The 103191-nt window shown below is 46.2% G+C and overlaps 6 protein-coding genes and 1 non-coding gene across 22 annotated transcripts; 2 read left to right on the forward strand and 5 right to left on the reverse strand.

Annotated features, from left to right (window-relative positions):
* Positions 1 to 26871: 26871 nt before the first annotated feature.
* On the forward strand, positions 26872 to 35665 carry ZNF629 (zinc finger protein 629). Its single transcript, XM_039884485.1, has 3 exons — positions 26872 to 27071; positions 29579 to 29686; positions 29839 to 35665. The coding sequence occupies exons 2-3, from the start codon at positions 29614 to 29616 to the stop codon at positions 32370 to 32372; spliced, it is 2607 nt and encodes an 868-aa protein (XP_039740419.1). The 5' UTR covers positions 26872 to 27071; positions 29579 to 29613; the 3' UTR covers positions 32373 to 35665.
* A 3249-nt stretch (positions 35666 to 38914) lies between these two features.
* On the reverse strand, positions 38915 to 50613 carry RNF40 (ring finger protein 40). The gene is made up of 20 exons (XM_039884484.1): positions 50458 to 50613; positions 50150 to 50351; positions 49568 to 49735; positions 49292 to 49433; positions 48567 to 48773; positions 47886 to 48007; positions 47616 to 47762; positions 47451 to 47525; positions 46565 to 46684; positions 46288 to 46467; positions 45975 to 46110; positions 44987 to 45108; positions 44471 to 44898; positions 44279 to 44396; positions 44008 to 44157; positions 43616 to 43828; positions 43411 to 43536; positions 42398 to 42538; positions 42186 to 42287; positions 38915 to 40108 (listed from the first exon to the last, which is right to left on the reverse strand). Exons 2-20 carry the CDS (start codon positions 50279 to 50281, stop codon positions 39932 to 39934), a joined length of 3006 nt encoding a protein of 1001 aa, XP_039740418.1. The 5' UTR covers positions 50282 to 50351; positions 50458 to 50613; the 3' UTR covers positions 38915 to 39931.
* A 74-nt stretch (positions 50614 to 50687) lies between these two features.
* On the forward strand, positions 50688 to 64483 carry CFAP119 (cilia and flagella associated protein 119). Of its 8 annotated transcripts, none has more exons than XR_005657739.1 (10): positions 50768 to 51224; positions 51521 to 51552; positions 52106 to 52171; positions 52339 to 52508; positions 53209 to 53426; positions 53520 to 53589; positions 53663 to 53752; positions 54374 to 54532; positions 60526 to 60609; positions 64363 to 64483. XR_005657739.1 is itself a non-coding variant. In XM_039884497.1 (9 exons), exons 1-9 carry the CDS (start codon positions 51021 to 51023, stop codon positions 60543 to 60545), a joined length of 1029 nt encoding a protein of 342 aa, XP_039740431.1. In that variant the 5' UTR covers positions 50768 to 51020; the 3' UTR covers positions 60546 to 63232. The 8 variants fall into 8 exon arrangements, 5 of the variants coding, with proteins under 5 accessions (XP_039740436.1, XP_039740434.1, XP_039740433.1 ...); XR_005657738.1 differs by lacking the exon at positions 64363 to 64483 and adding an exon at positions 62207 to 63232; XR_005657740.1 differs by lacking the exons at positions 53520 to 53589; positions 64363 to 64483 and adding an exon at positions 53054 to 53124 and having other exon boundaries at positions 50697 to 51224; positions 60526 to 63232.
* On the reverse strand, positions 54680 to 65059 carry PHKG2 (phosphorylase kinase catalytic subunit gamma 2). Of its 6 annotated transcripts, none has more exons than XM_039884489.1 (10): positions 64937 to 65054; positions 64421 to 64535; positions 59312 to 59487; positions 58972 to 59026; positions 57846 to 57911; positions 57599 to 57762; positions 55787 to 55877; positions 55548 to 55701; positions 55351 to 55476; positions 54680 to 55250 (listed from the first exon to the last, which is right to left on the reverse strand). In XM_039884489.1, exons 1-10 carry the CDS (start codon positions 64977 to 64979, stop codon positions 54957 to 54959), a joined length of 1284 nt encoding a protein of 427 aa, XP_039740423.1. In that variant the 5' UTR covers positions 64980 to 65054; the 3' UTR covers positions 54680 to 54956. The 6 variants fall into 6 exon arrangements, with proteins under 6 accessions (XP_039740423.1, XP_039740424.1, XP_039740426.1 ...); XM_039884490.1 differs by having other exon boundaries at positions 64421 to 64533; positions 64866 to 64966; XM_039884492.1 differs by lacking the exon at positions 64937 to 65054 and adding an exon at positions 64870 to 64890 and having other exon boundaries at positions 64421 to 64533.
* A 3840-nt stretch (positions 65060 to 68899) lies between these two features.
* LOC120620077 (transmembrane protein 265) lies at positions 68900 to 84351 on the reverse strand. Of its 3 annotated transcripts, XM_039884486.1 has the most exons (12): positions 83055 to 84351; positions 79934 to 80199; positions 79593 to 79795; positions 77837 to 78006; positions 77491 to 77687; positions 77281 to 77395; positions 76954 to 77073; positions 75786 to 75980; positions 75556 to 75639; positions 75315 to 75450; positions 70661 to 70831; positions 68900 to 69394 (listed from the first exon to the last, which is right to left on the reverse strand). In XM_039884486.1, exons 1-11 carry the CDS (start codon positions 84096 to 84098, stop codon positions 70716 to 70718), a joined length of 2646 nt encoding a protein of 881 aa, XP_039740420.1. In that variant the 5' UTR covers positions 84099 to 84351; the 3' UTR covers positions 68900 to 69394; positions 70661 to 70715. The 3 variants fall into 3 exon arrangements, with proteins under 3 accessions (XP_039740420.1, XP_039740421.1, XP_039740422.1); XM_039884487.1 differs by lacking the exons at positions 75786 to 75980; positions 76954 to 77073; positions 77281 to 77395; ... (3 more) ...; positions 79934 to 80199; positions 83055 to 84351; XM_039884488.1 differs by lacking the exons at positions 75315 to 75450; positions 75556 to 75639; positions 75786 to 75980; ... (5 more) ...; positions 79934 to 80199; positions 83055 to 84351 and adding an exon at positions 71848 to 72563.
* Positions 84352 to 84973: 622 nt separating this feature from the next.
* SRCAP (Snf2 related CREBBP activator protein) lies at positions 84974 to 102521 on the reverse strand. 2 transcript variants are annotated; one of them, XM_039884481.1, is made up of 24 exons: positions 102290 to 102521; positions 101081 to 101154; positions 100234 to 100496; positions 98576 to 98827; positions 97112 to 97297; positions 96760 to 96900; positions 95777 to 95999; positions 95385 to 95662; positions 94647 to 94740; positions 94418 to 94507; positions 93734 to 93922; positions 93320 to 93642; positions 93041 to 93218; positions 92373 to 92509; positions 91971 to 92140; positions 91663 to 91855; positions 90162 to 90298; positions 89892 to 90078; positions 87676 to 87845; positions 87023 to 87288; positions 86535 to 86819; positions 85854 to 86022; positions 85401 to 85586; positions 85036 to 85174 (listed from the first exon to the last, which is right to left on the reverse strand). In XM_039884481.1, exons 3-23 carry the CDS (start codon positions 100285 to 100287, stop codon positions 85406 to 85408), a joined length of 3903 nt encoding a protein of 1300 aa, XP_039740415.1. In that variant the 5' UTR covers positions 100288 to 100496; positions 101081 to 101154; positions 102290 to 102521; the 3' UTR covers positions 85036 to 85174; positions 85401 to 85405. The 2 variants fall into 2 exon arrangements, with proteins under 2 accessions (XP_039740417.1, XP_039740415.1); XM_039884483.1 differs by lacking the exon at positions 85401 to 85586 and having other exon boundaries at positions 84974 to 85174; positions 102290 to 102516.
* Positions 94826 to 94953, reverse strand: LOC120620708 (small nucleolar RNA SNORA30/SNORA37 family). The gene has a single exon (XR_005657962.1). It is a non-coding gene; the product is annotated as a small nucleolar RNA SNORA30/SNORA37 family (small nucleolar RNA).
* Positions 102522 to 103191: the final 670 nt, after the last annotated feature.

Genomic DNA, 103191 nt, shown 5'->3' on the forward strand with positions numbered 1-103191 from the left:
TTACCAATGCTGGATTCTGTATGTTTTCCTGTGAATAGCTTACACCCACAACCTTCAGAGGCTTGCCCATGGATACTGGAGCCACTCAGTTCATGGGAACCTTTATGTCCCTATGCTCCTCCTTCCCCAGAGGGACTTATAGCCATAATTGGTATGTAAGTAAAAAGGCCCAGCTCCTTCTCCTGAAGTAGGACAAACTCTAGAGCTGCTCACACATTTGCTAGGCTTCTTTGCACTCTTGCTAAACTGCCTACCTCATTCCTTTATTGTTTTTTTTTTTCTGGGAACACTTTTTTCATCAATAACTTGCACCTTAATCCTTGGCCCAAGTTAAGTTTCTGGGAGAATGAGACCTAAGACAAACTGCTGTATTCCTTCCTGACAGGAGGAATTCTGATATGGTTGCAAGGGACATAAACCCAAATGGTATTAGCTTAGACAAAAAAAAGTGGGGGAGCAGTTAGAAGGGTTCTGGGGCATCTCAAGTAGTCACAAGAAGGAAAGGAGTACACCTGGACCACAGAGGCATCTAGAATCAGGGCATTCTCTCCCTGACTTTCTCTTTGGCTTAATCATATCTGTTTTATTCCCTGACAATAGTATTTCCAAATACCACTGGAAACAGGCTGAAAATAGTGTCTATATCTCACTTTCTTCCACTCTGCCCTGGTTTGTCCAGTTTGGGACCAAATAGCCACAACTGGGGCAAAGGAGAATAATTAATCATTTGAAAGTAGCCCAGAACTGAGAGAGAATTTAGAATTAGCAGAGAATGACATTAAAATAGAAATTATGACTGAATTACATATGTTCTAAAAGTCAAGTAAAGACATGAAAGATTAAAAACATCAAACTTCTGAGAGGAAAACTACAAAGTCTGAGATGAAAAATATACTACATGGTTTTAATACCAGAAGAAAAGATTAGTGAACTTGAAGGCATAGCAATAGAAACTACTCAAAATTAAACACACAGGAAAAAAAATCAAAACAAAAATGTAAAGAGCATCAGTGAGCTATGGGACAACTTCAAATGGTTTAATAAATGGATAATTAAAGTCCCTGAAGGATGGTTGGGAACAGAATAAACATACATAAAAACATAGTGACTGAAAACTTTCCAACTTCATGAAAACTACAAACCCTTAGATGCAAGAAGCTCAAGAACCCCAAGCATAAGAAACATAAACAAAATTACACCAAGACATATAACTAAATTGCTCAAAACAAAAAAGAGAAAATCTTAAAAGCAACTAGAAAGGGGTGGGGAGACATATGTAAAAAGAAACAAAGATGAGAATGACAGCAGAATTTTCATCAGAAACAGTGCAAGTGAGGAGACAGTGGAGTGACATCTTGAAAGTACTAAAAGAAATTATCAACCTAGAATTCTGTACCAGGCAAAAATAACTTTCAAATGAATATGGGAGGCAAAAATTGATAGATCTGAAAGAGGAAATATATGAATCCACTATTATAGTTGGAAACTTTAACACCCCTCTATCAGTAATGAATAGACTTAGAAGGCAGAAAACTAGTAAGTACATAGTTGAACTCAACAACATTATCAATAAATTGGATATGATGGACATTTATATAATACTTCATTTACAGCAAAATACACATTTTTCTAAAACTCACAAGAAACAGTCATCAATATAGAAACATTCTGAGCTAAAATACATACCATAGCAAATTTAAAAGAATAGAAATTATATTGTATGCTTTCAGATCACAGTGAATTAAACTAGAAATAACAAAGATAGCTGGAAAATCCCCAAATACTTAGAGATTAAATGATATATTTCTAAATAACACATGGGTCAAAGGAGAAATGTCAAAAGGAGAAATTTACAAATTTTTGAATCAAATGAAAAAGAAAATACAATATCAAAATTTGTGGGATGCAGCAAGAGCAGCGCTTAGAGGAAAATTTATAGCATTTAATGCATATAATAGAACAAAAGAAAGTTCTTAAATCAATCATTTAAGCTTCCACCTTACATAACTAAAAGAAGTAGAGTAAATTAAACTCAAGGTAAGCAGAAGAAAAAAATAATAAAAATTAGAGCAGAAATCAATGAAATTGGAAACAGGAAATCAATAGAAAAAATCCACAAATGTAAAAGCTCTTTATTTTAAAAGATCTATAAAAGCAATAGGCTTCTAATTGGGCTACCTAAGAAAAAAGAGAAAAGACACATTATTAATGTCAGAAATGAAAAAAGAAGATATCACTATAGATCCTGTGGACATTAAAAGGATAATAAAAAAATATTATAAACAATTCTATGCCCACAAATTTGATAACCAAATGAAATAGACCAAAGACACATCTGTCAACATCTACACAAGAATAAATAAATAATGTGAATAGGCCTATATCTATTAAAGAAATTTATTAATAATTACTAACTGCCCCAAAAAGAAAGCACCAGTTCCAGATGGGTTCTCTGATGAATTATACCAAACATTTAAAGAGGAATTTATATAAATTCTGGAAGATAGAAGTAGTGGAAATACTTTCTAACTCATTCTATGTATGCTTTTGAAGCTAAGTTAGTGTCTGTTCAAACTAGATTGCTATTAATTTAGGATGTTAATTGTAACCAGCAAGGTAACCACTAAGAAAATAATTAAAAATATATACAGAAGAGAAACAGGGACAGAATAAAAGTGGTACACTAGAAAAAAATCAAACACAAAAGAAGGCAGTATTGGAAGAATTTAGGAACAAAAACTATATGAAAATTACAGAAAACAAATGAACGACCCATCTATGTGCTGTCTACAAGAGACTATTTTATATTCAATGATGCAAATAGGTTAAAAGGAAAAGGAAAACTATTCCATGTTGACAAGGAATCAAAAGAGATCTGAGATAGCTATACCAATATCAGACAAAACAGACTAAATAAAATTTTTTTTACAAAATAAAAATTTTCCCTCTAAAGGATATTATATATTGATAAAAGAGATTATTCAAGAAAATATAACAATTGTAAACATACATTCACCAAACAACAGAGCCCTAAAATATGTGAAGGAAACATTGACAGAATTGAAAGGAAAAATAGATACTTCTACAATAATAATTGGAGACTTCAATACCCCACTTTTAATAATGGATAGAACATCTGGACAAAAGATCAATAAGGAAATAGAAGTCTTGCAAAACACTATAAATTAACACTCTAACAGATATATATAGAACACTCCATCCCAAAACAGCAGAATATACATTCTGAAGAACACATGGAACATTCTCTAGGATAGATCATATGTTGGGTCATAAAATAAGTCTCAACAAATTTTAAAAGATTGAAATCATACACAATATCCTCTCCAACCCAATAGAATAAAACTAAGAACTCAATAACAGAAGGAAAAACTGGAAAATTCACAAATAATTTGGAAATTAAACAACACAGTCTTAAAAATGGGTCAAAGAATAAATCAAAGAGAGATTAGAAAATATATCATACCAAAATAGATGGGATGCAGTGAAAGAAGTGCTCAGAGGGAAATGTATAGATAGCTATAAATGCCTACATGTAAAAAGAATGATCTCAAGTCAGTAACATAACTCTATCCTTTAAGGAACTAGGAAAAAAAATAAAAAGAGCAAATCAAGCCAAAGGCTAGCAGAAGGAAGGAAACAATAAGGATTAGAGCAGAGATAAATGCAATAAAGAATAGTAAAATAATAGAATCAACAAAACCAAAAGTTGATTCTTCGTAAGGATATTAAAAATTGACAATTCTTTAGCTCCACTGGCTAAGAAAAAAGAGACAAGTCATAAATAACTAAAATAAAAAATAAAAGTGGAGGCTTTACTATCAACTTTACAGAAATGAAAAGCACTATATAGTAACACTATGAACAACCATACACCAACAAGCTATTTAACCAAGATGAGGTGGACAATTTGCTAAAAATACACAAACTACCAAAACTGACTCAATGAGAAATAGAAAATTTGAACAGATCTATAACAAGCGAAGAGATTAATTTGTAATAAAAATCCTCATGACAAGGAAAATTTCAAACCCAGATGGCTTCACTGGTTAATTCTACCAAACATTTAAAGAAGAATTAACACCGATCCTTTATAAACTCTTTCAAAATATAGAAGAGGAGGAAATACTTCTTAACTTATTCTATGAGGCCAGGATTACTCTGATACCAAAGTCAGATCAGGACATGACAAGAAAAGAAAACTACAGACCAATATTTCTTATAAATGTAGATACAAAAGTCCTCAACGAAATGTAAATCCCAAGTCCTCTGGGATTTACCCCAGAAATACTAGGGTGCTTCAACATACAAAAATCAATCAATGTACTACATTCCATTAACAGAATGAAGGGAAAAAAATCACATGATCCTCCCAATTGATTCTGTAAGGCATTTGACAAAATTCAACACCCTTTCATGATAAACATTCAGTACCCTAGGAATAGAAGGGATTCATCCTAACATGATAAAGTGCATTTATGGAAAACCCACAGCTAACATCATACTCGATGGTGAAACTCTGAAAGCTTTCCCTCTAAGATTAGGAGCAAAACAAGGATCCCCACTTTTGCCACTGCTCTTCAAAAATTTTATGGGAAATTCTAGCTAGAGAAATTAGGCAAGGAAAAGAAATAAAAAGCACCTAAATTGGAGAAGAAGTAAAACTATCTCTATTCATAGGTGACATCTGATAGATAGAAAACTTCAAAGATTCCACAAAAAACTAACAGAGCTAATAAACAAATTCAGCAAAATGGCGGGATATAATGCAATATTAACACATAAAAATCAATTGTTTTTATAAATCAGTTATGAACCACCACCCAAAAATAAAATTGAGAAGACAATTCTATTTATGATAGCATCAAAAAGAATAAAATACCTAGGAATAAATTTAACCAAGGAGATGAATGATTTGTATGCTAAGAATTATAAAAATTTTTGAAAGAAATTAAAGAAGACCCAATTAATAGAAAGACATCCTGCGTTTATAGATTGGAAGACTGTTAAGATGGCAATACTACCCAAAATAATCTACAGTTCAGTGTTATACCTATAAAATTCCAATGGCATTTTTTGTAGAAATGGAAGAGTCAATTCCTAAATTTATGTGGAATTGCAAGGGGCCCTGAAGAGTCAAAAAAATTTTGAAAAAGGAGAACAAAGTTGGAGAATTCACACTTCTCAATTTCAAAACTTACTACAGTGCACAGTAATCAAAACAGTATATAACTGGCATAAGGATAAACATACGGATTAATGGAATAGAAATGAGAGTCCAGAAATAAAGCCATACATCTGTGATCAATTGATATTTGTAAGAGTGCCAAACCATTCAATATGGGAAGAAATGGTGCTAGGACAGCTGAATATCCACATGCAAAAGACTAAAGTTGGATCCTGACCCACACCATATATAAAAATTAACTCAAAGTGGATCAATGACCTAAATAAAAGAGCTAAAAATATAAAACTATTAGAAGAAATTAAAATGGTAAATCTTCATGATCTTGAATTTGGCAATGGAATCACATGGATATAACAATAAAAGCATTAACAACAAAAGAAAAAAAAACAGATAAAATGGACTTAATTTAGGCATTTACAGCTGTAAATTTCCCTCTAAGCACAGCTTTAGCTGCATCTAATATATTTTAGTATGTAATGTTTTCATTTTTATTTATCCCAAAATATTTTCTAATTTTCATTGTAATTTCTTATTTGATCTGTTGGTTATTTAAGATTGTGTTGCTTAATTTCCACATATTTGTGAGATTCTCAAAATTTCCTTCTGTTATTGATTTCTAATTTCATTCTATTATTGTCAAAGAAGTATGATTCTACACTTTTAAATTTACTAAGATGTGTTTTATGACCTAATATATAATCACTTGATAAAAATGTATATTCTACTATTCTTGTGTGGAGTGTTCTATAGATTTCTGTTAAGTGTGATAAGTTTATAGTGTTGTTCAAGTTGTCTGTTACCCCTTGTTGATCATCTCTCTTTAGTAGCTTTATTATTGATAGTTGGGTATTGAATTCTCAAACTATTATTGTTGAATTGTCCATTCCTCTCTTCAATTCTGTCAGAAAAACTGTCAACCAAGAATTCTATATTTGGAAAAATTATCCTTCAAGAATGAAAGATAAATTAAGACATTTCTAGATAAACAAAAGCTGAGGGAGCCAGTAAGCCTTCTCAACAAAATTGCTAAAAGGAGTCCTTCAGGCTGAAATGAAAGGATACTGGACAATAACTCAAAATCATTAAAAAAAATAAGGAACACTAGTAAGTATAATTCCATAGGTAAATATAAAAGCCAGTATTACTGTACTTTTGGTTTGGTTTATAACTTACCTCTTTTTCCTATATGATTTAAAAGGTGAATGTATAAAACAATAATTATAAATCCATGATAATGAGCACACAATGTAAACTGTGACAAAAATAGTATGAATGGAGGAACAGAAATATATGTGAGGAGAATGTTTATATAGTATTGAAACTAAGTTGGCATCTTCCAAACTAGATTATTATAAATTTAAGATGGTAATTATAATCCCAAGGTAACCACTAAACACTTAGTTTAAAAATATACATGAAAGGAATCAAATGGTACACTATAAAAAATGAACTGGATACCAAAAAAAAAAAAAAGCAGTAATGGAAGAATTGATAAACAAAAACCATAAGATATACATAAAACAAATAGCTAAACAGCAAAAGTAAATTATTCTTTATCAGCCATCACATTAAGTGTAAACAGATTAAACCCTCCTATTAAAAGATAGAGATTGGTAGATTGAATTAAAAAGAAAAAAACAGGATCCATCTATATGCTGTCTACAAGAGACTCTTTTTTTTTTTTTTTGAGTCAAAAGGAAAGTTTATTAGAAAAGAGGTAACACTCCACAGACAGAGTCAGAGGCAGAGAGAGGGACAGTACAAGAGACAGAAAGAGAGAGAGACAGAGTAAAAGGCACTGAGAGAGACCCTAAGTGTTCAGGGAATTCAGTTGATATGTCATTCTTTAGTTCCCATTTCCTTTGATGTGGACATACAGTGAGGAAAGGGAAGAATATATAGCATGAAAAGATAAGAATATGTAGAGGGAAGAGACTCATTTTAGATATATGGACACAAAGAGGTTGAAAGTAAAAAAATGAAAAAATATTTTCCATGCAAATAGTAGCAAAAACAGAGCTGGGGTGGCTAGATTATCAGACAACATAGACTTTAATCCAAAAAAAAAGATAACAAGAGACAAAGAAGGACATTGTACATTAATAAAAGGTTCAACACAAGAAGATATAATAATTATATACACACCTAATAAAGCAACTTCAAAATATACGAAGCAAACACTGACAAAATTGAAGGTAGAACTAGATAGTTCTACAATAATAGTTGGAGATTTCCGTACTCCACTTTCAATAATGACTACAAGACAGAAGATCAATAAAAGAAATAGAGAACTTGAACAACACTGTAAACCAACTAAATCTAACAGACATACACAGAACATTCCGCCCAATAACAGCAGGATACACATTTTTCTCAAGTACTCTTGAAACATTCTCCAGGAATGTTTCTTAAAAAGCTAAACATAAAGTTACCATATGATCCAATTACTCCACTCTAAATGAACTGAAATTAAGGACTCTTAACAGATACTTGCAAGCCAATGTTCATTACACTGTTACTCACAATAGCCAAAAGATAGAAACAACCCAAAAGTTCATCAACAGATGAATGGATAAACAAAATGTGGTGCATTTACACACACTATAAAATATTTTCAGCCATATAAAAATGAAATTTTAATATATGCTATAACATAGATGAATCTTGAAAACATTATGTAAAGTGAACTAAGCCAGATGTTAAAGGGCAAATACTGTATGATTCCACTTACGTGCGTTTTCTAGAATAGGCAAATTCAGAGAGACAGAAAGTAGATTAGAGGTTACTAGGGGTTATGGGGAGGGAGAAATGGGGAGTTATTACTTAATGGGTACAGAGTTTCTGTCTGGAGTGATGAAAAAGTTTTGGAAATAGTGGTAATAGTTGCAAAACAGTGTAAATGTAATTAATGCAATTGAATTGTACACTTTAAATGGGTGAAATGTATGGCATGTAAATTATATCTTGATAAAGCTATTTTTTAAAGTTTTAAATTTTGACGTTCAATTGATCACTTTTCCCTTTTATAAATCAAGCTCTAGGTGTCAAGTCTAAGAACTCTTAGTTTAAACTTAGATCCTGAAATTTTTCTCCTATGCTTTTTAAAAAAAGTTTTCTAGTTTTTACATTTAACATTTATGTCTATAATTCATTCTGAGTTAATTTTTGCATGACTTTTTAATCTGTGGATTGCCAGTTGCTCCAGCACCACTGAACTGTTTCGGCACTCTTGTAAAAAATCAGATGCGAATATTTGTGTGGGTCTATTTCTAGCTATATACTAAGCCTTGAAATCTGGTAAACTGATTCCTTCCATTTTATTATTTAAAATTTTTTTTTAGCTATTCTAGTTCTTTTGCCTTTTGATATAAGTTTTAGAGTGATCTGTCTATATCTACAAAAAAAAACTTGCTGGGATTTTGATATGAGTGCCATTAAACCTGTATATCGATTTAGGGAGAACTGGTATTTTTGCCATGTTGAGTCTTCCAATCCATAAACACAGTACATCTCTCCATTTATTTTGATCTTCATTGATCTCCTTCATCAGTGTTGTATTGTTTTCAGCATACACGTCTGATACATATTTTATTAGATTTATACCTAAGTATTTCTTTTTTGGTGTTTTAAGAGATTATAAATGGTATTGTATTTTTAATTTCAATGTCCAAATGTTCATTGCTAGTATATAGAGATACGATTGGCTTTTTAAATGTTGACCTTGTATCCTGAGACCTTGCTGAACTCACTTATTAGTTCTAGGAGTTTTTTGGTAGATTCCTTGGTATTTTTTCACAGTCAATTATGTTCTCTGCAAGGAATGACTGTTTATTTCTTCCTTTACAATCTTCCTGCCTTTCATTATAAGAGTTATAAGAATGGACGTCCTTTAAATTTTATTTTCCAATTGTTGCTAATGATATACAAAAATTACAACTTAAAAAACTGATTTTTGTAATTTTGACCTGGTATCCTAGACAAAGCTAAATTTATTTATCAGTTCTGGCTGTTTTACAGGTTCCTTGTAAATAATGTCACCTGCAAATAAAGACAGGTTTACTTCTTTTTTACTACTAATGCCTTTCTTTATCCTTGCCTTATTGCACCAGCTAGGGCCTATAGTACAATATTGAATACATGTGATGAAAGTAGACATCTTTGGCTTGTTCACAATCTTAGAATGAAAGTATGCAGTATTCACCTTTATGATCATGGCTGTATATTTTTTGTATTTATCATTTATGAGATGAGTTAATTTCAGTTATTGTGTTTTTAATTTCTAAAAGTTTTTTTTTGGCTTTTTTTCAAATCAGCTAGGTCATTTGGTGGTGGTGGTGTTTCCTGCTCCTTGCAAATATTTTTCAAATCTATACTTCTTTATAATAATCAGATATTTTCTAATTTTGTTGTGATAATTCCAATCTATGGAATGCTTACAGGTTGGTTTCTGCTTTCTGCTGTTTCTCTGTGTGCTTGGATATTTCTGACTGTATATTCTCCTTGAAAATCTGTTTGAGGGTATTTGTCATTGCTTCCACCAGTTGCCTAAACACCGACAATCTGCAGCCACTTTGAACTAAATTTACAGCTTGAGGATTTTTTTTTCAACCATACAAGTGATGTGATTTGGAGCTGCATATCCAACCCATGGCTGACTTGTAATCACAACTTCTTAGAAGCAGTTTCTTCTCTCTGCTCTGCTGAGCACCAAGCAAGCCCCTGGGGTAAGAAGCCCAGCAGGGGGCATCTGTTCTTAATCACTGGGCAGATCCAGGGCTTGGATTTCTGTTCTAGGAAGCCTGCTCAAGTTCACCTGGTTTGGCAAATGCTTTCAGGTAGAGGCAGTTTCAGTGCTCGGGTTCCTCTCTGGGTTCACGGTTTCACCTAGATTTTAGCCTGGTAATTCCCTCATTGTTCTTCAGCACTGTTAAGGAGCTTTAAAATTATTATATATTTTATCTCGCATTTTTATTATTTTTAATAAGTAGACTGGTCTGAATAACCTGCATACTTATCAGAGAGAGTTCTCTGCTTTCAAACTTCAAAAAATGTTATTTATCTCATATCTCCTCTCATCTCCTCCCTAGTTCTTTGTCTTTGTGTACTTAAACCTATTAAAAATTCCTTTACTCTCATTTTAAAAGAGTTTCAGGAAAAGTCAGAGACAAGTTACTGCAGACCACCATATTTAACCAGAAGTATCCCTTTAATGTCACTGTTATATCATTTTTCCAAGTAAAAATGTGATTAAAAGAATAAAAGTCTAGAGGCCGTACAGAATGATTCTCTCTGATCCTGTTGATAACTAATTTCAAACTTGGGGGAAACAGTTGTTCCACGAGATGAGCCCTTTATTAGAGAGTAGACACGCTTCTCTCCTTGCTCTTCATCATCCTCAGTCTTCATTGCTACACTGACGACACACACTGTGGCAGCCACTGCTCCTGCCACGGCTTCTCCCACCAGCTACCATAATCAAGATTTGGGGGAGTAAAGGTCGCCTTGGTGGTATAGATTGAAAAAATTTCCCAAGTGATTCTGATATGACCCCACATCACTCATGAGAGAATAACTGGTGTAGCTCTTCACCTTTCTGGAGGTGAGAAGCTTCTTGACCCCTGACTAAGTTACCAAACGCTGTTTCTGTGCTCTCTTCACATCTGTTCTTCTCTAAGTGAAACGCCCCACTTAGGACTGCTGATTTTCCCAGGACCTCATGCCTGCTCCACCCCCAGTCTTTTCTACCTCAATTGATGGCAATTCCTCCTTCAGTTGCTCAGGTCAAAAACTAGAGTGATTCCTAACTCCCGCCTTTAAATCATACCCAATTTCCAATCTTTTGAGAAATTCCGTAAGCTCTATCTTCAAAACATTTCCGAATCTGACTACTGTTCACCATTTCCATCACTACCACCCTCGTATAAACCACCATCAATTCCTACATACTGTGGTAGGCATTACTGCAATTAACCGGGCAGGCCTCCCTACTTCTATCCTTGACAACTCTGCTGTCGTTCTCAACAAAGCAGCCAGCATGGTTATTTTAAAATATTGGTCAGATGATGTCACTCTTCTACTCAAAACTCTGCAATGGCTCCTTATCTCAGAATAAACAACCAAACATACAAGACCATACAAGACCTGCACTCCCTCTCCCTGTACTTGTTTCCTACGTCTCTCCCCTCACCCACGATGCTCCAGCCCTGCTCTTCCCTTCTTGCTGTTCTTCAGCAACACCAGTCAGTTGTTCCCTCCGCCTGGAATGCTCTGCTTCCAGGTAGCTCATTGGCTAGCCATCTTGCCTCCTTCAACCTTCTGTTCAGATCTCACTTTCTCACCGGTGTCTAACCTGGCCATCTATTTAATGATGTAATCTGCACCCTCTTACCTTGCTCTACTTCCCCGCCCCATACCCTTGTCCCATGTTCTAATCCACCACATAATATATTGTCCCCTCTTGTTAGAATACAAGCTTCCAAGAAGGCCGAAATCTTTGTTCAAGCACTTAGAACCATGTTTGGCACCGAGCAGGTGCTCAAAAAATGTTAAATTTAAACATTAAATGTCTGTATTCCTCACAATACTACTATCGACAAAGTATAACTCACGAGATCGGGTGGTAGGACTCAGGGGTTCTTGGACTCCCACTACCTTCACCCACACCTAGGAGAGCCGTTAGTCTGAATTAGAAACACCGAATTTTCAGTCTACGAAAGCCCTTTCTCTGCTCAGCTTCTCCAAAGTGTGCGTCCCAGCCTCATGGTGTCCAACCTGGGAGAGGTCGCCTTTCTCTCAGCGTCAGGGTCACTCCAGTGATTGTACTGACTCATCCAACCAACCAATCGAAATCTCCGTCCTTTTTGCCCCTTAAAGGAGTTCGCTTTCTGTCTGGTTGTGCCAAGAAGGGCGGGACGTAGCAAATTTAGCAAGTGGACTTTACTAGGCCGGTTGCCTAGGTCACCGCACAGCTTTTTCGCAGCCGAGAGGAAAACGGGCAGGGTGAGGAAGAGGACATCCCGCCCCCATCACGGCGCGGATTGGCTCGCTGCTGTTGGGCCACGCCCTTAAGCCGCGCCCGAGCGCTTGGCTGCTACCCGCCAGGTTTCCAGGAGGACCTGGAAGCTCCTTTCTGGGGAGGAGACCTCAAAGGCCGGGACATCTGAGCCCTGTCCCGAGTAATTGCTCCGGTCCGGCCCAGGAAGAGATACCTCTGACCCTGGGAATCCCTGAGACCACAGATCCCCCAGGTATTTATGCAGGCTGCGGTGCGAGCCTGGAGATCTAGAAGCAGGTCCAGTAAATTCCGAGAAACTTCAGCCGGCACTCGTCTAAGCCCTTGCTAAAAGAGGATTGGACTCCATAGATGACCTCCAAGAAGCCTGCTGTCTCTGACAGGCCCTACTCTTCATGGAAGTCCCTGGGCTTCTCTGGACTTTGGCTTCCTCAGTATAAATGATTACTAATCGGGAAGACCAGAACTGGCTCCGGCTCTGGCACTCACTTGCTGTGTGGGCCTGGGCAAGTCACATCCTATTTTTAGGCTTAGTTCCTCATCTCCGTGTGAAAGGATTGGACTAGAAGTCCTCCAAGGTCCCTTCTAGTTCTTTCTAGCTATGAAACAGCCTTGATAACATGCGTAAAGATTCTTTGTAAATGTTTGACATGGTATACAAATTGGAAGCAATTCACATTGCTATCTTCCCATCCTCACTTTCTGTACCCAGAAGTTCCAGGAATGGCAGGAAAAGTTGAGAATGACACCTAAAAATAAAATAGAGACTGTCAACAGATACTGAAAAGGCCGACTGCCTGCAACTCAGGAGATGATACTGGAGAGGAGAGTGAACTAATTCTCTATCCTTTGACCCACTCATTTTATAGAAAACTTTGAAGGCAGCTAAGTCAAGCTGCTTATATGAGGAAGAACCCAGGTTTTCTGATGCGACTCCATGATCAGTCCCTTTACACATAGTGTTGGCAAACAGAAGGCATAAATATGTAAAAGCAGGTAAAGAAATTGTCCACAGAGATAAAATCAGACAATTTAATTTGCAGCACTTCCTACTTACATTTACTTAAGATTTCTATCCTACTGACATTTGGTGTAACTTACAAAGAGAAACAGAAACTGAAGCAAGTTATTTCCCCCTTCTGCTTTTCCTGTCACCCTTATCTCTCCAGAAGGCCTTCTCAACTTCTCATGTTCCAAACCACCTTTTGTAATATTCTTCAGTGGACACCCGCCCGCCTTCCAAAAAAAAAGTCAAGACAAAAACAAAATGCTGTTTATATGAAATGTCATTAAGTGGTTACATAAAGTTAGGGTGGGAGTGTTTGTGGGGTGTGGAGATAGAGAGGAAACAAGAAGTGACTCCTAATGGATATGAAGTTTATTCTGGGGTGATTAAAATGTTCTAAATTTATGTTGATAATTGTACAACTGTGAATAGACTAATAATCATTGAATTGTACATTTTAAGTATGTGAAGTGTATAGTATATGAATTTTATCTCAACGAGGCTGTTATCACAAAAGGGACATACCCCAAAACTAAAACAAATTTTATGTGTTTACATCTCACTTTTAGGAGATCTGGGTAGAGATCTGAGCTATGTGCCCTGTAGACGCTTCCTAAATCTCCAAATGTTTCACCCTAGGGTTGCCCACCTCCTTCTCCAGTCACGACTTTACATTCTGCCTGGATCCATGTAATTGAAGGAAGCATGCTAGTTCCCCTGCTCACCTGCTCCCTTGCTTCAGCTGCCACCTCATTTCTTGGCTACCCTGGATGGAATTGGGATACAGAAAGGAAGGATAGACATGGCAGAATAAGATGAGTCTTGCAAGTGATTGGAGAAGTGAGAAAATTACTGGGGCAAAATCAGAAAGAACAAAAGGGACTGTTGAGAAAGAAAAGAATAGACTTCAATCTTTTGTGACTTGTTTCCCTCCTGGACTACCTCAAGGATGACAGGCAGTATTTGAGTAGCTTTCCTCATGGTCTATGTTGCCTTCTTTCTGGAGGTGTTCTTGGAGGGAGCAGCCCACAGTTAGCTGTTACATATCTACTTCCTTTAAGTATTTACTAAAAGTTCACATTCTCAGAGTCTCCCCTGGCCTCCTTGTTCAAAACTTCAGTACCTTCTCTGACTCCAACACGTCCTAGCCTCCTTGCCACTTTTGTCTTATTTTGTCTTCCCTAGAATTTCTGTAAAGGCAGGAAATTTTTTTGTTTTAATTTTTATCTACTTTGTTCATAACCATATCTTCAGTGCATAGAAGAGTCCAGAGTAAGCACTCATATGAATTTATTGAAGGAAGGAAGGGAGGGAGGGAGAGAGGGAAGAAGGAATCTATGTGTGGGGCATTTTTGTGATAAAGAGGGAAAGTCTTAAAAGAGTAGTTTGTAAACCTGACAGATTCATAGCTAGGAGGCAAGGAGGATAAAGAGGCTTTTTTAAAATTCATTTGGCCCTACCTAAAAAATTCTAAAATACCTAGAATATAGGGAAAGAGAAGTCTAGAATGACATCTGGATAGTGAGTGATTAAGTTAACATAAGTTAACAGTTTCTTTGGACCATTCTGTACAGAGACACAGCAGAGGGGATAAATGTCAGACATTTCTGACTGCCAGAACTGGCTTCTGATCCAAGTTCTAGAGCCCTCGGTATAACTTTTGCAAAATTACATAACGTTTTAAAGCTTCACTTTCCTCTTCTGCACAACGGAATATTTATAAGGATAAAGTGAGATAAAATATGAAAGTATCTGTCAGTTTCCAGCACAGTAGGTGTTCAATTCACTATTGCTTTCGCTCTCTGCTCTTTCTTTGGGAAGCTACTTCTCCCTCTTGTGATTTCCTCTTGTGAACACAGGCTTGTTACTCCAGAGTTTGAAGCCACATTGTCAGTCTGACTTTTTAAAATCTAAAGTTTTCTCTTTGGACTTTTAAAGAGTTTATTAGTTCTGAAGATATATATTTTAATTCCTTAGGTTAAAGAAGGGTATGAGAAAAAATAAGTGCAAAGGCATTGAGGGTTGGCATTTGCATTAGATTTACTACTTGGCACATAACCCAGAACCCAAATTAGCTGACAGCTGAGTCTCTGGGTCCTGCCTAACGTTCCTCTTCAGCCTCCAATGTTTGAAAGGAGCACAGTACTAAGCACAGGGACCCTGGAATTAGTCCCCATGGACTTGAACTCCTGGTTCAGCCTGATATTATGTGGCCTTAGGCAAGTTACTCAGGCATTAGAGCCTCAGCCTTCTCATCTGCAAAGCGGAGATACAATATTGATTCTGAGGCAGCTGTAAGGCTGGAAGGAGGCCATAGATATGAAGGACTTGGCAGTGCTTGGCTGAGTGCCTCAGTACATGGGAACTATTGTTATTCTAGAGTTTGGAATTCAGAATCAGAATTAGCTTGGGTTTCACTTACAAGGTCACATGGATACAGCTAGGTTCTAGACATAGCTTCAGCTGAATCCTGAACAGAGCCTCCAGGTCAAGAGGTCTGTGAAGTACTCCCACTTCTAGGACTGAGTAAGGCCTCTTTTGTTTTCTGGGGCTGCCTCTCCCTTCCTCGGCACCACTAAGGCTTAGGGGTCAGGGTGGTGTGGGGTGGGGGTGTATGAGATGCTTCCGGTGGTGGGATGGGACTGCAACTCAGTATCTATTGCTTGTCTGAGGCACCTCTTTATGGCACGTATTTCCTCAGACATTACCAAATGTCAGCTGTGTGCCAGGTACGGTGCTAGTTGCCAGGGCAATGCATAGATACAATTTGGACCTCACCCTCAAAGATCTTAAAATCTAACTAGGTAAAGGCGTGGGTGACTGTGCCATTTACCCAGTTGATAATTACTTATTGGTCTACCATGTGTAAGACACTGATTCAGGCATAGCCATAGAAATGCAGGAGGAAGAGATGGTGGTGGTTTGGTCATACTCATCTAACCCGGTGCCTGGCCTCCAGAAATGCTGAGATGGATGGATAGAGTAGGTTGGATGGTTGGTTGTCAGGGAAGGTTTCACAGAATAGAACTAGCTGTGGACTTTGTTGAATAGAATTTACTCTATTGGTGCAAAGATATGGTCCTCGGATTCATTTTGAGAGGTGGTGAGGCAATTAACCTACTGTGAGGTTTTCAGTAGGGCCTGAGTGGAAAATTCACATGGCTATGGGATCCAGAAAGAAAATGTCAAGGAGGCTGGCTGCTTACTGTTTTCTTTGCACATACATCCCTCTTGGTCTACTTTCCACTTGTGCACTTTTAATAGAGATACCCAAAATCTATTTCTCTATTTTATGAGAAACATCAGTGCAAACACAACAGCTGATCCTCAGGCTCAGAGACAGGAACTACCTGGGAGTGGAGGGGACCAAGGTGAACTGGGGGACACAGCCCTAATTAAGGAGGCAGTCATTTCTCAGTTCAAAGCAGTTGCTGAATGCAAGAATATGGGTCAACTGTTTCCATTCCTACTGATGTTTCAAATGAAGCTGGAAATCTGGGCTTTTTAAATGAAATCTCCCAATTTAAAAATAAATATCAACTCTAATTTTAAGAAGACACTCTGAACCGGTTGAAACATTTTCCAGTTGTAGCTACCAACTCTACTTAGGAAACAAAAGAGAACTCAGGTTGGAAAGATGGGCTGAAGCCATGTTTCAAATGGTCTTAAATTTCATGCTACGGTTTTGACTTGAGCTTAAAGACAGTGTGTTTTAAAGAATTGAGGGTTTTTTGAACAGCGGAGTGGCTTGTTGTAAGGGTAGTGGAGTGGCATATGAAATAAAGGAGGCAGTCAAGATTGCAGGTACTGCAATAACAGGTTTGTAAAGTGAGGCTGAAAGATGGTAGCAGTGGACTGTAAAAATGGGTTGGACCAAAAAAGACGAAGACTAAAAATATGGTAAGGAGAGGGTGAGGGAAGGAAAGGGAAGGGCAGAAGAAAAGAGGTTCCAACTTGATTACGAACGAAGTCTGTTGCCAAAGAGAATGGTCGGCCAGGTTGGTGTTAGGCCTGCTGAGTTTACAGCTGTCAGCCTGACGATCAGGTCATCACCGCAATACGGAAGAGGTAATGAGCCCGAGGGTCTAACCAGCGCCGCGCAGCTCAGGCTCCGTCCTAGACGGCTGGCGTCTCGAACAAGCCAGTTTATAAAATAGACTTTATAAGCAAGTAGCCTATAAAATGAGGATGATGCCACCAACTTCTCAAGGCAGCTGTGGGGAATGAGGAGGCGGATAGGCCAGCGCTGGGGAGGGGGAGATCAGCAAGCGCCTTCTTACCCGGGGCTCTGGAAGGCTCGAGGTCTCAGGGAGGGGTCGGCAGAGGGCCTTGCTCGGCAGAGGATTAGGCTGCCGGCCCTCCCCAGAGAACGGCCCGCCGCCTCGCGCCTCCCGGACCCGCCTGGCCCGGAGAGGACCAAAAGGCACTGCGGCGGCCAAGTTCGGGGACGTCCTCTCCCGCACCCCCGCGCGCCCCTCGTCCGAGCCGGCCCGCCAGGCCTTCCCCCAAACCCCCAGGTCAGGGTCCCCGCTTTCTGGAACTCAGGGGAGGCAGGGATACCTTTACGCGGAACCTTGGCCCTCCCCTCTCCCCCTGCATAGGACGAGGACCCGAGCCGGGAGCGAGCGCGTCGAATTCCCGGAGTCCCCACAGGCAGGCCGGAAGTGCACTTGCCTCCCGCCCACAGCTGCGCCTCTCTAGGAGCGGTCGGTGCTGGCATCTCAGTGGGAATAACCCCTTCGGCCCCAGTAAGCCAAATCTATAGCTGGAGGAATTCGTTCATTTTCTCCCTGAGCGGGGCTGAGTTGTCTTTCTTTCACTGTGAGGAACGTTTCGATGAGTATGGTGCCTATATCCAGTGGGCAGAGTCCTACCGCCTGGGTTTACGTCCTAGCACATGCTGAGCAGCCTCAGACAGGTTATTTAACCTCTCTGGGCCTCTGCTTTCATATCTGTAAACTAACCTTACCTACCTCAAAGGCTTGCTGTAAGTGTTCAATGAATTAATCCATGTGAAGTGCTCAATAAATGCTAGTTATTATTTTTATTGCTACCTTTTAAAAAAGGACTGTTGGTAGAGGTTCAGTTTTTTGATATGAAAACAAGGAACATGATAGAAATGATAGTACAAGCTGCCATCTGTTGAGGGCCTTCTTTGTGCTAGGTTCCTTACATACCTTATCTTTATGGCCTTAGGGCAATTCTCTGACAAGAATATTGTTATTCCCATTTTATGAAAAAACGGAGGTTAATAACTGAGTACATGTGAGAGTCTGATTTGAACACAAGGCCCTCTGATTCCAGGGCATGTGTCTTTTGCTCTCCTCTACACTGCATCTCTGATTTTGGAAACTTTTCCTGGGAATTCCAAACTAAAGCTTCAAAACCCATGGTGATGTCACAGACATGGCCATCCAGTCAGTACAGAGCTGAGGAGGCTGTGCAAAATCACCTAATTCCTACAACAGGATAAAAATCACTAATGAATAGTGCTGCCCCAGAATGAACACCAGATTTGCTTAAAGAATAGGATCTTGTGACCTTAAAAAGAAGCAAAGAGAGAAAGGCACTGAGTATGTTTTAAGGATAAAAATAAAACCAGGTTTTTATGTACAGAAACAATTACTATCCAACCCACCCTTTCACACAACCTGTGGAAACCTTGGAGGCCAGTCCTACTTGCAGCCATTTCTTCCTGCTTCCATCCTCAGAGTCCCTCCGGGCAATTTCCACATGGCTCCTAATAAAGATCTTTGATTAGAGTTTGTGGAGGTCTGGAGAACATGGCCAGGCTGTCCTTTCTTCCTTTCATGCCCTAGGGATTTAGTAACTAGACAGTCATGAAGAGATCAGCCCAGGAAAGTGTGGGTGTGGGAGTGTGAGCGAAAGGGGTGGGATGATGAGAGATGGGGAACTGGAGATGGTGGGCACAGACCTTCTTACCTCCATGCCTTTAGCCACGTGGCTCCCTCTGCCAACTCTAAGCTTTGAGAGGGCAAGAATGTTGTCCATCTTGTCATTTCTGCACCCTAATGCCAGGAAAGGTGGGCTTTCCCAGGATCGCTCCATAAGTTAGTGGTTTAGTCAGGACTGTTTGGTCGGAAAGGGTTATTGAGTTTCTCAATAATGTTCCCAAGGCAAGAAGAAGAGTATGGTGCCACCCAGGTTCAAAGACCACACACACTTTCTCCAGGAAGGAAATCATGCCTGTATAACACAGGGTAGATGTTTTCTAATAAGATTTGCTTTACATTTTTCTTTTTCACTTCTTTTTATATTTTGAAAAAATATTCAAACTGTATAAAAAGATAAAAGTGAAAAGCAAGCTGTCCTCCTGCCTCCACCTGCCCCTGTGTGCTATCATCATCTCCTGAGGCGAGCACTGTTGCCAGTTTCCTGTGTATCTTTCTACAGATAGTCTATGCATGTACAAGCATCACCTTTTAGAAAAAATGGTAGCACACTGCTTTCATTTTTTGAATAGTGCTGCTTTCCTCTTCATATAACATCATATTTTGGAGAATGTTTCATGTCAGTTTGTACATGTCTGCTTTGTTTTCACAGCTGCTGAGTATTCCATTATATGGATATGCCATAATTTAACAATTTATTTAAGTCTGTTGGTGGATATAGAGAGTATTCAATGCAATCACTATGCACACATCTTTGTGTGTATGTTCCATTGTGCCTGTAGGATCTAGAAGTGGACTCGTTGGGTCAAAGGGTGTGAGCATTTTGAATTTTGAACAGTGTAGCCCAATTCTCCTTCCTCCACAGAGGCAGTGCAGATATATACTCTTACTAATGATGTTTGAGAGTGCTTGTTTCTCCATGTATTATATAACCAACTCTTTATATTTGATAACCTCAGGTTAAAAAATAATATTTCACGGTTGTTTTTATTTGCATTATGAGATTAGTTTTATAACAAACACTGGTAAGAGGAACTTGAAACCTAACATTGGAGGTGTGAAATTTTAAGAAAGCATTGTGCTGTTCTTTAATTAGTCCACATCTCCTGATCTGACTTGGACAAATAAAATGAGAAAATTAACCGATGAGCCCTGCAAGCCACCTGACTCCTTGGAGAAGAGATACACAGACTGGAGACAGACAAATGACACCCCAATTTTCAAAAAAAAGGGGAAAGATATTAATAATACAGGAAACTTAAAGTTTAACTCAATTGAAGTTCTAAATCATTCCATCAAATGAATGGTTTGTGAGTAGGGTGGTATGATGTAGGAAAGAGTAAGGGCCTTGAGCCCTGCAGGACTGCATTAAATTGCAGCTCTTATTATCAGGATGACCTTGCCAAGATACATTCTATATCTCTGAACTACTATTTGGTACAAAAGAAGTTAGTAAAAATGGAAGGAAAATCTAAGTCCTCTGGGGCTACAGGCCCTAGACCTCTGAGAAAAAGGGAAGGAGGCTGGACAGATGTCCTGGAGAGAGAACAGCTGGAAGCCAGTACAGCTTGATTGCCGCTGTAGAATGCAGGCTTGCTCCAAATCTAGTGGTCAGATCTCAAGGGTGAAAAACCAGACAAACGACCCAACCTCCAAATAATATTCCCCTTTATGTGTGAAACAAAGCTATCTTCTTACCAGTTGGGTATTTCTAAGGCAACCAAGTTTCATTCTTTGTGAATGGCCTCTGGTGCTGGCAAGGAGAAGACAGCTGAAAGATACGTGCTTTATCCCCTTATTGGGATTGCAGATGGCTGAGATGTGTGATCTGTAACAGTGGCTTTAAAAGCATGACTGGTAGAATTTTTCCAGCCATGTTCCATATCGTACCCCATTGGGGCTTTGTCTGCCCATCTGTCTCTGTGTTGGACTGGATCTAGAATTAGGGGATGGGGTTGAAAACAGAGACCTCTGCATCACAAAATGTCATCTTGATGAGGACTCTCAGGAGAACTTTCTCCCAAGCTTCACATGAATTATGTAACAAATATTTGCTTGGGCCTCTAGAAAGCTCAGCAAATCTGTAACCCACTTTCAGCAATTGTATAAGCAGAGCTTTGTACCGTGTGTTCTGTGTACAAACCCTACATTCATGTTATCATTTTGCACCCTATTTTCCCTTTACCATTTTATCTTTTATCTTGTTAATGATGCTCTACTACACCTGCTACTATTGATAATAACGGCCAGCATTTAGCATCTGTGATTCTTACTAGATGCCATGAACTTGTTGCATAATATGTGGCTTTATAAATGCCTGAAGTCCTTTTTAAAACCAAGCAAGATATAAACAAAGAAAGAAACAAATGCAACTGCCAAATTCCCTATTCTCCTTTCTCCTACCCACCTAAAGGGGTATATATGTTAGAGAAAGTCTCCCCACCTTTGCCTTCATAGTTGGGCTTGTGAACCTGTATTCAAAAATAAACAAACCTACAAAACAACAACCTCTTAGCAGTCAGATGCCATTGGGCAAGTGATGATAACCTTATAAAACTCAACCCCTAAAACCTCAGTAAGGAAAGTAGTGATTACTAGGATCCCACAAAGTAACACAGTGCCAGATGATGCTTGTGTCATTTACACAGTGAAAACAAGAACAGGGACTGACAGTGACAGCGTGCTTGCTCACGCCAGACCCAGGTCTAAGCTGTTGTGCTCTAATATGTTTAATCCTCACATCTACCCTATGAAGCGGGAACTATTTTCTATTATAAGGTTATAAGGTTACTAGGTTCATAAACCAAGGAACCTAGATCTAGTTTACATGGATTTTAGTGAGGCATATAATAAAATCTCTCTTCACATCCTTTAGACAAGATGGATGGTTATAGGCTGAATGTCCTGCATTTAGAGTCACAAGTAATTATAAGATTATGTGCCGCAAAAGCCAGGTAAATGCTCATAGATTTGACCCAATGTGTCTCTTTCTGGGATTGTATTTTAAGAAAACAGTCAAAATTTGGGAGACCTAAATATTGTGCCAATATTAGATTACAAAATAATATACATATATTTTATTTATATTTATTTATATTTAATGTATACTTAATATATATATTTATTTACCCAATTACATATGGTTTTCCATAGCTTAATGAAAGTTATCTTGATTTTTTTAAAAATATAAAAATTATGTAATTTCCAAAAATTTAAAAAAAAAAAACCCTCTCTATCGATAGTGAGGACCATGGAGTTATTCTGATTGTGAACACAGTGGTGTGGGGAGAAGTGAGGGGGTTGGAAGCAGGAAAGTCACTGCAGTAATTCAAATATAAGAACCAGGGGGTTAGAGTGGACTAGGGCAGGGTGACAAAAGAGGTGGGCAGATTCAGCTGGGTCACCATAGGCTGAGAACTTACTGGCTAAAGAAGTGCAGAGGAGGGCACCCCTCACCCAAGACTTGGGGAGCAGGATGATTAGGTACCATGTAAGGAAATGGAGCTGGGGAATCCGGGTTGAGTACAAAGTGGACAAGTCTATTAGGCAAAGGGAAAGAAAGAACAAGATCTCAAGGACAGAGTCAGGGTGAGCAGCTAACTAAGGATTTTGGAATTGACCACATCCAGCAGGAGATTTTTGAGGAAGGAAATGTAAAAGAAGGCTTTGGTTCTGAGCCTTAGAGAACATGGTAGTTAGAAGGCACCAGGTGGGTAAGACTTGATCTGAAAAGCTGTAGGGAGCCATTGCAGATTCTTGAGCAGAGGAGTGACTGACCCCGAAATCCCAGTCTCTCAGAGGCAGAAAGGAACTCCCAGATCCTTGGACCCAGCTCTTGTCCTATATTTGAGGATCACATTCCTAAAAAGCAGCCCAACACACCTTGTGGGCAGGGACATCTCTAGGAAAGGAGGACACATTCTTTCCTGGTGGCAGTGTCTGACAGCCTCCCTTGCCTGTGATTAGACAGCTGATCCTGTGAGAAGGCTCTTTAGGTGATGAGGTGAGTGGCCTCCTTCAGCTTCACCTTCTTGGCCTTTGCATCCTGCCTTGAGAGCATCCCCATCTGTACAGCAGAGAATCAGAGCATCTGGTCATGGTCCTGAGTCCTCCAGGGTTACTGAGGACATGGCTTCCTGGCTCTTCTGCCCACCAGTGCAAGGGCTGTGCACTCTGACAAGGAAGAGTGAGGCAGACCTGGCGAGGGTTGGTCAGCTCTGAATTCCTACATCGTTTCATTTAACCTTCCTGTCCCTTGGGAACTAAGGCTCATCCCCCTTTGCAAAGAAGAGGAAGCCGAATCTCCAAGATCACACCAGCAGTGAGGATAGAGCAGGGTTTGGACGGGGTTCACCTCCAGGACCTCATTGCTCTCACAGCAGCCTGGGCCTATGAAGGGGCCATGTGGGAGGTTGGTGACCTGTGACCGAGAAGAGCATAGTGGTGGGTTTTACATGAAGTACATGGAGCGGGGGGTCTTCCTCATACTTCCAGGAGTTCCCCTGCCAGGAGGGTCTCCTTCATGGCCACCATGCTGGCTGACTGTAGACAACAGGACAGCACACTGCCACCTACAGTCAGAGCACCCTTTGCCTCCTTATGAGCAGGACACACAAACTCTTCCAAGGCTTGACCCCAGTGGCTGCTTTTCCAGGCTCCTCTCTCCAGCTCCTGGAGCAGGGTGAGGGAAAGCATGTCAGGGCTGAGAGGCTCACCACTAATCCTAGACACACATGAGCCAATCTGAGGGTGGTTAGGAGCCATCGGGGCTCTGAAGTCAGCATGCCTGGGTTTGAATTGGGCTCTGCCACTAGTAAATTGTGTATAAGTGACTTACTCTATCAGGTAATAATATTGGAGTCATGAATTGTCATGAAGTTTCAAGGAACTACTACCATCACTCACACTTAATGACGGGGATATGTTCTGAGAAATGCATCATTAGGCCATTGTGGGACTATCAGAGAGCACTGACACAGACCTGGATGGTATAGCCTAGTACATACCTAGGTTACATGGTACAGCCTATTGCTCCTGGGCTACAGCCTGTACAGCATGTCACTGTGCAAAACAGCACGATTAAATCAGGTACGAGAAAATGCTGCAATCAAGAGACGCAGTAAACTCAAGACATATGAGTCTGCTGCCAGCGAAATATGACATACTATTTTACAGCCAACCTTTTTATAAGTAGAAAGAGTATACCCTAAAACAATGATTAATAATGTAGTGATACATAACCCGTAACACAGTTGTTTATTATCATTATTAAATATTATGCACTGTACATAATGGTATGCGCTACACTTTTATACGACTGGCAGCGCAGTTCTTCCCCTCGCAGCAGACTGGATGCTTGTTTGTTTAAACCAGCATCACCACAAACACATGAGGAATGAGTTGCACTACAATGCTAGGATGGCTATGATGTCACTAGGCGATAGGAATTTTTCAGCTCCATTATAGTCGTATGGAACCACTGTTGTATATGTGGGTTCGTCACTGACTGAAATGTTACGAGGTGCATGGCTGTATATGTAAACCCTTGGAACAGTGCCTGGCACATGGTAAATACTCACTATGTAACTATATCAGAAGACATCGCCCTTATTTATTACTCTTAAACTGGGGGACACAGACCAAGCAGAGCGGAATCAATACCTACAGTTAAACAGGTGTTGGAGCACCAAAAGTGAAAGATCACTGATATACTGAAACCACCTCTCAGTTCACAGCTGGAGACACAAGAGGAGTGACAGAGCCTGTGACAAACTGGAAAGCCAGTGCCCCTCCAAAGAAGGAAGCTCCTGTTCACCAGTTGTTGCCATGTGATAATTTGGGTTATGTTGCCACATCCTTGGATTTTCCAAAGCAGGAAATTTGTGTTTTTATATGAAATGTACTGATTTTTAAATGTAGCCATGAATTCAGTTTAAAACAAAACAAGACAAAGCCGTGTACGCCAAATTAAACTCTTCTGTGAGCATCTAGGGTGCAGCTTTCCTAGACTCGCTGTCCCAGGGCCAGCTCAGGCTTTTACAACTCCTGAAGGGCCAGAGAGACTAGTGAGGGCTGGATCTGACCCCAAGTCTCTCTGATCCTGAGTTGTCCCGCTTTTCACCTGTTTCTCAAAGAGAGGGGTGGGAGAGTGAGAGTGCCTGTGAGCACAGATTCTGCAGCATGTACCAGCAGTGGAGGCTCTGCCCAAGTATGCCCCATCTGTCCTGCCTTGGGACTCATCCCAAGACAGGTGGGATAATGCATGACTTCACTCCATGCATTGAGCGAACTTAGCACCTGCTACATGCCAGTCACTGTTCTAGGTGCTGGGGAGACAGCAGTGAGTACAAGTGGCCGAGCCCCTGCCCTGATGGAGCCAACATTAACATGATGCATGGAAGGGGCGGCCAGAGGCAGGTGGTAAACACGTAGATATTCTATCAGAGGTGAGAAACAGAGTAGGGTGAAGGGGGACCAGGAGGAGCAAAGCCCCTGAGGTCAGTGAGGTATCTAAGGTGACAGAAGCCAGGGATAAGATGGAGACGTGCTCAGATAGGAAGGAGGGTGAGGATGACAGCACTGTGATATGAGCAGAGGCAGGCCCAGCAGGGTCCTCTTCTTCTGGCGGCCACTGTGAATCCCAGACGTAGGCCCAGAAGAGCTGCATCCTCTTTAGTAATTTCTGACATGTGGTTTGTTCTTCCCCCTCAACTCCCTCACATCTCTGGACAGGCCGTGCACATTCTCCTGTACTTCCTTTGTGTCTATAACACACACACACACACACACACACACACACACACACACACACACGATCAAACTTCTTGAGGGTAGAAAGCCCAATTCTTGTCCAACTCTGAGGTGTTCCCACCTCTGTTCCCCACAGTGCCCAGGAATAACAGGATTCAATATAAAAATGTGTTAAATTGAAATAATGACATGGCCTTAAGCACCTTACCTCGCTTCTCACACCTTGGTTTCCTCCTGTAAAGTGGGGATAATATACAATCCTACCTCAACAGACTGTTGTGAGGAGGAAATGAGACAAAGGCCATAAAAATTGGAAATCCAGATAACCTGGGCCTTGGGAGGCCACCAGTGTTCCCGGGTTTTAAAGGTTTCTCTTGCTATGAGCTGGTGCCTCCCAAGCTGCTGGGAAAGGCTCTTGCCCTACTCGATCAGGGAAGCCCCACTGACTTCCCTCCCGCCACTATGGGGCCTCAGTTTCCTCCTCTGAGGGGAGCAAATGAAGAGGGGCCAGTACACACTTCCCAGAGAGGCTGGGGCCAGGAGCATAGGCCGCCACAAATTTCCCCTCAGCTTGTCCCCTCAGCTCAAACTTTTGCCATGACTTACTATTTTATTTTGGCCATTTTTAGTCCATAGGACGTTCTCTCTCAGATCTGCCCTGCCAGCCCCTGTTTCTCCCCCACAACCAAGGCATCCGAGCCCTATCTCTGGGTCTGAGTCCCAATAAAGCCAGGCCCCAGGGGACCAGTATCCACCGATATGGCTTTTCTGGAGCTGCTGGCAGAGCCCCTGAGAGTGGCCAGAAATCCAGAGACCCTCACTGGCGTCTGGGTTCTCCGGAGAATCTGCTTCCACTGGAGACAGACAGAGGGGCATCGTCTCAGCCACCTCCCTGCTCCCGTCCTTTTTTTTCTTTCCCCAGGTTGTGGGAGACAAAGGGTTAAATCCCATAGAGCTGATGCTCTGACTCCAGGCTAGAGGGGCCCGGGAAGCTGGGGTCACTTCCTGCTCCGTCCCAGTCACCCTGAACTGGTCCCCGGGTCCTCAGCCTGGGATCACCCCTTGAGAAGGACCCCAGAGTCCTCGGCATCTAGCCCGTGCCCCCCTCCCCAGAGGCAGGGCATTCAAGGGGTTAAGTCCCCTGGGGCTGGATTCTGCCTTCCGCCTTTCCCAGACCCCAAAGCCGTGAGTTGGGGACGCCTGGGTTCCTGAGGGGTGGCCCGAAGGGCCTGGGACAGCGGCCGGGGAACAATGGGGCATGCGGAGGCGGGCGGCCCCGGGCCTGAGCCCCCTCCCCCGCCCCTGGTCGCTGGGGTAGCGCTGGGGGCCGGGCAGGGGCGCCGAGGGCCGAGGATTCTGGGAAGAGCCCGAGGGTCTGGCTGTGGGGGAGGGGAGGCGTGAGCATTCTGGGAAGAGGGAATTCCACCGCCAGGCCGGGGCTGGGGGCTGCAGGCCAACTGGGAATCTTGGGGGCCCGGGAGGGGGAGGATGCCCAGCTTTGCACTGGGAGCTGAAAGAGGTTGGCGGGGGCCAGGGTCTGGACTGGTGCGGTCATGGTGGGGGCCGGGGGCCAGGATGGCTGCGTGCCCGCTGCTGCCTCCACGTCAGGGTCACTCTGGGCCGCTCTCCACACCTTTCTGAGAGGCAGCCTTCTGGCCTCCCTCCCTCCGTAGTGGGGCTAGCCAAGTCCGAGGTCTGGGCCTGGGTCGCTCCAAGCACTTCTTGTCTCCCTGTCTTACCACTTTCATGCTCCATGGCAGCCTTGTTATTAACCCTTTCCGTCTACTCTGGACCTCTGAGTTTGAATTTCTGGAAATAAGGTACATAAGGTCTTACCTGTCCTCAGCAAACAGCAGGGCACCCTTCCAGGCCTACTCAGGACATTCAGGCAACCTCAGCTTGGCAGAGGTCCCTGCTTCCACCTCCCCGAAGACACTTACAGATGGGGGAGGGGCAATTCTCATAGTCTAAGGAGCTGCAGAGATGAAGAAATTAATTTACTTCCTAAAATCTAACTCCTATCTCCCCTACTGCTACTTGGCAGGGTTAAGCTAGCTCCTCCTTCACTTGGGTTACCTCCCAGCTGCCTCCTCATGAGTCCTTGCCATGTCTCTTGCACCACTGCCCCCTTACCCACAGTGCCCATCTCACAAAGCCACCCAAAAACCAGGCTTTCCCCAGGCTCTCTTAAGGGTCTAAACATTGTGGAAAATTCTCCTAGCACTTAGTTCCTGTGGCCCTATTCCCTATCGTGGAGTCATATCACCTTTTTGGGAGTGACAGCTGGCTATGTTTTACCAGGAGGCCATTCTGAAAGGCTCTTTTGCTGCTGTCCTCTTGCAAACTGACCTTTAAAGGCATTGGACAAACAGGTTTTCCAGGAGCAAAATGTATTTTTCATTTGACAAAATGTATTGAGCACCTATTATGTGTTAGGCGCTGTCCTAGGCATGGCATATGGCAGCAACAAAACAAGGCAAAGGGTATAGAAGAAGAGATACCAGAATGGGACTGATGTGGATGATATGATTCAGTAGGGAGGTCTCTGTCTTGCATTTATAGATGTAGATTGTCAGCCTAGTCACTAGATCCAGCCCCTCCTTTTACAACCAAGGACCTCTTGGTCCCAGGAATTTCTTCATCCCATTCTCATGGTCAGCAGGCTCCTTCTGAGCTTTCCTCATCACTCATCCCTGCCAGCAGCCCACATTTATGAGTTTCACATGACTCCCAAGGTCATCTCCCTCTCAGAGGCTAGGGCGAGCCAGACACAGAATGCTGCATTTCCGGTCTGTGCCACTCCCCAGCCTGTGACCTTGGAGAAATCTCCCTGAGGGTTGATTTCCTAATCTGTAAAATGGACAACCTGATTCCTGGATCTCCTCATGAGATTGTTGGGAGGACTAGGTGAGATAATGAGGACACCACAACAGGCACTGTGTTAGCTGCTGGGCGGTTTCCCACGCTTGCCCTTTTACCATTTTCCTCACGAGGTAGTTCCTGCAGAAGCCCCTGATGACTTTAAAATGCCCCTCCCCCTACCTCTAGCCTAACCTTCTTTCTCTGCTTGGATAACGGAATAGTGCTCCAGTCCTTTTGGAGGGCCCCTGTCCCCTCAGGGAAATTAGGATGGTTTCTTTTTTCCTTCCTTTCTACCTTTTTCTTTCTTTCTCTCCCTCTTTCTTTCTTTCTTTCTTTCTTTCTTTTTTTTAACTCTTTAAGAGTTCTAGGCAGCCTCAGGACTCTGTGAGGCTCTTAAGGAAAGTTTATTGGTCCCAATTAGCAGCCCCATTAAGGAGGAAAATTAGAGTCTTAATAAGCTTCCTCTGATTAGCAAACTAACAGGTTTCTCAGCCTCTGGGCATCAGAGGGGTAGAGTGAGAGCCTCCTTCCCCTGTGGGTGTTAGATACCTCTCCAGCCCCCAGTCAGGGTTCTAAGGGTTATGACTGATGAGCTTTTAATTACACTCTAAACTCACCTACTTGCTTAGTTGTGATCTTAAGATTTAGATCAGGAATCAGGCCTGCTGGGATGAGGGTGGGGGAACGTGGTAAGAATTGATTCCCAGAAAAATGGATTGGTAGGAAACTGAAGTTCACATAAGGAAGAATGAGGGCTGAGGCGTGTGCAGGTGGGGGGTAAAAAGCGGGAGATCGGCTCCCATTGTGTGCTCCTTTCTTTCCTTCCCCAGGGTCCCTGGAACTCGGGGAGGTCCTGAGCTCTGTGATGGAGCCTGAGGCAGCACTGTGGGGCCCAGATCTGCGGGGTCCTGAACAGAGCCCCAACGATGCTCACAGAGGTGAGGGGCACAAGAAGGGACTGCGGTCCTGACAAGACAGTGGCCCCAGTTCAGGGAGGGGCCCAGACTCTGGGAAACCCAGGGGAGGGAAGAGAGACAAACCCCGTATTCTGAAAGGAGATGGGGGCTGGAGACTCCCTTTCTCTCTGTAGGTGCCGAGAGTGGGAACGAAGAAGAGAGCCCTCAGCAGGAAAGTTCTGGGGAGGAGATCATCTTGGGAGATCCAGCTCAGAGTCCAGAATTCAAGGACCCACCAGAGATGCCCCTGGAAAGACCCTCCCAGGATCCCTCAGTCCTCCAGGACCGCCCAACCCCACTGGGTCACTCCAGCCCCTTAGACCACCAGACCTCTCTGGACCCCTCCACCCCCGAGGTAGTCCCTACCCCATCTGACTGGACCAAGGCCTGTGAGGCCAGTTGGCAGTGGGGGACTCTGACCACATGGAACAGTCCCCCGGTGGTCCCTGCCAATGAGCCCAGCCTGCGGGAGCTGGTACAAGGCCGCCCCTCCGGGGCCGAGAAGCCCTACATCTGCAACGAGTGCGGCAAGAGCTTCAGCCAGTGGTCCAAGCTGCTGCGGCACCAGCGCATCCACACGGGTGAGCGGCCCAACACCTGCTCCGAGTGCGGCAAGAGCTTCACGCAGAGCTCGCACCTGGTGCAGCACCAGCGCACACACACCGGCGAGAAGCCCTACAAGTGCCCAGACTGTGGTAAATGCTTCAGCTGGAGCTCCAACCTGGTGCAGCACCAGCGCACGCACACGGGTGAGAAGCCCTACAAGTGTACCGAGTGCGAGAAGGCCTTCACGCAGAGCACCAACCTCATCAAGCACCAGCGCTCACACACGGGCGAGAAGCCGTACAAGTGCGGAGAGTGCCGGCGCGCCTTCTACCGCAGCTCCGACCTCATCCAGCACCAAGCCACGCACACGGGCGAGAAACCCTATAAGTGCCCCGAGTGCGGCAAGCGTTTCGGCCAGAACCACAATCTCCTCAAGCACCAGAAGATCCACGCCGGGGAGAAGCCATACCGCTGCACCGAGTGTGGCAAGAGCTTCATCCAGAGCTCAGAGCTGACCCAGCACCAGCGCACGCACACGGGCGAGAAGCCCTACGAGTGCCTCGAGTGCGGCAAGAGCTTCGGCCACAGCTCCACCCTCATCAAGCACCAGCGGACCCACCTGCGCGAGGACCCCTTCAAGTGCCCTGTGTGCGGCAAGACTTTCACACTGAGCGCCACACTGCTGCGGCATCAGCGCACACACACGGGCGAACGGCCCTACAAGTGCCCCGAGTGCGGCAAGAGCTTCAGTGTCAGCTCCAACCTCATCAACCACCAGCGCATTCACCGCGGCGAGCGGCCCTACATCTGCGCCGACTGTGGCAAGAGCTTCATCATGAGCTCCACGCTGATCCGCCACCAGCGCATCCACACCGGCGAGAAGCCCTACAAGTGCTCCGACTGCGGCAAGAGTTTCATCCGCAGCTCCCATCTCATCCAGCACCGACGCACACACACGGGCGAGAAGCCCTACAAGTGTCCCGAGTGTGGCAAGAGCTTCAGCCAGAGCTCGAATCTCATCACCCATGTGCGCACCCACATGGATGAGAACCTCTTCGTGTGCTCTGACTGCGGGAAGGCCTTCCTGGAGGCACACGAGCTGGAGCAGCATCGGGTGATCCATGAAAGAGGGAAGACTCCAGCCCGGAGGGCTCAGGGTGACACTCTGCTAGGGCTTGGGGACCCCACGCTGCTGACCCCGCCCCCCGGAGCCAAACCACACAAGTGTCTTGTTTGCGGAAAGGGGTTCAACGACGAGGGCATTTTCATGCAGCATCAGAGAATCCACATTGGAGAAAACCCCTACAAAAATTCAGATGGCCTCATCGCACACCAAGCTCCCAAGCCACCTCAGTTTCGACCCCCCAGGCTCCCTTTTGGAGGGAATTCCTATCCAGGTGCTGCGGAGGGCAGAGCTGAACCCCCAGGACAGCCCTTTAAAATGCCTGAGGGGCAGGAGAGCTTCAGCCAAAGGCTGGGCCTGCTTTCCTCCAAGTCCTATATTTGTTCCCACTGTGGAGAAAGCTTCCTGGATCGCACCGTGCTCCTCCAACACCAGCTTACCCATGGCAACGAGAAGCCCTTTCTCTTTCCTGATTATAGGATTGGCTTAGCAGAAGGGGCAGGGCCCAGTCCCTTCCTAAGTGGAAAGCCCTTTAAATGCCCTGAATGCAAAAAAAGCTTTGGCCTCAGCTCCGAGCTGCTGCTGCACCAGAAAGTCCACGCAGGCGGGAAACGCCAGAAGAGTCCAGAGCTGGGGAAGAGTTCCTCTGTCCTCCTGGAGCACCTCAGGAGCCCTCTGGGGGCCAGACCCTACAGCTGTTCAGATTGTGGGGCCTCCTTCCTTGATCGCCTGGCCCTCATCCGGCATCAGGAAACTCATACCCAAGAAAAGTCCCCCACACCTGAGGAACCCCTTCCAGAGCCAGCCACCCTGTCCACAAGCCAGGAAGGTGAGGGACAGACGCCCGCTCCCACAGGGAGCAGCAGCCACAGGGAAGGGGACACACCCAAAACCGTCTTGGAAGAAAAGCCCTATTTGTGCCCTGAGTGTGGAGATGGCTTCACAGAAGTCGCAGCCCTCCTCCTCCATAGGAGCTGCCACCCCGGGGTTGCCCTGTGAAATGGGTCTAGAAACCAGGGGCCTCTCTCCTGAGAGGAACACTGGATCTCCCCAAAAATTATGTGGGGAAAGGAAGAAAACCCTATCAGATTGTAGAGATGCAGAGGATAAAAGACCCTGGGTAAAAATAGTGCTTTTACATCAGTGATGAGAAAACCTATAAAATTGTTGGTGGAAACCACTTATAATGCCGTAGAGAAAAACTGTTGGGTTAGAAACCCTATAAATATGTAGGAAAAAAAGCCCTTTAAGTCTGTAGCAGAGAAACCCTATAAACTATAGTGGATAAAAGCCCTATTAATTGTAGGAAGAGGTCTCAATATGTCTCTAGACAACCCTAAAAAACTGTATCAAAATCCTTGTAAAACTATAGGGTCGGGGAAGTGCAGGGAATATAGCAATGGCATTGACTTGGGAGGAATGACCCTCAGAAGGTGTAGAAGAACCTCCCATGAACTTGTTCCAGTGTTCTCTCCCACTGGAGGGAGGTTCATCCCCAGAAGCCTTGGACAATTACACTGAGGAAGATGCTCAGTGGGGAGTAGTGTGGGAATTGGGTGAAACTGGAAAAGGATGAAAACAAAGACAGGAGAAAAATAAGTGATGAGGAGCCCTCAAACCCACAGAGGAGAAATGACCCAGGAACTAGAAAGAGAAAGTCCAGCTCATTGTACTGTGGGTACCTCAGGGTATAAGGCCAATCTTACATGCATGTTAGAGAAAGAGTCCCATGGAATTCTTTACAAAAAGCCAAGAATGGGGAGGGGAAAGACAAAAAAAATGATGTCGAGCCTTTTAAAAATCTGAAGTTTGGGGTGCTTAAAAACCTTAATACTGGGAAACCACCACAAAAATTAGGGTGAAAGGTGGGGGGATTCTGTTAGAGTGCTTTGAGGGAAGGAGACGAAGCTGAGAAACTTCAGATGGAACCCAGCAAACTCCAGGCTGCCCAGTCCTCCCTGGTTCCGGGAGCTTGTTTAAACTGCAAGTGCAAATGGATCCCAGCTCAGGCCGCCAGAGTACTTCCCAAGTCAGGCAAGATGACCCTTTCCCAGCCCAGCTGGGGACTTCTACTCTGAGAGGCCTCCAGGGATGGAGGGTCCCTTCTGCTACATTCTCAGGTCTCACTGTCAGGAGGTTTCTCCTGAAATCTAACTGCCACCAGTCTTGCTGCAGTGGCAGTCCGTTTCCTCGAATTCTGTCCTCAGTGGAAAGGGAGAACTGCTGCTAGTCAACCTCCAAAGAATAAAGCCCTCAGAGACTCAAGGCCTATGTGTGCTCAAATCCTCCCTAGACTGCTCTTCTCCAAGTCAGTGAGAGCCTCATGTAGGTTCTGTGTGGCAACGAGAGAGAGCAAGTAGACAAAATAGCCAGCAACCTTTGATTAGCCAGCAACCTGCTTTTAAACTTCAGTTTTTCCTCTGAGCTGATAGCAAGGCTGCTGGCAGGATGAGCCAGCCTGCATGTAGTGACGGATGTCCAAACACCCTGCAGATGGGACCATGGGTCCTTGAAGAGTATATTGAGGCCAGACCACCTTCCTCACCCCAGTACCTGGAACCCTCTGTGGTTGTGACAGCCCAACCCAATTGTGGTCTTGGGACGAGATGGATTCCACCCACTCAGCTCCTCTTTAACCAGAAACCTTTGGAGGGAAATGGAAAGATGAGAACCACTCTTTCCTGCCAGGCCCATCTCCTGTCCTCACGCACCACACACAGTTACACACTTTTTATTAACCCAGCCAAACCCACTAACATGACTGGGTGTGTGTGGCAGGGGAAAGAGACTGTTGCCCTCCAAAATGGTTGGAGAAAACTCTTGAAACACCTACAATAAGAACCCTATCCCCTAACCTGGAGACTCTGTCCAGTGCTGGATCCAAAGGAAATGCCCACTGATCCCATGTTGTCATCAGTAATGCACTGTGGTCCTGGAGTAAGAGAACTGAGATGCCAAGTGAGATGGCCCTTCAGCAGTCACATCCCTGGAAGAAGGGGACCCAGATTTCAACGAAGCTGTGGAAGAGACCTCTAATTTTATTACCTAGAGTTCAAAAGATGAAACTCCTTCACCCTTGATCTACCCTACCCCCAAAGGGATGACCCTCAAATTTGAAGGATCACAATCTAGAACACTGTAGGAGGAAAAGCCCAGGTCTGCTGGAGAGAAGGAAAAGGCAGGCCTTGTATGATTGTGGGGAGACCCTTATTAACATCTGCATTAAAGCCCCACCCGACCCAAGTGCCAGGTCGGAAAACACTACTGAGGGGAGAAGGATGCTGCCTGCTGAATCTCTACTGACAGAAGCGTCCACAATGGGGGTGTCCCTGAGACTGAGGAAGAGGAGACAATCCTCCAAGTCAAAGCAGATTTTTTCCCCTCTAAGATGGTAGCAGAAAGAAACTCCAGTTGTAGACAAACCCCTTGTAAAGCTAGAAGCAGATGCCCTCAGAACAGGTCTGAGGAATCTGTCTCTAGAAGAGTCCTAGGGAACAGACTTCGGGGCTTTGGGGGCCAGTCGGGGGTGGGGGAATGTGGTAAGTGTGGTCGAAGGCCGACTGTAGCTCTATTGAGGACTGGAGTGTAGCATATGTAGTAGAGTGCTCGCATGTTGTAGGAATGGGTGAGGGCCAGGAGTTTTGGCTCTGGTACTGAATGGATGGAGTTGGGGTCTTGGGTTTTGTAGCAGGAAAGGGGCAGAATTGGAGACCTTTGGACTGTGACCTATTCTATGTTGCCCACTTCCCCAAATTCCTTTAGCCAGATGCTTCCCTCTCTGAGTGAGCTACATCTTGGTATGAACTAAGCAGGGAAGCAGCTGGGGGAGGTAGATGTGTCCAGAGTCCCACTGATCAGCTCAGGCAAAGGCCCACCTCAGTCTAGAAGGCCTCTTGTCCAACTCCACACAGGCCTGACTCTTCAGAAGTGCCCTGGTTGAGAAGCCCAACAGATAGGGTAACAGAGTCATTGGTAAAAGCAGAGAGAAGAGTGGAAACTGATCTGAGCTTAGGGTGAAACGAAACTGCTATGGATATGGAGATCAAATGGGATCTGGGCATGAATTCTGATGGGGAAACTTGAAACTATCAAAACCAACAGATGGGGTTCCATGACACCTGCCCCTGAGGTGAGCAGCCCCTAGACTCCTTTGCTCCCATTAGGGAAGCCCCATTCACCTGACTTGTCCCCCTAGAGTGGAGAGAGGCCCCACTTTTGAGTGTTGTGTGTCAAAAAGTGTTGTGTCACCGGTGGTCATATTGATTAGAATAAAGGGAATAAGATTTCCCAGGTGTTTTGTCTGCTCTTTCAAGCCTAGAGCAAGCTGAAAGAGCTTATCCTCTCCCAGAGCCAGTGTCCGTTCATAACCTCAAAAGCTCAGCCCTATTCCAGGATGCCTTTGAACCCTTTTCCCAGAGGCCCTAAAATCCCCACCCCATGTATGCTGGTGGGAACCTGAAGGTTTATGGAGTTTTAAAATGCATATTCTTAGGAGAGAGGGAGAAATGTTCTCAGGTGGCAGCAGTAGAGCCAAGCAGCTCCTGACGTCTGACTTTGGCACCCGCACGTGTTGACTGATGGCTGGCTCAGGTCCAGCCATGTGGCCCCAGGGAGGCCTCTCGGGTCACAACACCCGCACCCTCCCCAGACTGCCACATGGAAAAGCTCCTACGATCTAGGTCCAGAAGCTGGAGGCCACTCCCTCTGGCCTGGACCTGGCCCAGTCCTTTCTCTGAACCAGAGCCCCACAGACCCTGAGAGATGGGTGAAGACTTGGCTTGTTTTCTCTCAGGATATAACCCATAGCCCTCACTGTGTGGAGATGCTGTCTCAGAAGGGTAGCCACTTGCCCAAGGTCCAAGGCAGTAAGTAAAACCAGAACAGCCAGGAGCAGACTCTATACTCCATCAAGCCTCTCCCCATCCCTGGGCCTGCCTGGGCCTGGCCTGGGCTCCACACTGTCTGGCTCAGGCAGGGATTCTCCAATGAATCCTCAATGCCAGGCTTGCCTCAGCATTATCTCCTGGGCCTAGGCCCGGCCATGACTTCCAAGCCTGAGGTCAACACTTGCTCTAATCCATCTCTTGCCTCTGTCCCAGTCTGCTGGGGACCTCCTGCCCCAGCCAGGAAGCTATCTCCTCACCTTCCCTGTGCTTCTCTGACCCAGATTCCCAGGGTGGGCTCATTGCTTCTCCTTCCTTTTACCTATTTGGTAAGCAAGGGGTGGAGTAGGGGGCAGGGTGGAGGAATTTGCCTTTCACTAACAGGTGAGTAATGAAGGCTATCCCACATTCCCTGTGTTCTCAGCCTTGAGGACGCTGAGGTACATTAGAACTGGTCCCAGCACAGGACAAGTCCTCAGTAAAGTAAGGAGACTACAGGAAAAGAACAGGCACAGTGGTTTGTTCAGACACCTAGAAGGAGCTGTGCACCCAGCCATGGTGCCTGCCACAGCATAAGGACAGGAAACTGGCTGGAGGAAACGACCTAAGGAATGAGGGTTACAAGAACAGGAAATAGTATGTGTAAGGGCCAGGTGTGGGGTGGGGGATACAGGGTGCATAACAACTAGGTTTGGGTTTAGAGCATAGAGGAGTGAGGATTGAAAAAAGAGAGAGCAGAGTATAGAGCATCTTGTTTGAGGAACATAGGGATAGGGCCCCATTGGGGGATTTTTGAGAGTGACATGATCTTACCCCCAGCCTCACCCCAACAGTGTGATTTTTCTAGGTCTGGACCTCAGGAAAGAGAACTGGGATGGAGGAGTTGGGCCTTAGCAGCTTAGCTGTAGCCATGGCCATGGATAAACACACCCAGGAAGACTGGCAGAGTAGAAATCAGAGTCTAGCTTATGAATGAAAGAATAGGACCAGCAGAAGATAGTAAATATGAAGAAAACCAAAACAGTAGCACCATAGGGCCCAAGGGAAGTTCTAAAGAGAATGGTCAGTGTTGAATGCTCCACTGGACCGTGTGACCAATCACAGGCTGCAGCCCCAGTTCTGGCTAAAACAGGCATGTTTTCCATGGGTCAGGGTTGGTCCAGGAAAAGTTTTGGCCTGCCCATCCCAGGGACCCAAGGCATCATAGCCACTGAGGCCAATGGGGCTACCGGGGTTTTTAAGAGGTCAAACCTCCTGGCTGGAGGGGCCTGACAAGCCCCTAAGGTAGATTCTCCCAACACAGGGCAGGCTCATTGCATACAAATGTTTATGGAGTTTACTCTCTTCTTCCTGTGGCATCAGTGCTTGTTCCTGCCACTTAAATTCTGACCTTGTTATCCCACTTCCTTAAGCTTGAGAAAGTGGTTTGATGCCTACTTTACTAAGTACAAGGACTCAAAAGGAGTTCATAGCTCCTCTGGATATGGAGACTGGCCTAGGGGAGGAGATATTTGGGAAGATGATGTGTAGTAACTTGCATTTACTTAAGGAGCCCAAGTATGGGTGACTACCAGGAAAAAGGGTATCGATCACAGATTGGCTGATCTGAAGCAGCTCCCGGGCTCCATGCTCCTCCTTTCAGAGCCTGGCCGCCTCTCTATGATGTAATATGCTGCGTTTTTTCCCCCACCCTTGCCACCGCTGTCTCCCAGGCCCCCGCACACTTCTAGAGCGGCCAGATGCCATCCCCTGCTGCGGCCCGTGCCTCGGTAAGCGTGCCCACTGCTGCCGGCCTGGGTCAGGAAGTCACTGCAGCCCGCGTGTCCGTCTCCAGTCCCACCCGGTCGAGCCCCTCCGAAACCCCGGGCGCCAGGTGGGGCCCGAAGACAGATAAGGTTGCCAGCCCTTGCGAAGGTGCGACTGCCAAGTCTGCAGGGCTGCGCGAATGTGCGACTGCTGCCATGGACCCGCCACCAGCTCCAGCACAAAACCGGGCCCGTTCCGGTCCCATTGCGAGCCCCAGTGGAGTCTCAGTGGCGGCTCTCACGCAGGACCCGACACCGCGCTGAATCTGGAAACGCCTGTCCACACTTGAAACATGGTTCCTCACGGAACACGGCCAGCGGCTGGTGTAAGCTGCAATGAAGGTGGTCACCCGCTGAGGTGTCTCAATCTGTCCGCCTGAGGGGTAGGGACGGGTAAAGCTGTTGGGGAGGGGATAGCCCGCGGATTGGGTCGACGCCAAACTCTGAGCTGCACAACCGGGAAACTGACATTCCCCCTCCGAGGATCTCGTCGCCAGGTACCAATAAGGGACTACATTTCCCAGGATGCAGCTCGAAGCTTCCCAGCAGCCAATGACTGCCGGGAACGTGGCGAACGAAGGGACTTGATCGCCTCAGCTCTTTCCGGTGGGAGGGATGGCTGGCTGGCTCCAAGTGACCACGATGCTTTCTCCCTGCAGGCACGCTCCTCCCCAGTACGGAACTCCTGACAGCCATTAGATCTAAAAGTGTTTCTAAATGTTGGGGGTGGACATGCGGGGTCTCATTTGCACAGGCGCTCCAAGTTCACACGCCAGCCAGGGAAGGCTTGGGGCAGATATAGCAGCTAAACCAGGGACCACGTTTAGGGCAGGAAACCTGGCTACTCGAACCATAGGCTGAGGACTGGCCGTTTATTCATAACATATAGCCTATACAAGACATCTCTAGAGCAGGGTCTGAATGGGCCCTTGCACCTGTCAGTGGCTCCACCTTCCAGGCCCAGCCTGCTGCCTTCACAGCCCAGAGTTTGCTTGGGCAGGTAGCATAGGAAGCATCATGTGTACAGGCTCAGTCACAGGGTTAGATGAAACTCTTCTACTGGAATGATCGGAAGTTGGCCCAGCAGCTACTCTGTCCCTTCCCCTCCTGGGAAGTTCTGCTTCCAATGAAGTTAAGGCCACCAGGATGAAAGCAAGGTCAGGGGGCCCATTGGATCTTGGGAAGCATGGTGGGGTAAGTGAGCTTGAGAAAGTAGAGATTGGGAAGGCCTGATTAGAATAGAAACTGATGCTCTTGATTCAGCACTCCCAACAGGACAAGGTGACTGTAGCAACCACTGAGCTTCCCAGAGGAAGAGAATAGTGCCCCACCCTGCCTTGATAAGGGGTATCTCCTTCAGCCCTTATCACAAGAGCCAGACCAAAGAGCTCACAGAACTCCACAGGACAGAAGCCCTGCCCAGGCCCAGGGTGAGGGGAGGGGTGCAGGATGTAAAGAAAGTCTCCCTGGGCTCGAGGGCCCAGTCTCAGAGCAACGGACTGGCCCATCTCTGATCCTCACTTGTGGGTATATTAAGTAGGTAGTGAGCCCCCTCTTTCATAAGAGGTCACAGCCTGGGAAAATACCCCCCTTAGAGCTAGGATGGGCCCGTGGAGATAGTTGGAAAAGAGCTGGGGTCAGCTTCCAAGGAGCCCAGTTAGATGCTCTGGACCCCTGACGTGTCTCATAGCAGACCTTCCTGCAGGGCAGGTGCCCCCTGGGCCGCAGCTGTGACTGAGGGGGAAAGGTAGAATGGAGCTTGGCTGACCTCACTCCCACTAGTGTGCGCTGGGGCCTACAAACCAACTAGGTGCAGAGGGACTGGGCCCACAGGGTCCACGGATGTTCCAAAGTCCCCTGAGTTACGGGTTCAGCTGATGTAGACACGGTGGAAGTCGTGAGCACCAAAGGCTGAGTTGCACTTGGGACACTTCCTCTGGCGGGCCTCATAGCGGCCCCGCACACACTCGAAGCAGAAAACGTGGAAGCACTTGGTAAGGACTGCATCCTTCTTGCGGGTGTTACAGCAGGGGCAGGTCAACCGCGCCTGGGCCAGGCAAAGGCATCAGCTCGGGAACAATCATGATGGTACCCAGACCCCACGCTAACAGCAGGCGGTGGTCCAGGCTAAGCCACCACACAGCAGACTTCGTCTAACTATTACCATAACCCTGGAAGGTAGGGATGAGCACCCTCCACATGAGAAAACAGACTCAGAGGCTGGTCTCAAAACTACAAAGTAGTCTGGATTCTAACCTGGGCGAGGGTAGCCAGTGGTCATGTGTTCCCTCTCACCCCCAACAACTCACAGGCTTAGCCTAGGCATCTCTGCCCCAGTGCTTCATCTCTTTCCCCTCTGGCCTTCTCTGGAGAAACCCTAATCCTGGTTTAAGCCGTCTACTGCACCTGCTACAGTCACAGCTGGGCGTTGCAGTGCCACTAGAAATATGCTGTCTCTACTCTTAAATGGGTCCATCTCTGGTGCTGCCCACAGATCCTTCTGTGGGTCCCTGAAGGTTTCATAAATCTCTCTATGGAGATTACACTAATCTCTCCTATGCCGAAACCTGCCACCAGGTCACACCTCAAACTCCAGACAAGAATTCCCTCAATTCTGCATTCCCCAACACACCTCTCCTCTGCTTGACATCTCATCCAGCCTGCCGCCCCTTCTTCCCTAGCTCTCAGGACCCTACCAATCAGCATTTGACAGGCTCTAAAGCCTGTCTTTTCTTCAGAAATCCTGCCCTTTCCCATGGCTATCTCTGGCCACCTCTGCCTCTTCAAGACCAAACTGCTTCAAAAGGTTTATTATTTATTGACCTACCCTCTGCCCTCTCTTTGCTCCAGTTAGTGAGTGTGTAGGTGATCTAACCTCCACCTCCACCCCCGCCCAAGAACCATTCCCACCAAGACTGCCAAATCCAAGCGACATCTCTCATCACCCACTTCATATCTTCTTGACAGTTCTGACTCAGCTCATCCCTGCCTCCTTGAAATTCTTCCCCCATCAAGTCCCTCTGCATCACTTTCCTTCCTCCCAAACCACCGGCTTCTCTGTCTTGGCCCATCATTTAAGCTTTGAGGTTCCTGAGGGAGAATGACCTCTGTCCCTTTCCATACCACAGACCCTTGCTTCCACCTCTGTCTCTGCTAACAATCCTGCAAGCCCCTTCTTCAGACCAGCTCTTTTGCTTTGAGTGCCTTCCCAGACAGCCACCCTTGTTCTCAACATCCTTGAACACTGTCCTCCAATCCCTACTCCTCCACAGTCTTCCTAATCTCACTATCACTTGTCATCCACCCAGCTTCTTAAATCAGGAACCCAGGAGTTCTCCCTGGTACCTCCCTCTCCCTCCATACATTCAATCCATCCCTGAGTCTATGCACTTCTGTCTCCTAAACTCTTCTACTTGTTTGTCATACCTTGGATGAGCCCAGTATCAGGTTCTACCTCAATGACTGCAATAGCTTAAATTTCTTTGTCTCTGGTCTTTATCTGCTCTAGCTCACATCTAACAGCAAATCAGATCATGTCACTCTCTGGTTTAAAACTCTTTCACATCTCTACACTACCTACAGTATCTCAACTTGGCTACCGCACCCTTCAGAATGTGACACTGCCCAACACCCTTAAGCCTGCCACTCCACACAAAACCCATGTTCTGTCCTCCAGCGACAATGTCCAGCTCTGTCTTCCAGCACACTTCTCTCAACTAGGGGCCTCACCTCTGCCTCCACTTTTCCAGAATCCTCTTGTCCCATTCCTCACAGCTAACTGACTCATTCTTCATGTTTCCTTTGGATGACATTTCCCCTCTGGCCTCTGCCATCACATTGCCCATCATTCTGATGGGAGACTTACTTGGCTGTCTCCTCCAACACACTGCCAGTTTCAAGAGATCTGAGACTAGGTCTAGTTCCCAGCCCTTCTACACCTAGCCAGGCACTCTTGCCTGGAACGCAGTATGTGCGATACTTGGTCAGTTGTCTGATTCTCCACAATGGGTTCTGCACACTTTTTGCTACCCTATCTTATTTCTAGGGTCCCCAGATTGCCCACTATAGCTCTCGCCAACCTCCCCCTCCAAGATTCCTAGGTTGATGGGGACCAACAACCCCACCTTGTACTCCTTGATTTCCTCCTGGAGGATTTCGTCGGCATCTGCATAAACCTCTACCTTCCTCTGCTTCTCTAGCTTGCGCCGCAGCCGTGAGATGTCCTCCTGAAGCAGTAGAGGGGCTACGTTAAGTGCAAGGGTCCTCATTCTGACTCACCCACCTCCCCAGGCCTCACCAGTGACCCTGGACCACCCTGCCCCCACCATGCACACACCTGAGCCCTCTTGAGGTTGAAGCTCTCTTTCTCTCGAGCAGCCCGGCTCTCTGCCAGGCAAGGCTGGATCTCTCGCAGCCGTGTCTGCACGTGCTCCAGCTGTACCTTCAGATCTTCGGCCAGCTGGGCCGCTTCCACAGCCTGAGGTAGGTAAGACAAGGAGAAAGGGGAATCATTCTCCTCAGCCTAGGGAGAACCATGGTCCATGGATGCTTATATAAAACATTCCAATGATTCTTGCTCTTGGGATCAAGTCCAATATCTTCATAAGCTGGTGCTGCCTCCTGACGTCTGGACCCTCACCTCCTCTTTTACCATATTCTAACACTTTCAGTTCCCCACCTGCATAATGCTCTCTTCCGTCTTTGAGCTTTCACAGGGATCTTCCCTCTACTATCACCTCCCCCAACATATACTGTTTTCCTGCAGCTCTCTCTGGCTTCAGCTCAAATGTTACTTCCTATTTTCTTTCACAGCACCTTAGTTTCCTTCGTGAATCTTACTGCGATCGGTAATAGCATTATTTTATCTTGAGATTATTGGCTTGCTTACCTGTCCCTCAAGACTAGATACTCTTGATTCCAACAGGACGCTCTTGTTCCCATAGTCTCCCCCAGCACTTAGTGCGGGGCCTGATATATACGACAATGACATGTACGATACTGCTTAATGAATTAAACAGGAGAAAAAGCCCAGTAAAAGAAAGACAAAAATCAACGTCAATCTTAAGCCTTTAGCACCACCTAGACGTTTCTAAGGTTTAATGTAACTATGTGACAAGAAACACCACCCTTATTTTACAGCTAACCAATGCAGTGGTTAGGATGTGGGTCCTGCAGCCAAAGAGACTCAGGCCCAAAAACCATCACAGGATTATTCTGTGACTAAAATCTGACCAAGTACGGACATTCCTTAGCACAGGGTCTGAAACATAGTAAACATTCAAGATGTTGAGCCAGACTTCAGCTGTGAGCCAATGTCCTAGGCTGCTTTCCCCTCAGGTCTGGCCTCACCTTCCTCTTATTGAGCTCCAGGGCCTGGCTGCGCAATGTCAGCTCCTTCTCCACACCCCCAAGGCTGCCCTGCAGGGCCCGCTCTTTCTCCTCCAGCTTCTGCACTGTCAGCAGCTGGGCATCCACCTGAGAACAGTGGCAGGGATTCAGGGCTGGGGAGCACTTGCCTCTCCAGCACCACCCTATAAGACCTGGGTGGCCATACCTGGGACTTGAGGCCAAGAACCTGCTCGCCCAGCTCATCCTTCTCCTCCCGCAGCAGCTTGTGAATCTGGTTGGCCTTGATCCGCTCTGACATCAGCTTAAAGTTGGCATCGTCCTTTTCCCTTAACTGTTGTAGCAACCGCCCATTCTGTTCCTGCATGTCCTCAAAAGCCTGACCTGTCACATCCATCTCCGAGAGCAAGGCCTCCTCCTCCTGCAGTGGGCAGGGACAAGGAAGAATGTGGTAGATGAATAGGATGACTATGGGGAAACCACAAGAAAACATGGCTGAGCAAAAAACCACACAGTGGAACCAGGGCATGTGCCAGAAGCACCTAACAGGGGTTTAAGAGGATCCCAACATTTCAGAAGAGGACCATAAGTGGCTCGCACCTGCTTGGTGGCACCCAACTTGCGCTGCAGGTGTTCTATTTGCTCCTCTGCCTGCCGAATGCGCCGCAGGGCATCCTCATCCGCGATCTTCTTGCTCTCCCTTCGATCCCTCTCTTCCAAGTCTCGGATGCGACTCCGTAGCTCATCAACCTACAGCCACCAAAAGGACGGAGCTAGCCTGTCACGGCTTCCTACTGACCTAGGTCTCTGCTCTGGTCAGAACCTCCTGGGGCAGCTTCTTGCATGCCCCACTGGCCCTACCTGCCCTCACCTCGGCCTTGGCCTTGCGTTCAGCTGCCATGAGCTGCACCTTATCCCGCTGTTCCTTGGGCGCTGACTTGTACATGTCCAGCAACAGCTTCATCTCCTTCTGGCTTTCCTGGGCTTTCCTAGGGGAGGAAGGCTCGATGAGTAGGGCTGGAGACCACTTGGCAGCGGGGAGGAGATGAGAACAGTGACTCACTTGAGCTCTGCCCGAAGACCTTTGAGGAGTTCTGACTCCTTTCTCTTGGCCTCTTCCACCTTAGCCTTCTCCCGATCAGCCCTCGAGAGGGCTGAGGCTATAGGTGGGGGTCCCAGGCCAGGCCCTTCCCGCTCCCGAAGTTCTCGCTTGGGCCTGGCCTCAGGTTCTCGGCCCCGGGAGGAGGGGCCCTGGGACCCAGGAGTTAGGGCCTGGGCATCTTCCTCAGAGGGGACCAGTTCCTCCTTCTTCACAGAGGAGGTAGTCATGATGGCACTAGGCACTGAAGCCATCTCCTTTCTGCCATCGGGGACAATGACAGGGCCTGGCCCACCCTCTTCTTTCCCTGGGGCTGGGGCACTGAGGCCAGAGTCATCTGGGTGGCCCAGGTTAGGGATGGAGTGAGTAGAGCCACTGGCCTGGGCCCGGAGCTGCAAAGAATAGGAGAAAACAGGGCTGAGGTGACACAGTACTCACCGGGGTCTAGCCAAGGCTCCTCCTATACAGTCCCCTCCTCACCTTGCCAATCTCAGCCTGCACTTCCCGCAGTTTCCGCTTGTATCGCTGGGCATCACCCTTTAGCTGGTGGTTGTGATTTTGGAGGCTGCTGATGAGGTGGCGCATCTCACGGTTGATGGGCCCTAGGGGAAGGTTGGGAACTAAAGTCTGACTGGCCCCTGGGTTAGGGGCCTGACCTCTCAGTAGGAGAAGAGGCAGAGCCAGAGCCATTACTCCCATTATAAAGAGAAAAACTGAGGGAGCCCTTAGATAAAATGTGATCTTATCAAATAATGTAGAACTGAAGGAAATTCACCTCCAAGTAACTTGAAATAACACTACGTGTTATTTCTGCTAATGTACATTTTAATACTTCCAAATTTCTTTCAAAGAAACACGTAACTGTAACATTCACAAAGTAAATTAGTCTACTTTTAGATTCTTCTTAAACAAACGTCACTTTCTTGGTTATACATTTCTCTAGCTTCCCCATCCAAAACTGAACACCCTTTTTCCTAACACTTCCTATCTTCTCTCTCTGCTTTATTTTCTTGGTATATTTATCACTACCTAACATGCATGTTCAATTTTTTCTTCTCTATTGCCTGTCTTCTCCCACTACAATATTGCTCCACGCTAGCGAGAATTCTTTGTGTTTTGTTTGCTGGTATAATCCCAAAGCCTAGAATAGAGGCTGCCTCATAGGTGGTATTCAATAAATCTTTGTAAAATGAATATCTGAGAGAGACACCAGAAGGCCAGAGAACCACAGATGGGGCACGGGGCTGACAGCTCACGTTCTGACTAAGCCTGCTGCATTATCCACCTCAGCTGGTTGTGGCTCTCACTATGCCTTTGAGCCAGGTGGTGTGGTACCTGTTTTCCACAGGGAGATGAGGCTCTGTGAAAGGAAAGGGCTAAACTTCTTGTATCTGGACAAGCAGGAGCCCCACACCAGGGCACAGTAATCCCAGATAAGGCCCCACCTCCACTTCATCTCACCACATACCCGCCTGCTCGTTGGCCGCCAGATTCTGTTCAAACTCGATGCGCAGCATTTCGTACTCCTTGCGTACCTGGGCCAGCGTGTCCTCCAGCTGGATAACCTCTGTGCGCAGCTTCTTCTGTAGCCCAAGCTCATCGCTCTGTGGGTTGAGGCACTGAAGTTCCACACTATCCCTCAGCCCCGTGGCAAGCCCCCCACCTCAGGCCTCAGTGGCTTAAGAATTTATTCTCAAGGGATCCCTGACTTTGACCCAGGAACGCCTTGACCCTAAGGATCTGATCCTTACCCGCAGCCCCCACCCAGTCCAGGGCTGTACCTCCATATGCTCAATGTGTCTCAGGTGGGAGTTCTTGGTGGCCAGCAGCAGCCCCCGGGCCTCATCCAACTGGGTCTTCACTTGTAGAGACTCATTGTAGAGCAGTGAGAACTGGGCCTGCAGCATTCGGTACTCCCCTGTTTCTCGTACCACTTCCTCAGGAAGGCTCCGCAGGGCCACCTAAGAGAAGAGATGCTCAGAAGTAATCAGCAAGAGAATTCAGGACTCAGCCCCTACCCTGCAAGCTCGGACTCTCCAAACCCAAAACACAGCTCACCTTGAGGCGCTCATTGGTCCGCACAGCACCCTGAAGTTCAGCCTGTAGCTTCTCCAGCTCTGCCATGCGGCTGTTGGCCAATTCCTGGTTTTCCTCCAACTCTGCATTCAGCATCTCAAACTGCAGAGTGGGAAGGGCTGTGGGAGCCAGGGCCGGGCCAGGCCAGGAGGCATGCTTCCCTCACGTCACCACGAGAAGCCCCACCCAAGCTCCCCTAAGTGTAGCAATGATGTATTCTGAAGCCGTAGGGACAAGCCAGGCCCAAGCACTTTCCTAAGAGTTCCTGGGCAAGTGGGAGAAAATTCAATACTGCATGGTCAGTGCTGGGAACCAAGGCTTATAATTGACAGGGAGTCAGGGAAGCCTTCCTGGAAGCCCTGAAGAGTAAGCTGAAGGAAAAGGAAACGGCATAGTGACCGCAGGGCACCAAGACAATGTGCAACAGCCAAGCAGTGAGAGAACAAAGGCAGGACGAGGAATGAGATACTGATTCAATACACCTGAAGTGAGACACTTCTTCAGCCACCCAAGAATTCCAACTGCCTCCAATATACTTCTATTTATCTCTATTCTATTTTTTTCTTTGTGGTATTTACAACCAACCAAAGTTTTACTTACTACTGATCAGTTGCCTCAACTAGAAACTAAGCTCTATGAAAGCTTTGAGTTTTACCTATTTTATTCTCCAGTATACCTGCTTCCTAGCACAGTGCCTAGCACTTAACATTTGGCGATTACTGAATATATTCACGTATGAACAAAACAAAGAGCAGCACGCGTGACAGGAAAGGGCCTCAGAGATCACAGTTGGATGTCTGTCTTTAATTCTGTGGGGGTATTTTAAGGATAGAAAATAGGAGAAACTGAAAGAATAATGCCTACTCACCTTCTGCATGCTGAGTGTGATCTGGCCCCCCTGGAAACCTGAGGAGCTCCCAGACACATAGTAGCCAGAGTTGAGCTGTAGAGAGGAGACAGATGAACGTGTAGGGGAGAACTAGGGCCTTAAGTACCCAGCTACAGCTCCATCCAACACAGCACCCTACCCCACCTGCTCCAAGGCCTCTGCCAGATGCTTATTGAGCTTTTGCTCACGCTTGCGCAGTTTCTCAATGTCCCACTGCAGGTCCTCTACTGTTGTCTCCATCTCTAGTACTTTGGTCTCTGCTGATGTCACTTTATCCTGAAGCTCAGAGTACTGGAGAAATAAAAAAGACAGATGCTTAGATAAAGGGACTTGGCTCCCTAAGATCCTTGGGTGGCCACCTAAACCAAACCCTACCCTGGTTCTAATCCCACCCCCAAAAAATCCAACTCCCACCTCCAACGAGATTCGGTGGTGTTTCTCCTGCAGCTGGGTGGCCAAGTCCTGTAGTCGCCGGTTCTCACGGCCCAGCTCCCGGGTCCGTGCCCGAGCCGCCTCACCAGGGGGGTCACTGTCTCCTGAGAAGGCAGAGTTCAGGTAAGAGTCAAGTCCTGGGCAATGGGGATGCGCACTAACTCACTCTGGGGTCTGCTATGTGCCCAGTGGGATCCACCAGCTGTCTTGCAAATTTCTCATGACAAAGCCAGGAGTCTTTATCCCCACTCTACAAGGGAGGAAACCAGCTCAGAGAGGAGAGCCATTTGCCCAGAATGCCTAGGCTAGAATGACAGAATTAAGGCTGGGCAAAGCCTCCCTGCCTGCAAAGCCTGGGCACTTGCTATTCTGCCTTGTAGATCAGCAACTGCTACTGAGATTTGTGCAAAGTGCTCCAAAGAGATATCCAGCCAGAAGGAGGTGGCCCCACTAGAATCAACAACTCCTCCTACCCAACTCTTCAGAGTTCAACTTCAGGAATCAAACCTGGAGCCCCCATCTACAATCTAACCCTTCCCCCAAGAACATGGCTGATTTATTCCTTGGGGAATTCTGGCTGCCTTTGGGCTAGGGGCACTGAAGGATATCATAAAGATGCAAACTGGGATGGACACCTCTGGAATCAGGGCACAAAGAACTAACCTCGGCTGTACACTCGCTGACAGAGCTCCTCCACCCGGCGCTGCAGGCGGTCTGAGGCTTCTACAACACGGGATACTGCCGCCTTGGAGAACTCCATACGGTCCTGCAGCTGCAGCTCCACCTCCTCACTACTGCTGGCACCCAGTGCCACCACAAAAGCCAAGGCTGGCTCACTGAGTGGGGGCCGCAGCTTCATTGGCAGGGTCTCTGGGAGGGATGGACAGACCCTCATGAGGATAACAGCAGCAGTTACCACCACTCTGCACCAAGTTCTAGACTAAGCCCTTCAAAACTCTATGGCTCACTGAATGAACACAACCAGTGCCTTTAGTACACTGTTATTCCCATTTCAAAAGTGAAACAACAAAGATTCGAGGCCACAGAGCCCACATATCATTCCCTCAGGGAAGCCTTCTTTGCCTTTGGTTTATAATCATTTCCCTCTGAAAGCAAGAATAGTACTATTTTTTGCTTATCTATGTCTCCTCCAAGTCTAGATCTCTGCCAAGCACAGTCAATATTACCTTTTTGAATGTGTCAAAACACAAACTGCACTATGAACCAAGTTCTTACCCCCTGCACCTTGATGCCCAAACATGAAATTGATTTTGTGTGCATGTGTGGGAGGGGAGGCAGGGAATTAAGGGCCCTAATATCAAAGTCTCCTCCTCCGGGACCTTTCCCCAAACTTAAAAGCTCCCCAGATCCTAAGGTTTTGGCCCTACCCCTCAGTTCCGATGTCCCTGGCTCTGAGAGAGGAGTCTCATCACGTGTCGGCCCCTCCTGGATACCAGGCACCTCTGTCCCTGAAGACAGCTCCCCCTGGTTCTCATGGTGTCGGAGAAGAGCTTCCACAGTTTCATCCAGCTGAAGGGAGAAAGTACCAAAAATGTAATGAATCCCTCAGGTGCTTCCCAGTATGATACTCCTTTCCCAGCAGAGAAGTCTGAGGATTGGTAGCTAGATCAAGACCAGATCTTGGAAAGCAGAGGAGCATCCACCTGGGCCCAGTAGCGATTGACAATGAGGAGTGTGGCGTCATCTGTGGCCTGCCGCTTTTCCAGCTTCTCAATTCGTTCTCGGAGTTCATCTTCACAAGCCTGTCGCTGTTCCAACCGCTCTGCTAGTTTCTTGTTCTTAAACTGCAGAACCTTCAGGTCCATCTCCTCCTACCAAGGAAACGAAGGGACCGAGGATAAAGTCAAACAGGGCCCAAGGAATGAATCAGAGAGAGGAACAGAGGAAAGCAAATGTAATGGGCAGCGAAAAAGAGTATCCCTAGACTAACAGCTAAAGGATTTAAAGAGGCTCAAACGGCCAGGGAAAGCGTCTGTCTTAGCTGTGATCTGCGTCTTAGCTGTGATCTTAGCACTGATCTGCGTCTGCTTCTTTCTAACTCTGAAGTCTCCGACAAGGCACACGCCCTTCAGGAGCCTGTTCTTCTATCTGCAGACGTCGTGTCCTTGGTTTCTTTCAGCAGAGTATTGTGTAAAGTGGATCCTGCTAAACTTGGAGAACTGGGAGTAAGGTTCTGAATGATGTGGGCTGAGAAGTTGTGAGGGCTGGGGCAGGAGCCCACGAACCGTGGAAGAGATGCCCCCAAGACGAATGGGCTCTATAAGGGTGGTTGTGGTCTTCTCTTCGCGGCTCAACTTCTTTTCTGGGGGCCCGGAGCCCCCATCGCCAGCAGTGCGTTTGTTGCCGGGCCCAGACATGGCCGCGGCGGCCAGGAGCAGCGCGGGGATTCCGAGGGACGTCAGGGGGCGGAGGTGGCACTTCTGTCACCTGAAGACAGACAGGAGAGATGTGGACGCGACCGGTGCACCTCAGCCGCAACCATCCCCCGCACATACCTGCTGAATCCCGTAGCCACCTGCCCCGGGTCCCTCACCTGCAGCAGGATCAGCTTGGCGCCGCCATCTTGGACCTCACCGGACATCACTAGGCACAGAGCGCAGGCGCCAGGGGCACTGCCGGATGTGGCGGGACTCCTTCGTTTCCTGTTTCTATTGGTCACACTTTGCCCCGCCTCTCCGTTCCGGTTTGGTTTCTTCCAGAACGCCTCCTTTCTCTTGGTGATTGGCCAGTAGTCAGTTCCCATGGTAACTGACAACCACACGCCCACTCCCCACCCCTAATGACATCGCCTGGCCCCTATTAGCAACTTTGAAGACAGGCACAGGGGCGGGGTTTGCAACTTACTAGGCATGCGCATTCTCTTCTCACTTATTGGCGAGAGTACTACACTTTCTCTTTTTTTCCCCGAGCCTCTTAGCAACGGTCACGGTTGAGACCTAAGGAGACTCCCCCAGCGGATTGGCTGCGCCCGGCCTCTCAGCCGCGTAGGTTGGCTGAAGCGTGGATAGAGAGGGTCAGGCTTTGGAAATTCTGCCTGAGAACCGGTTGTCCCAGAACAGAAGCAGGATAGAGGCCGCAGTACGGAGGAGCGAAGAGATGATCCGCCATAAGTCCAGCCAATTCCAGAGACTGAGAATGCCGTCGGAGCTTGAACAGCCCTGCGAACTGCGGCGGGAACCCGAGGAGGACCTCAGCTCAGTGGATGAATCGGCTACATGTATGAGAACAGGTTTGCGGACCCAGTCGGGGACTGCGGTCTCGGTGGAAGCAGATGAAGATCCTGCAGCCAACTTGTTCCCGGTGAGGGCGGGACAGAGTGGTCCGCTCATGAATTTTTATAAAAGGGCTCCGTCGTTATGTTTACTAACGTTCAAGATGTTTCCTGGGCTGCCTCGGTGAAGAGGCGGGTGTGTGACCCCGGTTGTTAATATGCTCATTAATAGTATAGTACTTAGTTCTGATGAAGCCCAACACGCCGGCGTTCCTCGTTCATAGTCCTTAAGATGAGAAGGCAAGTTAGCGAGTTCTCAGACCCGCTGGAGATTTGCGACGGGACAGGGACTAGGGCCCTGGTCCATTCCGCTTTCTCTCCACAGCCTCCGCTGCCCCAGCCCCGGATCTGCATGTGGTGAGTGTGAAGAGTCTTGGGGGAAAGTTACACTTCACCCTTGCCATTACTCCTTTAGTGCCTCCCTAACTGTCCTGTCAAAGAGCCAGGGCATCCCTACTTTGTAAATGAGACTGAGGCCGAGATGCAGTTACCCAAGGTGACTAGAAGCCAGCTCTCCTGCCTCCCCAGTCCAAAGAGAGAATGTGGGAAGGGTGCCAAAGACTGAAGATGTAAAGGGAATATCACAGCTGCTGTGGAGCATTGTACAAACTGGGACATTGAGGCCCATGAGGGGACTTACCAAAGGTCAGACATCAAGGGAGTGACAGCAGACAAGAGCTCAAGTTCCCTAACCCTAGGCTTTGTAATGAACAAGAGTTCATTTAGGCCATATCATACCTGATGTTTACAGATAGAAAAAGTGAAGCCCAGAGAAGGAAGTAGTTAGTGGAGGGGGCTGAACTTCAATCTCAGGTCTCCCGGTTCCCTGTTAAGTGCCCTAGCCCGAGCCCTGCCATGCGACTAATGCATAAGGGTTACCAACAACTTTTCTCCTCTTTTCCTATGACAGGAAGTACCTGGACATCCATTCCATGCACAGGCTGGAGAAGACAGCCAACGTTGAGGAGATGAGGGAGTATGGGGCGTGGGGAGCAGGGAAGGGAAGAGTTAGCTTGTGAGAAAGGCTGAGGGTGGGCTGGGAAGGCATGAGGAATGCTTGGCTCCAAAGCATGCCCTGTACTAGTGCAGAGTAGTGAAGGGAGGCTCCCGTTGTCACTCACTCCTCCCTCTCTCCTTCCCAAGGGTGCTGGCCGAGCTGTTGGGGCTAGGCTGTCCTGAGCTGAGCCTGCGAGATGCCATCACCCTGGATCTCTTCTCCCATGCACTCATCTTTTGCCGTCAGCAGGGCTTCTCACTGGAGCAGACATCAGCGGCTTGTGCCCTGCTTCAAGATCTTCACAAGGCCTGTGTTGGTGAGAGGAGGAGGCTAATGGAAGGTTTGAGCCCAAGGGAGGAGGAGGCTGGATAGCACGAGTGACTGTGAGAAGTAGAAGTAAGGGTTCTGTCCTGTCACTATGAGCAGTATTAATACACACAAGTTATTTCATCTATAGAAAGCATACACCACTAATTTTATGAGACTGTTCTGAGAAGTATATGTAACATATGTAAACATATGCAGCGCTCAGTAAAATAACTCATGCTTTTCCTCCTTTATTCTCAGAACTGGTTTTCTTCAGAATGTTTACAAGAGATGAAATTATGTATTTCTTGGTTTACTGTATGTCATTTACACTAGAGTATAAGCCTCTTACGGGCAAGATTATATCTTTCTTGTTTAGTGCCCCAAACAGTCATAGTGGGTACTCAATATTTGTTGAGTGAATTAATGAAAAAAAGCCAATACTTAAACCTAGATCTGGCCACTTCTAAAGCTCATGCTCAGTAAGTAGCTATTGAGTGAAATGAATGATTATCAGAGAGGTGACTCACTGTCACATCTTGCTTTTCCTCCCAGCAACCCCCTTGGGCAACGTGGAGGAATGTTACCGCTACTTCACCAGTGTTCTTTTTTGCCATGGAGTCAGGGTCAGTTCCCCTGAACTAGATCTTCACTCTCCCTGAGATTAAGGCTAGTGCAGTCACACTCATCACCCTCATCTTCCTCTGAAGGCCACAGGGGGACCTCCCTTCCCCTGGACTGCCGGACACTTGGAGAAAAGGCCAGGGCTTCAGGAGGTGGTCAGTCTTCTTACTCCCAATCACTCCTACAGCGGCCCCCCTTTAGTATCGACCTCTTTAAGGAGGAACAGCTGCTGGCTCTGGCAGATTATGTGGTCAACACCTATTTCCGCCACTTCAAGCTCTACAAATATGTCTTCACACCCCAGGTACTGCACCATGGGCTATGAGACCACCTTTCATCTTCCCTCATTCCCTCAATGCAGGTGCCCTCCTTTCAGCTGCCGTCTTCCTCTTCCCAGGTACGGCTGGATCTATCTTTGACTTATATGGGGCTACAGCAACGCAAGCTCTGGCCAGAGGATGAGACAGGTAAGGGAGAAAGCCAGGGCTGGGGCTGGGCCTGGGCCTGCGGCTGAAGTTTCTTCCTGCTTCTGGCTTGCAGAGAAAGAAGGCAGCAAGGAGGTGGAGGAGCAGGCAGTCACACCACAGGAAGAGGAACTGGAAATAGAGGTCGAGCCAGAACAAGAGCCAAGTGAGGACTTGGAGGGGTCAGGGTCCCCAGTGACTTTAGGCAGGTGTAAATTGAAGGGTTTAGATCACATCAGGATGTCAGACTTCTTGTTTCAGTCATGGTGTCCTTTCTCCAAAGGATTCCTTATGTAGAAGTCCAAGATGACAAACAGATAAAAGCAGAGCTGCTCAACATGAGGCAAGAACTCCAGAAAAGGATGATTATAAAACAGTAATAGGATGATTCTATGACAATAATAGCTAGCACATATTTGGCAATACTATGTGCCAGGCAAACTTTAAGTATTTTACATATATTAACCCATTTAATCCTCCCTCAATCCTAGATGCTAGCTGCTATCACTATCCATTTCTTACACAAGAGGAAACTAAGGCATGGAAAGGTTAAATCACCAGCCTAAGGTCACAGAGTTACTACGTAGCAATCCAGAAAGTCTGGCATAGCCATTCTGCCCACCTCTCTTTCACAGAAGGGCTGGCTGACATTTCCTGAACTGAAGCAACACTGTCACCTGTGTAGTCCCAAGGGGTGCCTTGGAAATTATATTTGCTCAGCTAGGGGCAATTCTTCAGCCCCAGGCAGCATCTCTCTTGACCTGCCCTTTCTTTCCTGCCCCTGCAGGCCAGGTCTCCATCCTTCGAGCCTATATCAAGACCCAGCTGAACAAGGAGCTGGGGCAGCTCCAACAGCTGGTGGAGGAGCGGTTCAAGGCCAGTGAGGAGAGGCTCAACAGCAAGTTGACCTCACTAGAGCAGCCCTTCCAGCTACCTCCAGGCAAAGGCAAGAACAAGACCAAGTGACCCCCAGCGTTTTTTCCAATAAAGGCCTGGGCTAGAGTGGCCCCATCCCCGCTCCCCCACCCCCCGCCCTTCCAAGCACCTTTCTGGGCTTCCCTGCCAAAGCCAGACAACAGACATAGGGCACTGGCTCCCCCTGGCATGTAACAGATTTTATTGCATACACAGCACAGGCAGCACTAACAAGGCCAGGTATGGCATTCTGAGTGGCTCCCTTCCACCTCAGCTCCGCTCTCAAAGCCCTGGCCAGTGGGGGGTAGGTGTACAGGGCTGGTCTTCATGATAGTATGATCAGTGGTGGGCCTGGCTAGGCAGGTGGGCCTGACGCCAGAGCCCAGAGTGGCTGGAATGATAAAAATCCTCGTTTTGGAGAGTCCTGCTTTCTGGGATTCCCCAGGCCTGAGATGCTAGCCCAGGACCAGCATGGCCTCATCCTCAATGATAGCAGCTGAGTCCCCCTCCTCTTCAGGCCCCATGATGGGAAAAGGCCCAGGAGGCCGGTGCTGGAAGAGCGCCGCCCGGTTCTGCTGCTCACCCTTCTTCACCCAGTGCCCATAGAGCCGGAAGGCACAGTTGTCAATGAGGCGCCGCACTGGCCGCAGTGCATAAGGGTCCCTCAACAGTGCACTCTTGGTCAGTGGCCGTACACGGTGGGTGCTTAAGGCCACTCGTCCAGCAGCCAACACTGTCCACACTGCCACCTGGGAAGGGGAGAAGTGTGAACTCCAGTGCAGCATCTGCCATAGGAGAAAGATCATGGGACAGAAGATCAGACCCAGACCCTGACACTCTTAGGCTTACCCGGAACCGCTGTCGAGGGGTGAGCTTCCAGGACTGGCTGCCTTCACAACGCTCAAAGAAGGGGTGCTGTAGGGCTTGCTCAGCTGTCAGGCGCTCCTCAGGGTCCACCTGCAGCAGTCTCGAGATCTAGGGTAACCCCAGAACATGAGGGGCAGCTCTTGGTCCTCCCTCCTTGCTCCCTCATGGCCCCAACTCACCAGGTCTTTGACGGTATTTGAACGATCGTCCCACTCAGGTGAACTAAACTGGTACTGGCCCTCCATGATCATGCGTAACATCAGGATCTGGCGCCGGTGCCAGAATGGTGGTGAGCCAGCCAGGAGTGTGAACAAGATGACCCCACAGGCCCAGCTGGGAAAGAGACCAAAGTCAGGCAGGACTAGGTACTGGGCAAATGACAGTACACAAAGGAAGGCAGGGCAGACCAGAAACTCACAGGTCGACCTCCTTGCTGTAGCCTGGGTGGGTTTCATCCATGGAGCATTTAAGGATCTCTGGTGCTAGATACCCTGGGGTCCCACACAACTCTGGGGAGAGAGGGCTGAGATTGATGGGATGCCAACCAGCCCTCTGCCAAGTCTCAGTACTAGATCCTGACCCTGCTGAACAACTCAAATATCTGCTAAGGCTCCTGGTGGCCTTCCTGGGAAAACCAGATTTTTGGATTGACTTCAAGGTCCTACCCAACTGTATCACTTGCCTACCCAACCCTCTAGCCAAGCCGACCTAGCCACTCCTCACACACCATGTTACCACATTTTTACATATACAACACATGGAAAACAAATCTTTTCTGCATTCCTTCCTGCCCAAATCTAGTCTTAAAATTTCTAAACTGGTTAGCTGAACTACCATTCAAACCAAGGGGAATGAGCAGGAGTATGGGACTTCTTCCAAAACATACTAGGTAAGTCCCTTGTTTAAAACTCTTCCCTGGCTCCCCATTATGGCCTTAGGGTCAAGTCTACTACAGCACAGAGCCCTCCATGACTTGATTGAAGCCTATATTCATTTCTTCTACCACCTCAGGCACCAATTCTCAGCAACTTCCAAACTATTCCATGGCACACTTCCAGGAGATCTTACTAGGCCTAAACTGAAAATGACTCTCCTGGGAAATCCATTCCTACACCAAATATTTGTTGCCTACCATGTACCAAGCACCATACAAGACAGTGGTAAATTAGATGTGCCCTTACCAGACTGTCTACCAGAAAGCAAATGAGAAACTAATGGAGTAAGATGTGTGACATGAAGGGAGTAAAGAACTAAAAAAAAAGGAGATCTAACCTGACCTAGAGATTTAAAGTGAAGCCTGAATTACCGAAACTAAGGGAGAGGGTAGAATGGGCAGGGGCAAAAGTGATTCCAAAATGGGGAAAAGTGTATGTGGAAGCCCAAAGGAAACAAAGCGCAGCATCTGTAAGACGTTAAGTCCACAGATCTTAATCAGTATGAGCTCTGGAGTCAGACTGCCCAAGTTCAAGTCTCAGTTACGTGATCTTGGGCAAGTTACAACACATCTATAAAACGTAGATACAAATACTATTGCACAGAGTTGAGAAGATCTAGGAAAATAAATGCTGTGAAGACTCAGTGTGGTGCCTAGCTCACAGTAAGTGTCCAGTAAATGCTAGCTATTAAATCTAGTGCAAAGCCACTGAGAGAAAATAGCGTATTAAAAGCTCTGAGGAATCCCACAGATGAACTTTGTTTAGTTTTCCATTTGCACCAGAAATATTTGTCACAACAAATGTATTAACACTGGGTGACCCCAAGTCCCAGTGTACCAGGTGAGAAGTACTGTCTGGCCATATCAGACTCCTCGTAGCACCTAGACCACACACTGTGGTGGTGTGTGTGCAGACTCCATGTGTGCAGCTGAGCCCTGCTATTCCCCTCTCCCTCTTTCCTCCTGGGGTAAACCCAGCCTCCCAAGGCACAGCTCTGAAGCCCCCTGCCCTGGGGGTCCATCCAGCTAAATCAGGTGTTCCTTCCTCCTGACTTCCCCAGCATGCTCCCTAGCCCCTGCTGGGTGCCACTAATCTGCTCGCTCATCTGTCTCCATCCTCCTCATGTCAGGAAACCCACTCTGAGTTGCACACAGGCTCTGCACCCAGAGGGTGCTTGGCAAGTGCTGACTTCCCTTTCCTTGGTACCTGGGACTCAGTTCTCAGACCCAGCCAAACCAGCCTCAGGTCTGGGTCTTCTTCCCTTTTAAGCCTCTTAGGGCACCAGGTCCCCTCACCTCGAAGCTTCTTGCCAGGTTCCAAGTGGCAGGAGAACCCAAAATCTGAAAGTCGGATCTGCATACTGTCATCTAGGAGAATATTCTCAGGCTTCAGGTCTCGGTGCACAATGTTGTTGGCATGGAGAAAGCTCACTGCTTCCAGCAGAGACCTCATGATGGACCTGGGGGAGGTGCAGTCTCCTCTGCTTCTCCCTACCCCACCCCACTCCCTGCTCACCCTAGGGGCTGCAGGCTCAGCCTTTACCTGGTTTCCTTTTCTGAAAGGGCCACCTTCTCTGTGAGATAGTCAAACAGCTCTCCCTTCCGCATCCTAAGGAATAGGAATGGTAGGCAAGTAGGTGCCCCTCACAGTGGAGGTTGCGAAAATAAGCCGGTGCGCACAGAAAATACTATGGAAGAGGCCAGTAAAGAGAGATTCTTCTGTAGACAAAATAAAGGGTCTCAAGACAGAACACTAGAGGAATGAGCTGAATGCCAGGGGCAGTTTGGCCTAGGGGTTGGCAGTTGAAATACCTGCACTGTGCCATGAGGGGGCCATTTTAGCAAGAATAGTGCCTTCTTGTGCCAATAATTTAAAGGAGGTCCTTGTTATCTAATACCCAGAAAAGGCCTTTTAAAGTGAATCTATTTATACCACTGACCAAAATTTCAGTTAATAGTCGCAAAAACATTGAATAGGACCTTATTTTGAATTTTGTTTGTCTTCTCTTTAAAAATTGAGATTATAATTGCACCTCTGCATCACTCCTTGAAATATGAAGAACACATCAGGTATTTTGGGGAGTATCATTGTTCTGCAAAATTACACGATGGTAAAAGACACTTTCTACCTCCCTTCAGACTTTTGCAGAGGGTCATTTCTGTATGAAGACTGAATTTTTTCCAAGGGCCCCTCTTAAATATTTGATAGTCAAACTATTCTTTTGAAGTAACTTTGTAATTGGTTTGTATTATATTGTATAACATTTGACATTCAGATTCAGACTGACCAGAAAAAAAATTGATGGGCAGAGATGGACACTAGTATAGGGTGTTAAACAATGAGACTAGTGAGGGAGAATCTGCTTTATAAGTGGTTAGCTCCCACATGACACTCTCCTCTTAAATCAGCCCTTTCTTCCCTGCTAACCCTCTGCCATGAAGGACTGGAATAGGACCCCTTGGGTCATAAAGACCCTTTGCATTTGACTGATCACTATTACTCTTGAAGAACTTGCCTCAATCAGGGCACCCAGGAAAGGGCATGTATGCCCTAGCTGGAGCAGAGGAAGATGTGAGCAGAGTGGGCTTCAGCCCACTGCGCTATAAGGCTGAGGCCATGCATGGAGGGGAAGAGGAGGCTTCTCAGATCAGGGCACGGAGATACTCACAGGTCAAACACCAGGAACATGAAGCTAGAAGACTCGTAGGAATCGATGAGAGTGACTGGGGAAAGAGGCAGAAAGGCAGAGAGACAGAGATGGAAAGGAGCAGATACATATTAAAGGGGCTTTCCACCCTGAGGCAGCAGTGGGCTATTACTGGGAAGGAAGGAGAACCAAAGGAGGCAGTAGGGACCCCAAAGGCTAGCTACACTTTGAGGTGGAGCAGAGCCAGGAGGAAGGGAGCAGAGGGGTAGAGGCAATGTTGGGGATGTGGTGGGGAGTGGGTGGTGGGCTGGGCCAGCAGGAGTTGGTTGTCAGCTAACAGGAGCAGGGAATGCAGCCTCACTGATGTGGGGGTGGCCAGCGACCTGGCGAAGGATGTGAGTCTCTCGCCGCGTGGCTTCTCGCACCTCCTCCAGCTGCTCAGGACTTAGTCGTTCAGTTGTCACCTCCATGATCTTTACCGCGAACTCATGGCCAGTAGCTCGATGAACACAACGGCGGACCACAGAGCTTACTCCTCTGCCAGAGTCAGACAACACATGAGTCAGGGTCCCCTGTTCTCTCATTTCCACGCAGAGTAGAGCCTCAGTATCCTCAAATACACTGCCTCAAATACAAGGCAACCTGCGAGGAGCTCATCCTGGCCTACAGTAGCTTCACAATAGCTACAGCAAGCAACCTGAGTACCCAGTACAAAGCTCACAGGGAAGACCGGCAGGGGTCCTAAGCTCTGCCACAACCTCCATCGTTAAACCTCAACAAGTCCTTTTCACACTGAGCCCCAGAAGCTGCTCTTTGCCCTGAAACCCCACAAGAAGAAAGTGGGAAGAAATGATCTAAGCCTCCCTCCAAATTTTACTCACACTTCCCTGATTACCTCATCCAAATCCCAAAGTTCCCCTACATTATGTCAAGCATAGGAGGCTCCAAATAAATACTGGGCTTCTGCTTAGCCACCTCTGAAATGTAGCCAACAACATTTTGAAAGGATTAATGAGGTAGAGACAGGAAAGCCCATTGTAAAGAAAAAGTCCTAGACAAATTTTCTTGCTTGGGCTCTGTCACCAACTCCATATATCCCCCTACGAGTACCTCGGGCTAAGATACAAATCTTTCCAGGATCTTACCTCACACCACATTTTGCATGCTTGTTCCTTAGCTGCCCTTCACATAACTTTACTGCTGTGCTCTCATGGCCTCCTTGCCCTTACACAACTTCCTTTGCTTACAATGCCTGTCACCTATATCTCTAGTTTGATCAAGAGATTCAAACTATTGACCCTATGACCAAACACAGCCCACAGATAGATTATATTTTGGTCAGTGCAATGTTCTTTTCAAAGCTGAATTCGCAAGGACAAGAACCCTCTAGCTGCCACAATGTTCACCACTTCCTATTATCTTACTCTTAGCTACTTCACAGTTTTAATTTCCTCCCCAACCACTAAGGTTATGAGTTTGAGACACTAGTCTAATTATTACTCATCTTTTAATGAACCTGAGAATCTGTTGAAAGCTTGAGACCTCTGCCACATACATACATTTTTACAATTTCAGGGGATTCAAAGACTACCTGAAGCCATCCAGCTAAGAATCTCTGCTTTAAGGCCCGAAGTAAATGCTACTTCCTCCGATTCTTTGGTAAGTCTCCAGCAAGAAGGGACCACTCCCTTCTCTGGCATCAGACAGCATTTTACCTGTAAAAGCATTCACTCTTAAGCCTTCTTACTATGTATCACAACTGTTTACATGGGAAATCCAGGTCTTCAGACTCAAAGTACAAATTCTTTCTACTGATACACCCCAGTACCTTGTTCTCGGCCACCCTCTACCTTTAAAGCTTAAGACTTCTCCAACATCCCATCCTTCCCCCTGTTCTCAGGCCATACATACTCTTCCTCAGTAATCTTATCGACCTCCATGACTTCAACCTTCATGCCCAGATGTTAGGCCAACATGTCTTACTGAAGACCACTTCCTGATGGTCCTAGATATCTCACACTCATTGGGACTACTGAACACCTCATCCTCCCCTGAAACTAGCTCCTCAAACCACATTCCTGATCTCAATTAATGGCAATGCCATTCAATCAGACTACCAAACCAGAAATCTTGAAAACATTCTTGGCTTCTCCCTCTCCTTCACAATCTATCACATCCAACAAGTCCAGTCCATTCTATGGATCTCTCAAATCTGTTCCCTAGTACTCCACCCCCACAACCACAGCAGCCTCCTAACTGATCTCCCTGCTGCCAATCACAGCCACTGCAAACCATCTGCTACACTGCTTTTAGAATTAGCTTCTTGAAACAGCGCCAATCATGTCATTCGCTGCTTAACTACTTCCCAGCTTAAATTCTCTAAGTGTTCCCTCATTCCTCAGCAGAACGCCTAGAGCAACTATCCTTTTTTAAAATGATACCTAAATACTTTCACCCCTATAGTCAACTGTGGAATGCATTCAAATTTTTTTTTTTTTCCCCATACTGCCTCCCTATTACCTATAAGATCAAAATCAAATCCCAATTCCTTCACCTTTCATTCAAGGCCTTCACCAAATGGTCTGTCTTTTCAGCCTCATCTCTATAGCTATAACCCTGCTATTCAATCCTTGTTTTTGTGATTTATAACTTATCACCACTTTCCAGAAAGTGCCACACTCTTTAAAAGCTGCTGGCCTTTATACAAGAAGAGACTGGTACTCTGGGAAAAGTAAATTAGTGAGTGCGCAGGTAATTTACTATGCAGAAAAAAACAAAAGGAAAAGATAGACCAAGGAGACAAGGAATATTGCTAGTACTAAAACCCTGCTGCTCAGGACTTGAACCTCAGCTCTATTCTTTTCTTTTCCCAATACTCTCCCCTGGTGACCTCCATGCAGTCCCAGGGGCTTTAAATACCAACTATGTGTAAATAGACTCCTGCTACACTGTCTTGAGCCTCCATTTCTCTCCAGAATTCCTGATTCCAATGGCCTTTACGACGTGTCCATGTGATATCTTTTAGATATCACAAATCTGATGGACACATCTCTGTCTGCTTTCCTAGCCTCAGTATTTGTTGCAGTAGATCATGCCAACCTCCCAGCAGCACATTCTTCCTGCGTTCTTTCTAACTCACAGATGGCATCTCTTTCATTCATTCATTCATTCATTCATTCATTTATTAGGGGGAGTGGTCAGGTTTATACATTTTTTTTTGTTTTGTTTACACATTTTTTTTGTTTTGTTTTCTAAGTTAGAGCAGGTGGTGATCCTGGAGCAGAAGATCCCTGAACAAAGGTGATGGTGGTGGGCCGATACACCATTTAGTAGAGGATAAAGAAGTAGGAGAAGGAGCAATTCCTGCGGGTAGAGGTTGCAGTGGGGATGGCCCTCTATCTGTCTATGGATGTGGTGGAGGTCCTGGGATTTATGAGCAACCTGCTGCTTGGTTTGATGTTGCTGGAATTCTTTTCCAAGTCTTTAAATTTTTATTCCTGTTTTTGTAGCTCACCTTGAGCTTACGGTCGGTTTCTGAATTCTTCATTTTTCTGTAGTGATCATCACTAACAGGTGTGAAATCAGTGTCTGATCTTCATCTATGCTGGAACTCTGGGTCCACCCCACTGCAGCACCCCATGCTCTTTGGTTTTCTTACAAAACTGTGAACTGGCTGAGGCAGTGCCAGAGAGAAAGACCTTGGGAGAGGGGCCGGCAGGACTCACTGGTCTCAGGCCAAGCCCTGCCCTAAAATGGCAGCCACCACCCCTCCCCCATGTTGGTGTGTCCTCCAGCTCCTTGGGGGTGGGGAGTGCCACAGATGGCACCTCTTTAGTCTCCCTTGCTAGTTTCTCATTCTCTAAGCCCTAATGAAGATATGCCCCAGGGCCTGAGCCTAGACTCTTTCATTTCTCCATTTATATTCTCTCACCTGCTATATACATGCTGACATCTCCCAACTTTATAGCTCTAGCCCAGCTCTCTCCCTTGAGTTCCAGACTCACAGACCCACCTGACAGTTCCAGTTGTATGTCTCAAATTTAACATTCCCAAAAGGGAACTAACTAACTCTTGACTTGCTTGCCCCTCCCCACAGTCTGATCTTCCTCAGTCTTCTCTATTTCAATAAATGGTACTCAAGTGCTCAAACCCAAGCCTTAGAAGTTATTTGGTTTTCTTCTCTTTCCCTCACAGTCCATACCTAATCCTTCAGGAAATTGTATCAGTCTCCTTTAAACCATCACTTAAATCTATCCACTTCTCTCCATCTCTACCACCACCACTCTGGTCTTAAAACATCACTATCACTCGCCTGAATGAATCAGTAGCTTCCTAACTGGTCTCTATGCTTCCATTCTTGCCCTGCTCCTATCCATTCTCTACGTAAGAGCCAGAATGATATTTCTTAACTGTAATAACACACCTGTATTGAGAACTTACCATGTGCCAGGAAGTATTCTAAGAATATAATATTAACTCTTTCCATCCTCACAGCAACCTACAAAGTAGGATCTATTTTATTAACAATTACAATAGAGAAACTGCAGCATAGAAAGGTTAACTTCCTAGCCCACAAATCACAGCAATGTAGATCAGATCATGTTACTACCTTGTTTGAAACAATAAGTTTCATTAAAATTTAAATTCCTTATCATGGCTTATGGCCTTACATAATCTAACCTCTCTATTTACCTTCTCCAATTTCCTCCTCCTTTCCCCACTTCTAGACATTATACTCATTGCTTGAATAGGCCCTTTGTACTTGCTATTCCCTCTGTCCAGAATAGATCTTGCCTCAGCTCATGCCCTGTTCATTCTCATCCTCAAGGCTCAGCCTCATTAATTACTCTTGTTCCTTCATCCTATTTATTTTCTCTATAGCACTTACATTGATCTTTATCTTGTTTCCATGTTGACTGTCTGACTCACTAGAATATAATTTCCAGAACAGAAACCTTGTGGGTCTTGTATCCCCAGTGCCTACCACAGTGCACCCAGCACACTGCAAACGCTTAGAAAACCTTTGATAAATAAATGTATCTGCCACTACCTCTACAGGTGAGACCTTCCTTCTATTCTCTGCATGCTGAACTCCTATTCATCTTTCAAGACCCAACTATCACCTCTTCTGGGAAGCTGTGGTTTTCTGAGACCCCACAGCACTTTATACACAGCTTGATACTTTTGAATGTTCAGGTGTCTCTTTCAGTTACTTCACTTGGAGTACCTCCAGGGCATAAGCATCTCTCCTACGCTCCTGCTGTTTAGCTTTCTTTCTGGCCCACAGTAGGTACTTCAACTATGTTTGAACACATAAATGAATACATCTGTGAATAAATGGGGGTTGTTAACCCAGAATAATAGCCTAGACACCAAACGTTCCCCCATTAACCGCTGACCTTTCCCGTTTAGGACTATCCAGCCTTAGCAAGAACTGTGTATTTCGACTTCTCCCTGGCCGTGGTCTTACCTGCCAATGACGTCCTTAGGGTCGTACTTCTGGTAAAACTCCTTGGCCGCGGCCCAGTCGGGCAGCTCATCCTCCGGTCCCACGTCCAGCGTCATTCTGAAGGAGGTGGGGGCCTGCGTGGACGGAACGGAGGGCAGTGAGGGCAAGGAGGCCCACAGACTCTGAGAGGACGCACATCGCGGCTGGCGGAGGCACAGGCCTTGCGGCTGAGGCGCCAGGATCCTGGGGGATGGGACGGGTGGGGAAGGAGCGGGGACTGGGGAGACCCCAAGTGAAAGGCCTGAGGGCGAACGGCTGGTGGGTGTGACAGGAAAGTGGAAGGACGGGGAAGGGGAGGGAAAAGGCGTGGAGAATAAGGGAAGGGATATACGGGCAAGCGGCTGTTGCTGCGCAAGCGCACTTGGGTGAGCGCTGGGAGGGGGCCCGGGGTCTCGCGCAGGCTCACCCACAGGGGCGGGGAGATAAGCCGGGGTCGATGCTAGGACGCTAAGTCGCCGAGTTCTCCAGTCCCTTACCTACCCTCGGGAGGCGCCGGCAACACCTCAGGCCCCGCCCCCATCTTGCCTGCCAATAGCCAGCGCTGCCCTAAGACTGCGGTTCAAAAAACCTTCCGATTGGAAACTAATAGTCCAATAGGAAGCCGAGAGTCCCTAGGCTGGAGCGAGCGTTGGAACTCAGAGTTACCTAAGCCTTCGACGCTAGGGCGGGCTTCAAATATGGCCAATCAGCGCACGGCATCTGCGGGGGACAACAGAGGGCGGAATCTGTTGACCAGTGAAGTTGTAGGCCTGGAACCGAACCCGGAAGTTAGGTTTACCAAGAAGCATGACCTCTGGTAATCGGGATGCAGGACTCGCTCGCTGCGCCTCCGCTTTCTGGACATGAGCATGGCCCGCTCAGTCTCCTCCCAGCATCCCTATCTGAATTCGGCTCTATAATAGCAGCCAGGTCCAAAGCGCCTGCCTTGAGGGGCCGACTCCAGCTGTTAAAATGTTAAGAGCACAGAGCTTGGACCCCAACTTGGCCACTTGGTGCGGACTTGAATATGCCATGGTCCGTCAGCCTGAAGAGCCTGCCTCGTCCTGTGGCTGCTCCGACTCCTCTTAAATACCTCCGAAGCTCTAGCGCTCATCGTCTGAGGTTATACGTTTTCCCAATCTTCCACCACCCTCTTCACAAAAGCCTTGGGGAATATCACACTCTACTCTAAACCTACCAGGTTCTGAGATTCTGCCAGGAGCGACTTGATTCATAAGCCTTCTCAGTGTACAGCTCAACCCTGGCATTCACTTACTCATTCAACAAATATTTGTTGAGCGTCTAAGCGCTAGACTAACAGCAATGAAGAAAAGAAGTCCCTACCCTTGTGGAAGCTATGTTCCAGCGAAAAAGAAACAGAATGAATTCATTTAATCTTCTAACAACTATTTTAGAAATGTCACTTTGGGATCGCAACCATGTTAAGAGGCGAAAAACAAATCCAAGTTAACTTTATAACGGAGTACTTTGACTTCATAGCATCGATAAAAAGACAATAATTACAAAGAAATCTTGAACTTTACTTAGCAGTCTTGTCATTTGGTAGTATTAATGGGATAAATATTCTGAAATATTTATTGAGTAAATGAATAAACATTGATGTAGGTGGCAGCCAAGGTTCTTACTGTTGGAGTATGGAATGGGGAGAGAAAGAACTTTGATTTAAATTGGACATGTAATTTTAGAAATAGATTTAAAATAGATATTTTCTAGCTTTAACCTCTGAAAGGGCCTAGAAGCAATAACATCTCAGTAGAATGAGCATAGCTTGTGTCTAGATTCTGATTTCAAGGTACTGGTCCTCAGTAAAAGGAACCTGGGCTCGTTGGAAAAAATGGCCAATTCCCAGGCTGGGGTAGAAAAAGTGCAAGATAAGCCTGGAATAATTTGTGCCAGAAAGTAAGTGAAGAAAGATGGGCACTTGTCAGGACACGAACCAGGTCGAAGGGGTTTCCACTGGCCAAGATCAAGGACAGAAATAATAAGACCCAGAGGGCCATGAGGGAGTCTTCTGATGTACTAGAAATGTCCTATTTACCTAGGTGGTATTACACAGTTGTGTTCACATGAACACATTTACCAAACTGTACACTTAAGATCTGTGCACTTTATGTAAATTATACCTCAACAAAAACATTTTAAGGATGACAGTAATGAATGTAACGAACAACTAAAAAACCAATCTGAGACAATATGGACAACTAAAAATTGTAAATAATGGAGAAAAAGACCTTATTCATAGAATGCCAACTGATAAATGTAGGATGATAAACTTAAAACATCAACATTTTGTGAGCCTCATAATTGACTTGGGCAAATGGCATTAAAATTATTGGTGAAAATTTGCTGAGAAACAGGATATTTATACAAATTATTTTTTAATTATGAAAGAAAAAAGGTATCATTACCTTGCATAAATCTGATAGATACTACCTTAACCAAGCTGTCAGTGTTACTACTACCAATAAGAGGGCAAACTGGCATCATATACCTACCTCTTGATGTGATGTACTGAAGACATACAACCCAAATTGAGGACATTCTACAAACTGGCCTGCCCTTAAAAATGGCATGAAAGACAAACAAACAAAAAAGGATGAGGACATACTAAAAATTGAAGACTGAAGAGAGATGACTAAATGCAGTAAATGTTCCCACACTGAACCTTAAAAAGCAGAAATTGTTAAAGGATGTTATTGGGACAAATTTGAATATGGACTATATATGACATACATCGATGTTAACTTCTCTGAATCATAACTGTACTATAGTTATGTGAGGGAATATCCTTGTTCTTAGGAGATCATGAAGTATTTAGGAACAAAGGGCCTTCAATTTACCAATGGTTCAGCAAGAACAATATGTGTATTTAGAAAGGTAGAAAGCAAATCTGGGGAAATAGTAAAAATTATAAATCTAGGTAAAGAGTACACAAGTTCTTTTATTGTTCTGTTGGCTTGAAATTTTTTTCAAAATAGTTAAAAATTAACAAGACCTCATTTAATCAGTTTGGGGGAATGCGATATATTCTCTTCTAGTAAACTGAAGTTACGAATTCATCAAATACTAGCTTTAAAAAAGTTTCTGTAAATATCTCTCTAGAATGAATTATCCTGTTGACCAGGCAGCACCTCACACAAATTAAATCAGAATCTCTAGAAATAAATAGCCCAGGCATAAATGTTTTAGGGCTCCCTAGGTGGCTCCACTGTTGAAACCAAGGTTGAGAACCACTGCCCTATATATGGCTTCCACCTCTTGTTGTAATTTTAAACTCTAGGACCAACAATGGATTCTTTTCATTTTTCCTTCTGGGAGCACTTTGAAACACTGAAGACAACTATCATATGCCTCGCCTTCCCTTTAATCTTCTCTCTCCAGTGTGCCATATCTCTAATTCTTCTAGGTGCTCTGCTGGTCTCTGAATTATGGTGAAATAGCTCCAAAATTCCATTCTCAGGGCACATGTACTCCAAGAGAAATGTACAAGAATGTCCATAGCAGGATTCATAATATCCCCCAAATGGAAACATCTAAAAAGTCCACCAATATAAAATGGATAAATTGCAATATATTCATACAATGAAACACTATATAGTAATGAAAACTACAGCTACATCAAATATTGATGAATCTCACAATGTTAAGTAAAAGAAGCCAGACATAAAAAGAATACATATGAATCCATTTATATAATGTTCAAATGCAGGCAAAACTAAACTATACTGTTAGAGGTCAGAATGGTGGTTACCTGTGAGGAAAAAGGAAGTAGTGATTAGAAAGGATATAACAGAGGCTTTGGAGTGCTAGTAATGTTGAATTACCTGACTGAATGGTGGTTTTTCATATGTTCGCTTTGTGTGAAATTATTAAGCTGTGAATTTGTTTTGGCTATTTTCCTGTATGTGTGATAAATGTCATTATAAAAATCTTTAAAATATTATCATGAGGCCCAAGTTAAAGGATATGATAATTCGTTATAATCATAGAAGTCTCCATACAGAGGCTGATGGTTGTTGTATCCACCCCTTTTGCTCCTCAAATCTGAAACCAAACTGTCTGGGACTTAACTAGCTTAGATAATCTGTGCCCGTTTCCTCAACTATAAAATGAGAACAATGGTGCCTATTATTGAATGGTTGTGAGGACTGAAGGAGTTAAGAAATATAAGGTGTTTAGGACACAGCCTGGAATACAGCAAGCACTCAATAGATAATAGCTGCTGCTGCTGCTCTCTGGCCTGAGGGTCTCTGTTCATGTGTGAGAAGCTGGGGTCTTTCCAAGAAGGAATACTTCAAGAAGGAAAAAAAAAAATCTGCCTTTCACATAGAGCAACTAGGTAAGGGAAGATGCCAACTTTTGCCATCAGTCAGATGTCCACTCTGGCTCTCACCAAGGTCCCAGGGAAAGCAGGGGAAAAACAATTAGACAGGAACAGCGTTTCACCACTAAAAAAGATTTTTATTACAAAACAAATTATGATAAAATCAGGCCTGGTCTTCAACCCCACCTCTGGGTAGAGGTCCCTAGGATGGGGTACGTTGCAGAGAACAGGGAATGGTGGGCACTGAAAGAACAGAGCAGATTGAAATCTCCTCATCAGTCTCAGCTGCTGCCTCCTTTTGCAAAAGGCTAGAAGAGCTCTTCCAAAGCCTTTTGAGAGAGGCACCATCCTTCCAGCCAGGAAGGACCACTGCTGGCACAAGACCCTAGCAATGTTGCATTGCAAGATCCAGGATGTCCCGGCTGACTCTCAGCAGAGGTCACCTGGGGTCACTCAGCCTGGGCGATGGCATAAGAGAGCAGCCACAGAAGCAGGGGGCCCAGAATGAGGACAGCAAACCAGACGGCAAAGCTGGCCAGGATGAACCTCTGGGCCCGGGCCCCCCAGTGCACTGCCTCCTCGGATCGGCCTGCCTTATGCCGCTCTTCCGCCTGTGGGGGCAGGTTTTTGGTTAGGTTTTGCCCCTGCTTCGGTCCCAAAGTGCCCATTACCCGACTCCAATCCTCTATCCTTGTTATGGCTCAAAACCTCACACCCAAATCCTCTACCTCCCTTTCCAGTTTCTATTTCTCATGCCTCATCTGCAAAGTTATCCATTCTGCTCTGTCTGCTTTTCAAGGTGGACATTGTTAGCTCACAAGATCACACATGGGAAAGTACTTTTCAATTCTTTGATTCCCTATCCTTTTCTACTCACCTGATTCATTCCAAATTTGGAATTCTTGGCAAGAAACAGTGAACAATCTCAGGGTATGTCACTCGTGTTTAGTCAAACAACACCCCATTCTCATTAACCTAATAGGTCCCATCTTTTTCATTATTAAGAATTCTTTTTATGATTTTGCTCTAATGAAATCCAGAAGTTTATGACAGGAATAGTTTCTGATTGTTAAAATACAACTACGGTTGAGAAAATTCCAGCATATTTAAGTTAGCCTATGTAGCTTTTCAAAAGGTACATGTGCAGTTTCTGTTAGGTATTTTAAACGTGAAACCCTCTCAAAAAACCTTATAGCTTCTTCTGGACTCCTAGGGATTGCTCTCATTATTGCTCAGCTGCCTCCAGTCTCTCCTCTACCAATTCATTCTCCACATAAGCCTTGAGAGGGGTTCTTACTGAAACACAAATCTGACTATGTCACTCTCCTCTACAAAAAACCTTAAATGACTTCCCAGTATTTTCAAAATAAAGTTGAAACTCCTAAGCATGGGATGCTCTTAGGAATCTGGATTCTCTGGCTTAATTTCTCACTATTCCTCACTGGTCTAATCATGCTGAATTCATAGTCCAGGCCATTGTACACACTGATCCCTTTATATGGAATGCCTTATCACCACCTTTTAAGGCTATTTTCCTGTCACCTCACCAACTTGCCTTTCCTGTCACCTACTCTACCATACACAAGTTATCACACACACATATATCCTCCCTAGCTCCCAGAATACCTTGTGTCTATCATAGTACTGATGAGCTGCATTCTATTAATTACCCATTTTCACAGCCATCTTTCATTAGACTGTGGGCCCTTTGACGGCAGAAACCATGTCTTATTCTTATTTCTCACACCGGGCTCAATGCCAAGCTCTGACAGGTGCTTAGTAATTGTTTGTTTGATCAATGTAGATAGATCAGATATACAAAACAATCGCCTTACTACACCCACCCACCCTGCTCCCATAGGAACTGCATTCCTCACCTTGATGGCAAACACAAGGGCCATGACTCCCAGGCAAGAGCAGCCACAGATAATGCTAGTAGCTGCCAAGTAGCGGAGGCGGAGCCTGCAGCAGCGAATGGGGGATGGAGAACGAGCTGCTTCTGTATTGCTCACCAAGATCTCCACTGCCTTCTCCTTGTCCTCCATCACCTGTGGGCGATATAGTCAAGGTACTTTTAAGCCCAACACTAAGCCCTTGGCCTGGCTTGCTCAGACTCCACCCCTCTCTGATGATGTCTTCATGGCCTAGCTTGACTCTCAAGAATGCTGCCTTACTGGGAAATTCCTCTAGTGACTCATAGACCAAGAAAGGAAATGTGTGGTTGGAATCCTTTTTCCTCAGCCTTTCCAAGTCTTTAATGGCAAGCCAGTGTCAACACATTATCTGTATTACTATCCTGACAAGTGGGGAGAAAAGAAACGACAGGTGAACACTGAACATAACACAGAATCTCAACAGCTGTAAGGAATATTAAGACTATCCCGAGTCTAATTTTAAATCATATTTCAAACAGCCCTAAAATTCCCTTAAGTTCCTCAAACTGCCCTTGAATATTAAAGAGGAATCAGAAAATGGCACCCTATGCCCTGAACTCTACTTCAAGCAAAGAGGCAGTTTCATGTGAAAAGTTCTGGGGATGGGAGCAAGGAGAAAAGTACCCATCTAAGCTCTTTATAGTTGAAGAAACTGAACACCAGAGACCTTACCACTCCAAATTGGGGTCTTCTTCATTATGCTGATTCCCTGCCACCTCCTCTTTCCATTTTCACCCAGGCCAAATGGCATAATCAGATTAATACTGAGTCTGTGTGACCTCATAACCCACACAGAAACCTGCATAAATGATGCCCCATTTAATCATTTAGCTCCCTATTTCTCAGGACTTCTGAGCCCTGGCACCCAACCACCTTTCCTCTACCATCTCTAACTATTCCCCTATATCCTAGACAAAATGGAACCATTTGCAGTTCTCTGAACACAAGCAACGAGGGATAGAGAGTGAAAAAGGCAAGATAAGCAAAGAATGGTATGTGCCACAAAGCTGCAGAAGTGGGTATGAAGAACGAACTCAGATGAGGTAGATATGAACATTGGGAGAGAATACAAGGAGAAGATCCGGGTAGTTGAGATCAGAGAAAATGTAAAAATGAATAGGGGCTCTTACCTGGCTATAGGTCTTGAGAGACTGTGAGTTTCGGCTTCTGCCTCAGGTTTGATTTGGCTTGGGTAGAGATGGAGCTGACTCAAGTGCCCCAAGCCAAGCCCAAGGGTGGGGCTGGGTGGCCAGTCACCACCTGAAGAACCCCAGCTCAGATGGGGGTGGGGCTGACTCAAACCAGTTTGGCTAGATGGAGGGGAGGGAAAAAGAATGGGAGCAACTGAAGGTAGCTAGCATGCCTGCCTTATGGAAAAGGAGTGGAAGCACCTGAGCAAAAAAATAAAAGCAGGGAAAAGTCTAAGGCATCAGAGCGCTCTGAGGGAAAGTCTAGGAACTAAGAGAATAGAAGGGAAGAGAGAAGTGAGTCTGAGTGAGTGAAAACTAAAACTTTGGGGAAAAGAACCCTATCAGATCAGATTTGCCAAATCTTCTCTCTTCTTGGGTGGAGATCTCTGCCTCAAAGATATATAGCACTGCGTTAGAAAGGAGGTACCAGGGCCTTGTCAAGAGCAAGAGAGAATGATGCCCAAGTTCCCACCCAACCCTCCACCAGACCAGAAAATCAGAAGCCTCCTTACGCAGATGCTCATACAGAAACTAAGTTTATTATTTTTTCTTCTTAAAAAAAGAAAAAGAAAAAAAAAACTCATTGTAGAGAACCCCCTCCTCCTTCCCCTAAGGATGGGGGGCTTTGACAGCTGGGGAATCAAGTACAAGGGGGTGGGGACAGAGACTATCTTGCCACCCTTAACACTGCCCAGCCATGTGGTGTGGAAGGGAAGGGAATATGTGAAATGCCCCATTTCCATGACAACCAGTTGCCTACCCCCTACTTTGGTGGGAAGAAGGGGGAAGGCCCCTATGTCTCCCTGGAGGCTTTCCCCCTCAAAGACTTCAAGTAGTGGTTAACAGAGTCAGGCCTGGTCGTGGAAAAGAGGGGCCATGGCAGAAAGCCTTGGTGGAGGAGCAGCCCACTCACGTCTTGGCCTTGCGGCCTCTGTGACTAATAGTGGAGCCAGCTAGGTGGGGAGGGGCACTGCTGCGAAGGATGCGCTGGTCCCCTTGGTTGATAGTTGCACCAAGCCGGTGAGGGCCAGGCCGGCGGCGTGGGGTCTCATCCCCTTCCTCCTCCTCACCTGAGGCTTCAGCCTCAGACTCCTCTACTGAACCCTCAGGCCCCAAGGGACTTGGGGACTGTAGACGGCCCCGCTTTGCCGGCCCAGAACCCCTGCCAACTGGGACCCCTGCCCGTTTGCGAGGCACCTTTTCAGTCTCTAGTGGGGGGACTAGAGACCCTGGACGCAGCCGGGTTGAGCGCAGTTTTGGAGCTAATGTAACCAAAGGAGGTGTCAATTCTAAGCCGCCTGGCCCACCATCTGCTAAATCTAAGTCATCCTGAATTACAGCCACCACCATGGACCCTTCACTCTTCCGTCCCCGCATTCCCTCTGTTTCGAGGCGCAAGCGGGCCAGGCGGGTGAGGGGGCGGCTTCCATCTTCATCAGAGGAACTACCCTCACTCTCCCCCTGGCCCTGGGGTTGCCGCCGCCTCCCCAATCCACAGCTCTCAAGGACAGAGGTGATGTCGCGGTCCAAGACAGGGAGCTGGCTGGGCCGAGGTGATGGTGGATTCTTGGGAGGTCGGCCCCGCTTCCGCTTGGGTGGGGATGTTGAAATGGTGAGAGTGGTGACAGTGTTGGCGACAGTAGCAGTGGGACAGGCTGGGAGTGGTGGCAGTGGGAGTGGCTGTGTCCGGCTCTCTAAGTTGCCATCCCCTGGAGAGGAAATGGTCCCAGGAGTGGGCAAATCTCGCGCTTTAGGAGGCCGCCCACGCCTTCTTTTCTCCACAGGTGATAGGATGGACTCGGGTCTATGAATTGGCTGGGGTCCAAGAGGCTGGGGCCCAGGAATAAGCTGGGGGCCCACGACAGGCTCCGCAACAATAAGGGTCTCAGCCCCAGAGACTGGGTCTGCCCCATTGGTTTTTCCCTTAGAAGTGGATGAAGGTGCCTCATCCACCCCTTGCCCAGCATCTGCTGGAGACCTGTTCTTCTTGGGGGGCCTTCCCCTCCGACGTTTCACAGCAGGAGGGGTGATGGAAAGCAGTGCCCCTTCTCCATTTTCTGGGCTGCCCTCTCTAGTCACCCCCAGCTCAATGCGACGGCGAGCTATGAAGGACTGCTGGGATGGGGTGGGCAGTGTGGATGGGGGAGCAGCTTCACAGGGCCCACTGGAGGGAGGCGAGGATTCTGGCCCCAACATGCTGCGGGCAGATGGGCTTCCCGGGCTGGCACCAGTATCAGAGACCCCAGGCACTAGGGTGCTGGCAGTTCCCCGCTGCTGTCGCCGCCGCCTCACCAGTTCCTTTTCCTCTACCACAGTCACTAGCCGTCCTGGCAGCTTGCGAAGCACTTTGGGGCCTGGAGGCTGTCCTGGCCGACCAGCTCCCTGACCCCTAATTTCTACATCAGCACTGGTGCGACGCCGAGGGGGCCGGGCAGGTGAAGGACCCTCAGGTGAGGAGGTGGCTGAGGATGAGGTTGATGGAGCTATGACCTCAGCTGAAACAAGTTCCTGTAGCTTCTCGGGGCTGGATGATGGGGTCTGAGCCTCCACTAGCTCTTCTGGGTTCTTGTCAGCCTCCAATGGCTCTGGAAGTAGCTCATCAGATGCTGCTGAGGGTGGGAGCTCCAGCTCATTGTTCTCACTCAGACACGGGGGCACCTCCTCGCCATCAGGCAGCACTGTGAGGATGGTCCCCTCAGCAGGCTCTGGTACCTCCTGCTCTCGATCATTAGGGAAGCTGTCAGCCTCCAGGATTGGGCTAGATGCAGAAGAGGTGAGAGAAAGGTTCTTCTCTGACACAGGCAGGATCTCAACAGTAACTGGTAACAGATCCTTAGGGGGCACAAGAGTAAGCGGGGAAGTCTCAGAACTGGCCGTATCAGCCAACTCCAGTGGCTCGGTGGACGCCAATGCTTGTGTACACAGCTCTGCCTCAGGCCCCAAGCCCAAGGAAAGGTTGGTGACGGGTGGAGAGACGGGCACAGAAGGTATACCAAGCAGGAGAGGGGAGGTAGGAGTTAAGAGAGAGGTTTGGGCTGGAGGTGGGGTATGAGTTGGTGGAGGGGTACAGGCAGGAGGAGGTGTGCAGGCAGAAGAACAAGATGGTGGAATCTGTGGAGGAAGTGGGGGAGAAGGCAAGATATGGACAGGAAGTATGGTTATTGGATTTGGGGCCGAATAGGGGATAGGGACAGGGATTACAGCAGGAGCTGGAGTGGGTCGAGGCCTAGGCGCTGGCCTGGGAACTCGCTCCCTGGCAGGGCTACAGCGGGGGGTAGTGGAGGTGCTATGGGTATGAGGGTTGGATGCGACAGGAGTGTGGTTTGCCCCTTGAGTCTCAGCCCGGGCTCCACGAAGACGCTCACTGACACGAGTCCCTGGCCTTTCAGGGGCCTTGGCCTTCTTACTGCGCCGGTGGCTGCCTCCAGCAGTCCCACAGGAAACCTCATCCCCAGCCCCTGGCCCCTCCTCCTCCTCTTGGGGTAGGCGGAACACCTCTTCCTTGGCTTGGTCCAGGTCCTTGCGGGCAGCCTCCACTTGCTCCTACCAACAACAGGGCCCACAGGATGGTCAGAGAGAGGCAAGCAGGGCAGTGAGTGAATAGAAAGCAGCCTTCCACTTCCATCCCCACCCCTCCAAACTACTCACTTCTGCCTGCTTGAGCTCCTCTCGGCTCACCTCCTCCAGTGAGGCTTCCAGGAATTTCATGGCATAGCGCTCAATAGGAGTCAGCTGTGGGGAGGATCAGTGGTGATAAACATAGGGACCTGGTGCCCAGGGCCAATGATCCCTGATTATTTTTACCAGGGAAAATAGGATCACAGTGTTCAGAGGAGTTATAGAGAATAAAGTTATGAACTAGTGAGTCCGACACTGACCTGTTCTACAAGGGCAGCAATTTCTTGCTCAGCCCGGGACATTTCCTCATCCTCAGCCCCAGGCCGACTAGCCTCCTCTCCCTCACCAGCAGGAAACCCATCATTCTCATTGAATTCTGCAAGCTCAGCCACCTGTTCAGCCTTTGCCTGGGTGGCTGCACGGATATCTTCTTCATCCTCTGCCCGACATAATGCCTGCAAAGGTGTGAGGAAGAAAACCCACAAGAATTAACAAAGTTTACACCAAATCAGGTTTGTAACAGAACTCAACTCTTTTCTGGGCCCCCAAAGTTACCAAGGCAATACAGTGGTCCACAAAGAAGGGAATGAATTTTACTCCACAAAGAAGGGAATGAATAGGACTCCCACTAGGAACAAAGTGACCATTTCAGAGACCTCTTGCTCTATTTCCTTTCTGTTAGAGTCAACCTTAGATCTCTTTTAAAAAGCAGAAAGAGTCGAATACAAAAAATCCATAATTATTTTTTGCTCTGAGACGCCCCATGACAACAAACTAACCACAGCTATTCTTCTGTTGGATATGCAGAGAGCTTACATCAAAGTCACTGAGGGAAGTAGCCTAGAGAGGGCTCAGCAATCAGGAGAAGGCACTTAGTAGAGAAAAATACCTCAATATTACTCTTCATCTGTAGTTCCTAAACATCTGTCTACTTCTGAAGAGCTTAAAAAAATTACAAACGCCCAGACCTCGCCTCCAAAAATCATTTAGTATATTTTAGGAGGGGGCTTAGGAATCAATCCTTTTAAAAGCTTTCCAAGTGAGTCCATCAATGTTTGGAAAATAAGAGTTATATACCATGTACAAGGCACTTCTTAATCCACTATGCCATTTAACCCTCAGTTACTTCCTTCTCATTAGCATTTCAGAAAAGTGGAAAATAAGGCTCAGAAGATTAAACAGACTTGGCTTAACAAACACAATTTTTAAGAAGCAGTGTTGAGATTCAAAGTCAGAAATGAAAACCTCAAATCTGTCTTTTTTCTGTGAAATCATGTGAACCAATAAGCAATCTAGTCACAACTATCAAAGGCCAACTGTAATCTGGGAAGCAGCAGAAACACTTCTTTCCCCCGTGACAAGCTCAATAAGCTGAGAGACAACACTGTAACCATTAGCCCTACTCTAAGGATTGTCCACTTTTTTCACCTGTTCCAGGATGTGGGTCTGCTTGCTGGCCACAGTCTCTTCCTCCTCTTCAGGGACAGAGGGTATAGATGAGCCAGATGGCTCCTCCAGGGGCATGTCAAATAGCTCTCGGATGGTCTGCTTTGGAGAGAACAGCAAGAAGTGTCAAAAATCAATGGAATGCTGACCCCAGGTCTACAACTATGGGGCTGATGGCCCTTAAAAGTATCAGAGGTACCACTAGTTGAAGAGGCAGGTCTGGAGAGGCTAAAGCATCCTCTTTAATAAGCAGGAGTAATTCCTACAGATTAACAACTCTATTCTGAATAGGCTGGAAGATATCAGTACCTGTTTAAAATAGGCTGTGGTAAAGTTGCCTCCCTCAATGGCCATGTCTCCCAACATTCTCTTCTGATTTGCCTTTTTTAGAATGTTCTCCTCCACTGTTCGTTCACTGATAAGCCTAGGGGGTGATGAAAACTTCATGTAAACAGCCAAATACATTAATAAAACCCTATCGGCAAAGGAGAAGTAAAGTGAGAGGAGACTAGGCAATACCTATAGATATGAACATCTCGAGTCTGGCCAATTCGGTGACAGCGATCCTGGGCCTGAGCATCCATGGTGGGATTCCAATCACTGTCATAAAAAACAACAGTGTCTGCTCCTGTCAGGTTCACACCCACACCCCCACTCCGAGTTGAAAGGATGAAGCAGAATATGCGTTTGTCTGCATTGAATCGTTCCATCAAGGCCTAGAGGGGAAAAAAAAAAAAGAGCATTGGGAGATGTTTCCAAAAATAGACCCGAGGCTTAGTGAGGCCCCTTCTAAGAGGTCCCAAGGCCTAGAAAAAGAAGACAGAAGCTGAGGTGAGCCTCTAAGGGCTGCAGATGCCTGGATTACCTGTCTCTGTTCAACTCTAGTAGACCCATCCAGACGTAAGTAGAGGTGACCATGGTAGGTGAGAAACTGCTCCAATACATCCAGCATTCGGGTCATCTGAGTGAATATGAGCACCCGGTGGCCCTCCGCCTTGAGCTGTCGCAACAGCACTGCTAACGTTTGCAACTTTCCTGAAGAGATAATGAAGGAGTACAGGGAACTAGCTAAAACTGGAATGTGGGGAACACTTAGTACTGGAAGGATGTAGTTGAAAGACAAAGTTTTAGACTTGAATTTCAATTAGCCTAGGATATCAAAAATATCTGTATACATTTTCTTCCCTTAAGGGTTCCCCTCTTTCGTCTGCTCCTGTCTTGGCTTTAACTTCTCTAACCAGGGGTAGGGTAACACAGACCCTCAAGGAGAAAAAAAGAAATCCTCATGTGTATGAGCAAAAGATCCTTAAGTACTACACTGAGGTACACCAGCTGAAAGACAGAACAGACTCACAGGACAGACATCAACAAATCCATTGATGTCATGGTTTACAGACAAGAACTGAAGGTCACTTAGATCAGAACCACAGGGACAGGAACTTAGGTTATCTAGTTCAACCTTTCATCACACACATAATTAATTTCTATAATATTTTTGATAAGTCGATCTGAAACACTTAAAAAAAGACTTTCATTCCATCTACTCTGAACGATTTCAAATATTATAAAATTATTTCTTTACTAAAATACGTATTAAAAACATATTAATAAAAATTCCGATGACTTTCTTATAGTCTAAGACATTCAGGAAATCTCCAAAAACATGTTACTATAGAAAATCTGCAAAGTTGTGGCAGAAACCATTCACTACTATCCAAAAGATAAATCCTTGGTTAACAGAACCCAATTAACATTGTGGACATCTGGCAAAGATCCCTTGATCCCAGGGAAGGCAAGCCTCAACCCAATCCCTGAAGATGAATCATGATTGGTCTAAATAAGCCATTTCTCTTTGTTGAAGATTGCTCTAGGGATGGGCATATGGCCCAATTAGAGCCAAAGAGTTGTGAGGCAAAGTAACTGGGCAGCTTTCTTTCCCAGAAAAGAAGACTTGCTAGAAGTGTTCTCTCTCAACCCCTTGCTTCCTGCTTAGAGCATTTGGTGTGCTACCTGGAATTATGGCAGCCATCTCAAGACCATGAAGAAATAACCATGAGAATAAAAAAGATAAAAGCTAAGAATAGTCGAAATCAAAACAGAGAGACTGGAAGGTCCCGGGTCCATGAAGACACCACTAAGCTAACCAGTCATACACACCACTATTCTCAGACTTACTTATTAAGTAAATAATAAAGACTCTTGTGGTTTATGTCACTGTTGATAGGTTTCCTGTTACTTGCAGACAAATGCATTCTAACAGGATTCTAACCAAAAAGATTATCTTTTCCCAAAACAAAACTTGCTATTTACTGTACAGTCTTGTACCACCACCACTGTGCTATCTTGCTCGCCATTGTATCCCAAATGATCAAAGTGATGTTCACAAAATAATCATTGAATGAGTTAGCACACATTTTCAACTTTCATCAAAGTCAAATTCATGAATGCCAAGAATCCATCATAAGGCCTACAATTCTCCATCTTATCCATACGCATAATCTAAAAAACTGTCTGTTTAATAAAACCCACAGAGACCTTATGTACAGCATCCCTCTGATATAACAGTCTTGCTATTAAGACAGAAAAGAGGTCAAGGGATCCTCTTTGGCAAATGAACTCACCACAATCATACTGGATAAGCCTCAAGTCAGGGAACTGGGTGCGCATGTTACACACAATACGGTGCAAAGGACGAGCCCGAGGCCAGAGCTCACAGGCCAATTGCTCCTGGAAGGCTGCCTGACGAGGGGCCAGCCAAGGAGGTGGGTGGCAGGCATGTAGGGAAGGGGGAGGTGCCTCCACAGGAGGCATGACAAAGATGAACCTGCAAAAGGAAGAAGGCAAGCAGTATAAAAGATGGAACTCTGAAAGGTCCCAGATGTTAGAACCTTCACCAGCCCTAACCACTACATTCACTCAGAGGCCCAAGACCCTCTTCCCATTTGCACTTAGCCCTGCCAACCTCTCAATGATTTCAGACAGCTGGTCTAGTCGTTGCTGGGAAAACAGTACAGCCTGGCGGGCAGCCTCAGTATAAGTCCAAAAGGTGGGGTGGCTGGGACGAGGAGAACGAGGGCCGATGGGGCTGGCAATAGGTTGGGGCAGGGTACAGAAATCCAGGACTTCAGTCCCATATACGGGTGCCAGGGCCCCATGAGCCTCACTAAGTTGAAAAATCCGTTCCAGGCGTTCAGACCGCTGTCGCTTCCGTTTTTCCTCTAGAGAGTCCTGGGAATAACAGGGGGAAAAAAATTGAAAAAGTAATCGGTGTCTTTACAGAACCCCTGACAGTTTCTCTCAGAATTAAACATAATCTATGGCAACCACAAGACTGAAAAAGATACCATGAATTTAGTAGTTTTTTAAGTTTTTCCTTTCAATGTTATTGAAAGGAGTTATTCCTTTCAATGTTAAATGAGATAACGTCTCTGCAGAAGAACACTTATCTTCCCTTGTATGGTACCAAAACAAAATACCTGACTCTTTAAAATTAAGATCCACATATCTAACAAGTTTATAGAATGGATGATCCTTGAGAATTTTCCTATGTAACATTTAACTCCAGAACATCCAAGTTAAATTATCTTCTTGACTAGATCCAAAACAATTATTAAAAGCCTTCTTCAAATTACTGACCAGGATACAGAGGGGTTTATTAAATCTACAGCAGGTTTCTGCCCAGGACTAGACTGGAATGGGGTGGGATGGGAACACTATCATCATCCTGTGAGAGAAAAGAGGAGTGCCCTCGCAGACAGGAAATCTGTATGACTTTGACCCAATCCTTTCCCATCTCTGTGCTTCCAGTATCACAGGCTATAAAAAAATTATTATTATTATTTTTTTTTAGCCCTTAGCACACTTACAGTTTTACATTTGTGTATTTGATTAATGTCTTCTACCCACCAAACTGTAAGCCCCATATAATATGAACCATACCTGATCTTGTTCACTATAATCACCCAGTTATCTAGTTCAGTAACTGGCATAAAGTAGGCTCTTGATATTTACTAGAATGGACAAATAATAGAGACTGGACCCCAGGAGATGGTCCTAAAAATAGCAGTGTTCTAAATCTCTCTTTCTGACTGCTACCTTAAGCTTGACCTCTTAGCTCCTTATGATTTAAGGGAGAAAGGAAAGCATACTAGCAGAGGGAGAAATCAATATAGGTCAGCTCTCAAAAAGTAGCAGCAAAATATTTGCAAATCATGTATCTGAAAAGGGACTTGTGTCCAGAATACATAAAGAACTCTTACAATTCAATAATAAAAATAAAATAACCCAATTAAAAAGGGCAAAGGATCTGCAGAGACATTTCTTTAGAGATATACAAACGACCAAAATGCACTGAAAAGATGCTCAATAACATCAGGCATCAGGAAAATGCAAATCAAAACACGATATCACTTTACACGCACTAGCATGGTTACAATCAAAAAGACAAATAACAAATGTTGGCAAAGATGTGAAGATCCTGGAACCCCTTACAGGCTGCTGGTGGGAACGTAAAATGGTACGGCCACTTTGGAAACCAGTTTGGCAGTTCCTCAAATGGTTAGACATAGTTACCATATGGCCCAGCAATTCCATTCCTAGGTATACATCCAATATAACTGAAAACATGAAAAGACAAAGTCTTATGTTCATAACTGCATTATTCATAACAGCCAAGAAGCAGAAATAATCCAACTGTCCCCATCAACTGATGAATAGATATATAAAATGTGGCATATCCATACAATGGATGATTTGACAATAAAAAAGAAATGAAGTACTGATATGCGCCATAACACGAATGAACCTCAAAAATATTAAGCTAAGTGAAAAAAGCCCATATATTATATGACTTTACAGGCAAATCTATAAAAAACTAGATTAGTAGTTACAAGATGATGGCTAAAAGTGTGAGATTTCTTTTTAGGGCCATAAAAATGTTCTAAAATATGGCTATGGTAACGGTTGTATACACTAAAAGTGAATACACTAAAAGCCACTGAATTGCATACTTTAAATGGGTCAACTGTACGGTGTGTGATTTAAATTTCAAACTGTTTAAAGAAAAAAAGTGTTAAGAAGCTGTTACCTACTAGTGGAACAACCAAAATTTAGCAGACCACGGGCTGCCACCGTTGGCCTAGGATCTAGGCTCTCTTCTACTTTCAACAAGCCAGACCAGCCTGGCAGCATTAGAAAAAGACAAAAAGCTGAGTCAAGGGCACTGATGGAAGGTGAGAGGCTAAGGCTAAGGCTGAGGCAAAGAATAAGAAGCAGCTCTGTAACAGAATGAGAAAAAGACAAGAGAGCCTAGAGGAACTCACGAGATCTTTCTTTTAATTAGTTCCTGGGTTATTCACTTGAATCTAAGTAGTGAGTTTAATGTAACCAAGTATATATAGGACTACATTTATAATATGAAAAAAATGGCTACCAGAAAACTAATAAAGGGATAGGGAACAGAATTCTTTATATTGCCCACTTCATCACCACAGAAGTAAAAAAATCCAAAACTGTAAGAAGTGACCATCAAAGTCAGAAGCATGATCTTTATGGAACTGTATTCCATGGTGTCATCTCTTCCTTAAAAGTTCAAATACTTGATGATGGTAATGGTTTTAGCAACTGTCTTTGAGTACTGCCTCTTGTAGGGAAGAAGAAAAAGCAATGGAGTCAGCACATCTGTTCTCACAAGTTGTAAAACCTTTATAACGAAACGGGCTAGTCTCTTCATCTGTAAAATGGGACAATTAGATGCCAACGCTAACTCAAAAGAGAAAGGAAGAATAAGGAGACCAATAGTAACAAGGTGGCCTTAAGCACATCAGTAATAGTTTTAAAAGCCTATTAGATCTCCAATTACCTGAGAAAAGTAGAACATGATTTATTATTCCCATTTTACAAATAAGAGTACAGGCCCAGAAAAGAAAAAGAACCTGTCCAATGGCACTTAAGTATTAGGTCCACAAAACTAGGCTTTGTAATTTACCAAGATAAAAGTGACATTATTCTGTTCCATCCACTCTACCAACACTCCTAAGAAACTCAACTTCCCGTTCCCTCTCCTTTGAGGAAGTACAACTTACCAGATAGAAAGGGGAACGAGGTGGTGGTGGGGGCTGGCGTCGAGGCCGGGGACCACTGAACGAGGTAGCAGTGGAGGGAGGGCTGGGGGGACCAGAGCGCAATGTCAGTGTCTCAGGCTCATCCTTGGAAACAGGCAGCCGGGATACCATGGTGACAGGCAAGGGAGCGGCACCAGATGTGGAAACCACAAGGGAGGATGCCTGGGAAGCTGGGACCTGTGTTGAGGCTGGGGCCAGTGCCAGAGTCTGAGCTGCAGCGGGGCCCAAGGTGGGCACTGGAACTGGGGCAGGGCTCAAGGTCAGTGTTTGCACTGAAGCTGAGGCCAGGAGTGAAGCAGATGACGACACCGGAGCCAAAGTCAGAGTGTGAGCTGGGGTTGGGCCCATCGAAGAAGCAGGAGCCAGAGGGGGTGCTGGAGCCAGAGACAGCGTCTGAGTTGGACCCAGTGGTGGTCCTGGTGCCAAAGACAGTGTTTGGGCTGGAGCTGGTACTAGGGATGATGCTGGAGTCAATGACAATGTCTGAGCTGGAAAGGGCCCCTGCGGGTTCCCTGTTCCCAAAGAAAGTGTCTGAGATGGAGATGAGCCGCCAAGAGTGGATGCTAAAGCTGGGGCTAAGGCCAGTGCCTGTGTAGAAGCTGAGCTCGGGAGAGGTGATGGAACCGGGGCTGGTACCATAGTTTGAGTTGATGATGGAGCCAACACAGGAGTTGGGACTGGCACCAGTGAAGAAGCTGAGGCTAAAGGAGTTCCAGGGGTAGATGATGAAGCCAGAACTGGAACCGGAGTCTGCGATGGAGCCAGGACAGGAGTAGGACCTGGCGATGGAGCCAGAACTGGAAGAGGAGCCAGAGGAGGAGCTGGAGGAGCCAGGATTGCTGTCTGTGGAGCCGCCATGGGAGCCAGAGAGGTGGCTAGAGCCTGAGATGCAGAAGGTGCTGGAGCCAGAAGGGAAGCCTGAGCTGGAGCTGGATTTGGTGCTGCCGGAAAAGAATTGGCCAGAGCGGAAGCTGGCACCAGGACGGGTGAACATGCTGGGGCCATGGCTGAGTTCAACCCTGGAACATGTGAAGAGGCTGGAGCCAATAACAGAGGGTGACCAGGTGCCTGAGATGGGGAGAGGGATGGAGTTGTGGCTAAACCTAGAGTCAAGGCTGATGCTGATGGGGAAGCCCCAGCTGGTGCCAAAGAGGGAAGTCCAGGAGCCGCTGAGACAACAGGTGCCAGTGTTGGAGTCACATTGGTCAATAGAGCTGGGCCTGAAGCCGAAACAGGTAAGGGGGCTGAGATGGGACAGGAGTGGAGCTGAGGCTGTGGGGGGAAGTGTGGTGGAAACAGAGATGGGGAGTGAAGATGACACTGGAACTGAGACTGTAGATGACACAGGGCTAGCAAGGGGAGAGGAGTTGGGAACTGGCATTGGAGAAGAGGCTGGCCCAGGGAGTGAGGATGGCACAGGAAGAGAAGAAGAGATGGTCAAGGGTGCAGCTCCGGGTGCTGAAGCTGTGGAGACAGAGGATGAGTTAGCCCCAGAATTCTTTCTTGCTCTTTCTGTTTCCCTGTCCCACCCCTTCCCTTACCTCCAAGCTTTACCTGATCCCCCAAAAACCTTCACTCCCACACCATGGTCAAAGATTCAAAGAATCTGACAATTTAATATTTCCTTTCCCTCCAAAGTTCCAATAAATGTATCTTGGAATTAGGTAAAGATTTGGCAGCCCAGTTCTGGGGTCCCACTGCATAGTGAGTCAGTATACTAGATAATCAAAGGATCTGTTGTGACTAAGAAACTCTTGGGGCCATTCTATTTCCAATCCTAGCAAAAATTTCTGGCCTCAGCCACCTGGACTCACCACTGACTTCGGGCGAAGGACTGTGAACCAGCTTGAGCAGGGGCCTCACCACAGTGGACGTGGGTATAGGGGCCCTGGCGGTACCCAGAGTAGGTGTGGGTAGCCGGCCAGGGGTTAATGTGGGGCGTGGAGTCAACACAGCTGGAAGCCCAGAGCTTGGAGGCCGGGGTGCTGGGGCCAACGGAGGAACAGGAGTCAGTCCGTCCCGAGGGGCCTGTCTCACTACAATCTTCACCACGCCTGTATTATTCACCATGGTTGGTGGCACTGCAAGAGGAAGCTACATTGAGGGGAAGGTAGAAAAGAAACAAGAGACCCAAAGGATGGAAGAAGTCCAAGGGGAGGAGAGGGTAGCAGACAGATATTGGAGATGCTGGCAAGGGAAAACAATATTGAGGGAAGGCTGGACAGATAGTAAGTACACAGCCCAGGGCATGCCTGGAAGGACCAATGCCAGCAAGAGCTAAGTAAGTAGAAAGGCCAGGAGCCTCACCCTGATTAGCAGCAAGCGGAAGGCTGAGGCCAGTGGGGGCAGGGGTGGTGCTGGGGGTCGAAGAAGGCAGCACAGAGACAGGGGTGGGGCCAGGGGTCGGGGCCACGGCCTGGATGAGAGCCACATGGGCAGGCTGGCTGATGAGGTGGTGCTGCCCCCCAGCTGACACCAGGTGCACCACATTCCCTGGGTTAAGGGAAGAGAGAAAGAAAGAGAGAAGCGACTATCAGCAGGAGGAAGGCAGAGGCAAGGGAAAGAGGAAAGGGAAAGAACAGAGGAGATAACTTCTTTAGAATTACCTCATCCTTATCTTTATCAAAAACTCCCTCCAAACATTCCCCTTGGCTCCACCCACCAAAAGCTAGGAAAAGAAACATAAAGGCTGACATCTGAAGAGAGTCACAAAAACAGGACAAAGAAGAGGAAAAAGGCAGGACAGGGGGTGGGTTTTACCTACTTTGCAGCGGGCGGGGCTGCCCCATGGCAAGCTGGCGCACCTGGGCACCAGTCAAAGTCAGCTTGTTGCCCTGGATTTGGAAGGTGAGAGGTTTGCTTCCCCCTGCACTAGCCACTGGACGTTGTGCCAGTGAGGCCAACTGCCCGATGCTGACCACTTCACCTGCTATGAACAAAGGAGGGACTTAATGTATACAGGGCTCGCTCTGCTCAATGCCACTTTGCAGACCCTCATGAGGGCCTGCAGTTCCTCCAACCTTTCCCCACTCAATTTACCACGTTCCAACAAGCTTAGCCTTCCTCTACAGTCTTGAGCTTTTGACATGCTACGCCTTCCAATCCCACCTAGTTGCTTAGCAATTTCCTTTACATCCTAATGGCCTGCCACCATACTAAGCCAATTTCCTCCCACTCCTCTACACTCCTTTTATCTCAAATGATTTTCTATCACTGGGCTTGCCACTATTTACTCATCTATATGTCACCTCCCCCACTAGATTGTGAACTCCTTGAGGGCTCTTACTTCATTATGAATTACCAACATTTGGCAAAATACCTAATGTGTGTTAGCTACCTAGAATTTGATACATTCATGTTCCTGAGCTTTTCTTCTCTAGCTGCAAGGCATATAAGCCTTTCTCCCAAGTCCCCCACCCTCAAAGAGCCCCAGGAACTTACAGGGCAGGCGAGCTTGCATATCAGGAGATAGGATGAGGCGCTGTGGTGCAGGAGTAGGAGCTGGTAATGCTGTGGTAGGAGCAGTGGCTGTGGTGGTAGAAGTGGTAGTAGCAGCAGAAGGGAAGGTGTAGCCTGGTGGCACTGTCAGGGGCTTCAATAGGCTAGAGGAGCCTGGGGGTGGGGCAGGACTCAGGCGAACAGGGGCAGGTGGGGCCGGCTTCAGAGACAGGGTTGGCGTGGGCGGCCGTGAGTTTCCACTCAGGACCCCCAGGGGGGAAGGCAACACTAGACACAAAGCAAACATGTCAGATATACCGTACCCAGAGCCTTAGCCGGCTCCCAGAAGCCTTCATACATACTCCCTTCCAGCCCATCAGACACCACACCCGTCTCTAACCCAACTCCTCACTCTAATTCGATTACTTCTTCCCCAGTCTGACTAATTAAACGGAAGTACCCTCCAGGGCCCTGGCTTCCTTGCAACTCACCCTGAGGGAGCGGTCCACTGTTTGGTTGCAGTGGGGGCAACAGAACAGGGCCAGGAGGCCGGGATGCTGGAATAAGTGGGGGTCCAGCAGGCGTTGCTGATACCATCAGTGGTGCTGGCAACACTGGAGGGATTGGGCCAGGGATAGGCTGGGCTGAGAGCTCAGGGCCTGGAGGGGGTCGGACTGGGACAGGACCTAAGAGGGTCCGTGGGCTGTTCACCACCACGACTGTCCGTCCTTCTTGCTTGGGCACTGGCTGCAGCATCCTATGAGGAAAATACAAGGGGATAGGTAGATAGGGAGAGATGATAAGGAGTAAGAAAAGAAAGGAATGAGGAAAATGAGGCAGAAAAGATTGAGATTACGAAAGCAAAGGGGGAAAAAAAAGACCCAAAAGAGAAAGATGGAAAGAAATCCAAGATAAACAAAAACACCAAGGGAGGAAGGATCAATGATAAACACAAGGGCTCCCCACCCCAGGACCCACTTCTAGTTATTTTTCTCCCCTAATCCCTCCATGGAATTTTGCATCCATCCCACATAAACATCCTAGCCTAGCCTCCCAACTCCTTCTTGTCCATCCCGAATCCTCCCAGCCAGTTGTAACCACTAGGACTCCATCTCCTTATTCCCTCATTCCTCAGCCCTTGTACCTGTTGACCTTCATCTTGACTGGCTTGGGCCGGGGTGGGGGGTCAGGAGCAGTAGCCACCTCCAGCAGTAGCCGGCGGGACAGGCGGTGCCGGGGTAGAAATGTATCAGCCTCATATCTAGAGACTCGACCTTCCAGGCCAATAAGATCAAAACGACCCATGTCTATTCGCTGGCACAAGAAGGAACACAAAAGCATGGTGTCAAAAAGTTCAATATGGCAATTTCTTGGATATGACACCAAAAGCAGAGACAACAAAAAAAAAATTGATAAATTGAACTGTATCAAAGGACACTATAAACAGAGTGAAAGGTAAGCCACAGAATGGCACAAAATATTTGTGAATCACATATCTGATAGGGGTTATATCCAAAACAGATAAAGAACTCCTACAACTCAACAACAAAAATAACAAACAACCCAATTAAAAAATCAACAAAGGTCTCTAATAGATATTTCTCCAAAGAAAATATACAATAAACACACAAAAAATGCTCAAGATCACTAATCATTAGGGAAATACAAATCAAAATCACAATGAGATACCACCTCACACCCATTCAGACATCATCAAAAATTAAAAAATAACAAGACTTGGCAATGATGTGGAAAAATTAGAACACTTGTGAACTGCTGGTAAGAACATAAAATAGAGCAGTCACTATGAAAACCAGTATGGCCATTCTCAAAAAATTAAAAATAGAATTACCATGTGATCTAGCAATTCCACTTCTGGGTATGCAGTCATGCAGCACGTAACATTTTGGTCAATGATGGACCACATATACAACAGTGGTCCCATAAGATTAAAATGGAGTTGAAAAATTCCTATTGCCCAGGGACGTCACAGTTGTCCTAACGTATTAGTGTGACATATTACTCATGTGTTTGTGGTGATACTGGTTTAAACAAACCTACTGCGACATCAGTCACATAAAAGTGTAGCACATATAATTAAGTACAAGGCATAATATTCAATAGTAACAAACGACTATATTACGAGTGAATATATTTAGTATTTTTTGTCATTTTAAAGTGTATTCTACCTATTAAAAAAGTTTGCTGCAAAACAGTATGCTGTGTTAAGCCAGCAGCCTCGTATACATCATGTTTACTGAGTCTCTTGATTATATTATTTTCTTTTGTACTTCATTTTATTTTGTGTTGTTTTATACAGGCTTATAACATAAGAGCAATATGTTATACCATATAGCCTAAGTGTGTAGTAGGCTATACCATCTAGGTTTGTGTAAGTGCACTCTATGATGTTCATACAACAATGAAATCACCTAAAGACACAGTTCTCAAAACTTATCCCCATCATTAAGTGGAGCATGACCGTATACCCAAAAGAGAATTGAAAGCAGGCATTTCAACAGGTATTTGTACATCTATGCTCACAGCAGCATTATTCACAATAGCCAAAGGGTGGAAGCAACCGAAGTGTCCACTGATAGATGAATAAACAAAATATAATGTTTACGTATACATGTATGTATATATGTATACACACACATATATCTACAAATATTATTAAACCTTGAAAATGGAAATTCTGACACATGCTATAGCATGATGAATGTTGAAGACATTCTGCTATATAAGCCACTATGATTCCATTTATATGAAGTATCTAGAGTACTCAAATTTATACAGAGAGAAAGTAAAATGGTGGCTGCCAAGGGCTGGGGGACAGGGGAGAATGAGGAGTTATTTAATGAGTACAGAGTTTCAACTTCGAAAGATGAGAAAAGTTCTGAAAATGGATGGTGATGATTGGTGTACAACAATGTGAATGTACTTAATGCCACTGAATCATACACTTAAAATGGTTAAAACAGTAAAATTTGTCATGTGTATTTTACCACAATAAGAACAAAAATTTGAGGGCGGGGAGGGTGGCCAAAAGAGAGAAAGATTAGCAAACAAAATTATAGGTAAGTATTTTTAACATGCCAAGCACTTCCAAAAGTATTAACATAATTACACCAATGTGCTGCACGATAGGCCATATAACCCCTATTTTGAAAGGCAAACAAACTTAGGGTTAGAGGTTAATAATTAGCTTGCCCAAAGTCACACAGCTAGAAAACAATGAAACTAAGAGAATAATGCTGAGATAATGGGAAAAGTTAGGATGCAAAAGGTCATACTCTAGCCTAAAGAAAAGAAGTGCAGGGCTGGGTAGAACCAACAACCTTGGGGGTAACCACTTACCTGGAGGGGATGGACATCAGTGGCCCTTAGCACCAGAGAGGCGGTGCTGAAGCAGATGCCTGGGGTGATGAAGGGGGAGGTAACAGGTCGAGGGTCAAATAAGTTTGGATGATTGCAGACTTTTCGCAGCTGCATCAAAATGTTGATGACGCTCATGAAATGGCCAGTGGCTAGTGTCTCCTTAGTTCTGAGAGAGAAAAAAAATTAATGGGGTATCCTGACTCCCGCACCTCTGCTTCAATCTAGGGCCTACCCTCAGCTCTCTCTTACGTGGTCTGTGCCATGAAGTCATCATAGAGACAGCGCTGGCGCTTGGAGAGCCGGCAGCGGATAACATGCTCATACTTTTTGGGCATCTGCTTCTCAACATCCACCTTAACTCGGCGCAGCAAAAAAGGCCGCAAAACCTAAAAGCAAATAAACAAGAGGCTGACAGGAGAACAGCAGGCACTGACCCCAGCCTAGCCCCTCTAGCTGGGTCTTGGCTTGATAATCAGCTGGGTGCTGGCTAACTCATCAGTAAATATTCATGGAGCTATGCAGCATGCCAGGAACCAAAAAGGTGAGTCAGAGGCAAGCACTCCTCTCAAGGAATCTACTGACATAAAGATGATACCACAATATAAGAAGTGATAAAGAAAGAACCAAGGGCAGAACAACTAATTATACAGGAGGGATGACTCAAATTACATTTCAGTAAGTAAATGTAAATTTACAGAATTATGGAAGTAAATCTAAGAGAGAAGCTGAGAACAAAACTTGCAGCTGTAACAGAGCATAGAAAACAAAAGGCAAATCTGAGATCTTGGGAGATTAAAATCTAATAGGACATAGTCATCAAGTTAACATGGAAGAAGTGAAGAAAAGGAAGAAATCAAGGAAGAGGTATAAAGAAGACTTCTTGGTTTCTAGTTTGATTTACCAAAATGATGGTGTAATTCACCGAAACAGAATAATAGCCTATAAGGCTTGAGATGTGTGGATTAGAACAGAGTTCCAGAGGTACTTTCAATTAAAGACATCAAGTCAAATTTAAATACAAGTAGAGTAGTCTAGAGCAGCAGTCCCCAACCTTTTTGGCACCAAGGACCAGTAGGTACTCCTAGAGCTGGGGAGTGGCTGCAAATACAGATAAAGCTTTGCTCACTGGCCCGCCCCTCACCTCCTACTGTGTGCCCTGATTCCTAACAGGTCATGGACTGATACCTATCTGCGGCCCAGGGGTTGATGACCCTTGGTCTAGAGAGTCAAGGGATTAAAAACACAAATTGGAATCTTTAAAACCTTATGAATGAGTATGCCTATGAAATATATAAATTAAAACAAAAAAATAAAGATCAGAATGCTGAGATGTTAAAAGTTGTACAAAAGAGAAGAGCTTGAAAAAGCAAAAAAGAGAAAGAGAAAGAAAGAAAGCAGACAGACAGAGGGGGAGAGATGGAGGAGGAAAGGAAGGGGGAGAGAGTGGGGGAGAAAGCACATGACAAAAATACAAAGTTAAGGAAAGCAAGTAAAGAGAAATCTAAGCAGGGAATGATCAGCATTACCATTCTACTCAGAAAATAAAGACAGAAATGTCATCATTAAAGACAACAAGTAGAATGATGAGCTAAGATGAGGTCACTCATTTAGCAATGGGTTAGTCACTAGAATAGTAACAGCTTGACATCTGGGTGAATTCAGCCTAGCTCTGACTTGTAAGGGTTTTCTGAGTATTGCCCTTAGTTCCTCACCATTCCCAATACTCCTGACAAATTGTTACAGTCCCTACCTTGTGGAGGCGTTTGACCAGACCTTCATTATACTCTTGGCTGCCCTCAATCATGCCAGTTAGGGGATTAGAGAACCATTCTTTGAACTCGCGATGAGACTGGAAGACATGGGGCATCAAGAAGTGCATCAAGGACCACAGCTCCATGAGGCTGTTCTGCAAGGGAGTTCCTGTCAGGAGCAGGCGTCTCTGGCTGCAAAGAGACAGAGGGAATTAGAGGGAGGATGGTCACGAAGTTCTCAACCTTCAGGGCATCCCACCCTTCAGACAAAGTCAACCCTTACACAAATCCCCATCTCCATCTCTACCTGTTGAAGTTTAGCAGTGACTGCCAGCGCTGTGACTTGAAGTTCTTGATGTTCTGAGCCTCATCCAGAATGAGATAGCGCCAGTTCTTGCGGCGGAAGGCTTGGTGGTCCTGCAGCACCAGCTTGTAAGATGTGATACACACATGGAAGGCATTGGGCTTGGTCCAGCCCTGAGTATCAGGAGAAAGCAAAAGATGTTGGGGTGAAAAGACAAGACAGGACAAAGGGAAAACATATTATAATACTTATGGGACAGAAATCAGGTTGGAAAAAAAGAAAATCCCAGGAGCAGCATAGAATGACAGAAGGAGGGAAAGAAATTCATTTGAGAAAAGGGCCCAAAATAAGAGGCGGTATCGACTAGGGGTGAGGGGGTGGGAGGCATCAAATGGAGGAGCGAACCTGCCGCTTGAGCTTCCTCTCTTTCTGGGCTCCATAGTAAGTGAGGATTTTAAAGCTGGGGCACCAACGCTTCAGCTCCATTTCCCAGTTCAACATCACACTGGTGGGGACAATTATCAAATGGGGACCCCAGTTACCTGTTTAGCAAAAGAATGAAATGTATAGCATGGCAACTATAATTAATAATACTGTATTGCACATGTGAAAGTTGCTAAGATAGATCTTAAAAGTTCTCATCAGAAAAAAATTTTTGTAACTATGTATGGTGACAGACATTAACTAGGCTTACTGTGGTCATTTCTCAATGCATGCAAATACTAAATCATAATGTTGTATACCTGAAACTAATATATGTCAATTATATCTTGATTTAAAAAAAATAATTCAGAAAGATTTTAAACAGAAGCATTTTAAAAAAATGAGAAATAAGGAAATATAAATATAAACTTTGGGGTTCTTGTTCCTCAGGCATAACCCTGACCTAACAGTCCCTTCCTAAGAATCCTAGCACCTACACTGGCCACTCCATACAACCAGAGTCAATGAAGTTACTAAAACAACCAGCAAAAGAGTGAATGTTTCACAACCCTGCAGCTGGAGTTACCATTAAACAAGCTTCCCAGGGAACTGGTCAAGGAGACCCAAGAGGAAGGGCCCTGTCTAGTTACCTTTCTCACAAGCCAGGTGGGCAAGTAGGGAGATGGTCTGGATTGTCTTGCCTAGCCCCATCTCATCAGCAAGAATGCCATTAAGCTTCTTTTCATACATAGTAACCAGCCAGTCCAATCCAATGTGTTGGTACTCCCGGAGCTGGCCCCGCAACAGCAGGGGGATGGGCGTCTTCACCTGATAGAAAGAGAGCGGTATCATGGTGGAACTGAGGTGTCCATCACTGAGAAACAAGAAAGTCAAGATATAAGAAAGCACGAGCTAGGGACTGGGGATACCTGGGTAGTGGCCAAGGTGTAACCCTTGGGCTGGAGACTTTCAGCTGCTGCAGCAATGTCGGTAATTTCTTTCTTAGGGCCTAGAGTGGTGGTGGGCCCTGGGGTAGGAGGCCCACTGCCTCCATCTGCCTCACTCTGCTCTTCATCCCGGGCAAGCAAGTACTCCACACCAACGTCATCCTCCTCCTCTTCATCTGCTTGGCTCTGTGACTGGGACTCCTCAGACTCCGCAGACTCAGATTCCTCTGATTCGGAACTCCTGCTGGTTTCCTCCTCCTCTGAATGCTCATCTTCCTCATCCTCGCTCTGCTCCTCAGCAGAGTCTAAGGCATAAGATCAAGGCTTAGTGCTTACCATACCCGCTTCCTCCAGTGCCTGCTCTCCCCAGCTCCTGGCTCATGACCACACATTCACCTGATTGACTACTACTATCCTCTTGAGGAGCCTCTTCAGCTTCTGTGGCTTCCTCTGGTTCAGAGTTAGAGCTGTCAGCCTCAACTTCATCTTCATCGTCCTCTTCACTACTCTCAGAACCTGGGGCAGAGGCATCAGAGGCATAGGCTCCCGCATACTGCTGCAATAATTCCTCCATAGATAGCTCACCTGGAGAAAAAATGAAAGGTAAGCTTTTGGGTGGTTCGAAGAAAAGGGAGTAGGTCTCAGTGGTGACAGTTCATTTTAAATAGGTCTCTGTAGACGATGTTAGGCTCAGATCGAGAGGAGGCAAGAGTTTACTTTCGGCACCAACTACTAAAGCCGAGCCCCACAACCTGGACTAGAACTATGGATGGTGCTGTCTTCTGCCAGGAAAAACAATTATCAATTTGATGAACCTTCCTTTTAAAGTTCAGATCAAACATAACCACTATCCTTTCAACAGCTCTTCCTCCATGAGTTCTCACATCACTTTGTTTAAAATTCTATCATAATCAGGCTTCTTATTCTATTAATAATTATTTGTTTATAAGTCTGTCTTTGTCACGAGACCTGGAGTTCTTCCAGAGAGAATAAAAAGTGTCTTATTCATCTTTTTATCCCTGGCACCCTATATAGAAGACACCAAAGTGGATACTCAGTAAAATGTCTAGGGAATGTCACCTTCTCGAGCCAACTCGCTCAGTTCCACAGCATGATCCACCTCCCCTTCTAATTGCTCCTCAGCTGCTATGGTATCCTCTTCATCCTCCGCTAGGAAAGAGAATGAAGTAAGATCAATGACAACAGAGGCACAGGCACAATCCAAGTGGCAGAGGTGAGAAAGCCTGAAACATTAGATCCAAACTATTCAAGAGATAAGAAACAATAGGATATAGAGAATAGGCCTGACCTTCATCCTCATTGGCAGTAAACTCTTCGTCGTCCTCATCTGGATGCCAAGGCTGCTTGTTTCGCTGTGTAACAGAGTGGGGTGGGGGCTTTACCTGTACGGCAAAGGATAAAAGGGAGAGGGCCCAAGGTTAGACCTGCAGGAAAAAGGCACAATGTTGAATAAGATGTCAGAGAACGGTCTGTCCCATTGAGTGACAGATGCCACTGGCACAGTTCCTGGGCAAAGATATAATCAATGGTTTTCTTTAAGCACCAGCTACCAAATCCTGGCCCCACTGCCTGGGGAGGACCTGTGAAAGTGCTAGATAAGAGATAGCGGCTCCTAACACCATTCCCATGCACCTGGACATATAGAGAAACAAACAGCTTAGGTCCAAAAAACTTGAAGGTTACCATCCCACCTCTAAATCTGTAAGATCAGTAAAGGAATATCAGGGCCATTTCACAAGAGTGGCACAGGCCAGAATAAACATTTTTTTCAAGGTCACACAGCAATTTAAAGGGTACAGTAGAGTATGCTCCTCCACTACTTATCAGAAACTCTGCCCAACTCAGACTGCAACTTGCCCCAAACCCAGATTCTTCAGATCTATCCTCAAATGAGAGCCCCAAAATTGCCCTTAACCAGGGAGGACTCCTCAAAACCACAGCCAACCTTAAAGACCAGAACTCAGGCCATGAACCTCTTTCCCCCTCTGCTCCCAATCTGGGCCCTCCCTCCACCCTGTGCTCATACCTTCAATACTTGAGAGGTCTCTTCTTCACCACCTTCTTCAGGTCCATCTCGGGTGTCACTATCACGAGATGATGGGGTTCCCGAGGGACTGGAAGGCCCTCCTAGCAGCTGAGGGGGTAGGGAACGGAGCAGCTCTTCCAATGGCAGTTCTCCCTCACGTCTAAGCAGCTCAATCTCACGCCTCTGGGTCTCTGCATCATTGCCTTCTTGTTGTTCTTCAACCTCAATAGTTTCCTCATCGTCCTCTTCCTCCTCCTCTTGGGGTTGGAAGTCCCCATCTATAGCAGGAGAACAAGGTCACAAACTCCACGGGCCCTGCAAGCCACAGGGTGGGTTTTCAGCTCTGGAAAGGGTACATGAGGAAGAGTAACAGAGCCAAAGAGGACACACACCTTCATCATCCAGCTGGGAAACGGGGGGTGGAGGACTAGAAGCAGCTGAGGAAGAGCCAAGGCAAGGGGAGGAGCCAGCTTTGCTGGAGGTTAGCGGCTGGTTGAGGCTCTGAGACAGAAGGTCTGAGTATTTTTCAGTTTGCCCCACAATGAAGTCCAGGTGCAGGTCCAGAGCTTTCTTGCGCTTTTCCTCCAGCCTTGACTGTTGCTTGAATTGGACCACCTGTCGCAAGCATGATAGGGATGGGTCGCCCTGATAACCTTTTGTTTACATACTCTTTTACCCAACATTTAGCAAAGCCTCCTCTAGGCTAAGCCCGGGGCTGCCTTTTCAGGAAGAAGAGCTAAATGACCTTAAGGATGCTTCTGAGGAAAACACAAAGGGAGTACAGGGGAGAGGAGACAGCTTAGCTTCAAAGAAGAGAGTAAGATTTACGAGTGTATCTAAAGTTGAATCTTAAAACCTAAGTAAGTGTCCCCTAAGTGGAAGTGAGGAGAAAGGCATTCCGAGTAGCGAAATGTGTTAATGGCCAAGGATAAGCAAAAGAAGGAACTTTTTAAGTGGAAGGGGAAGGAAAAGAACTGGCAGGACACAATAAAAGCTGAAAATACAGACAAAAGCCAGGTAGTGCTTGAGAAACCATTAAAACTTAATAGATGGAAACAATTTAATGAGAACTTTGATGGTATTTAAGCAGGTTAACGGGCAGACAGGTTTTAGAAAAAGCATGCTGAATGCTCTACAAAGGACAGATGGCCTAAAAGAGTCAAGAAGTCCTATTAACAATCCTCAAAGGCAGGGCCCATATTTTCCGTTCTTCTTCATAACACGTAATGCAAGAAAGATCCAAAGAACAGAAACGTTGCTAAAGTTGTTTGAAATTATATTATTCACTGTGTCATGAAGTTTTGATCATTCCTGCAACCATGCTACCTACCAACCAAACCCAAGGCATCTCTCTTTCCCAATCCCTGCTGCCTACCTTCTCCACATTGCTCCAGAACTGCCTGACATCCTTGGCCATGGTGGAGGCGATTCTGCGCAACTTGGCCTGCTCCTCCCTCCGAGCCCGTTCCTCTTTCTGCCGTTGCTCCTCATGGTGCCGGATCACCATGCGTACTACCTATGGGAATGAGGAACCAGCATGCAAACACCCCAAGTTAAAAGTAAATAATCAAGGCCCAGAAACCTGAGAAGTCAGAAGAGTTTGCCTCTTGAGACTATGGGCATCAATCAACATCTTACACTATTCTATTTGGTTTCCTTCCAATCCACCCATCGAGGAAAAACAAACCTGAAAAAGAAATGGAAAGTAGGCCCAATTGAAGACATACCTTACGGGCCACACCCCGTTTCCAACGGCGCTCCTGAGCAAAGTCTGCAGAGAGCCACTGCATCTCCTCACACAAATAGTCCCAGTGGCCTTTGGGGCGGGGAGGCTCGGGCACTTTAGGCAGCCTCTTCAGTGACCAGAAACCCTCCTTCCGCAGCTCAGCAATCCGAGTCTCAATCTCAGCCTCCTATTAAAGTAGAGCGAGGTCAATCAAGTTACTGGACATTTACTCTACTTCATGACCAAGGCTGAACTCCTGAGCACTATGTATAGGCACTAGCTGGAATGAATATATTATGCTTAAGTCTACATACCAATTCTACAAGTAGGTATTATACTCCTTCAGGTGAGTAAAAAGAAAAAAAAGATGAGGGAGATTAAGTAATTTACTTGAGATCATGCAGACAGAAAGTATTAACAGAATTAAAAATGGGTATAATGACTCCAAATTTCATGCTCTTTTCCATTATTTCAAACAATCTCCACTCACTATGAATGCAGGTAGGACGTGGGAAAACATATCCCAAGGGAACATCCCAAAGGAGCAGGGAGGGCCTGTTTCTTTATTGACTCTATATACAAGGGTTCTTTGCTACCGTAGAATTCTACTTACGCAGGAGCATGTTCATGCTTAGGAATATGCTATAAAGCCCAATTTACACAATCTTGTTTGCTTTTAAAAAAATACTATTTTTATAAAAATGTTTTTACGGAAATACTGAAGTTATACACAAAAAGATTAACAGTGGTTAGTATGACAAAAAGATAACATTGTTTCTACACTGATTACATTGCATAAAAAAAAAAATAAAAGCATTTGAAATTTTTTTAATAGAAGTGACTTAAAAACTTAGGACAATTGCCTTTATTATTGTCCTCTCCTGATAAAAACTAAATCAGAAGAAATAACAGCCAGAGATGAATCAGGCCTGATGGTAAAGAAAACATCAAGAAAGATATTAGCATTAGACCAATGGGCTCTCCAATTTGAGCATGCAACAGAATCATCTGAAGTGCTTTTTAAGACAAACCTGCTGGGCTCCACCCTTTAGTTTTAAGAGTAGGTGGAAGAGGGGTACCAAAAATCTGCATTTCTAACAAGTTCTCAGGTAACGCTGATGCTACAGGCCCAGGGACCACATTTATCAATAGGTAAGTGTTAACGAAGGCTACGGGATAGAAATGAGAAGCAGAAACCAGTAAATCTTAAGAGCCTCACAGTTTACGAAGCACTTTTCTATCTTTAATTTATATCTTCTAACACCTATAGCCTATTTCACCATCCCCATCTCATAGAAAAAGGACATGAGGCTCAGAATTCAAGCAACTTGCTCAAGAGCACTAAGTTAAGACAGAACCTACACTCTAAATTCGTGATGAGGAAAGAAGTGTAAAATATCCATGGAACATAAAAATTCAGGGAAGAAGAGTCCCAAGAATCCTCATGAGCCCTCCCAATACATACATGCTTGGCTTGCTCTGCAATCTCAGCATGGCTCTTCTCCCACTTTGGGCCCTTGTTAGCCAGGTCAGTAGCCTGGGGTAAGCTGAGCCCCTCCAGAGGCACTGTGACACCATCTGGGGGCCCTGGAGGTCCATCCAGAGAGGAATCTTGAGCTATATGCTGGGGGGAGATGCCACCTGCCCCACTAGAGGCTGGGGAACTGGACGAGGCAGGGGACACAGGATTGCTGCCTGTCATGCCGTCCGACACCATCTAGAAAAGGGAAACAAACGATGAAATGAATGCTTAGCACAGTACAAAGAGTTTAAAGTATATTATTTCATTCTATCTTCACAAGAAAAACATTCTAGAGTAAGGTATCACCCTCGTTTTCATAAATGCAAACCTTTGGCTACAGAGTTTTAATAAGATACCCAAGAAGGCAAAACCAAGTTTATAGTAGATGCTTGGCAGGCGAGAGAAGTTATAGCCTGAAATTCAAAAATACCACTCTAGTGTATGATTTAAAATTTTAATAAACCTTTCAGAACCTCAATGATTTCACTCACATAAACAAATCCCTATTTTTCCCTTCTTTTCACAGCAAATGTGGTAGCTTCACCTATCCAAATAAATTTGAGCTACCGTCAAATTCAAAAGACATCAACAACCAACCAACCCAATCTAAGATCACCTAAACCTCTTTATATTCATTACCAGTCTTAGTAGTTTCCTTTACTGGAGAGGTATGAGGGGAAGGGGAGGGAGGGTTGGTCACTGTCCTCAACCAACCACCTACCTACTGCTTTACAAGAGCCTGCATAAGCAATAAGAAGTAGACAACAAAGTCCCACTTAAATGTGGACAGCAAAGGAACTCATGAAATTTACTCCAGCACACAAGCTTCAGTGTGCCACTCAAATTCTTACTTAGCTAAATGACAAAAGACTATACGTCACAAAATTTCCCAGCTGCTTGGGAAAATTGTATACATCAAATTCATAACCATCAAAAGCCTACTGTAGCTTCTAGTCAAAATGGTGGAGCAAGTAAACACCGTGTTCACCTCCTCCCAGGACCACATCAAATTTATAATTACAGAACCACCATCATTGAGAATTGCCTAAAGTCTAGCTGAACAACAGTCCTGTAACCAAGTATGTAAAAAAAGCAGCACTGTTGAGACTGGGCAACTGTAATTGAAAAATAAAAATTTATTTTAAAAAAGCCTACTGTATACACACCTAGGTCTGCCTGGTGTCAAAACCCATGATTTATTTCCCCGACCCCCGGCACTTCCTTGATATGAAAAAAGAATGAATACACATCATCCATAATACTTAACATGTTCCATTTCCAAAAGAAACTGAGCTATTCTCAAAGCATGCAGTCTTAGAAGCATGTTGTCCCTACTTCCATTTCCAAACTGGCCTAATTCAACCTTTTTCAAGTAATGAGGTATTTCCAGTCTCAGAGATCAACAATACACTAAGATCAAGTACAATGTGAGCATCCAACAGGCTTAAGAGTCCATCCAAACACCAAAGATTCTCTAAACTCAGCTATCCAGCTACCTAAGATCATGGAAATATGGCTAAGACCTGCCACATTTCTTCTGCCACAGAGCCAGCAGCCTACAAAGCAGACGTAGGGAAGGAACCTCCCCATCACTTTTAAACCTGTGTCTGCAGGATTGGGAGCTGAGGGTGAGCAGGGGAGGGGCTGCTCTGCATGGTCCCACTCCCAGGCTCCTCTTTGGATGCCTGAAGAATGACTGGGTTGTTGTCACCACTGCTGCTGGCCGAGGGGCTGGCGTCCGGCTGCAGGGCATGCTGGGAGCTGGCCTCATTCTGGGCCACCGGCCACCGGGACCCGCCTTCCAGGGCCCGGGGCCCACTAGGGCGTCCCAGCCTCCGCTCAGGTCCACCGGCCTCTGGAGCACCTAAAGCAGAGTAAAAAGAGGAGAAATGAAATTTAAAAAAATTAAAGAATCTTTTAAATAACCAGAAACAATGTTAAAAATAAAGGCAAACGAATAGAGAGGTCACAACCTACATGTCTTGAGCATTTATTATGTCAGATACTCAGTAATCACTTGATGTATTCTAGAATACATCTACGTGAACTAAGTACTTTTCAAACTATAATGCTCAGTTACTTATACATACTGAGGAATAGAGCCATGCAGAAAAATTCCTTACCCAAATGGAACTTACATTTTAATATTTCCTCTATTTTACAAGTTAGCAAATCAGGACACAGAGAGACCAAATGACTTGCATATGGTCACACGGTAAGGAAGTGGTAAGAGGAAGACTTAAACCTAGGTAGCCTGATGCCAAAACCATGGAGGATATGCTATTCTCCTTGGCAAAGCTACAGTGATCAAATTTTTATTCACAGTTCCAGTTCTATTGTTGCAATGCTATCATCAACCCAAAAACTATAAACCTATAATTTCTCACTAATTACCTCAAACATCTCTCCCATCAGCATCAGTACATAAAATGATATCTGAACCCTCACCTGTGTGAGCTGAGACCACACCCCCTGTGAAAGTCTGTACTTCCACGGTGCTGCCGTACTGAGGGAAATCACAACTGAAACAGACAAAAGGGGAGGAAAAACAGCAGAGAGGAAGCAATTGATGTTTACCAACATGCACGAAAGCCTTCTTTAAACCAACTTGACACTTTTAAATATACTGAAATCAGTTCAAAAACTGAAAAAAAATTACCGTAGTAGGAAAAGCTCATATTTCTAAAAATAAAAGCAAGTCAAATTTGTGAAAGAATTCCTTAAAGACATAAAATTCTGGCTGGTGGGAAGAGCAGCGAAGTGAAGCAAAAAAAAAAAAAAAAGTTTAAAAAGCCTAAGCATAAAAATCTCCAACTAAATGGAGTGTAAATAATGAAGAAAAAAAAGGCTGTCACATCCAGAAGCTCAAAAGGTGCTGGCTCCCAGGCTGCCTGCTCTTCCTGCCAGTGAGGGCAGAATCCACCCTTCCTCAGGGCAGATACCTACGCCAGGAGACAATTCCCCAAACACAAGAACTTCAGTAGGAAACATGAGGAGCAGTAAGATGTGAGGAATGCCACACACAGCGAAGAAACATGGCCCGGAAACAGGCAGTGTAAACTCACACAAGGCCCGGAAGTGTTCTCCCAGTGTTAAAGGAAATTCCTTAACCATGGTGCTGCCTTTGATCCACTCCCTCCTCCAAAACAGATTCACAGGACCCAAGCTAACTACAATCCAAGAAACTTGAACTATTAACCCCAGGAGTCATTACCGTCTCCCAACACTTCCCAACAGACTGACCCAGCGTGACCCCTGACCTCTGCCCCGAGTTGCCACTAGCCCTAAGATAGTCCCGCCCCCTCCTAGACTCCCACCCAACGTGCGCGACAGACTGGGGGAGGGGCCCGCGCGTGCGCGGCTGGAGGCGGAGTGAGCCCGCTGCGCGCATCGCCCGGGGGCTCCCGCCAGAACCCAAACCCACGCACACCAGAGTCGCAGGGCTAGGCAGCGTCTCAGCCTTGCCCGTCAGGGAGGCCTACCCCCCCACCACCAGACCGCGAATGCCGAGATACCGAAGGGTTCGAGGAGCCACAAGGTCCTGATCCCTGTCTGGACATGGTGGGCTCGCGCCCCGACTACTCATCCCACGCCCCCCTTCCTCACCCCGCGCGCCCCTGGGGGGGAACTGGGGTTGGTGGGCGGGCAGGAGCACACCTGGGTCCGTCCTCTCAGGGCTCGCTCGCTTGCTCAGGCACGCGTGCGCAGACGGGCGGGAGGGGAGAGGAGACGCGCCTAGGCCCAGTGCCGGCCGGCCTGGCCCCCCTCGACCTGTCTCTATGGGCGCGCGCCGACAGCCTCGCGCAGCGGCCCCGGGGCCCCGGCCGAAGGTGCGCGCGCAGCACCCCGGGAAGGTAGGAGGGGAGGTGGTGGCGGAAAGCTGCGCGCGCAACCACCCGTCAGGGGAGGGGTAACTGTGGAGCGTCCGCCATCTTGTCTCCTTCTCCTTACCTGCGTCCTAGGGGGCGTGCGCACCACCCCCCTCCCGCTGAAGAGCGGGAGGGCCCTCTCTTGTCCGCCGCCTTTGCGGCCTTTAAATTCCCCTGGGGCCCGCAGCTACTGCCACCGCCTTGCTTCCACTACCTCCTCTCACGCCACAGAGGTGCAGGCGGTGGGTGGGAAAAATGAGACTGTAGTCTCAGCGAACTGCCGCCGCCGCTTCCGAGGCCTCACCAAAATGGCCGCCGCCTTCTCGGCCGCCACCACCACCAACACCACCACCACTACAGCTCACTATCGCTACCGTCGCCGCGGCCCGTCCTCTCGCGAGAGACAGTAACTGAAGGTTGGAAGAGCAGAGAGTTCGCGTGCTAGCGTAGGGCGCTGTCCGCAGCGCGAGGCAGGCTGGGAGTTGTAGTCCGCCGGGAGAGAGTGCTCTTGCTCCGCGGCAGAGCGTCTTTACCCATCGCCATAGAAGCTGTCGCTGGAGCTGCATTGCGGCTGCCAACTCGGACCAGTTCCTCGTTATTTTATAGTTTACCCAGAGAACTGAAGTAGTTTGTTACGTACTTTCAGCAAGTTAGCAGTGGAGCCTGGGCCTCTGGATTACCACTGCAGTC

This window comes from Pteropus medius, unplaced genomic scaffold, assembly GCF_902729225.1.
Source record: "Pteropus medius unplaced genomic scaffold, Ma_sr-lr_union100, whole genome shotgun sequence".
In the NCBI taxonomy this organism is placed as follows: domain Eukaryota; kingdom Metazoa; phylum Chordata; class Mammalia; order Chiroptera; family Pteropodidae; genus Pteropus; species Pteropus medius.

Coding starts and splice junctions, on each gene's coding strand:
- ZNF629 (XM_039884485.1), top strand. CDS start 29,614: ATGGAGCCTGAGGCAGCACTGTGGGGCCCAGATCTGCGGGGTCCTGAA. Junction 29,687..29,838: donor CCCCAACGATGCTCACAGAG/GTGAGGGGCACA, acceptor TTCTCTCTGTAG/GTGCCGAGAGTGGGAACGAA.
- RNF40 (XM_039884484.1), bottom strand. CDS start 50,281: ATGTCTGGGCCCGGCAACAAACGCACTGCTGGCGATGGGGGCTCCGGG. Junction 44,158..44,278: donor AACGCAAGGCCAAGGCCGAG/GTGAGGGCAGGT, acceptor TGGTGGCTGTAG/GTTGATGAGCTACGGAGTCG. Junction 42,539..43,410: donor TGGAGCTCAATAAGAGGAAG/GTGAGGCCAGAC, acceptor TACCTACCTCAG/GCTGTGGAAGCGGCCCAGCT.
- CFAP119 (XM_039884497.1), top strand. CDS start 51,021: ATGATCCGCCATAAGTCCAGCCAATTCCAGAGACTGAGAATGCCGTCG. Junction 52,509..53,208: donor TCTTCACAAGGCCTGTGTTG/GTGAGAGGAGGA, acceptor CTTCCTCTGAAG/GCCACAGGGGGACCTCCCTT. Junction 53,427..53,519: donor AATATGTCTTCACACCCCAG/GTACTGCACCAT, acceptor TCCTCTTCCCAG/GTACGGCTGGATCTATCTTT.
- PHKG2 (XM_039884489.1), bottom strand. CDS start 64,979: ATGGGGGCGGGGCCTGAGGTGTTGCCGGCGCCTCCCGAGGGTA. Junction 57,912..58,971: donor ATGTTCCTGGTGTTTGACCT/GTGAGTATCTCC, acceptor CCTATTCCTTAG/GATGCGGAAGGGAGAGCTGT. Junction 55,477..55,547: donor CAAATACCGTCAAAGACCTG/GTGAGTTGGGGC, acceptor GGGTTACCCTAG/ATCTCGAGACTGCTGCAGGT.
- LOC120620077 (XM_039884486.1), bottom strand. CDS start 84,098: ATGGCCCCAGCATGTTCACCCGTCCTGGTGCCAGCTTCCGCTCTGGCC. Junction 78,007..79,592: donor GCTTATCCAGTATGATTGTG/GTGAGTTCATTT, acceptor TTATCTCTTCAG/GAAAGTTGCAAACGTTAGCA. Junction 70,832..75,314: donor TGGAGGCAGCCACCGGCGCA/GTAAGAAGGCCA, acceptor TATCGCCCACAG/GTGATGGAGGACAAGGAGAA.
- SRCAP (XM_039884481.1), bottom strand. CDS start 100,287: ATGCAGAGCAGCCCCTCCCCTGCTCACCCTCAGCTCCCAATCCTGCAG. Junction 96,000..96,759: donor TCTGGAGCAATGTGGAGAAG/GTAGGCAGCAGG, acceptor TGCTTGCGACAG/GTGGTCCAATTCAAGCAACA. Junction 95,663..95,776: donor TTCCCAGCTGGATGATGAAG/GTGTGTGTCCTC, acceptor CTCCTGCTATAG/ATGGGGACTTCCAACCCCAA.